Source organism: Hypomesus transpacificus, chromosome 12 (assembly GCF_021917145.1).
Source record: "Hypomesus transpacificus isolate Combined female chromosome 12, fHypTra1, whole genome shotgun sequence".
NCBI classification, from domain to species: domain Eukaryota; kingdom Metazoa; phylum Chordata; class Actinopteri; order Osmeriformes; family Osmeridae; genus Hypomesus; species Hypomesus transpacificus.
The window spans coordinates 3,160,856-3,295,809 of record NC_061071.1 but is presented as its reverse complement, the minus strand read 5'-3'; the positions used below and the strand labels follow the sequence as shown (position 1 = coordinate 3,295,809).

At 43.7% G+C, this 134,954-nt stretch overlaps 20 protein-coding genes across 29 annotated transcripts in view; 12 read left to right on the top strand and 8 right to left on the bottom strand.

Annotated features, from left to right (window-relative positions):
* kalrnb (kalirin RhoGEF kinase b) overlaps positions 1-10,796 on the bottom strand; it is a 26,143-nt gene extending 15,347 nt beyond the window's left edge. The window contains exons 1-19 of the mRNA XM_047031340.1: positions 10,757-10,796; positions 8,471-8,545; positions 8,089-8,203; positions 7,427-7,619; positions 7,095-7,318; positions 6,667-6,994; positions 5,831-5,953; positions 5,531-5,722; positions 5,224-5,355; positions 4,853-5,083; positions 4,572-4,694; positions 4,125-4,316; positions 3,747-3,922; positions 3,095-3,242; positions 2,658-2,943; positions 1,228-1,394; positions 1,016-1,135; positions 557-775; positions 35-184 (exon numbers count right to left, since the gene is read on the bottom strand). Coding sequence (XP_046887296.1) covers positions 35-184; positions 557-775; positions 1,016-1,135; positions 1,228-1,394; positions 2,658-2,943; positions 3,095-3,242; positions 3,747-3,922; positions 4,125-4,316; positions 4,572-4,694; positions 4,853-5,083; positions 5,224-5,355; positions 5,531-5,722; positions 5,831-5,953; positions 6,667-6,994; positions 7,095-7,318; positions 7,427-7,619; positions 8,089-8,203; positions 8,471-8,545; positions 10,757-10,796 — 3,234 coding nt within the window. The remainder of the gene's footprint in view (positions 1-34; positions 185-556; positions 776-1,015; positions 1,136-1,227; positions 1,395-2,657; positions 2,944-3,094; positions 3,243-3,746; positions 3,923-4,124; positions 4,317-4,571; positions 4,695-4,852; positions 5,084-5,223; positions 5,356-5,530; positions 5,723-5,830; positions 5,954-6,666; positions 6,995-7,094; positions 7,319-7,426; positions 7,620-8,088; positions 8,204-8,470; positions 8,546-10,756) is intronic.
* A 5,307-nt stretch (positions 10,797-16,103) lies between these two features.
* LOC124474640 (IQ calmodulin-binding motif-containing protein 1-like) lies at positions 16,104-19,940 on the top strand. The gene is made up of 13 exons (XM_047030993.1): positions 16,104-16,463; positions 16,659-16,824; positions 17,068-17,185; positions 17,324-17,417; positions 17,643-17,742; positions 17,956-18,128; positions 18,221-18,330; positions 18,401-18,519; positions 18,602-18,744; positions 18,818-18,966; positions 19,056-19,193; positions 19,344-19,500; positions 19,580-19,940. Exons 1-13 carry the CDS (start codon positions 16,364-16,366, stop codon positions 19,837-19,839), a joined length of 1,827 nt encoding a protein of 608 aa, XP_046886949.1. The 5' UTR covers positions 16,104-16,363; the 3' UTR covers positions 19,840-19,940.
* Positions 19,941-20,038: 98 nt separating this feature from the next.
* pwp2h (PWP2 small subunit processome component) lies at positions 20,039-26,331 on the top strand. The gene is made up of 20 exons (XM_047030764.1): positions 20,039-20,188; positions 20,377-20,489; positions 20,573-20,667; positions 20,791-20,890; positions 21,030-21,173; positions 21,275-21,410; positions 21,550-21,818; positions 21,993-22,207; positions 22,334-22,470; positions 22,581-22,729; positions 22,935-23,082; positions 23,295-23,445; positions 23,650-23,830; positions 23,971-24,118; positions 24,314-24,422; positions 24,584-24,649; positions 25,003-25,221; positions 25,497-25,647; positions 25,767-25,841; positions 25,931-26,331. The coding sequence occupies exons 1-20, from the start codon at positions 20,171-20,173 to the stop codon at positions 26,088-26,090; spliced, it is 2,784 nt and encodes a 927-aa protein (XP_046886720.1). The 5' UTR covers positions 20,039-20,170; the 3' UTR covers positions 26,091-26,331.
* A 137-nt stretch (positions 26,332-26,468) lies between these two features.
* On the bottom strand, positions 26,469-27,912 carry zgc:64002 (uncharacterized protein LOC393330 homolog). The gene is made up of 3 exons (XM_047030769.1): positions 27,660-27,912; positions 27,323-27,530; positions 26,469-27,127 (listed from the first exon to the last, which is right to left on the bottom strand). The coding sequence occupies exons 1-3, from the start codon at positions 27,820-27,822 to the stop codon at positions 26,701-26,703; spliced, it is 798 nt and encodes a 265-aa protein (XP_046886725.1). The 5' UTR covers positions 27,823-27,912; the 3' UTR covers positions 26,469-26,700.
* A 237-nt stretch (positions 27,913-28,149) lies between these two features.
* On the bottom strand, positions 28,150-36,720 carry gk (glycerol kinase). Of its 3 annotated transcripts, XM_047030765.1 has the most exons (21): positions 36,521-36,719; positions 35,910-35,983; positions 35,630-35,736; positions 35,456-35,533; positions 35,163-35,242; positions 34,927-35,064; positions 34,384-34,493; positions 34,096-34,162; positions 33,654-33,671; positions 32,559-32,594; positions 32,383-32,450; positions 32,256-32,298; positions 31,968-32,048; positions 31,698-31,776; positions 31,462-31,558; positions 31,215-31,299; positions 30,903-31,023; positions 30,617-30,760; positions 30,373-30,459; positions 30,024-30,110; positions 28,151-29,480 (listed from the first exon to the last, which is right to left on the bottom strand). In XM_047030765.1, the coding sequence occupies exons 1-21, from the start codon at positions 36,611-36,613 to the stop codon at positions 29,473-29,475; spliced, it is 1,701 nt and encodes a 566-aa protein (XP_046886721.1). In that variant the 5' UTR covers positions 36,614-36,719; the 3' UTR covers positions 28,151-29,472. The 3 variants fall into 3 exon arrangements, with proteins under 3 accessions (XP_046886723.1, XP_046886721.1, XP_046886722.1); XM_047030767.1 differs by lacking the exon at positions 30,024-30,110 and having other exon boundaries at positions 28,150-29,480; positions 36,521-36,720; XM_047030766.1 differs by lacking the exon at positions 33,654-33,671.
* A 91-nt stretch (positions 36,721-36,811) lies between these two features.
* On the top strand, positions 36,812-45,664 carry LOC124474749 (POU domain, class 2, transcription factor 1-like). Of its 3 annotated transcripts, none has more exons than XM_047031159.1 (14): positions 36,812-36,873; positions 40,819-40,881; positions 41,173-41,264; positions 41,912-42,082; positions 42,559-42,670; positions 42,779-42,870; positions 43,010-43,201; positions 43,428-43,569; positions 43,820-43,965; positions 44,122-44,289; positions 44,428-44,503; positions 44,630-44,855; positions 45,024-45,094; positions 45,255-45,664. In XM_047031159.1, the coding sequence occupies exons 1-14, from the start codon at positions 36,834-36,836 to the stop codon at positions 45,527-45,529; spliced, it is 1,866 nt and encodes a 621-aa protein (XP_046887115.1). In that variant the 5' UTR covers positions 36,812-36,833; the 3' UTR covers positions 45,530-45,664. The 3 variants fall into 3 exon arrangements, with proteins under 3 accessions (XP_046887115.1, XP_046887116.1, XP_046887113.1); XM_047031160.1 differs by having other exon boundaries at positions 42,556-42,670; positions 45,024-45,082; XM_047031157.1 differs by having other exon boundaries at positions 42,556-42,670.
* Positions 45,665-49,158: 3,494 nt separating this feature from the next.
* LOC124474401 (T-cell surface glycoprotein CD3 zeta chain-like) lies at positions 49,159-58,247 on the bottom strand. 2 transcript variants are annotated; one of them, XM_047030470.1, is made up of 8 exons: positions 57,612-58,247; positions 52,488-52,587; positions 52,135-52,179; positions 52,004-52,042; positions 51,779-51,805; positions 51,457-51,513; positions 51,028-51,060; positions 49,159-50,802 (listed from the first exon to the last, which is right to left on the bottom strand). In XM_047030470.1, the coding sequence occupies exons 2-8, from the start codon at positions 52,581-52,583 to the stop codon at positions 50,731-50,733; spliced, it is 369 nt and encodes a 122-aa protein (XP_046886426.1). In that variant the 5' UTR covers positions 52,584-52,587; positions 57,612-58,247; the 3' UTR covers positions 49,159-50,730. The 2 variants fall into 2 exon arrangements, with proteins under 2 accessions (XP_046886426.1, XP_046886424.1); XM_047030468.1 differs by lacking the exon at positions 57,612-58,247 and having other exon boundaries at positions 52,488-52,955.
* Positions 58,248-58,282: 35 nt separating this feature from the next.
* Positions 58,283-60,455, bottom strand: creg1 (cellular repressor of E1A-stimulated genes 1). The gene is made up of 4 exons (XM_047030466.1): positions 60,119-60,455; positions 59,593-59,712; positions 59,168-59,365; positions 58,283-58,859 (listed from the first exon to the last, which is right to left on the bottom strand). Exons 1-3 carry the CDS (start codon positions 60,398-60,400, stop codon positions 59,168-59,170), a joined length of 600 nt encoding a protein of 199 aa, XP_046886422.1. The 5' UTR covers positions 60,401-60,455; the 3' UTR covers positions 58,283-58,859.
* A 310-nt stretch (positions 60,456-60,765) lies between these two features.
* LOC124474400 (late histone H2A.2.2) lies at positions 60,766-61,261 on the top strand. The gene has a single exon (XM_047030467.1). The coding sequence runs from the start codon at positions 60,781-60,783 to the stop codon at positions 61,195-61,197; it is 417 nt and encodes a 138-aa protein (XP_046886423.1). The 5' UTR covers positions 60,766-60,780; the 3' UTR covers positions 61,198-61,261.
* Positions 61,262-61,336: 75 nt separating this feature from the next.
* Positions 61,337-65,437, bottom strand: setdb2 (SET domain bifurcated histone lysine methyltransferase 2). Of its 2 annotated transcripts, none has more exons than XM_047030464.1 (10): positions 65,308-65,437; positions 64,801-64,914; positions 64,578-64,679; positions 63,493-64,306; positions 63,192-63,361; positions 62,791-63,035; positions 62,539-62,587; positions 62,064-62,260; positions 61,835-61,923; positions 61,337-61,753 (listed from the first exon to the last, which is right to left on the bottom strand). In XM_047030464.1, exons 2-10 carry the CDS (start codon positions 64,892-64,894, stop codon positions 61,639-61,641), a joined length of 1,875 nt encoding a protein of 624 aa, XP_046886420.1. In that variant the 5' UTR covers positions 64,895-64,914; positions 65,308-65,437; the 3' UTR covers positions 61,337-61,638. The 2 variants fall into 2 exon arrangements, with proteins under 2 accessions (XP_046886420.1, XP_046886419.1); XM_047030463.1 differs by having other exon boundaries at positions 65,092-65,422.
* Positions 65,438-65,748: 311 nt separating this feature from the next.
* Positions 65,749-68,471, top strand: LOC124474398. Its single transcript, XM_047030465.1, has 9 exons — positions 65,749-66,038; positions 66,227-66,432; positions 66,605-66,727; positions 66,865-67,097; positions 67,210-67,347; positions 67,503-67,696; positions 67,801-67,880; positions 67,976-68,059; positions 68,222-68,471. The coding sequence occupies exons 1-9, from the start codon at positions 65,959-65,961 to the stop codon at positions 68,371-68,373; spliced, it is 1,290 nt and encodes a 429-aa protein (XP_046886421.1). The 5' UTR covers positions 65,749-65,958; the 3' UTR covers positions 68,374-68,471.
* A 1,257-nt stretch (positions 68,472-69,728) lies between these two features.
* Positions 69,729-72,339, top strand: f7l (coagulation factor VII, like). The gene is made up of 8 exons (XM_047031195.1): positions 69,729-69,826; positions 69,981-70,156; positions 70,337-70,361; positions 70,464-70,577; positions 70,745-70,885; positions 71,038-71,126; positions 71,293-71,413; positions 71,694-72,339. Exons 1-8 carry the CDS (start codon positions 69,736-69,738, stop codon positions 72,239-72,241), a joined length of 1,305 nt encoding a protein of 434 aa, XP_046887151.1. The 5' UTR covers positions 69,729-69,735; the 3' UTR covers positions 72,242-72,339.
* A 317-nt stretch (positions 72,340-72,656) lies between these two features.
* LOC124474879 lies at positions 72,657-83,073 on the top strand. Its single transcript, XM_047031339.1, has 20 exons — positions 72,657-72,828; positions 73,229-73,392; positions 73,564-73,588; positions 73,707-73,820; positions 73,912-74,052; positions 74,281-74,402; positions 74,647-74,767; positions 74,887-75,455; positions 76,822-76,893; positions 77,251-77,371; positions 77,563-77,790; positions 77,962-78,146; positions 79,503-79,596; positions 79,961-80,121; positions 80,404-80,428; positions 80,753-80,866; positions 81,069-81,200; positions 81,367-81,671; positions 81,883-82,000; positions 82,106-83,073. The coding sequence occupies exons 1-20, from the start codon at positions 72,771-72,773 to the stop codon at positions 82,714-82,716; spliced, it is 3,480 nt and encodes a 1,159-aa protein (XP_046887295.1). The 5' UTR covers positions 72,657-72,770; the 3' UTR covers positions 82,717-83,073.
* f7i (coagulation factor VIIi) lies at positions 75,841-78,427 on the top strand. Its single transcript, XM_047031541.1, has 8 exons — positions 75,841-75,947; positions 76,049-76,212; positions 76,298-76,322; positions 76,540-76,653; positions 76,756-76,893; positions 77,034-77,140; positions 77,251-77,371; positions 77,563-78,427. The coding sequence occupies exons 1-8, from the start codon at positions 75,890-75,892 to the stop codon at positions 78,264-78,266; spliced, it is 1,431 nt and encodes a 476-aa protein (XP_046887497.1). The 5' UTR covers positions 75,841-75,889; the 3' UTR covers positions 78,267-78,427.
* Positions 83,074-83,544: 471 nt separating the features above from the next.
* Positions 83,545-86,451, top strand: prozb (protein Z, vitamin K-dependent plasma glycoprotein b). The gene is made up of 8 exons (XM_047031555.1): positions 83,545-83,714; positions 84,018-84,181; positions 84,323-84,347; positions 84,460-84,573; positions 84,824-84,955; positions 85,113-85,213; positions 85,381-85,498; positions 85,595-86,451. Exons 1-8 carry the CDS (start codon positions 83,627-83,629, stop codon positions 86,230-86,232), a joined length of 1,380 nt encoding a protein of 459 aa, XP_046887511.1. The 5' UTR covers positions 83,545-83,626; the 3' UTR covers positions 86,233-86,451.
* A 59-nt stretch (positions 86,452-86,510) lies between these two features.
* On the bottom strand, positions 86,511-90,482 carry pcid2 (PCI domain containing 2). The gene is made up of 15 exons (XM_047031556.1): positions 90,239-90,482; positions 89,908-89,960; positions 89,658-89,747; positions 89,410-89,483; positions 89,243-89,308; positions 89,103-89,144; positions 88,922-88,976; positions 88,651-88,754; positions 88,413-88,488; positions 87,972-88,113; positions 87,748-87,848; positions 87,513-87,586; positions 87,109-87,234; positions 86,804-86,927; positions 86,511-86,680 (listed from the first exon to the last, which is right to left on the bottom strand). The coding sequence occupies exons 2-15, from the start codon at positions 89,941-89,943 to the stop codon at positions 86,591-86,593; spliced, it is 1,200 nt and encodes a 399-aa protein (XP_046887512.1). The 5' UTR covers positions 89,944-89,960; positions 90,239-90,482; the 3' UTR covers positions 86,511-86,590.
* Positions 90,483-91,469: 987 nt separating this feature from the next.
* LOC124474878 (ermin-like) lies at positions 91,470-93,434 on the top strand. Its single transcript, XM_047031338.1, has 2 exons — positions 91,470-92,190; positions 92,724-93,434. Exons 1-2 carry the CDS (start codon positions 91,470-91,472, stop codon positions 93,083-93,085), a joined length of 1,083 nt encoding a protein of 360 aa, XP_046887294.1. The 3' UTR covers positions 93,086-93,434.
* Positions 93,435-98,045: 4,611 nt separating this feature from the next.
* Positions 98,046-111,763, bottom strand: gpd2 (glycerol-3-phosphate dehydrogenase 2 (mitochondrial)). Of its 2 annotated transcripts, XM_047030657.1 has the most exons (17): positions 111,658-111,763; positions 110,358-110,464; positions 108,928-108,936; positions 108,054-108,225; positions 107,708-107,832; positions 107,520-107,617; positions 107,060-107,223; positions 105,320-105,484; positions 104,927-105,071; positions 104,537-104,730; positions 104,136-104,446; positions 103,295-103,426; positions 102,951-103,109; positions 102,462-102,574; positions 102,038-102,116; positions 101,665-101,763; positions 98,046-100,571 (listed from the first exon to the last, which is right to left on the bottom strand). In XM_047030657.1, exons 2-17 carry the CDS (start codon positions 110,457-110,459, stop codon positions 100,446-100,448), a joined length of 2,193 nt encoding a protein of 730 aa, XP_046886613.1. In that variant the 5' UTR covers positions 110,460-110,464; positions 111,658-111,763; the 3' UTR covers positions 98,046-100,445. The 2 variants fall into 2 exon arrangements, with proteins under 2 accessions (XP_046886613.1, XP_046886614.1); XM_047030658.1 differs by lacking the exon at positions 108,928-108,936.
* On the top strand, positions 110,471-118,409 carry LOC124474491 (nuclear receptor subfamily 4 group A member 2-like). Of its 3 annotated transcripts, none has more exons than XM_047030660.1 (8): positions 110,471-110,568; positions 112,803-112,869; positions 113,049-113,914; positions 114,490-114,619; positions 114,761-114,909; positions 115,065-115,264; positions 115,353-115,531; positions 115,623-118,409. In XM_047030660.1, exons 3-8 carry the CDS (start codon positions 113,054-113,056, stop codon positions 115,877-115,879), a joined length of 1,776 nt encoding a protein of 591 aa, XP_046886616.1. In that variant the 5' UTR covers positions 110,471-110,568; positions 112,803-112,869; positions 113,049-113,053; the 3' UTR covers positions 115,880-118,409. The 3 variants fall into 3 exon arrangements, with proteins under 3 accessions (XP_046886616.1, XP_046886615.1, XP_046886617.1); XM_047030659.1 differs by lacking the exon at positions 110,471-110,568 and adding an exon at positions 112,464-112,615; XM_047030661.1 differs by lacking the exon at positions 110,471-110,568 and adding an exon at positions 112,464-112,615 and having other exon boundaries at positions 112,787-112,869.
* An 8,127-nt stretch (positions 118,410-126,536) lies between these two features.
* The window catches only part of LOC124474656 (heparan-sulfate 6-O-sulfotransferase 3-B-like), a 9,344-nt gene continuing 926 nt past the window's right edge, over positions 126,537-134,954 (top strand). Inside the window, exons 1-2 of the mRNA XM_047031016.1 lie at positions 126,537-127,127; positions 134,893-134,954. The exon at positions 134,893-134,954 is cut by the window's right edge and continues 926 nt beyond it. Coding sequence (XP_046886972.1) covers positions 126,586-127,127; positions 134,893-134,954 — 604 coding nt within the window. The 5' untranslated portion in view covers positions 126,537-126,585. The remainder of the gene's footprint in view (positions 127,128-134,892) is intronic.

The window sequence follows — 134,954 nt, the reverse complement described above, 5'->3', positions numbered from 1 at the left end:
CACCCATCCGTCTCTCCTCCCTGCCCCAGCCTACCTTGAGGAAGGCCTCCTTCTGCTCCATGTGTTTGTTGATGAGAGGGATGAGGTGCTCCGGCTGTCCCCGGGTGCCCTGCCTCTCGCCCCCGCCACACCAGTCCTCATCCCTCCGGTACTCCTGTTCCAGGCTCTCCAACACACCACACACCTACACACACCACACACACACACACATCTGAGTACACATTCCAATCTCACGACGCACCGATCAGCATTAAGTTGGTTATTAGTGTTGGCTCCTGCTGGTAACAGCGGGGCGCCACTGTAAAGACCAGGATTGAGACAGCAGAGAGCCACTTGCTCTGCCAATAACACAACCTCCAGGTCAGAGGGGCTGCTGGGAGGTGTAGTCTTTAAAAACAGACTTCCTAAGAGTTGTAGTCTTCAGGACTGATGTGCTGGGAAGTGTAGTCTGTTGAAGCAGACTTCCTTTGAGCTGTAGTCTTTCGAGAGCTGACCTGTTAGGAGTTGTAGTCTTTAGAGACTGGCCTGCTGGGAGTTGTAGTCTTTAGAGACTGACCTGCTGCGAGGTGCGGTAGAAGGCGGCGGAGGCCATGACCAGCTTGAGGCGGTCCTCCATGCGCAGCATGAGGGTCTGCCAGTGCAGCGCCACCGTCTGGGCGCACGCCCTCACTGCCTCCGAGTCGTAATGCCCCGCCCTCACCAGGAGCTCCGCCCTCTGCTGCAGAGCCAGCGCCACCTGGTGGGTCCTCTGGAGAGAGTCGGCGTGGAGCAGCGACTGGAGGGAGGGGGAGGGAGAGAGAGGGAGGGAGGAAGGGAGGGGGAGGGCAACAGGAGAAAATGAGGAGGAGAGGTGAGGAGAGTCATAGGTAGAATAGGAGAAAATGAAAAGAGAGGTGGGAGGGAGAAGGAAAAGGAGGGAATTAAGAAGACAAAAGTACTTTTTTCTTTCAAATAGCTGCTCTGGAGCTGATACTGAGAGAGGGGTGTGAGAGTGCGGTGCAGTGGGTGTCGTTACCTCTATGGCCTGCTGGAGGCGCTCGTGTTCTCTATGCAGCTGCTCTGCTTCAGATAAGGAGCTGGAGTTGATCATGCAGGAGGACAGCATCACTTCTCCCTCACCAATCCAGCCCAACACCTGACCACACACAGACATTAAACATGAAACAGTGCAGAATACACACAACATGTCACTATATATAAATGTGTGTGTGTGTGTGTGTTGCCTACCTGTTTGACTTGTGTCTGGAGGTGGCGTAGCTGCAGGCTCTGCTCCAGGTGTGTGTGCGTGTGGTCAGCTATCTGGTGCAGCTCTTTCTGCTTCTCCTGAAGAAGCTGCTGGAGCTCTTCTACCTGGGAGGCCAGCTCAGTGTCTCCCTCAGCCGTGAGCTCAATACCTGACACACACACAGACACACAGTCACACACGTACACACACATACATACACCCACATACACACCCACACATACATACAAACACACACACACACACAGACAGACACACACATACATAAGATGTAGCCCCCTTTCAGCTGCATTGACATTGGAATTGCAGAACAGATGACGGTGTGCCCACAGCAGTCAGACCCATGCTAGTCCATCTCTCCCTCAACCAACGACTGCTTCTTCACATCACATTACACTGTAAATGTAGCTTTTATGTTTCCCAGTAAAGGTACTGTGCTATTCCTGTCATGTATTCTAACCCTTCTAGTTTGTACATACTTCAAAAGCCCTCATAGCAGAGATGGGTTTTATAGGATACAAACTAGCAAGCTATCTATACAAGCTATCTATACAAGCTATCTATACTGGGCAATGACAGTATATGAATACTTGATAAGCCTTCTATTACAATATGGAGGACTGCATACAGGATTTCTGTGATCAGAGTGTGTGTGTGTGCGTGCGTGCGTGTGTGTGCTTGTGTGTGTGGAATGTGTGTGTATGTGTATGTGTGTATGTCAGTGGTTATCACGGGATGGTTTGTGGCTAAATTTGCCAGTCTGGCTGTGAGGACTCGTCTCCATGGTAAATTCAATATGTAGGTTTCCATAGGGACCAGCTGTGCGCTTGAGAGAGCAGTTTCCATAGTAACCCCAATCCCCTTCCGTCCCCTTCCCCCTCCCCCCATTTAGTGTTCAACCCCTTCTCTCCCTCCCTCCCTCCTTCTGCCTCTCCTATCTATCATATTCAGGGGATTCACAGGAATACAGTAGTAAGTACCAAGTCAGTACACTGCAACCCTCTCTCTCTCTATCTCTCTCTCTATCGCTCTCTCTTTTTCTCTCTCTCTCCTGTTCTCGTTACCTCTATGCTCCAGTTCTTCACATGTATGAAAGGACGTGCCCACATCCATTTATCTCTGTCTATCTTTCACTGTCTCCTTTCGTCCTCTCTCCTGCCTTCCACGGACTCCTCTCCTCGCCTCCCAGCCTTTCTCATCTCCACTGAGGTTGCCTCGATCCCTCCTCTCCTCTTCCCCTTCCCTTCCTATTCTCTTTCCCTTCCTCCTTTCCATCTCTCCTTTTCTTTGCTCCTCAACCCCTTCCTGCACACTTCCCCTCCCTTTACGCCTCTCCTCTTTTCCCCTCCCCTCCCCATCCCTCCTCCTATCTTCTAGCGACTCCTCTCTTCTAACTTCCCTGCTCCTGTCTCACCTGAGGCCTGGACTTCAGTGATGTATTGCTGAAGATCGTGTCCCTGTTGGATGACCTCATAGGTCATGTTGTTCATGGCCAGCCGTCGCTCCATGTGTCTGTGGATGCGCTGCTGTGCTAGCGTTAGCCCTTCTGGGTTAGCCTCCACTAGCCGCGACGGCGCCAACCCTTGCTTCTCCTGGCTGGCATCCCCAACGCGTGGCGCTGCTACTGTTAGCTTCTCGGCTGTGAAGTCCTGAGCTTGCTTCTGGAGGTCCTGTTTCCATGCCTCCATCTCCCCTGTGACCTGTGGAGAAAGAGGTTAGACTCAGGCATGGACACACCAAGAGCCTACACAGACTCACACAGGCTCACACACACACACCACAACATTAAACCCACACGCGTGTACAAATATTTCCCCTGCCCCCAACACGCGCGTGTGTGTGGTCTCTGACCTCCAGAGTGCACTGTTGTAGTATGCGTAGCTGTAAGTAAACATCCAGTCTGATCTTCCTCTGGTGAAACAGCTCCTCCAGCTGAGCCTGGGACTCCTCCAACTGCTGCAGCACTGTCTCCACATGGGAGACCGAGCTGCCTTGGGGCCTACACACACACACACACACATTGCACACAGACACACATGCACAAATCCACACATACACATGTATGAACCCCACCCACCCACCCACACACACACACACACACATGGATGCACACAACCACATAGACATGCCAATGTACAGCCACAAACACACACACACACACAACAAAAAATACATTAAAACACAGGCTAAAATAATCGCAGCTTTGTCCGATTAGTAGAGCCCGGAATTTGATGTGTTGCCTGTGGAAATGTGCAGTGTGGAATACTGTCAATGACATCATACAGTATGAGGAGAAAATAGCTGATGTTATCAGATCTGATACACTTAACTGTACACGCCAGAAGGCTTTAACCCATTACATCCCTGTATGTGTGTGTATTCATACACAAGCTACACAAGCTTGTATGCGAGTACACGCGTGTGTGAACCTCTGAATCTGAGCGTGTGTCTGTGTGTACAGGGTGTGTGTGTGTCTGTGTGTGCATTAGTGTGTATGTGTAACCTGAGCTGCAGGATGAGGTCCTCGCCCTCCCTGATGACGCTGAGCGAGGCGTCCTGGGTGCTGGCCTGCTGCTGCTGCTGCTGGGTGATCAGGACCTGAAGGGCCTCCACCGACTCTGGACACACACACACCTCGCCCATCATCTGCTTCTGCAGACCCTCCATCCACGCCGAGAGCTACACACACACACACGCACACACACAAACACACAATACAGCAGGTATGTGAACCATCATTTTTGTCGTTTATGATACCATTCACAAAAAGTATTCATGTGTGTCTATGTGTTCCATCCTGGCGAGTGTAGTGCCTCTTTGTTGTGTGTGTTGCCTCAGTGGTGTGTGTGTGTGTATTACCTCCTTGCTGAGTGTGTATTACCTCCTTGGTGTGTGTGTAGAAGGACACGGCCAGGTCCAGCAGCAGCTTGCGCTGCTCCACGCGCTGGATGAAGGCCTGCATGCGAAGCTCCAGGTCCCCCGCAGCAGAGTAGATCTCCCCCTCCTCGCACTCCCCCGACTGGGCCAGCTGCCCCGCAGCCTCCAGCAGCTTCTCCGCATTGGTGTAAGTGTTCTGCAGGGGATGGGCGGGAGGGAGGCGAGACAGAGAGAAGATGAGAGAGAAACGGAAGATGAGAGGAGAGAGAGAGAGAGAGAGAAGATGAGAGGAGTGAGAGAGACACGATGGAGGAAGAGTGAGTGTGGGGAGAAAGAGAGAGAACAAAGAGAGAGAGACTGAGGAGAAGGTAGAGAGAGAGAGAGAAAGTGCACGGTGTGTGTGTGTGTTCACCGGGGAGTGAACATGTGTGAACGTGAGCTTGTGTGTTACCTGGGCCACCTGCTGGAAGTCGTCATGGCGTTTCTGCAGCGCACGTGCTCGGTGGAGAGACTTGCCAACGCCTGTGTGCTTAGTCAGAAACACCTCCCCATGCTGCTCCACCCAGTCCACCACCTAGACAGAGAGAGGAGGTGACAGAGAGGCCGGGAAGAGGGAGGGAGGGAGGGAGGGAGGGAGGGAGGGAGGGAGGGAGGGAGGGAGGGAGGGAGGGAGGGAGGGAGGGAGGAGGGAAGGAGGGAAGGAGGGAAGGAGGGAAGGAGGGAAATACATACCTGCCGGACATCTTGTTGAAAAACGCACAGCTGCAGACGCTGGTGTAGGCGAAGCTTGCGCCGCTGCCACGCCCCCTCAACATACTGGTGACCTTGCATGACCTCCTGCAGAACTCCCATGATGCCGTGAGCAGCTTCGGAGAAGTCTACAGGTGCCGTCGGTAACGAAGACTCCTCCAATTCTGCCGGGCGTTGTAAAACGTCGAGAAGAACTTTCCCACTCTCACTGACCTGGGGTACAACACACACATGTTCACATTGTAAGTAAAGATCAACTTGACATGCAGAGAGAAAGAATGAACATGCCCCCTGTATGTGTGTGTGTACTGTATATATGTGTGTGTGTGTACTGTATGTATGTGTGTGTGTACCTGTTTGTAGACAGCAGAGATCTCTTCGTAGAGCTCCTGGTGCTGCTGGATGGACGTGTCCAGTTCCTGCATCTCAGCTGGGAGCGGACTGTCATGACAACCCTCACACCAGCCCTTCAGACGAGACAGGAACTACAACACACACACACACAGAACGGATTCAAAACACACACATACACACACTTGCACACGCACACAGATAAACACACACACATTTACACAAACACGCTCTCTCTCACACACACATACACACACGCATACTCTCTTGCACACATACACACACACACACAGACAGACACACACATACCTGCTCAGCTCCCTGGTGGAAGCCTGTGGAGAAGCTCAGCGTGCTGCTGCGGTCCTCCAGCACTGTGGTCAGTCCCTTCCAGTCCTCCTGTAACCGCGACGACACACTGGTGATCCGCTCAGCCCCGTAGTGTCCTGTCTCGCTCAGCCGCGTCGCCACGGAGACAACGCTGTCCACATTCACACTCCCGTTCTGGGGGGAGAGTCAGAGAGTGGTCAGACACACGCACACGCAGTCTCGGACTCTCAATCAGTCTATCAGACATGGACACTGTCAAAGCACACACACACAGACACGTACCATGCAGTTCATGGTAAAGTGCTGATGCTGGGCCTGGAGGTCGAGGGCATGCTGGTGGTTCAGGCCGACGTCTGTCTGGCTCTGCAGGAACAACTCCTTACTGTGGGAGATCCACTCTGACATCTGAACACACAGACGGAGAGGGGGAGAGTGAGAGAGATACAGAGAGAGAGAGAGAGAGAGAGAGAGAGAGACAGAGAGGGAGGGAGGGAGAGAGAGAGAGAGAGAGAGAGAGAGAGAGAGAGAGAGAGAGAGAGAGAGAGAGAGAGAGAGAGAGAGAGAGAGAGAGAGAGAGAGAGAGAGAGAGAGAGAGAGGGGAGGAAGGAGAGATGAGAGGTTATCCTCACATGACCCACAGTCATCAAAGAGATGGATCCATTCACTCAGCCTGCACTATGAGAGAGGAGAGAAGAGAGGAAGACAGAGAGAGGGAGACAGAGAGAGGGGGAGATGAAGACCGATAGATAAATAGAGAGATTGGGAGAGGGATGGATGCCAACCCACCGGCTGCCAATGCTGCTGCTTCTCCCAGACAGCAGATGGCCTCAACTACTGAGCTCTAAACTGCAACACAGCAGGGTCACCACTATCTCCTGCATCTCTCTCTCCCCTACTATCTCTCCTTTCTCTCGGTCCCCATCAATTACTCTCTGTCCCTCCTTCCCTCACTCCTCTCTTGCCCTCGGTCCCCCTTTAGCTCTCCCATCTCTGTCCTCCTCTAGCACTCTCTTTGTCCCTCCCTCCCTCCTCTCTCCCTGTCGCCCTCTCTCTCTCTGTCCCAGTCTATCACTCTCTCTCTCCCTACCTGTATCACACACACACACACGCACACACACCTTGGCTGCGTCCTGTTCGTACAGGTGCAGCTGCAGGGCCTGGTCCAGGTGCTGCTTGTGTTCGGCCCAGCTCTGCTGAAGATGTGTCCTGGCACTCTGCAGCCTCTCCAGTAGGGCGGCGACCTTAGGCGCCACGCTCTGGAAGTCCGCTCCACCCGACAACCAGCTGCCGTAGCCGTGGTTACTGCTGGGGGCCTCACCCGGGGCGTCGGAGCTGTGGGTGGGGCCAAGCCGCATGCGCTGGAGCAAGCTCCGCCCTTCGCGGTCGATGGCGTCGACAGGCGCCGTGGCTACGGCAGTTCGTAGTCGGCCGTGCTCCTCAAGAAGCCTGTGGAGTGTTGGTTCACACACACACACACTTTGTACACACTCACCAAAAACACTCACACCTCATACATTGACAAAGCATCTTTAAGCTTCCATCTTACTTGCGGGCCTCATCCACACCCAGGGGCTCGCCTTCACGGGCCAGCCCAGCCTCCAGCTGCTCCAGCTGGGCTAGGAGCTGTCCGGCAGCCCCTGTGAACTCCTCCAGTCCCAGCCTCAGCTCAGTCCACTCCACATGATCATACTCCAGAGACCCGCCCAGGTCAGAGGTCAGCTGGGATGGGTCAACCAATCGGGAGAGCCCCTCCACCGACACAAGACTAGTCTGATGAGACAATGGAGGGATGTTACCATGGCTGTATGACACACACATAAACACACACACAGACACACACACACAGTCTGACAGGTACACACACAGACAAATACACACCTCAAAGCTGAGCTTGGCGCTGCCCAGGTTGGTCTTGTGTTTCTGCCAGAAAGTGTCAGGTTTGATGATGAGGGCCATGTGAATGTGGGCAGGGAACCCTTCCTGTAGCGTCCGTAGCAACGGCTTGACGCTCTCCCACTTTGAGCCGCGCATGTCAACGACCACCGTGAACCCTCGGGCCCGAACGTCATCACTTTTAAGGGGCAGGGTTGGGAGCGAGGATGGAGTGGGAAAACGAGGAGAGAGAGAGAGAGTGGTTGAGAGAGTCAGAAAGGAGTGTGTAGGAGAGAGACAGGAAGGGACATAGGGAGAGAGAGGGGGGAGGGAGGGAGGGAGGGACACGTCAGCACAAGTGAGGACCGTTTCAGAGAGACTGAGGCATGTGAGGCATCATGGTGGGGAGAGAGAACGAGCAATGTGTCATCATCAGATAGAGCCATTAAAGAGAACGAGAGAGAGAGAGAGGGAGAGAGAGAAAGAGACAGAGAGAGAGAGAGAAAGAGAGAGAGTGGGGGGGGGTGCATGGCTGCAGATTTAGTCAGAGAAAGAAACATGTCATAATTATAGAGTGGAGAGTAATACAGAGAGACAGAGGGACATTTTCCCTGCAGAAGGGAGAGGGTAGAAAGGATGAGATGAAGGGATTGGAGGGATGGTTCTACCTTGGTATGGTGGAAAGGTAGGTGACTAGCCTGCTCAGGTCCTCCTGCTTCACTCGATCGTGATTGGTCCGTGAGGGGAAGGTAAGAATTGGGCCGCCCCTTTTATCCCTTCCACCTAGGACAGTGACATCACACAAGCGTCCTCTCAGAATGACATCATCACATTTTGTGTAACTGCCATAGGGGCTGAATAACGTTGTCATGAACAAGGCATGGTTCCATCTCTGGCCCAGGGTCCTTCTGGAAACCGTTACCCAATACATCTTTAAATGTTGTTTTCTTCCGCAGTAAAGCAAATAAACAATGCAAAAGCATTTTGACGGAAGGGAGAGCGGGGAAGAAGGAGTGGGAAACAAAGAATGGAATAGAGCCAGTGACTCACCTGATACAAAGGCCACTTTCTCCCTCAGAACAGTCAGCACATCCACCGCTTTCACCCCCTCCCCCCGCGCACCCCCTGGAGCAAGAAAAGAGGGAGGGTAAGGGGAGGGGGGGGGGGGAGAGATGGGGAGGGAAAAGTCTCTTATTAAAGGGTCGTAAAGCAGGATTAAGTACAAACATTTGAGCACTTTTCCACATCCAATGAATGACGCAAGAGAACAACACCGTTTTCTACCGTTCCTTGGTGGTTTTCACGAGGACCCAGACTTGGAGGACATTTAGAGCTGTGCTGGGGAGATGTTTGACATGGTTCACCTTCATGTCAGCCTCCCAAAGAATTGAGGACGTTTACCACGAGGTCATCTCAACTAAAAATCAACCGTGCAACACCCCCTCTGCTCCCCCCCACTGCACCCCTCCCCCCCCCCCCTCCCCCCACTGCACCCCCCCAGGACACAGCAGTGGTGGGCACATAGAGGACAGAAGGACGAGGGGAGGGTGGACGCTCTGGTAGTGCTGCCACAGTTTACAGGACTTGTGTTTGTTAATTATGTGTGTATGCAGTGTTTCCCACGTCTTGTTCTTTGTTTACACTCAGTTTGGTGCACGCGTGTGTGTGTTTGTCTGTACGAGTGTGTGTGTGTGTTGATCCAGACTAAGCACATCTGCTGTTTAGGCCTGTTAGTGTAATCTTCTGTGGGCACAATCCTGGCAGGAACAGCTGGGGCATTGGGCCATAGGACAGTGTGTATGTGTGTGTGTGCGAGTGTGTGAGTGTGTATGCACGGACGGGTGTGTGTCTCAGGAGAGAAAACTATCATGAGCTGTTCTCCCACTGTGTTACTCATGCATTTGCCCCCAAAACAGCCCTTCACTTTGCCTGCTGGCAAAACCCCAACCCAGCCACCTCCTCCTGCAGTCCCTGATCCCCATGGGCTGCCTTTGTGTTAGCAATATGGCTGAGTCAGTGTCCTAATGACACTTATCCAGTTGCTGCAAAGATCAATCAACACCAGATCAAGGTAATACAGTATCATTTCCAGATCAGAATTGCACAAAAATAGAGAAAAGAATCCTAGAACAGGAAGTACAGGAAAGTACACATGGCTGACTTCCTGTAAGTCAGGATGTTCATTTGCAGAACTCCTGGTTCCCAGGAAGTGGCTGGAATAAACGAACACCAAACTAACAAACGCCCTATAGCTGTGCTGAGGAATCAACTTCGGCCAAGGGGCCGACAGGGATCCACACATATAAGCTCATACACACAGAAAAACGTATGTGTTCCATGTACCACTACCACAAGAACAAGAACTGCTCTTCCTCTCACACAGACACACACACAAACACACACCCAAGGGCTTCTGGCCTTTACATATGGACAGGTTTATCACTGTTCTTCTGTTTTTATTTCACTTCAGAGATAACAGGTGCAAACATAAAGCAAGTCTGGCCCTCACCATACTGACAGATGTTTACCCTGTCTGCGCTTGTAAAACACACACACACACACACACACATACAGAATCCCACCACAGGCAGATATGCTAACTTTTCACAACAGAAAAACTGCATTTGTTTCACCCACCAACCACATTAAGACAACCAAATTGAGTATACCCGCTACACCACTAAAGAGCTTTGGCAGATTGTCATTGGTCATTGAAAATGACAAGTGATGCTGATAATACACTCACAGACTCTAAGCAGCTTATTGAAAGGTCTGCACACATTTACATATTATACTGACTGTACCCCCCACCCAACCACCCGCAAACAGTCAGCCAGACAGCCTTAATATACCCCCTCTCTCTCTCTCTCTCTCTCACACACACACACACACACACATCACCCATGCCAGTTCAGACTTTGATCTGATACCAAACAACAATATGCCTTGCACTGGCAAAGCTGATAAGCCCATGCAGACAGCCCCCCCCACATAAGGGTCTCCCTAAGATCCTCCGTTGGCCAGGGAACATAAGTACCCCTCCCCAAACTAGCATCAAAGGCTGCCAAAACCAACGTCATAATCTAGACTGTCTGCAATCAAGCAGTTTGGATAGTCTGTGATGGTGTTCACTCAAAAGCCCTTCTGGTCCTTCTGGAAATGTATTTATTACTTGGTCCTGTTTAACTGCTCTGTTTCCAAATGAGAGTCTTATTTGTAATAGCAATTCATAAAAGAATGACAGAGATTTCACTCCAGCCTTGCACTGTGGTAGCCTTCTGGTGGCAATAGTGGTACTGATTCAAGTGACAGACTTATGTTTACCATTATTCTCACGCCTGAAAGCTCGAACCAGGAAGTCGCAGGGCACCCGCATGGGTTGACCCAGGTGAAAACAGCTGAGAGAGATCACTCAGCTTGGTAGAGCGTAAACGTGCCTCCAGCGTGAAGTGGTTTATCCCTCGCGGCAGGAGAAAGCTAATCCTGCGCATAAACAGGGTATTAGGACGGCGTTAGTGCTACATTTGAATATTTACAGCTCAGCAGCCTGTGATAACCTTTGGAAGATGAGAAAGTGGTGTGGGTTGTGTCAGGGTTAGGAGAGAAAAAGGAGAGGAGGACGGGTGGAGGGGGGGGGGGGGGTTAAGAAGGGAGGGGAGACATGAAGAGAAATGGGGAGGTACCTCTCACTAATGGGACCAGCGTAGCAGCAGGGAAGCCGATCTGTGAAACGCCTCCCCCCCCCTCACACACACACCAAACATCCCCCTTCCCCACTCCCTAGTTGCTATTGCACTGATTGGTATTGAAGTTCTTTACATACAATTAACAAGATATCAAGGTGAAGTAATGATATTAAAGGTTCCAGAGAGTGATATCTGACACGGGGTGAATCTCAAGTCTACAGTGGTTTTCTTTAATTGCTTCCTCTCCTCAATCCACCTCCACATAAGAGCCATCCAAACAGCACAGCATCTCTCCCATTTGCTCCTCTAATAGCTTGCTGTCGTTGATTAAGATGTAGGAATGGGAAAAAAGACAGAGGCGCTGACGTGGACTATTTGGACTACACTCTTCAAAGCGCAAGAGTGAGCTTGGTGCCCTAACGTTCCCCTGAGCTCCTTCCCTCCTCTCCTTGGCCCCTAAGCCGGGGCTGAGACGGTATTTAAACCCCTCTACACCTCTCCCAATGGAATAGGAGAGGAAAGTAAGGAGACGAGTGAAGAGGGCAAAGGAGACAGGCGTCAGAGAGATGTTTCGCATGATTTCGCACTCTTTCCACCTGATCCAATACTCATGTGCCTTGCTCACTTCCCTCCTCCTTCCTTCCTCACCTTATATCCTTTCCTTTCATCAGTGATCGCTAGGTTGCTCTGAGCAGAAGGAGACAAGGACACGTGTCTCCTTTTCTTCCTCTCACATCCTCACAAATGAGTTTATTGAAGTTGGCTGAGTCTGAATAGCCTGACTAGTCTGCCACTTTCCATACTTCTTGTTTCCACTTCTTAATAAAACACACAACACTCAAAGCATTAAATCAGAACTATCTAAAATGGTTCCGTCTCTCTCTCTCTCAGTGATAAAGCACTGGGCGGACATACATCATGTTGGTTTCACTTGGCCTGTTTTCAGGCCAGTGAAAATGCAGGAAAGGAGATGAGTGGAGGGAGCCCCAGTAGACTATTTAGACCCTGCCTTTTTTAAGGGTGTGGACCACAGCAATGCTCCATGGATGAGAGGACAGAGAAGGCAAACCAAGTGAGATTTGCCTCCTTGTTGAGTTAAGGAGCCATACACACATGAATAAACACACATGCACTGTAATACAGTGCATTAAACCCTACACAAACACTGTACTGGATAGCATACAGTACTGGAGTATGGGAAATACAGTCTCATGGGGTGGAGTTCTGATGCTCAAGACTTCTGGTATTGTAATTTGAATCCAGACAATCAATGCCAAATACTGTGATGGAGTCTGTGCTCTAAAGCCCAAGGCACACCATCAACCCACCACACTCACACACATACAGGCATACACAGGCAGGCAGACACGTGCAGGGAGAACATGACATACAAACACACAGACAAGCAGAAAGATTTAACAGCGGTCGTTTGGTTACGGTTCATAGACTTTGCTATTCCTTATGATATCGGTCAGTTGGCTATGGGCCTACTGGATTCAGCCCTGTGTTTGCTGCACAAACGCGCTTGCGAGCACACACACACAGAATGAATGGGCGGATGGTGAGACATCATGGCGAAAGCCCCCGCAGGCCAGTGCATTTGAAGGATTGTGTAACAATCAAAATGAAACACGCTATGGAGATAAACGCTTAAATGGTTCGTACAGTGTGTGTGTGACTGTCTTTCTCACGCTTGTGTAAGCAACAAAAAAAATCATTAGAGAAAACACTGCAGGCAAAACCTGGACTGTAGCCTATATCCATAAACGGTGGGTCCCATATCATGAAGGAACCTCTCATTCACACTTTCACGCACACACAATCACACACACGCACACAAACACACAAATATACACACCGCCCCGAAACTAAATGCATAGAGTGATTGGTCCGCCCAGTTCATGCTGCAGCGGGCAGTGAAAATCAAGATGATTGGGACTGATTTTCATAGGTCCCCTCTTTCTATCATTAATGATAACGGACAGGCACATTCCTCTATGGTAATACATGCCCCTTCACCGGGGTAGGCGCAGCTGTTAACCCCCGGTCATCCTGGTTTGCACATTCTCCCTTAGCATAGACGTTTGCAAGGTTTACTGTGAATAACGAGAGCCCACCTGCTTTAGCCAACCCATCCTGGCCCGTTTCAACGGGGCCCGTTTGGGCAGGGTCCCCGGGATTCATCCTCTCCTTTCCTCCAAGTCCCCCACGCCTTTACCGGGAGGTTGGTTGTTATATACCCCGTTAAATCCACCGATGGCTGTTACCAGAAGAAAGTCAGTCAGCGCGCGGCCCCATCCCCATATTTCTGTATCATAGCTTCTATCCTTGACCGTCGATGCGCGCATTCCCGTTTTTAACTCATTCGTTACAGTCACCGTGATCCCGCATGGCATCACTTCAGCCTGCGGCCTCGCGCGCTATTGTTGAGGGGCAGTCTTCCGAGCCCGGGGAGGCTCGTGCTGCTTCGACAAGGCACCTCTGTCTACTTGCCGACTACTACACAACCGATTAGGCAGCCTACAATGGGCTGCCGCTGCCGTCGAATCCACACGCAGGCGCACGCGTCGCGGGTGCCTTAGCTGCACCGAGACCCGGTTCCATGCACAAGGCGCGTGAAACGTATTCACTCTTGTGCGGTGTCTCAATCAGAACAGAGGACATCAGTGCATAATGGGCATTCCCTGATTGATTCTTAATATGTTAATATCTTAACATCTAAACACACCAGGGCACACCATTCCTCTTCTTGTGAGTCACATCAAATACGTAAGGAACGTGTCAACATCATTTGTCTCAGGATGCTGTGGACTAGCTTATTGTGGTGGGAGAGAAGAAAGCTCGTTATAGCGCTAGGTCTGTACAAAACCAAGAATCCCAGTCATATTTTATCATCCCAAATCTAATTTATTCATATCATGCCGGCTGGTTGGTGTAGGCATTTATTAATGCTGTGTAATTCTACCGCGTAGATTGCCTATTCTTCTTTCAAACCACTTATTACTGTAAGCATCAAAATGAAGAAATGTCGCCCCTCTGAGGGCGTTTTGTGGCTATTACCACCCTGGCATTGTCACAAAAGGCACAAGGCTGTCCTCTATTGCAATAGAACCTAGCCTGTCCTCTGCTTTCTCTGTAGGCTAAATGTAGGCATCATGTCTAGCACGTCACAATAACTTTGTGATGCGGGTGACGAAACCTTTATCAATTAACAGCTCCTACTTAGACAGCTCATCCTTCACGCCGCAGGTGCCTGTCCCGCCGCAGGTTCCCCTGTTTCACCTTCGGTTTTCAACATGTCTCAAAAAGGTAGACAGGTGGTGGTTATACCACCAGAGCTTCCGGAAATTCTGAGACAGTTTACTAAGGATGCCATCAGAACCCAGCCAGAAGACCTGCTGGAATGGTCCACAGAGTAAGCTCATTATAACAGCCTGAAACGTCCCCCGAATAATTGTATGGTTTATTTTAATTACAAAATAACTTTGTTATATGAGTTATATCTGCTGTGCTATTTGAACCTTGTGTTTCAACCTTACCCAAGCAAAAAAAGCATGGACTATAGGCTATTAAGTTATTCAAGTGTAGTTTGATAAGCTGATAGTTGGCTGTACAAAGGGGCTTCTGTGTGTTCAGGGCAAACTCCTGTAAAAATCTTGACCAATGTTTCAAGTTCTCCTGTCTGTACCAGGTACTTTGGTGCTTTAGCCCAGGGCAAGGTGTTACCGGTGAGGGAACCAACACCACAGATGGCCAATCCTGGCATGGACCTTACACCTGAGATCCTTAGTGCTATGCATCTCAAGGTGATGAGGCGACACACACCCACACTCTCACGACCACAAATTACAGTCAAGGTAAACGCTTCCCTCCAGTTGCTGGTTGTCTCCTCTCCCTTTATCTTAGATGCACAAGCAAGATATGATCAGTAAGCAGAAGCTGGAGTGTTTGTGGCGAGGGTATGGATTGGCAGAGGATCTCCTCAAACATATCGTGAATGTAGGCTGTTTCTGTGATGAGCTGGTCTGGATCAAGTTCTTTGCCCTTGGCTGCAGCTACCTTGGCGGGGTAATTCTCTCTCTCTCTTTTTCTCTCTCTCTTCCTCTCATACACAAACCCAAACAATAAACAAAACACTCATATTGTACAAAAAAACACATGCAAAAATGAACTTAACCTTCCTCCCTGACCTGTCCTACCTCTGACAGACGTTAAAGAATGCCATGACCCATGCGCTGTACATCCTGAATGCTGACAGCACATGTAAGCCACCAGATGCCTGCCTCCCCTTTGAGACGTTCCGCTCTATGTATTTGTACCTTGCGGCGGTGGATGGGGAGGTGTCACAGTCCCAGGTCGACCGTGCCCTAACCTACCTGGAGACACAGGCGTGAGTTTGATTCCAGATATGGCAGGATAGATGCTGTATAAAAATGACTCAACTCTCTCACACACCCAAACACGCACAGCAACAGTCTAATGCATCAGTGCAGCTACACCCAAACTGTGTGATATTAATGTTAATCTATCTCTCTCTCTCTCACAAACACACACACACACAGGAAGACAAGGAATGGAATTGTGAAATTATCAGACTTTATCAACAGTCATAAAGTGTGTCTGGGTTGAGCCCGATCTGATTATTCCTATCAGCTGTTCAATAAAAATAAGTTCATGCAAAAACAGCTTTTTTATTTGTTTTATTCCCTGTCAAAAAATTCAGGAGGCATTGTTTATTGATATGCATAGAGAAACATTGTTGTATCAATATGAATTGTTATTTTTTTATCCACAAGAGGGCAGATGTTTGCCTTCATAGGAAAGTCCAAAGGTATAAGACATTTCTCGTACGGATTGGAAAACAATTTTAGTATTCAACCATATAATCAAAGTATGCTTATGTATTTTCAAGTGGAAATGGGAGGTGATCTAATACATTGGCTGTTTGTTCAAACGAATGTGTTTGAATCTTGCAATTCTGGCCGATGGCTGGTGACTTTAGTCGCAGCCCGATGACGTGAGGTTACCGTAGAAACAGACGCAATTTTGGTGTGTTATTTTTGGGATCGTGCACATACATTTTCATAGAGGTCAACTAGCTATCTATCTCACTTACATTTCACCAACTAGTTATCAAACCTTCCGGAAGAGGACTAGGTAGCTTGTAATAACAGACATTAACATGTACAAATGTATTAGCAAGCTGTAGTTGCTTGAGTTGAACAGCTAGTGCTAACACTAGTGCTAATAAATCGTCATGAGTCTATCTACGGGAGACACAGCTCTATGTGCACTAGTGGCCAGGAAAGATCTGAAGCCGGAGAAACAAGTTTCTCTTGTTCTCTCAAAGCTGCAAGGTAATGTAAATAACAATTTTTATAACATACGATGCCCATATCGTGGGTAGTTCGAGGGCTATCCAACTGGCTGATCTTCAACTACTGTACTATACCAGAGCAATGTTTACAGTTCTTCATTCTGATGTTAAGGTCAGTAGTAAATGTGTTTCGGTACAGTATGTGTTAACCCATTCATGTAACTTCAAAATGAAGATATCCTGAGGAGGAAGTCTGTCCATGATGGTGCACAACTGGATGCATTCAAGCAAGACTTGTATAGAGATGGAGTACTGAAATACTGTGCAGATGTCCTCAATCTGAACTATGAAAAAGTGGACGGAGGTTATGCATCTGCTACACAAATTGCTGAAATACTGAGGTGCGTTTTGAAAGTTATTTTAGTCAATTTTAGTATAATAACAATATACAGTCTATAAACAAAGCAGCGCTACTGCTGGTAACAGTATATGAATGAGTATAGACTCATATAACAGTATATGAATGAGTATATACTCATATAACAGTATATGTGAATGAGAACTATGTGGTCCATGAATGATCAGATCATTTTGATTGTGCCTTGAGATTATTGAAAAAAATCTAAATTCCTCTTCTTCTGCAGCTCCTGTTGTGTGGGTGTGAAACTTGACAAAGACGAGCTGGCCTTCCATAGGAGGCTTCTCCCATCTGTCACAGATAACCTTCTGTCTTTGGCTCTTCGGCTCATGACAGGTCTGGAGGTAAGACACAAACAAGTCTGAGACTTATTTTGTTACTTAAGAGTGAGTGTCTCTTAAGTAGTCACTTGGACACCCCCTCTCTCTCTCCTCCCTTTTTCCTTTTTTCACCCCGTCTCTCTTTTTTCTTTCTCTCTGTAGGAAAACGGACAGCCTGAGATGTTACATCACTTCAGGAAGGTCATGGCCTCTCTGTGTTGGCTTCTGAAAGGACACAATCACCTGACTTCACAAGGTGAGAAATGCGGACTCCATCCCATACTTACCCATAGTACCTCACTTATAACTGAGCATTTGCCATGAATTATGAGAAGATGGCAACGATTGCTGAAAAATGAAATATTTTGTTCCTTTCTTTTTCTTGTCATTTACCGATCTCACCTCTGTTCTCCCTTTGTTCTCTTAATCTCCGACCCCAGACCCTCTTTGATTTTCCTCTTCCTCTTTCGTTCGTCTTTAGCCCTCCAGTCCACGCTCTATGAGCACATCCAGATGAGTGAGGACGAGAGAGTGAAACAGGTGTGTCTGTCCCTGTGGCAACAGGTCCTCTCAACCAACAGGTATTTCCATCTATGATACGCTGCCAAGCATCACATTACCTATGTCAGCATTAGGAGTGCATCAGCACCCTTAATGTAAGTGTTATCGATTGAATATGCCAATGCTCCAATCTAATAGAGCCTTCCAGTCTCTCATCCGTCTCTTCTCATTCCTCCCTGTCTCCCTTTCTATAACTCATTTGGTCTCTTTTATCCTCCATCCTTCCTTTATAGTGAGTTACTTGCAGATCTGAGGCTGGACTGTCTGTCTGTCTTTCTGGATGACGTTGCATTCGAGTTGACAAACTCCTCCCATTCAGCTGTGGGTGGGGCAGCAGTTCGATTGCTCCTCCTTGTTGCCAGACAAAAGGGCACCACCTTACGGTTCATCATCAACAGATTCAGAGGTGGGCTGCAAGACCATGAACACACACACGCACACCTGAAGTTTAGTCGTCATGAATGCTGAGCTGCTGTGTGTGTGTTTTGTGCACACCAGGATTGGACAAGATCATTAGTAAAGAATATAGAGGGCGTGGTTTGGATGAGGAAGTGGATGAGCTGCTTAACCTGCTGCACAGTGGAGCTCACGAACCAGTGAAGACACAGGTACCCCGACCATCTGAGGTGTGTGTGCATGTGCTTAGGCGTGTGTGTGACCCTCTCTTGTTCATAACAGGTGTCAGAGGAGTGTGTGCGTGCAGCGTGTGTCATTCAGGCTGCGTGGCGGGCCTGTCTGACGAGGAGGCGGGTGAAGAAACTTCCGGGAGCTGTCAGCACGCTACAGAGGAGCTTCAGGTGCGGGTGCTGTGTGAGTGAATGGAGTTATTCAAGTATCAAACTCCACAACTGTGTTCAAGACGTGTGTGTGTGTCGTCAGAGAGCGGAGGAGGCGGCGAGAGCAGCAGGCTCAGGAGGAGCGCTGGGCGGAGGAGCTTCGTCTGCAGGTGTGTGCCAGGAGACAGAAAGCCAGGAGAGAGTTCCACCAACGACAGCTGGAGCTGCTGCATCTGCTGCCCCCAGGTAACACACACACACACACACCCACACACAATCTCTCTCTTTTCTTTTCTTTTATATGTGCCTGTGTGTGTAGGTCAAGTCCAGAGGTACCTGGGAGAGGTGGAAAAGCAGGCTGCTGTGATCATCCAAAAGGTTTGGCGAGGTCACAAAGAGAGGAGAAGATTCAAGCAAGTCAGGCACACACTCTCTCAGTACCGGGCTGCTGTTGTTTTGCAGAGAGCGGTAATCACACACACATACACACACATACATACACACGCACTTTCTTGTGTAAATAAAACTCAAACAAACGTGTTGTCCTGTGGCTTTAGGTTGTACGTTTTCTAAAAAAACAAAGAGAGGAGAAAGTCCCTCCTCTTCCCTCTCCTTGGATTTCTACGCAAGGCTTGACAGACAGGCGAAGAGCAGAGCTGAAAAAAGAGGTGGACGAATACATTGCCTTCCACCCTGTAAGTCATCATGGCTTCTGATAAGAATCCTGAACCCTAAGTGTCTGTATAGTGTGTGTGTTTTGTATTTTGTGTACATAGGCCATGACTCGATATTTGACTCGGATTTTGCTTCTTTTAATATCTCCCTCCATGCCTCCGTTCTTGCAGTCCTCTGTGGTGTCTGAAGGGGGCACTAGGGAGCTCCATACCCAGACCCAGGCCTTGCTGTTGCAGCATCTCCAGGGGAGAGAGGCTGAGAGGAAGGCCCACATCCACACCCAGGCCCTGCTGGCTCAGATCAACACTGACCTGGAGCTGCTTATGAGTAGGCTTCCCTCTCTACTGTAACTTCACACACACAGATCGGGTTAGGCTGTGTCTATCTTCCCTCTCCTGTCTTTCAGATGCACCTGCCGTCAGTGTCGCCTCAACAGCTGACTGTGAGATGTTCCGGAGTCGCTCCGCCCCTGTGGCCGCCAGAGCCCGGCAATCCCACAATGCCATTCTTCAGGGTGCCAAGCTACCGTGGTGGAAGATGCTGGGAAATGATAATGAGTTTATTGGTCTGGACTCTGAATCTGAGCTCCCTGGTCACCTGGAAATAGAGTTTGACACATTGTTTATGCCTGGAAGCAAAGAAAAACTTTTCACAAAGTTATTATAATGTCACCATAATGTTACAGTAGGGGTGTGTAAGTTGAATATCTAAAAATACATGTTTTCGAATAATGTTTGCAATAAAAACTGTTACTTTTTCTACATAAATTTGAGTTCTATCCCTTTCACTGAATTTCATTGCAAATTACTCTCCAACCGCTAGATGGCTCTGTGGGCAAATTAACCCGGAAATGTGTAGTGTCAACACTTGCGCACACACGTGTGGTTTGCAAGCATGAGATGAATGCCTATGGATGAATGAAGCCTTGGTTAAAATCTAAGATTGATATATGTTCTAAATTATTTTAATTCTGTATGAGACGTAAACCGCTACCAATATGAAGTTTGCATACAGGGTAAGTTTTGACAAGCTGCCTAGTTAACATAGATAGCTGGCTAGCTAACTTAACACCTTTGCTAGTTATCTTGACAGTTTGCTGGTTGAACTAGAAGTGTCAAATCAATATACAAATGTATATGCTGATTTGTGTCAGTGCTAGCTTGTTGCATGTATGACTAGAAATAATATCAACTGTGCTCCTAGTTTTCCAACTTGTTGGGAGCTGTATACCGCCATGGGAACCTGAGCTTCTCCAAGGATGGAAACTCTGTGATCAGTCCGGTTGGAAATCGAATATCTGTCTTTGACTTGAAAAAGTATGTCAAGGCTGCAATCCTATCTTAAATCATATAGTTTTAATTGAATGTGATCTGATCATTTTCTAAATCTGTCCTATTAGCAACAAGTCAGAAACGCTGCCAGTGTCTACGACGAAGAACATTACTTGTGTTGGCCTTTCCCCGGATGGCTGCTTGGCAGTGTTGGTTGATGAAGGTATAATTAACATGTAATCAAATCATAGTATAAATATGCAATGGTTGACTTTAGACATAAATATGTACTGTTCTTGACAACTGGTTTAAGTTTTTATTTCATGTTTTTGTCTCTGTGTTAAAGATGGAGCTGCGTTGTTAGTCAGTCTTGTAACAAGGGCTGTGCTTCATCATTTCCACTTTCACAAACCTGTGAACAGTGTACGATTCTCTCCTGACGGCAGGTATGAAAACGACATGTCCCATTACATGTCAATGCAGAACTTACCATATGGCATCGTTTTAATATATTGAACATAAGATATTAGGTGAACCTTAGGCAGATTGTTTTTCATTTGTATCTTGTAATTTCCTCACCTACAGGAAGTTTGTGGTCACCAAGGACAATGTCGCCCTGATGTACCATGCTCCTGGGAAGAAACGGGAGTTCAACGCCTTTGTGTTGGACAAGAGTTACTATGGGCCCTATGATGAGACCACCTGCATCGACTGGACAGACGACTCCAAGTGAGTGACTGTTGACACGTTACATTTACCTTGTTTACATACAGTAACCCCCCCCCCCCCCCCGAATTACAACCATGTGTTCCTCCTCTCCCCCGATGCAGGTGCTTTGTTGTGGGAAGCAAAGACATGTCGACCTGGGTGTTCGGAGCTGAGCGCTGGGCCAACCTCATCTACTATTCCCTGGGAGGACACAAGGACCTCATCGTCGGCTGCTTCTTTGAAAAAGACAGTTTGGATGTGAGTGAAAAGTTTTCTTTTAGTATGAGGCAGGAGCCTTAGTAGGCTCGGCTCCAAACCAAAGGTGCTGGGTCTTTTCATCCCTTACTGTCTGAGTGTATTTAGCTATGCAGTGACTAACCCAGTGTGTGTTCTTCAGTTGTACACAGTGAGTCAGGATGGGACGCTGTGTGTGTGGGAGAGCGACACGGAGCCGGATGGCCTGGTTCTGAGGAGGCCCCGGGAGACCCCACAACCAGCGGGGAGACTGAGCGCCCGAGGGGACCAGGCTGAGGAGGAGGAGGAGGAGGAAGAGAACAGGGAGGAAGGAGAGGAGGGAGAGCCCCGGGGGGAGGTCGTCAAAGGAAAGGCAGATGGACCGAAAGAAACGGAGGGAGTAGCAAACGTCAGATACAAACTGATCAGCAAGTAAGACATGTCACCTGCTACTCACCTCTGCTCAAAAGGTGCTCTAGGCCTTTTCCTTTTCATGTTGTGGTCTGAGAATCCCTGTGCCTAAAGGCTTAAATTTCAGATTTGTATTTTTAGGTAATTTGGGAAACTACTAGGGAGTCACTCTTTATGTTTGTCTTCCTGCACAAGGCATTTTTTCAACAAGGAAGGCGACTTCAACAACCTGACGGCAGCCACCTTCCACAAAGCGACACACATCCTGGTGACGGGCTTTGCATCTGGGGTCTTCCACCTGCACGAGCTTCCTGATTTCAACCTCATCCACTCCCTCAGCATCTCTGACCAGAGGATTGCATCGGTGGCTATCAATGGCTCCGGAGACTGGATAGGCTTTGGCTGCTCAGGTAGGAAAAAGGCAGAAATGCTGCTGGTATGGAAAAAGATATGGCAAAAAAAGTATTTTCTTTCTAAGCCAGCTCAAATATGACAATGTGCCACTAACTCTCCATATTCGTTCCATCTTCCCTCAGGGTTAGGACAGCTGTTGGTGTGGGAGTGGCAGAGCGAGTCATACGTCTTCAAGCAGCAGGGCCACTTCAACAACATGGCCGCCCTGGCCTACTCTCCTGATGGCCAGTACATTGTAACAGGAGGGGATGATGGGAAAGTGAGTTCTTAGACAAACTATAATGAACACCATTACAACAATTGTAAGTATAAAAGGTATCAACAGAAGCAGGTGTGTGGGTGTGCTGATATGGGGTTTCCTATTGGCAGGTGAAGGTGTGGAACACCACCAGTGGCCTGTGCTTTGTCACCTTCACCGAGCACACCAGCAGTGTCACCAATGTCACCTTCACCTCCAGCGGCTTTGTCATCGTCAGCGCGTCCCTCGATGGCACCGTCCGAGCTTTCGACCTGCACAGGTAAGATCTGCTGCTCTCGCTGACCTGGACAGGCCACAGAGAAACTGGCTGGATTGGGGGCCTACTATTCCCGCTAGTCACCAGACATGTACTGGCAATGCTCTCACAGCGCTCCAATGTTGCGAGGGCCTTTCATGAATGACTTGTATTTTAACACAGTTTGTTAGTTGTACCGGCAGTGGCTAACTGGTTTGTGTCTCCTCAGGTACCGCAACTTCCGGACGTTCACGTCCCCGCGGCCCACTCAGTTCTCCTCTCTGGCGGTGGACCCCAGCGGGGATCTGGTGACCGCTGGAGCCCAAGACTCCTTCGAGGTCTTCATCTGGTCCATGCAGACCGGGCGCCTCCTGGAGGTGACTGACCCCAACTGCCCCACAGTCTGTGTTGATGCCAGCCAAATGGCTGTTTCAAACTAAATGTTATCCAAGTCTAATCTAAATAGATCATTTCATCCCAGAGTTAGGCAATGTAAGGTGTGATATCTGTGTCTACTATGAAAGTTTATTAGGGGCTCTTTATGATGATTGGTTATGTTTAACATGGTCTCTGTGTGGTGATTGGCTAGGTCCTGGGGGGCCATGAGGGCCCAGTGAGCTGCCTGTGCTTCAGCCCGGTCCAGTCTATCCTGGCCAGCATCTCGTGGGACCGCACCGTGCGTCTCTGGGACATGCTGGACAGCTGGCAGACCAAAGAGACCCTTCGCCTCACTTCTGACGGTAATGATGAAAGGAAGAGGGCCGTTTTTTACAAATACAGTATAACCAACAGCTATTTCTTAATGTGGAGTTGAATACTCTTTATTGTAGTCTTCACTGGATATGAGATGCCTGAAAATGAATGAAGTTAGCCAAAATGCCATTTTCAGAAGTGGACATGATCATGGTTCTCTCTCTTTCCCCCGGCCATGTTTGCTGTTCCAGGCCTGGCCGTGTCGTACCGTCCAGACGGGCAGGAGCTGGCAGTGGCCACCCTGAACGGAGAGATCTCCTTCTGGAACCCCCAGACGGCCGCGCAGCTAGGCTCCATCGCCGGGCGTCACGACTTGGAGACAGGCCGCAAAGAGACGGACAAGATCACCGCCAAACAGCTAGCGAAGGGAAAGTGAGTAGTGGGGGAGGGATGTGTGTGTGTGTATGTTAGGAAACTTTGATTTTGTCAGAGTGAAATGTTTATCTTTAAGATTATCTTTCCATCTCTCACATCCAATGTCTTTTTCTGCACTTTGTTCTGTGCGTGTGAAGATCCTTTACATCGCTGTGCTACTCGGCGGACGGTGAGTCCATACTGGCCGGCGGTCAGTCCAAGTTTGTCTGCATCTACAACATCAGGGAGCAGATCCTCATGAAGAAGTTTGAGATCTCCTGCAACTTGTCTCTGGACGCCATGGAGGTACTGACCAACAAGCAGTGTCAGGTTACCATAGATAGGACTACTGGCTTGTATTCACTAGTATTGTAAGAAGATTTCCTCCAGTGGAAAGCTTCCTGCCCGTTTATTTTCTGTTTATTTTGTTATGTTGTTTTCTTCCTTTGCCTTGTGCTAGATGATGTGGTGGTTAAACTGTGTTCTCTCCGTTCTGCGCAGGAGTTTTTGGATCGGCGGAAGATGACAGAGTTTGGGAGTATTGCGCTGGTGGACGAGGGGGTGGGGGATGGAGATGGGGTCCAGCTCAGTCTGCCTGGGGTCAGGAAAGGTAGGAGACAGCCCTCACTGTGCTGTAGCATGGCAGTGGAATTATACTTGCTTATTATTATAATATAATTCATTTTTGTATCTTTGTATTATTATTACGTAAATACATAATCATATAGATTTATTGAATGACTGTTGACTTTCTCTCTCTCTCTCACGTAGGAGACATGAGTTCTCGTCATTTCAAACCTGAGATTAGGGTCACCTCCCTGCGGTTTTCTCCTACTGGTGGGTATCAAAAGGAATTGGCCAGTTTAGATCCTAACTGTCCATTGCTGTATTATCACAAGTGCAGTGTCCTGTTGGCAGCGTGAGACATCCATGGTTCCAGCGTTTACCGTAGCTTAACTGGTGATATTTATTTCTCATGAGATCTATGGATCAATTGCTTAGTTGCAGCACAATATGGCTGCAAACAGATTTATGGAATTGTATTTCTATTGAACCCAAACTGCTTTCAACTTCATACAATTCCTGGTTCTCAAGATAATCGAGCAACAGACAGAGATTCCAAATATGTTAGAAGATTGAAGTTCTTCCTTCTGTCTCTCTCTCTCCTTCCATCCTCCCCCCTCCCTCAGGTCGTAGCTGGGCTGCCACCTCCACAGAGGGTCTGCTCATCTATTCCCTGGACGGCGCTCTGGTCTTTGACCCCTACGACCTCGACCTGGACGTGACCCCGCTCAGCGTCCGCCGCCAGCTGCGGAAGATGGAGTGGGCGTCGGCCATCGTGCTGGCGTTCCGCCTCAACGAGAGTCTCCTCACACAGGAGGTCCTAGAGGCCGTCCCACATCAGCAGAGTGAGTGGTCAGCTCACAGGACTTACTTCCTGTAGTAAGTTCCTGGTTCACTTGTGTGTAACCTATAACCTATGTCATCAGATTACTGCTAACCAGTAAGCGCGATTGTCATTGCCTTGAGTAGAGGCATAATGACCTAATTATCCAAGAAGTTAGTAAGGGCTAGAAAGTATATCATGTATATCTTGAAATAGTATAACAACAGTAACGTTGAGTCTTCATATGTTGGCCCTGTGTGATAGTAAACGTTGATGTGGTCTGTGGGTGTGTGTTAGTTCCGGTGGTGTGTGGCTCCCTCCCTGACGTGTACGTGGAGAAGCTGCTGAGCTTCCTGGCGTCGGCCCTGGAGAAGTCTGGTCACCTGCAGTTCTACCTGAGCTGGGCGCAGTCTCTCCTCACTCAGCACGGACAGAAGCTCAAGAGCAGGTGGGAAGTTCCAGACACGCACTACCCTGAGGAGTAGGGGCAGGCTTTCATTGTCGCAACAAGTAGGTGTTTTTCTGCTCTAACGTTGTGGTTGTGGTCTTCTGTTTTGTGGTCGACAGGTCTACGGCCATACTACCCACCATTCAGTCTCTTCAGAAGAGTATCCAAAGGCATTTTGAGGATCTCTCAAAACTGTAAGTACTAAGATTATTCTATACAATCATACAGAGGGAGTAGGAGCAATGGTGATTTGTGTGATGTCCTGTGTTTGGTTCCTGCTCAGGTGTGACTGGAACATGTACACCATCCGATACGCTGTGGCCCTGTCCAATCAGAGGGGAGTAAAGAGAGGCGCAGACAAACAAGGGCAGGAGGAGGAGGACGAGGAAGAAGAGGAAGAGTGGTCAGACAAGATGAGCGAAGCTTCACTGATGATCCTGTAGGGTTGATTGCATCCAAACAAATATTGAGTGGGAATCCTCTCCTTCAGTGAGAGGGAGGGACTTGAAGCAGACCTCTCTAAGTGAACACAAGAATTTGATAGAAGGGTTCAGTCACTTCTGTTCTGAGACTAAGACACAGCGCACGTGTCAATAGTGTAACATGTCTTTTTGCATCAATTGTAAACCTTTTTATAGTAAACTATTGTGTGAAACTGGACTTTGTGCACATTTTTTACATGAATATCTTGAAGTTTGTGCTTAGGTCGCACCAAACTCTGTGGCAAAACAATGTTGAAAGCATAATGTACACCTGACAAGCCACACCCACCTGCCACTCACCAGGTTCAAAACATAGATCAAATCTGATCCTCACCAGAGGACATTATAATTATGAATGTTTATTGCAATGTCATCTTGAATGTTGCAGTTGCGCTACATATACAAAAATATACAGTGCAAAAATGTTGTACAGTATGGTAGTCCAAGTCATATTTGGAGAAGGCACTTTTGAATAGATAAGAGATTATATGATCGATCCTGAGGGAAATGTAGGCCTTATAAACTAATTCCTAGTTAGCACATGCAAACTTTTATTTGGTATTTAATCACCTTAACCTGACTTAACAGCCATCAAGTGAAACACAGCACTGTAGTCAGACACTGTATCGTTTTCTCGGTTTGGAGCAGACCGAACATTAAATTCAGTTACAGAAAAGCCAAGCTCCTTCAGAATTCCCTCAATGGTGGCCTGAGACAAGTCAAGACAGGAGAATCTCTGTCCCCCCACGACATAGTAAGTCTCCCCAAGCACTCCAACCATGACAAGCAACCCCCCTGGGCGCAGCAGGGATGCGATGTTGCGCAGTGAACAGCGATAGGTGTCCAGGTCCTTGCATGCAGCTTCCAGACAGAGACTGGTGACAATGCAGTCGGCTGGTTCCACTGTGACTGGGTGGAAAGGGTTCTCCAGGCGGACGTCACACTTCAACACCTGCTTCACTCTTTGTCTCAGCTGCTGCGCCACTTGGGAGGGTGTCCTTGGTTCAAAGGTACAATGGGTTCATTGGAATGTTTGTGTCAACACAGTGGGAACGCATTTTCATTCAAATGATTTTTTCTTTCGAACTTCAGTACTACTGTGTATTACAAATAGAATCACAAGTTGTAGAAATGTATTGTTCCACATATAGGCTACTGTCACCGTATCTTACAATATTTTGTTATCACTTTACCTTTGCCCCCCAAGATTGCACACATATTGAATGACTGGGAACCAGTCAAAACAACCTTCCTCATCATTGAGCCACTTCTTTATTTCCTGACGGTTGCTATCAGTGTAATCTGATACCAGAATGTCTTCATAGTGTTCACTGGCACTTATTAAGCTGTGGATTGAGGGACCAGTGCCAATATCTATAAGTCTTTGCCCACTGTGTTTTCCTGAGGACAAATACAGAGTATTTATTACCCACCGGTACTTGACATACACATACAATACATTCTGGTCTCACCATTCAGTACTGGAATTCATTCAGAAATAAAGTGGCTTTGCATGCAAATGTGCGTCACCTGAAGTGAAAGTCTTGCGTAGACTCCCCAATAAGAAGGGTAAATCATTCTCGTCCGGATGACCATCAGGATTGGAGTAAAATGAGTCGGTATACACCCGAGCGTCAAAATTAACTTGATAAAATTCCGCCTCGGTAAAGGTGGGTTTATGGTTCTCCTGCATTTTGTGACAGCTTAAGCGTGAGTTGTGATTACGTTTGGTCGGTGCTATCCTTGTGAAACTGAAAATATCGCCAAAACGAAGTAAACAACAAGAGGAAGTTCCGATGACGTTTGAATTGTATTTTTTGTCAGAAGGCCATTTAAAAACGGGATCTTTTGTACTTACTTTTTAAATCAGGAATGGTTAAAAGTTGAGAACTTAAAAGTTCTGATTTGGTGCCAAAAATAAATACATGCCCATAAATGCAGAAAATCCAGGTAGTAACAAATACGATTCATTCTCAAATAAAGACAATGTTTTCAATCCAGTTTAATGCAATTGCATTTTATTTAGTTAATAATTAGCAACAGTAGATGGTTCAAATGCATGTCATTTTCGGGGTTATAGTAAATTCAAAAGCCTAGTTAAATTGTAAATTTTATACCAGGACAGGTTCTGTTTGCATTCTATTTCGGTTTGTCGTCATTATTTCTGTCTATCAACAGAATTTGTTATTTAAGACAGTGTCTATTATTAATTATTTATATTAGTCTATTATTTGTAAACAATTTGGTCTGGTGGCAGACATTCTATATTTCGAGAAGTTGCGCAGAAGGCTATAATATATTTAAAGTAGGCGATTGGTTTTGGCTCAGTATCAGAAGACTATTGGCAGTTTCATGGTTAACAAGAGTATGAGGTTCACGAATTAAGATATATGTCTTTTCTGTTTAAATAAATACCGATTACTTTTCAACAACAAGTTGTCTTTTCAAGTGTACAGATAAAGTATTTGCAAACAGTGGTCAGATTGCATTTAGCCAAATCCTGCCTCTTATTTATTTGCAAGTACACTACAATGTTCGATGTGAGAACAGATATTTGCTGCATTTGCAACATGCTTACATACACAAAACAACTTGTACAAGCAGTTTATACTATTTCCCCAAAATATTCACATCTCTCTGGCCTCAAAAAGCAGCACAGCAAATAAAGGTCTATCAATCTATTTATTTTCCCTTCAAAAAAAGGTGTTATAAAAGATGAGCTTGGTCAGTCTTTTTTACACCGCACACCAGACAAACAACATCTATAAAGTGCTCTAAAATCCCAAACAGCCATTGGTGGAGACAGTCCCCAACATCACATTTCCAAAAAGATACTGCAATGAATTCATGCACAACAGTGATGGAGGTGTGTAATGACCAAAGCAGGACAATTGTACATGTGATACAGGTTCCCTTTCTACAGAGGCCGGGGCTCACACAAGATTGGAAGTACAAAGGATTAAACCATGTCAACATGAATGACGCTCTTTAACAACTGCTTTACAAAACAAGCCACACAAAAACATAACACTGGAAATATATTGCACACATCACAATTTACACCATACATGTGCCATTTACTCCCAGGAAGCATTGGGATCTGGGGATGTCACTCGTACAAAACTTGTTCACTCACTCATTCACTCATTTTACAAGTTAATTCCAGTTGACATCCAGAATGACTTGGAGCTCTGACGACGTCTTGTTTTCAGTTGGGAATGTTCATGTAGGTTGTGTTTGTGTAGCACCACAGCTGTGGAGACTGGTGGTGGAAGCAAACAGGAAGCATCTGGGGACAGGTCCCCCTCTCTCTGTCCTCTCACTCCAACGTGGCTTCTCAGGTCTAGCAGTCTAGCAGGTCACAGGAGGTACAAACAAAAACGGGACTAATCAGAGTTTCACATGAAAAAACCTTGGATAGTTCAGTGTTTTATAATAATCTTTGCTGCACTTTAAAAAGCGTTAACTGTATATTGTAGCTAAAGGTAACTTGGAGCAGACAGCAAGCTGTTGGACCTTGTCAGATTCTCTGATATGCCCCCTTACTGCCCTCCCTCCCTCTTAGTGAAAATTGAGACATTGGGTGAGTATCTGAACAGGCCTTGTTAGTTGTCTGGGAAAGCAGAGCAAGCAGGGGCTGAGGTCTTTTAGATACCGCACACTCAAACAGGAAAAAACATAAAAGTAGGCTATGGGGGGAAGGGGTGTCAGGGTTAGCATAACATTACTCAACCATGTAATGTTACTGTGTGGATTTAGTCTTTTCACACCTATTATCATCCTCTCACAGCATTACAGTTTTACATAACCACCACTCCCACACACACTCCATGCAATCTCTCTCAACCACGCATCTCATCCACTCAACATACAAAAACACCAGCGTACACTAACCTGCGATGTATTTCGCTCCAATTAACATAAACAAGCTACCCAGTATGTAAAAGCCCAGTGGGGCACTACTGAAGATACTAGTTTCACCTGCCAGTGGTCCACACCCAGGTCCAATTCAAGCAGACAGGAGAGAGAGAGAAACAATAGAACAAATGAACACAACACACAGGCTGTAAGGGCTAGAGACATTGGTACAGCCACTTCAGGGATCCCTGTTCATCATGTTTAAGAGAAAGCCTATTGGGTTTAAGTTTTACAAATACTCAACGGCCCTTAAACACTGCCTGGGGTGAACTGACTAAAGAATGGGCCTTAAATGTGAAATGTCGCCAGTCACAGAGAGCAATACCGTTTCCATTGCTGATGGGCTCTGTGGTCTCCCAGTTCATGGATTTCTGCACAGCTTTCTTCCAGCGAGCATATCTAAATTCACTCTCTACCCGAGAGAGAGAGAGCGATAGAGAGGGAGACAGAGAGAGATTATAATGAAAAGATACAGAATATATAGCCATCTGTCCAGGTTGCCAAGTTCAAATGCATTTCCCCCCACTTTTTCTAATAATTTTTAACATGCCGGTCACAAGCACCCTTACCTTCCGGGTTGATCTGTGGCTCGAACTTCTCGGAAGTGACCTCGCTGAGGTCCTCTGGGTTAAGGCTCCACACACTGACCCCTTCTGCTGACCCCGCTGCCATGGCAGCCCCCAGAGCTGTGGTCTCCGGCATGGATGGCTTCACTGGAACGACACAAGTGGGACTTTTATTACCAAGGACCTCCCTAAAAATGGTGTAATGCCAACAGTAATTTTATTTGAGCTGGCTAGGGACAGATTTTCTGATGGGTAGCTGGCTAAAAGGGTTTGTGTGTGTGTGTCTTACCGACAGGTACGCAAAGTATATCTGCTTGCAGCTGCATTAGCAGTCTGTTGGAGGTCATGCCCCCGTCCACCTGCAGCTGAGACAAAGGGATCCCACTGTCCTGGTTCATCGCATCCATAATCTGTACCCCAGAAAACAGGCAAATACACACAGCAGTCAGTCAACACCTATTTAGGATTACATTTCTTATCACATCTGCTTAGACAGAGGCTCTAGTGTAAACAATTTAAATTAAAAAACATTATTGTGAACCGGAACTGAAAATATTGTTGTTTTTGTTGTTGTTTTTATTGTCTGTGAGGGGACTCTTGCCTCTCGTGTCTGGAAACACACAGCTTCTAATGCAGCGAAGGCCAGGTGACTCTTGTTGGTGAACTGAGTCAGGCCGCAAATGATTCTGAAAGAAAAATTTAGGAAATAATTACATAAAGAAACAATTAAATTTATTTCCCCTATATTACCCCCTTTTGGTTGAAAAGGAAATGTAATCTTGTGTTTAGGGGTTCCAGAACTGAAGCAGGAGGGATGGAGCTCATGGTTATTGTAGTCAGGTTCTCACCCTCGTGCACTGGGCTCCCAGTAGGGGGCGTACAAGCCAGAGAACGCAGGAACAAAGTAACACCCGTACGACGTCCCTACAGAAGCAGCCAGCTTCTCTAAGGAACGGAGAGAACACTTATATCTCTCCAAGTGGAATGCTCATGATGACTGTTACTATTATTCAAACCAAAAAATCTGTACAAAAATTCTAAGCATGTATCGAAAAGGTTTGAAGAGATGACAAGTCTGTCTTACCCAGCTCAGTGGATGTCTGGATGATGCCTAGGTTGTCCTTTAACCAGCGCACTACAGCTCCCGCAATAGCCACTGAACCCTGGGGTGACACAGACCAATGGGAAAATCTAAAACATCCAATTGGAATAAGAGCTAACAAAATTATACATGCAACAACCAATCATAAGTTGAAGTAGAGCTAAAAATACTTTTACTGAGTCATTGTAAATAAGACATTCCTTTGTCAGCTAGGATAAATGAATATGGTTCTTTATCTTATAAAAAGTTTACCTCTAAGGCATAGCAGGCGGGTTTGTCTCGGCCCAGTTTGTAAGCCACGGTGGTCAGAAGGCCGTGGTCAGACATGACGGGCTGGGAGGCAACACAAGAGAGAGGACGAGGTTTGCATGGTGCCCCACTGGCTCTCTGCCAACTCCTTATGGGATGTGTCTAACAGTCAAGGTTATATCAGAAGCTCAGACCTAAGAAGGCTAAATAATTTAATAAAAGCAAATAAATCCTTTTGTTTAAACCAACAGATGTATTCTTGTTGTAAAAAAATGTATACTTTAGAAGTACCTTGGCCCCAGTGTTTCTCAGCAGAAAACAGCCAGTTCCATACCTGAAAGTCACATCACTCATGGTCATTAGACAGTATTGTGATACAGACATATCACACACTGCAACACACACATACACATCTTACGTGTTTTTGGCCTGTCCATCTTGAAAGCACATTTGTCCAACAAGGGCAGCTGATTGGTCCCCAAGACACTATTGAAACAGAGGCACTGGTTGGCTGTAATACACACTATAAACTGCTCATCTGCTCACACAATCTCATATGATGCAATGACCAATCACCTAGATAATTATACTTACCCCTGAGATTGGAATACCAGAGAGTGAGCCGGATGTCTACCAAAGAAATTAAGATACTTTAACAAACAGACAGCTTCTCACAACTGTTTACCCATACACCATTACCCAACACCTGAGTGAATACAAATGAACCTTTTGAGACTGAGGTAAACCACACAAACATTTCACCAAATATAACCCATGGTAATTGTGGATTTGCATTCTCCCAAATGTTTCCTCTTAAATCAAATGAAAATATATTTGTATAGCCCTTTTTACAACAAGACATTTGAACCAACCTCAAAATAACCCTGTCAGATAGCACAGGAAAGAGGTCCCTTAAAGAAGGAAAGCGGGAGCAGGATGAGGTGTGGGGTGGGGCGTTAGAGCAGCCATAGAGATGAAATGTCTTCACTCCGAATAACCAGTCAGGCTATTTTCCGCTTTGACCTGCCCATCTTGAGGGATCAAGGCCCTAAAAATGTCAATTAAGATAATCATAGTTCATCCTGGCCCTTAATTAATACTGTTAACTAAACAGATTTTGTTTGTCAGAACCTTTGGAGATCTATGGTTCAGACTCAATATAGTTGGGCCCCAAGAGTGAAGAGATTTACAGCACATGAAAGCTGTCTAGCAATGACAGCACCAATTGGAAGCTGGGCAGTCAGACAGAAAGGAAGTGTAGAACCTTTAGAAGGTGTGGGCTTTAGAATGCGTGCTCGACAAGAGCAGAGCGACATGCCACAACAGGAGGAGAAATAAAACGTAGAAACACACCCATCCAGTACATTTCCAATCTGAAAGGTGATATAGGGGAAGCCCAAGTACATGGACCTGCAGGCGCCACTCTGAACTCCCTCAGCGCCATTGGGCATTTTCTTGATAATCATAAATGAAATAATAGAGCTCAACTGTTGTTATGACCAGAGACGTGTTTCTTTTACCAAGCGGTTTTCTAATTGTTCATTCAAGCCTTAGAGGTTCTCTAAAGGCTTGGAAATGCACCGTTTGATGGCTTCACCATTTTGGAACAGTAAGAAGCAGGATCAAGATTAAGTGACAACCACCACATCAAGAACAACAACAGGGATGATGGTGCTAATGTACACTTACCAGGCTAGAACTTATTTTCTACCAGTGGGAGAAGTGAAACAAAAACAACAGGGTACACAATAGAATGCCTGCTGTGACATCACCACAAAAAAAAAACTTTCATTGATTCCATAACACATAACAAAACATGAATTACTGAATTTATGAACTTATTTTAAATGATTGAGACGGACATTCAACATACGGCAGACATTGGCTGCTAAACTGTCAGCCTACATGTTTGTTTTCACCTTCTGAAATAATATTCTAGGAATCTCTGTCAGCCACTGATTTAGATATTAGGCAACATCCACCAGACGCTACAGTAAGAACTACAGTAAGAATAAAAGAAAAGAAACAAATAGCGTTCTGATTTGGTTCTTTGCTAGCATTTTGTCAAGCACGCCAACAACGCATTTCTGCAACAATACAAAACAACACAAGGTTGAAAATGGAGGCTCACCATTAAACCGTAGATTTCAGAGGAACTCCTAACTTTCGGCAGGATCTCCATTGGAATATCAAAATATCTGTTGACAACAAATAGCACAGGTCAAGCCGTGATAGATATTTTAATACCAAAATGTCAAATTCAAAACTTATTTGAATACATTTAATGTCAGTATGTGAATACTTTAGACACTTAAAGTTTATATTCTATAGAAGTACATGCACTTTAGGAAAAACAGATTAGTTGTATGTATCTCTAGATTGCATGACTGTGTGCATGCATCTTAAAATCTCCCCATACTTGCAGAGCTCTGGGTCCCACTCCATGGTGTGGATGTTAAAGAGCATAGTCCTGCTGGCGTTGGTCACGTCGGTGCAGTGGACACCTCCTTTCTTCCCCCCTGTCAGACACTGGAATAGGACCATCACACAAAACTGTGTTGATATGCATATGGAGCAGATACATGGAACACTATTTGCATGATACATTTCTTTTTTACAGAGCTCATATATCTATGAAGCTTAGGCAACACTGTCCAAACAAGTTAAAGTGGCATCCCATGTTGGTTTGTAGGCAGTTTCAAATGGTTTCTCTGTAAACAATAAATCTTAAGTGCGAATTAGTCGAGCAAACCTTCTAAATTCTCAGACAAAAACCCTGACAAAGGCCAACTTAAACCATCCCTTTAGTGAATTACTAATGTCAGTGTATAGCTCTATATCAAAAGCATTAATGCCATCAAAATATTGATTCGACCAGATGACGACCATTACTCCCCCTGTCCTCCCTAAACCTGCAAATTGTTACTGATACAGAACCAAACACTGGCAATCCATAGCTCACCCAGATGAGCCAGGAGTCGATGGTCCCAAACATGGCTCTGTGTGTCAGAATTGCCTTGTGGACCTCATCCACGTTATCCATCAGCCAGCGGAGCTTCACAGCGCTGAAGTACGTACTGATGGGAAGGCCGGTCTTGTGCTGATCAGATAGATTAAGCGTGGAGGATTGAGAGTGGGTTAGAGCGCTTCAGAGAGCTGGACCAAAATATGAGCCCACCCCTGCCCGATCCCCCTCACCTTCAGATGGTTCTTGTTGCGTCCAGGGGTCTTGTTGATGAGCCGCTCTACTGTGGACTGTGTCCGCAAATCTAGCCACACTGGAGAGAACAGTCAAGAACAATCTCTATGTGGGGGGGGAATAACTCATTGTAAAGGCGTCAGTGGATTTAAAGAGTATCGTAACAACTCCACCTGTCAGGTCCCTGGACACTGTAAGCCTAGGACTGAATAATAAGCATTTCCCTTGGAGACACAGGCATCTCTAATCCAATGTAATCCAATCATGTAGCATGTGCATGATGATAACTTACCAATAGCATTGTAAAGTGGCTCGCCTGTCTCCTTATCCCAAACTATCGTGGTCTCTCTCTGGTTAGTCACTCCGATTGCTGAAAGATTTCATTTTGAATAGCATTGTAATTCTGAACACTTGAGACAGACGGGGAGACACACAGGAAGGATAGAGAAATAGTGCACTACATTACCTTTGATATTGGAGATGTCTATGTTGAGCTGGGTGAGTTTTTCACATGTCCTCTCCATGCACTCATAAACAGACTGGAGTATATCTTTGGGATCTTGTTCCACCCAGCTTAACAAAAAAAGAAAAAATTATATTATTCGGTTAAAACTGGTAATAACTGAAAGGGGGTGAGAGAGTTACTGGTTGTTTTTATCAGAGTTAGTGGTACAGTATACACATGTCAAGAAGGAAACTCAGTTGGGATTCCAGACATGATCATATGCCAATTTATTAACACGCACCCTTCTTTGGGGAAACTCTGTTTGATCTCAACCTGGTGGTGGCTGAGAAGCTCTGCTGTTTTGGCGTTGAACACCTACAACAAAGAGTGGAAGAAAGAGAGAGCACACCATTTTCTTCACAGATTGGAAGACTAACAAGCTGATCAAACCGTTTTACAGCTGAGGAAAGAGACTTTTGACCTCTGGGTGGTGATGAAGTACTGCATGAGGATGCTTAAGACGGACCAACATGACCCTTAAAGCATCACTTAACCAATACATGGCACTTCATTTTCATGAAACTAAGACTTCACAAGCTACCTTGATAGTTACTGCATAGACAACTAGGAATATTTTTAGATAATGTTACCAATTAAGTGAACTATATACACGTGTGGTGCAGGCGAGGCACTATCAACAAACACATCTACCGGTATATTTAACATAGCCATAGTTGTTCACTGTTTGAGCGAGAAGTACGTAGCATACTGGTTACATAGCTACATATGTAAAGTGGCAAACACACTAATACGTTAATAGTAAGCTAATATAGTAATAGGGTTATTTAAAGGACGTGGCTAGCTAACTATGCTAGTTACGTTAGCTGGAGACTGTCTGCGGATTTGACTTACCAAGAACCGTGTTGAGCTTGTGCCCTGGTCAATGGCAGCTACTAACGGCCCCAGCATAACCCGATTTGAAGATGCAGCCATGCTGCAGTTCATGGACGCAGTGAGTGTCCTTGTGTGGTCGGGGCACAGTTGAAGCAACCGGTTAGGTTGTGGGTGGACAGCCGGCTGACCATGCGCGAAAGACACACGCAAAAGACGTAGCTACCCAACCCACAATATTAGAGGATGGATTTTGCTCACGAGCTCCCTCTAATGCCAAGTCGTAGACATTACATAGAGTCTAGGGGGAATGCATTTGTTTTAAATATTCAATATGGCTGACGGGGGAGTAGTGAATCAGAGTGCAGGACCAGGTAAATTTTACATATTCATTTGCAGACTATTTTAATCCATTCATGTTGATATTGTCACTACACGGCTTAGATACTAGCATGCAAATGCACTTGCTGTACATATTAGCTATCTTACGAAAACCACCACATTTGTACTGTTATTCTACGGTTTTGAGGGCTGTCGTCAGATCGGAAAACAGACGGGCTAGCAGGCTAGCCAGCTCAAAAGCCATTTCTGGTTAGCCTTCCTTTGTGTGGAAAGGGGACGCGTTGCATATTCATGTATAATCAAAAATAACTTACCATATTGTATCCATAATTAGTTATGTGTGCGCAAATAGTTCTCAACTTGCTAACAAGCTTGAATTGTGAGAGTCAGGGCGGTAGAGCTATCACCAGGGTCTAGCTAACATATTAGTATTGTTTGCTTTTTTATGGGGCAGTTCGTTAGCTAGCTCGCTAGTTAGCTAGTTAGTCCATCGATGGTTTGGTGGTACTGTAAATTAACCCCAGGCGGCGATTATAAATACATTTACCTTGTTAGCTCGCAGGCTAATGAGTTTGCGAAACACGCCCACAACTACACATGTTTTGCTTGGTGCATGTAGTATATTACTGGATGTAAAATTAACCAAAGCGCTATAGCATGCTATGCAATCATAGGCTAGGGACTCAAGGTAGCTAGCCAAATCGAGGCAATAATTACATTGTCTTTCGCCATTCGTTGCTGCAGTGCTAAATAGTGGTCATTGCAATCACTATTTCTGTTCCATAAAGAACATTTTTATTAGAATACTGGGACTATTGGGAAAGAGGAGTCATATGTTCACGGTGTAGTTTAGTCCAGTGGTTAGTAAATGGCTCGGTCAGGCCACCAGATTGACCAAATGTTTGAGTGATTCAACGTGGTCTGGTCTTGCCAAACGAAGTACTGTTGGCGATCAAGTGGCACCCAGTGGTTAGTGAATTATATATATTTTTTACATTATCTCTCTACCGCTAGCTGTTCTTTCAACAATTCAGAAATGTTAAAGATTAGTTCAGTCCTAGTTGTTCCTGCCTTTATCCAACTGTGCAGAAAGTTATGAAAATAATGTAGGAAATAACTGTCTTCTAGTATTTCTGCCATTGCTTGCGGTATGTCGAATATATTCATCACCCTAGTGCAGGGGTGTCGAGCTCCGGTCCTCGAGGGCCGCTGTCCTGCATGTTTTAGATGTTTCCCTGATCCAGCTCACCTGATTCGAATGAATGGTCGTTATAACAACCCTTTTAATTGAATCAGGTGTGTTGGAGCAGGGAAACATCTAAAACATGCAGGACAGCGGCCCTCGAGGACCGGAGTTCGACACCCCTGCCCTAGTGTGATAATGTTGCCTCTGTGTATTTTCAAAGCGGTGCCCAATTTACATGTCTTTAAATGGTCATTGAATTAAGGATTGGTCCTGCATGTCGTAGCCTTAAAGTTTCGTTGAGTTGCGTAAAAAAAATCTGTCGAGGTTATGTTAAATCATTTTGAGAGTATAAGTTTTGGTGAAAACACGAATCCAGTACTAATTCAGTAGTAGGCTACAGCAATTCAATTGTCCATACTTCCATCACATGAGCAGATCATTCTTGCATCACATGTAGGCCTACGGTACACAGGTTTTTTCTTTTTTCCTATTTAGAGTCCACATATTCAACATACCACCCAGTGAGCAGTATAGTTATGGTCAGTTTCGATGATATTACCGGGGTGAATATGTGTATTATGTTAAGGGTAAACATATTTCAAGTTTATTTCAAGTCTTTTATTTGTCAGGTGCACAGAGCAACACAAGGTTAGACTGGGCACTGAAATTCTTAAGACAAGACAACGCAAGCACTTGGCATAACATAACATATAAGTACACAGAACAAATTTACATCTTTGCTGAGCTTAGATAAGTGAACTTCCTAAATATACAGATAGCAATAAATAAACGACTATACTAACCCTAACACTAAAACTTCCTAAATTACAGATAACAATAAATAGTACGCTATACTAACCCTAATACACATACTAAAATAACAAGCAGATGCCAAAATAATACATCGGCTAAATATTTATTAATCAAAATAATACTATCCAAATCCGAGCCCGAACCCTAATTAATTTAAAATGTGGTTAATTCCCCCCAAATTCCCCATTTATTCCCCTTAATTCCCCAAAATTACTGAATATTTCCACCTCAAAGAATTCCTTGAATTTTGGAGCAAGAAATCAGTAAAGCAATTACAGGATTCCTGAATACATCAACAAAATGATGCACCAACATCTTCCTTCATGCATTTACAACAATACATAATTTAATGCTTTGAAACTTGCTTTCGTAAGTGCTCACAGACTGTGACAGTGTTATGTCACACTGTCCCAAGTCAGCAAGCTACACCAACAAACCAATGTCTGTGCCTGTAAAATGACAGAATGATTGAAAATGAAGGGAAGCTGCCAGCACACACTTATTTATTCACCACATTGATCAAATAATAATCAGGCAAGGGGAATGACCAATATGAACCCTGTTACACATGGTAGCTGAATGTTTGACTTAGTCCTGAATGTAACTTTTAATCCAAATTTGTGTATTATGTTTGCGGTTACAATTGCTTGTAAATGTTGTTCCAATGGTGTTTTTCTCTAGTCTCAGTTGGGATAGATAGTTACAAATAATTTTTGCATGCTTCAATTTAAATGTAATTTGAATGCACAAAATATTTTTCCCTTGACTGTCTCTTTGTGTTTTTGTCCCTTATCTATTTTGCATTATGCAGTGGGCTTTTCAGTAATGCAAGCATAGCCTAATTAATTGCAAAGGTATTATTCAAGGTTATTAGTCTAATTGAAATATTTGCATAATGCATTATAGTTTAAAGGGAAGCCCTGCTAGCATCTAAATGTAAATACGTTTTTTATTCACTTAAAAGTTTTCTTAAACTTTACTCAACACAAATCTTTAGACAATTTATTTTCTTCAGTCATATCTGCTTTTCTGGTTATCTTAACGTTTTTGTAAGCCAAAAACCGCTCTTTGCATAGGCTACATTGTGACTGTAAATAACCAAACCTCTTAACGTTAACCAGCAGATCTATAGCTTACTCAATGTCAATATGTGTGTGTGCAGTGAGTTATGGTCTGTGCTTTTATCATTTTGATAAGAGGTGCTTTAACATTTGTGAACCAGATATCCCTACATTTGGTGCTACTACTTTTTCAGTAATAGAAAAATAACTTGCATAGACCACCACCCCCCCCCCCCCCCCCCCCCCCTCCCCGATGGCTGATAGTGTGTGTGTGTGTGTGTGTAACTGAGTTAAAAATTGACTTTATTGGACACACTTGCTTTTGTGTGTGTGTGTGTGTGGGGGGGACTGTCCAATTAATATGCAAATGACCTGATAAATATGCATAGAGATTGTTGAATTATGCAGAAAGCTTTTCGAGCTCTGTGTGAAATGAATTGCTCGCAGGACTTCAAAGCCCTGCGCCTCTGCCTAACGAGAAACTGGGGGTGACATTTGCATACAGCTCTAATCAGCTGAATACTGATTAAGCTTCGTTACTCATGAAGCAACCAGCTGCATTCTTTGTTTCTGGTCTGTACCAGAAAAAGAGAAGCGGGGGGGGGGGCAGTGGGGTGTAAGAAGGGAAGAAAAAAGGGAGTAGAGAGACAGTTAACCACACTGTGCTTGTGACAGTGAGAGGAACGCACCGTGAAGATACTAGCTAGTTGTTTAAGAGAAAGGCGAGAGAGCCAGTGTAGAAGAGACTGGGGGGGAAAAGGTATGTAGTAATTGTCTGCTGAAGGTGAACATGCCTGAGTAGCTGGTGGTTGCTGAGCTGGTTACTCAGCACCAAAACTGACAGTTAAAACTGACTGTACATTTGGAAAGTAGAATTCAAATTTTAATCATATGCCTTTTTTTTCTTTTAACGGCAGACTCTTTTAACAATCTTTCTGCATCAAATAGTAGCACAATGGAGAATGGGGAAGTAGCCAAAGGTGAGTTGACCTGAATTTATCTGACTGATAACTGAGATCATTCATTTAACACCAGGGTTAATACTTTTTTCTTTTACTAAGAATTTCTCACAGCACGTTATTTTCCCATCCTGGTAGGACACGTAACCATACACATATTTTAAAAGGTTTTTTAAAGGGGGTATTTGAAGTCATTTATGTTCATTTCAATTCATTCATTTTATTGATGGAAAATGTCTGTATACAGTTTATTTCTTTTTGAAAGTTTTGATACTAAACTAATATCTCGTTTTTTCCACTGTATAATTCTAGATGTCCAAACAAATGGACTGGAATCTCAGAAGCAAGCGATGCAGATGACAACCAGCCTAACTAATGCACAGTCACAGGCTCTGCTTCAGCAGGTAACAAAGATCCCTTCCCTCCAATACCTGCACATTGAATACAACTTGTAGACGGTTACAGACACCGATGCGCCTCTGCACACATAATGCCTGAATTGTGAGTAAGATGAAGACAAATGTACAGAGCATGGCGAGTCTTTTATCGTTCCTCCATGTTGTTTGTGTTGCATTTGTTAGAGGCTTCATACAATTTCAGATCTATTGCCGAATGCACGCCACCAGCAGTGCTGCTTAACAGGACTCATGGGTGCCCCTGCATTGCCATGGCAACTGCCCTTTTGCCTTGGCACCCGGCACTTGTTGCCAGTTTGAAAAGCAGCGGCCAGCGCGCCTTGGCACCACCCCTTATCTCCCAGAGACAAAAAGCTGAGGGAGCAATCTCCACAGTATGCTAATAAGGCCCCAAAACAGGGGGTGGGTCTTTGTGCAAATGAATTCAGAATTAATATACATGTCATGCGCAGCATAACTAAGAGTTTAATATTCATACAGTTACTCCCCCCGCATTGCCTTGATTCCACAGTAGGTTGCAGCAGTAGACTTAACGAGGTCCGGAACTTCTTTTATCTATGCCACTGAAGTGTTGTATAAAACCTTGCTGAAACTTTCTGCTTCATTTGAATTCTCCTCTCTCTCCCCTCCCCCAGTTGACCATGGCACCCATGCAGCAGCAGCTGTTCCTCCAGCAGGCCCTGGCAGCGGCCGTGCAGCAGCACTCAGCCTCCCAGCAGAACGGCACCACAGGAGCAGCCATCTCTGCCTCGGCAGCCACCCCTATTACCCAGCTGCCCCTGTCCCAGCCCCTGCATTTCGCTCCAGTAAGGGCGACACACTCACACACTGTCGCTGTAGACTGTAAGAGGCAGTGCTCCTCTGGAGGAATCTCAAATCCATTATAGGACAAGGTTTATCCATGAAGGGTTTCCCGCAGCACTTTTTCCCTTTAAGGCGGCCGCCTTAGCAACACACACGCCTGCCGCCTCAACTACGTTTTTGATTTATTTATAGCGATATCTGCCGTGTTACTCTGTCCTGTTTCTCCCTTCCATTCCAAAACGCCAGTCTCCTTTCTCTGCAGAACGCATTAGTCTATCGCACTCCCCTCCCCGGTATGACGGCCAACCCCACCCTACCACATTAACTACCACATTTTCTGCGGGAAACCCTGCCATTGTTTCATCTTCTGTGCCATGTTTCTTTGTTCTTTTATCATTTCATTGTGGCTGTATTTGACTTGTATACTTCAGCGATTTGATGACGCTGTATTGACCTCTGTGTTTTTTCCCTGTAGCAGCTGCAGCAGCAGGGTCTACAGCAGTTTGTATTGGTGCAGCCAGGCCACCCTATAACTACTCAGCTACAGCCCACCCAGTACATCATCTCCCAGAACGCACAGGGTCAAGCCAGTAGGTGGCACTAGTTGCACACACACATACAGTATAAATGCACAGACACATGAAAGCTGTTAAGTAGTTTATTGAAAGCAATTGTCGTTTGTTTGTCTCTGTCTCCAGGTTTCCTCCAAGCCCAGAACCTTGTCACCCAGCTACCTCAGAGCCAAGCCAACCTCCTGCCCAACAATACAAACATCACCCTCACCACACAGGTTTGGGGGGAGGGGACACCGAGACACACACTCCCACACACATAGACACACACTTTGCCTTGTCGGTTGCGGTGCATTATGCAGTATACTTTCATAGGTTTAAAGACGTATGCTCATCATTGCTGTCTTTTAACCTCAGCCTTCCACGCCCACACGGACCATCGCTGCCACGCCCCCAACCAGGACTCTAGCCGCCACCCCCTCCCAGATGCAGGGTCCAGTCTGCAAGCGCGAGGAAACGACCTACATGGATGATGTCAACGAGCTGGAAGAGCTGGAGCTGTTTGCCAAGGCCTTCAAACAGAGGAGGATCAAACTGGGCTTCACTCAGGTTGGTTTTAGTTTATTTATGTACTTAATATTTTTTTGACCAGTTTAGTTGATTGTCTGTATGAGGGAAAAATCTTTCATTTAGAAATCTTGACTGCTGGCTGGCTGGCTTCTACTTGTCAGCACACACATTTTAATGAGATGATTCTAATCTTATGACAAATTTCTGTGCCAGCGATGATTAGTAGCTGAAGCGTGGTTCTAACCCTCACATTCCTGTCCAACAGGGTGACGTGGGTCTGGCCATGGGGAAGCTGTATGGGAATGACTTCAGCCAGACCACCATCTCTCGCTTTGAGGCCCTCAACCTGAGCTTCAAGAACATGTGCAAGCTCAAGCCACTGCTGGAGAAGTGGCTGAACGATGCAGGTTGGTCCTGCCCTACTGCATGCTGTGTGTTACCACCTAGAACTGTAACCACCTAGAACTGTTAGCATCTACAACTCACACACATCTAGAACTCTCACACATCTAGAACTGTTACCTATCACTAGCCATGGTTTGTTTGTTCCCTTCCATGCTTGGTATGTTTGGACCAGATCTGTAGTATCTACTGGAGTGGACCTATTTGTAGAAACTCTCTAACCCGTAATGTTACCCCATTCCTCCCTCCATGTAGAGCACGTGAATACCGAGACCAGCTCCAGCCCCCTGAACTCCCAGTCCTCCCCCAGCCTCGCCCTGGAGCTGCTCAACCGCCGACGCAAGAAGAGAACCAGCATCGACACCAACATCCGCATTGCCCTGGAGAAGAGCTTCATGGAGGTAACGTGCTAAACCACACCCAAGTAGAACCCCAACCCTCCAAGTCAAGTGCTCCAAGACAACGAGGTTGAAGCGTCTGTCGAGGCCATACTCATGTGTGTCGTTCTGCCTCTCCCCCCCCCCCCCCCCCCCCCCCCCACCCCCCCCCCAATGTAGCAGAACCAGAAGCCCAGCTCCGAGGAGGTCACCCAGATCGCGGACCAGCTCAACATGGAGAAGGAAGTGGTCCGCGTCTGGTTCTGCAACCGCAGACAGAAGGAGAAAAGGATCAATCCCCCCAGCAGCAGCGCTAACAAGGCCCTCTACTCCTCCACCAAAACCATGGTACGCTCCCCTCCGCTGAATAACAAGCGGTTCATGTCTTAACCCCCCCATTCCCTCCCCACCTCTGTGATTCTTATTGAGATCCCTTGGCCTTATCCACTACCCTCCGTCACAATAACTTTCTGTCTCGGGCCTCAGGTGAGCAGCAACGGCAGCCTGGTCACCAACGTAGCTCAGACCACTGTGGCTAACTCCACCAGCCCCAGACTCACAGGTAGTGTGTGTGTGTGCTTAAGATGTCTTTGCCTATCATGGTGCTAAATGCGTGCCGTTGTTGTCATCGTGAACTCTGCCCTCTGCCTCGTTCCTTGCTGGAGTATAAGTGTGTCCTGTGTTCCAGGCCCTGGGATGATGGGCGGAGCCACCTCTGTCCTGACACCAGTCATTTCCAGTGCCTCTTCCACCGGGGCCATCACCCCTGTCTCCACGATGGCAATGTCACAGCCGGCCGTTGTCATGACCACGCAGGCACCCTCCATGGCTGCAGGTTTCCAGGGCAACGGCGGTCTGGCTGCAATGGCAGCGGTAGCAGCTGGGATAATGCCGCCATCTCAGTTTACCACAGGGTGAGGCAGACACACAAATGCACAGTTAGAAATATAATTTAAAAACAAATGTGCACACACTTGCATAGCTACCCACAGTCACCTGAATGAGAGTGTTAATATTGGTTGTGTGTGTCATTGTAGTCAGTTACGTTGTTAATCTAATGAAGGCTCCATCTCTTCTCTCAGTGGGGCCTTCCTGAACCTGTCCAATGGAGGACTAGGTTCAGCACTGGCCACCATCCAAGGTTTGTGGAGTGGCAAGTACAACCCTATCTCACACCTATCACAATGATCTAACACATGCCATTTGCCTTCTTGGCACTCAGCTCCTTTACCATCAGGACTTGGTGATAGGCTACTGTAGATATCACAAGCTGAACCATCTCCTCCTTCCCAATTTTCTCTCTCCCTCTACAGCTCTGGCATCTAACGGAGCCCTCCCTGCCATCACGTCCATGGACGGGAATGGGAACTTGCTATTTGCCAATACCAGTGCTGGCTCCACCCCCAACCTGATGACCACACCCCTGTTCCTCAACCCCCAGAGCCTTTCCCTTTTTGCTGGCAGCCCTGTCAGTATGATGCCCACAGGGGGAGGCGGAGCCCTGAACCTGCAGGTCTCGGCCAATGGGACTATCAGCACCGTAACAGCACCTGTCAACACCATCACTACCGCCTCCAAGGCCCAATGAACTCATGGCCACGGCCCCTCCCACCTACTTACTGATTTTTTTTTTGTTCTTTATTATTTTGCTATTACCAAAAAGTCATGTTGTGGGGGGGAAAAGTTTATTGGAAATTATTTGTTATCTTCTTTGTTTCTGACAGGGAGTTTTTATTTATCACAAGGACTGCTTATGAAACCAAAAATGTGCGAATTAAGATTTACCTTACTAAGTCTTGAATGACATTATCACACTAACTTTCTAGAAACATGTTCCTTCTGAGATTAGATGTGTTAGCTGTGAAAATTGTTTCTTGACCTGTTGAAACAGATTACATAGGCCTGCAGTTAGTCTGATTTATATAGGCCTGCAGTTATTTCATAGAATCTGAAATATGGTCATGTATTCTTACCGCGTGTGCTTACTTTGTTAGAGTAGCAGACAGGACAGAGGCTTGTGTTCACTGCTTGTTGTGTGGGTGTTCCTCTTGAGCCTCTGTCATGTTCTCGGTTATAATGCTTTAAAAACAGTTAGGAAGTCACAGTGATGTCCTCCAAGCCGGCTGGATAGTACAGAGGCTAAGATTGCAGGCAAGTGAAAGCAGAACAAACAAACACCAAAATGTTGAATAACTCTTATCCAAATAAACCAAAAAGTACTCATCTAAGACATGGCATGTATTCAAGCTTAGATTAGCATAAGTACAGGTAAAGATCCAATGGACCTCTCTCCACACTGGGAGTAAGAATGCAATAATACTTTGAGAAAACTTTCCAAAGACTTAAAATGTTCGTCATTTACATTAATATCCCGCCTCCAAAGAGAGTCAAACAGGTTACCAAAAACAGCGGACAGTGACTTTAGAGGTTCATACCCTGGCATTGGGCCATTGGATCTCACTTACTCCTTAGCTTTACAAGTGTGCAGTAAACAGTGTGCATTCGCATCACTGGTTTTACAGGTTTCCTCTTATGCATCTTTGCTAAACAAGGAGCCTGGATTTGACCTTTTTACCTACAGTAGTCTGAGATGTGGGTGACATCAAGGTGAAAAGTACTGCCTACTATGTCATGTTACACCTATCATGATACGATTAAGTACCTCAAAAGCCAAAAAAACGGGAGAATCATTGAAAGGCCAAAAATTGACATTTATGACTGCAATGGCAAGTACGACTACTACAACTACTACTACTAATTTCAATATATTTAGTTTTTTGTTTTCATATCTTGCCTTCATACCAAAGCATATAGTATTTACTGTATTGTAGCTGGGTTCCTGCTATTGGGTTTTTTTTATTCTTGGCTTAGCCTAGTTTTTGATTGGGGTCTTCCTATGTTGAATAGTTGGGAATGTCCTATGGGACACTTATTTGGGTTTTGTACCTTTTTACTCTTAGTTCTTTTTTTGTAATGTATACACACAAGTAATATATATACAATAAATTCAGTTTTATATCTTGTAAAGGGTTTAAATGAATGTAGTGCAACAACTCAATAGGAATTTCAGACAGTGTATCTCTAGACCAAATATGTTAACTCAAGGGTGTTGACTAATCTTTTTCCTTTTTTATTATTAATTTTGGATTAATAATTAATCATTTGAACACAAGTGAAATTCAGTGTTACCTGACTTCCTTGTGTGATTAACGTTACACTTTTTATTCACGTCCTTTTTTCTAAACCAACTTATGTTTTTGCAATCATTTTCACCATTTTATTTATACATTTCTTAGCATGGGAGAAAATCACTGGTTTAAGTTGTTTCCAGTTTATACAATGCCTTAATGGTTAATAATAGATGTAGCGATAGACTGTACTGTTATTTTCAGGTTATAATTCATGTTTGTAAACACTTAGGCTCATTTATGCCTACAAATTAACTAAGTGTGTGTTGTATAACCGTATCAAGTGATGTATTTTTGCAGTTTACAATGTACTATGGAAACAACAGATGCTGGGGGCCTATTTTTTCTACTCACTTTATAACTGTTGAACCCTATTGAACTCCAGGGGGCAGCATAAGTCATTTGCTGATCTGTGTACGCATACACGAATGCATGTTTGTATGATAGGTCAATATGCGAAATATTTGAAGAGAGACCATTGCCCCTGCAAAGACCTCTTTTCTTTTCCAACCAGAGTTGCAGGTGATCTGAATGTAAATATTGTTTGTGTTTCTGAATGCTGCCCCCTACAATACCTCTCTTTCTAAAGAAACCAAAGACTTGTAAGGTCATAGTGCTCTCGCGCACACACACACAAACCCTGTCCTTTACTGTTATTCACTGTCGACCGGTATTCAAACGTACTATTTGGATTTGTGTTTTGTCATTTATTCATGAAGAAGAGAGCATATGGGATCCTGGAAGCTCTATTCCAAAGTAATGGCAAGGAAAAATGTAATGTTCACTTAACCAAAGATGACTCCTACTCCCCTAGTTTCATTTCCCTCTATCCTCCCTACCTACCTGCAGAATGCCTGTCTTAGATGCAGAACCAAACACTGGGATCCAAAGCATAGATGTATATTTTGGTACATATCAGGGATGATAAAAGCCAAGCAAAAAATGTTGTGTTGTTGAAAAACTGCTTGTTTTAGTGTGTCATACTTTTTATTTTGTCTTAGTGCAGTATGTATGTGAATGCAGAACTAACTTACTTTAGTAGATTGTAAAATGTAAGGTATTTTTGTAAACTGTGGGTCCAGTGACTTGGATTCACTGTCCTGTTTCATTATTTAATACAAACCAAAAAATAACAAATAAATGACATCTTTCAAAAATAAAGCATTTGTTCATACGACTGTCCTTGTTCCGTAACACATTACTATGACAGTCTCGCTCAGCGGAGAGGAGAGAGACAATATTTCTGAAACTATGTGAAGGTGAAGTCCCACATCTCACATGACCACAATGTAACTTAAGTTAAAATAAACAACTTAAAATTTGAACCCAGGCTGTTGCGGTACTGCACCAGGATGTCTGAAAGACCATACACACTAACCCAGTGAGCTAACAGGGGAGCCCTGCTTTCTTCTGGTTTTCTGACACCCCAACTCTGCAGGTTGTTACAACTAGATAGTTCAATGTCAAATTTAAATGATGAGTGAAGATTATTATGATCCCTGATAGCTCAGTGGTTAAGGATGTGAGCTACTGTGTGAGGGGTGTTGTGTTCAAATCTGTCTGAAAGATCTTCTTGCAGCTCAATGTTTGCTCTTGGACTTGTTGTATTGAAAAAAAAACTTGACTTATAAATACCTTACCCAATGAGCCACAGAGGTTTGATGCAAAGTTACTTTCAACAAGACGGTGTAATTGCCCTTATAACACTACTAAATGCCAAATGACAACGTACGTTTTGTTCACCAAATAAATTGTGAATCGATGTAAATGTCTAGAAGACTGAATCGCGATTCATTTAATTTTTTCCGATTTTTTCAGAATTTATTTGATTTGAATATTTTTTTGGTAATGCGTCGTGTAGGTCTTAAATTTCAATCTTTATGGTCTTAAAATGTCTTAAAAAGGTCTTAAATTTGACTTACTGAAACCTGCAGGACCCTGCTCTAAATGTATCCTGTCTTCTTCACATGCCTTGGATGAATTGACAGGCAGATGAACTCGATCCCCAGTTATTACAAAGACAAAGATGTTCCAAGTTGACCTTTAATATTGCAGTTGACAGTAGGGTAAAACTGACAAAAACTGACTATAAAAATAAATCTTAATTCCCATTAAGGTAAAGTACAAGGCAAGTATGAAAAATGTATAATCGAAATAGCTACTGATAAGCACGATGTTGTTACATGCAATGTATCTTCTACATTTTCTGATTACAAAATAACCATAACATGTGGCCAACATGTTGTGAATTGTTATCTATACACAAACTGTTCAAAAGCCTACTGATTATGTTATCAACCAGAAACACAGATCACATGACCTAAATGACTAGTTAACAAAACCACTAGCAGGGGTATTAACAAGGCAGCACAAAGGGGACTTATTCAACTTTCAAATGCATCACTGCATTCAGAGCCCGTTACTCACCACCTTCTGTACCTGCCATTAGTGCTGCCAAGGTGTTATGGAAACACATGGACTGACATGCAAGATTTCCTATTATGCAAAGCACACAAAAGTGTACCTGTCATTGTAGCTGCTACACTAACAGGAACTGTAAAACAGAGTTGTCATTCATGTCCATGCATCATCTCTGCTGAATTTTTCTTATTTTTATGCAAAGATATACAATACTGTACTTCCTTCCCCTTTTCTTGTGGATATAAACAAAATTAAAAACTGGAATGTTGTTACTGTTTTATGTTTGTCATATACAGGTAAATACATATCAATAGCAAAAAAAACGTTTTGACAGCTTTAATACCGTTTCAAGCTCAAGATACATTGTATAGATAGTAAGCATGACTTAGAGAAAAGGATTGTATAGATAGTAAGCATGACTTGGAGAAAAGGACAAACAGTTATACTGTACATTGTATTCTAACCATTGTAATTTCCCCCCTCATCTGAACTAAAGGGCAGAAACTAAATATAAATCCATCAATCTAGTCAATGGGGTTGGGTGGGTTAAAAAATGGTGTTAGTTAAAGATAAAAATGTATTAGTCAAGTTCCATCCTTAAACTACTACTCCTAACAAAATAATCTGAATTAAACTATTGGACTGATTCCAGATTATTATGCATCATAAACACTAGAACAATTTACCAAAGAAAGGAAAGATGATTCAAAGAAGATTCAAAGATAACATATATACCTATGAAGATAAAAACACACAAAACTACGTAGAAATAGCTAATATATTTGTGAAGAAACACAATCTTCTCTATACAAGGACTGTTTCAGGTAAAAATAAGTAGTCAGAAGGCATAATAAAATCTTTTCCACCCCAAATCAGATGCAAATCCTGTGAATGGCCAGAGGAGATGTAATAAAAGGACACCGGTGCCATATCCAGGCCCTCTTTCAATGCCCTGTACGTGCTTTAATCCTCCCTTCACTGGAAACACACTCATCTAAAATGACGCAACCGGTATCGGCCCACCTAATGATGTGATATCAAAGAAGCTAAGACGTAAGGGGCATGTTTAGAGCCTTCATGAGAGCATGTCAGAGCATGTTAAAACTCAAGGACATTAAGTCTCAGATCTTCTAGTGGGAGAGGGGACCACAGGAGGGAAGGTCTGCTAAGAGGGGAAGGGTTAGCGAGGAGGAAGGGCAAGGGGCTGCATCTGCAGAGAGTCGTAGGTGTCCTTGGTAGCGGAGTTCAAATCCTGGCAGAGAATACCATAGTTACCAACTGAACCATCAGATACACAAACATCCTGAACTGCCATCATGTATGCTTGCTTGTGTGTCTGCTTTGAGGGATCATATCAACTAGCAATAACACGTGTCAATGAATAGTCTGTTTAAAGTTACAGGTAGGTTGGGACCTCTAGTCCATATTATCTCTAGATACTTTGCATCGAGCTTAGTGATTGGTGTGGGTGGCTTACCTGGTATACCTGCTCGTCCCTTTTTCTGCGACGCTGCATTAGAGAGAGACATCATTCAGAACACATCACATTAATACATTTTTGGAGCACATTCAGCAGAGCAAGCTATTTGCATGCTTGTAAATGTCTAAGTAGTTTTCACACTGTTGAATGTTTTCCATTTTAAGTATGTTCTTAGTGAAGCAGAATTCATGTAATAAAACAATAGGAATACCAGCTTCATGGAAACAGTTTGATTTAACGTGAAAACAACAAAACAAAGTAAACAAGAAAACAAGGAGAAGGACGTTTCATTTCCCACTTTAGAAAGCAGAATTACAGCTACACTGGGAGACTAAAAGGTGATCATCCCATCGACAGCAACATTGTGATAATCCATGCACTAAAACAAGCCCCGTGCGATGCCTCTCACAGAAAAGGAAATCTTACCTCCTTCTTTACAGGAAGTTCTTTGTACGTGTCTCCGGCTGGCCGAGCAGTCAGAGGCTGGAGAGACACGACACACATACAGTGAATAGCTTTCAAGGCTAATATGGATCTTACAAACAGTATGTTGAAAAATGTGCCATCAAATGGTGTGTATTAGGAAACAGGGCTGTACTGCCCAGTGACCAGAATGCCTCAGTTTGAGTTCACTCATACTCGGCCAACACAATGAGATCTAGTATATATATATATATATAGAAGAAGAAGATGGAAATAGTTATATGTATATTTCCATATTCTTCTGTCTGATATCTTCAGTCCTTACCTGATAAGTATCATCAATGTCCACTCCCTTTTTGTCCCATGGAAAACAACAATCATAGAAATACAAAGAATTGAATTAATACATGACCAATGTCAGCTTGCATTAGGGTTATCAGTTCTCATGTTTGATTTAACCAGAGATGCAACTTTTCAATTGGCATGTGTTGCCAACTGGTGTTTTTCTATATTTCAATGTTGTACATATATACACACAGTGGCTACTTACCCTGCGTGCCATTCCTCTTTCTGCGTCTTTCTTCAGATCCTAAAAAAAACACACACAAAGCTTTCAATGTAACACACAGACACATACACACTGCTGTATATATCATGTCCGTGCCAGCTGTAGTTACTCACAGAGTAGATGGCATCATCACCTCCCTTGGCTTGTGATTTGAAGAACTTATATTGAAGAGAAATAGAGAGACAGAGAGAGAGAGACAGAGAGAGACACAGAGAGAGAGAGAGAGAGAGATAGATAGAGAGACAGAGAGAGAGAGATAGAGGATTGACAGAAAAAGAGGGTGCCAGACAGACAGGTGGAGAGGAGATCAAAACATTTGAAAGAAAAACAAGGAGATGCAGTTGTAGGAATGCAGTTGTAGGAATGCATAGAATAAAAATATATCAATATATCAAATATCAACACCATCAATATACCCGTTTTTACATCACCGTGTGTATTGTAAGCACCATGTCAGCAAACTCACTTTCTCACGAATGTACATCCCAGTGATTATGAGTCCATAGAGGAGCAGAAAGCCATCCAGAATGTAGCAGAGTTGGGGGGCGTATAGCTCAGTCATGCCTCTGTATGGGGGAAGGGGCACAACGAGAATGAACATCAACATGTCTGCTGCTTATCTCTTTCATCTTGATCCATCTTGATACACTCTCCAATGTCCAGGGGCAAGGCACTTCACCCTACCTGCCTCGGGGGAATGTCTCTGTACTTACTGGAAGTCGCTTTGGATAAGAGCGTCTGCTTAATGACTAAATGTAATGTAAATGAAATGTAAAGCCACTTTATAATGGAAAAAAGAGGGTAACTAGAACTTCTGATCCAATTTTTAGTCAATGCCTAACATTCTTCTGTGGTTAAAAATTGAATGTCAAGCAGATGAGGCAGATAAGGGACTGAGAAGCACACACACACACACACACAAACTCAATGTATCTTTCTATCTCTCTTTCACTGTACAGACACAGCTTCCCCCTAGCTCTCTCTCCCTCTGTGTATGTGACAGTCAGACCGAGCTGTGAAAGGAGCAGTGTGGTTCGGTTGGCTCTACCTGGCTCTGCTGTGGTCTGTGTGAGCTGAGCTGCATGTAGCTCAGCGGTTTCCCCAGCTGTCGCTCCCTCAGAGACTGAGATGGTGTAACTGCCTGCATGAACTCCAGGTGTGTGTCTGTGTGACTGTGTGTCTGTGTGACTGTGTGACTGTGTGGGAGAAATTGAGTACGAGGAGCCACGTTCGTCTCTCTCTCTCTCTGCAGGTTCAGACGTGCCGTAGTTGCATACTTTTTCGACGACCCGTTTGATTTGGGTAGAATCACTCGAACTTGCATTTAGTTATTGACAAGCACACGTGCCCACACACACGCGCGCATATACACACCACGCTGTTAAGGAAGCGATAAGTTTGACCGTGGTGAGCAGGCGGATCTTTGTGGTTTCCACCCCCAACTCACTCCACAGCTCTTCTTTATCTACTATTTTCTGCGAGTTCTATCACCGGCATCTGGAAACATTTAGGCTGAGCAGAAGTATCAGCTAGATAAGGTTACAGCAAAGCAACGCCAAACATGGGTCCTCGAGCATTTGACGTGCATGCCAGCTGTGGCCAATGAGCCCTCAACATAGCCAATGTTAAATACTGTGGCAGTGCTTGTGACTATCATGGTACTTTGACAACATAGTGTGGTTGGACTGTAAGCCTCCCCTTTATGTCCTCTATTAAATTAAGATCACCTTAAGACAGAACTGGATGACGAGTTAATACACGTATAATTGTCACAATCGTGGTTTTGGCAGGTCAACCTTAAACATTACAATTAGTGCAGCTGGTCTTATGTGATGTGAAACGCCAACAGTCAGTATGAAAGTATTTCACACAGGAAATCCCCCAAGATTAACAGCGGGTGGACAAGTAAGTAAGTAATATGTGGTGATGGCTGTCTGATTAACAGATGAACAGAAAAGCCACAAGTTGTCTCTCACTCTGTCTCTCTTTCTTCCAGTTGTGTCAAAATATATATAATTTTCTACTGATACACAGCAAATACATCCACTACATTATGACTATTGACTTCATTACAGCATTGAGGAACAAAGTTTTTTCTAAAAAAGATCAAATATAACCGTCAGTCCAGATGCAATACATTCAGCGGTAAAAGGAGATATTGAGTATTTATAATTGAATGTGGAAAGATAGTAGACCTTTAGTTAACTTTTAACACAATGTTGATGATGGAACATTTCAGAAATGCGCTAGATTTCCTACTGATTATATATGAAGGTAAACATGCCTATTCTTAGTTTTTTTTTTAATGTGTGACGTTAACATCTGTCATTTCTTGAAAGACCTTTGCAGAAAACAGAAAAAGTGAGTGTGTGTTTGATTCCTAGTGATACTCGGCTCCTTACTGGTGTGATTGCAAATTCAACCACTGACAACCATCTGTTCTGCAGAAATGACAACATTTCCATTCATTTCTGGAACGGAGAAAAGGACTTCTGTTTTGATTACATAATCACATAATTACAAGCAAGTGCATGCCAGCAATTTAGAAGTTTGTTATCCAAATAAAAGTGTCGTTTTTGCATACTTTGGATGTTAGTTTAACATTTTGAAGGTAGTTAGTTAGTTAGTTAAAAAAGTGTTGAAGGGTCTTAAACGGGCATATGTTGAGCTGGGTCGATAAACAACCCAGAAATCAAGAGCCTCTTTTAACTTTGAAATATATCTAAGAAAACAAGTCATTCCTTAAACAAAAACAACGATCTGGTGGCAGTAAACAAGTAGTCACCTTTTTACTGGTCTCTACAATGTAAAGCAGAGCGGAAACTGAGACACCCTCCATGTTTCCTTGTCTCAGTGGGAAGAGTGAGAAGGAGGGAACCTCAGCCCCTCATCTGCATTTACGCTAACCCCTTCATCTTCCAGTTTGTATAAGTGCAGCAACAACGATTCCCCATAATGACACAGCCAGCCAGTGAGAATGCTGTCACAGTGGAGAAAATGAGTTTGCAGCTTCCCATATATATGCTGACTTGTTCGTAAACATGCATGAGAGCAGACTCGAGTAGATGCGCAGTGATGAATACTTTCTCGAGAAAGAAGTCGTAACACCAATCTCACACTAAGTCTCACAAAATACACACTGTCAGTTGCCTTGATTCATGTTATTATATATAGTATTTCTGGATAAAATTCTAGCACTAAATTGTCTGCCATGCATCAACCATTTAGGTGGTAATCTCTAGATGGATGACATGTAGGTGGTAATCTCTAGATGGATGACATGTAGGTGGTAATCTCTAGATGGATGACATGTAGGTGGTAATCTCAGATGGATGACATGTAGGTGGTAATCTCAGATGGATGACATGTAGGTGGTAATCTCTAGATGGATGACATGTAGGTGGTAATCTCTAGATGGATGACATGTAGGTGGTAATCTCTAGATGGATGACATGTAGGTGGTAATCTCTAGATGGATGACATGTAGGTGGTAATCTCTAGATGGATGACATGTAGGTGGTAATCTCTAGATGGATGACATGTAGGTGGTAATCTCTAGATGGATGACATGTTGGCCCCTCATGAGTTTCTCAAGCACTATTCATATTCAGTTCCTTAGTTGTGGTGATTAAGTACTTATGTTACAACCATCTTTTATACATATATTTAAGTGTCAACAAATGTTACACAATTAAATGGAGAACAGGGGTTTGTAAAACATGACAGACCCGAGAATTTAAACAAATACGTTTACACGGTTAATTAAATCAAGTCATCATTGATGGATTTAAGAATGATATCATGCAGTGGTCTGAATGATGTGAATAGTGTTGACAAAAGGGACTACATAGTGTAGCAATAGTACATTATAACAGTCACACCGTATCACCTATTTAGACTAGAAACTAACAAGCATACTACTTGAGACATATTACTCTGCATGAGAAAATCACCAACTCACTGTTTTAAACACACGCAAGTCATTGTTTTCAGAAGTATGCCTAGAAAATACTGAGACCCAGTTTCCCAGACATGGATTAAGCCTAGTCTTAAAGTAAGAGAAAGATTCAATTCAGATTTCCATGTACATTTTTAGGCTAGGCCAGGCTTAATCCATGTCTGGGAAACTGAGCCTACATGATGAACTTCATGGTTTAACTAGATTAAACCTACTTTAATAGTATATTTTCAATACACGGGAAAAGAGGTAACTCAATGGATTTTCACTAATCTATGTTTTTGAATTAGGTACGGCAAGTCGTTAAATCCAGTACAAATACCATCACACATGTCAGATGAGTAAAGCATGAAAAACATGATTTTGTGATACAAATATACACCGTCATTGCATGTGTACACTCCACACTTCAGTGGCAGATTTATGCAGTAGATACATTTTTATGAATATTACAAATTGTTATCCAAAAGACTTATGACCAGAGATTTTAATAGGAAACTATAAATAAATGATTTGGAAAAGTATATTCTGTAACTTATAACAATACAATAGCAGATCATCAATCAATACGAATGAATTAGTGGATAATGCTGTTTTTTTTTAAATCAAGATGTTAATTAGAAATACATGATGAATGCTGTTCTTTCTTGGCCAATCCATATAGAAATATTATGGGTGTAACAATATATCGCAATACAAACATGTTACAATATGTATCGTAGAGTTATGGCAGTATTTTTACAATATGACGTTTGCGTGCATTCATTGCATTCACAGAAATCGCTTGAACTGAGTTAACTAAATTGTATGTACAACAAAGAAAATTATTGAAAATGTTTCATATTTTGGAAGCAAATGTTAATTGAATTTCAGTTTCATTTATGTTGTTCAAAATATCGTGATACGTATTGTATCATACAACCAGTATCGTGATACGTATTGTATCGTGAGCTGAGTGTATTGTTACACCTTTAAGAAATATATTAGTTTTTTTTCTACAGGCGCTGACTTAACACCTGTGTGTAAATGTGGGACACAAGCTGTTTTCTTTACTGCTATAGCTACCTGTGCAGCTTGACTACATCGCTGTGTTTTGGTCTCTTCTTCCGCCTTCAACAAATATGGCTTACTCTTGAAATGGAGGTCACCGCCATAATTGAGTGATACTTTTCTCTGTCATGAATGGTGTGGATAGGTAGTGTAACTCCATACTGTACAGTAGTTTTACAATTTTAACACAAGTAGGAAAAAAATTATCTCTTGAATGAGCCTCTATAGTTGAAAACATTTGCAAACAAATCAGAACATTGCATCCAACGTATTACTATAATTTCTGTCGACCACATGTTACAGTTCTAGTATTTACGGGATCAAGAATACTTTTCATAGCATGGCTTTTGAAACGAGTGAATAGCACTTTCATGTCTACACTTTTTAACAGATATAAGGTGTACCTGATTTTCTTGCAAGTTTCATGCTACTAAAATCATTCTGCCCGTTACATGTATGCTGGCCGCAAAGATGATCTTAGTGCCACACAGCGTTAGGAAGCTGCTTAGGCCTGGTTTACATCTGTATAGATGGGCAGGCTCAGTGACTCCCAGATCAAAGTGTGTACATTTGGGGTCTTACCTGGGTAATGGAGTGTGGTGGTCCGGAGTAGCAGGCCTCCCTTTTCTCAGTTAATCTCTCCTCTGGGTGGGTGCGGTTGGCCCCCTCTCCGCACGAGACAAAGGAGTTGTTACCAAGTCTTCTTTCTATTCAGGTGGCAGGTACCACTTGTCCCCTGAAGTTGGACTTTCCAAAGTATCTCTCTCTTCCACAGACGCTCACACACTCGGGACCTGCAATAGGTTGAGATGACCTCCGATGAGGGCGTAGAGCCTGGTGTAGAATGATGTTTAACCTAATTCACTGTTGCTTCTCACTCTCCTTTCTCAAGTCTGGGGGCAGGAAGTGGTTAAGCCCTGTTCTACCTAGCTAGTGATGCTCACACTCACGCATAAAACTAGCACATGCGCACACTACACACAGTATACACTATATGCCCTCACACAAGCACACATATCCATCTTCTTAAAATCCTATGCTTAGATAAGTGAAGATACACCATCTTAGTCAGCATGAAAGTACATGCTGTTTCTTTTCATTCATATAAAAAGCTGACAAGCAAGTTACATAAAACTTTATTTATATAAATCATCGAAAAGTAAGTTTACTAAAATATAGAATTACTTGTACGTCTGACAAGTTGTATAGCGCATCAGCGCTGAGGCAATGCATCTCCTGCAGTAATACAAACACAAAACTGTAGAAATTGCATATTAACCCATGGGATTTGGAGATAGTAAGTTGTTTGTTTGCCTGATTAAAAAGAAAGGAAAGAAATATGTCAACACAATGGTAAATTGTGTTGATATATTTGAAACTTTCAGTAATCACTGATCAGATTGTTGATTGTTATGCAAAACGCAGATGATTTGTTAAAGTGCAATGCAGTTATAAATACACGCAAATCCAACATACACAAGTAAAATCCAACTTTGCCCAATATAAAGTGTTCAGTGGGCATTGTGGAATCCTTTTAGTGTGCCTAACTACCATCTCAAACCAATTTTTAAAGAAACAGCTGTGAATAAAATCATCATCACTCAGCAATCAATTACCTACTGTGTGATATCTTGTATCACACACCAATACCTTTTTATCAATTTACAAAAAAGTGGCTATTATTTGTCTATTGGCACATATAGGGTTTCCACATGCCAGGGCTTTCTGCTTTCAGTTCATCCTCCAATCAGCAGCCCCCTTTACCGAATTCATTTGAATACAACTTGGGATTTATTGTTTGCAGTCAGCAATGTCAAAGATCGAGTCCTCCTGTAGAATCACAAGGCAGAACACACTAGTCAGCATATCCTTTGCGGCTGTTGTAAAACAGAACAGTTTAATGCACTCATGTTACATACAGTCCCCCTGGTTGATCATTTTTCTCTGACGAAATGTTTCACCAACAGAATATTTAGAGTGTCTTCCAATTGTGTACCATTCCCATGATTCTCATCATGGCTTGATAATGAACTGGGAATGTTCTCCTAAATTTGTACCAATGTATTACTCTAACAGGAAACTAACAACAAAGGGCACTGAATTGGAACAAAACTAAAAAGAGGCCTGTTGGTACTCACTCAGTGCTTCTTGTAGGGGGTGGCCTTAAAGTATTCATCTGGGGTGACTGTCTTCACCCCTCCAAAGTAGTCCAGCACCCACACTTTGGTGATGTTCATCTTGGCAAAGAACCAGTTGTGGTCAGTTGGCCAGTCTACCATCTCTGGGTGACGACTAAAGAGGGCTTTCTTGGCAAACACTCCCTCTGTTCCGTTGACCTGAAATACAGACACAAGATAGCAATTCATCCAAATATGGCTGTCCTACTTGAATAGCTAGATTTATTTGTGCGTGTATGTGTACTCAGACTGTGAAATTAATGTGTGTGAAAGGGGCCTGAAGCAGTGTTTCCCACACATTGACTATTTTGTTTAGGTGCGCCACAGAATCAACACCGGCCGCCACATATTGCACCAAAGATTTGGTGTTCATGAGCAGTCCTTACCTCCACCACAGAGCCAGAGAGAATGATGTGTGCGCACAGAGGGCTTTGGGGATCATAGCCCTGGTTCTTACAGAAGTCTGTCTGGGCCAGGGACATGGAGAGAGAAGCCTGGGGGTTGACCTTAAAGAAATTCACAATACAAAATATGAATTTAGGACTATGGCTATGGTATTTTACTCACACACGTCAATGGACTCAGGTAGGCCTGTTATGTATAAGCATGCAGGGTGTCAGCAGAAAGTAGCCGTTTCCCCAAACTCAGTGGAAATCTGCAATTTTTTTCCTCTCACTGGGTGATTTGACGGTCGCTAAATTTGCTGAGTCACTCACCACACACCAAAACCGTCTGACTCATGATAGCTCTAGTGAGTTTCAAAAACGTACATTACATGGGATGGATGGGTCGTTGTGAACCTTCGGGTCATAGTGACCCAAAGGCAGCACAAGGGTTAATCATTAGACCATACAAAAATACTCAAGTCTCAGTCTATTTTAGGGTCAGGGATGTAGAATGAAATGTACCCACCTCCAAATCCTGTACGGAAATTTCCATATGGGTGAGGTACATGTAAGGCACCCCTGTCCCAAAACCGACCGGGCCGTCACTCATCGAAAATGCGTTGGAGAACGGTTGTCCTTTCACAGGTTCGTGGGTTGATATGGTAGCCATTGAAGCCCAGTTGCACTGGTTTGCGACGAATCGTGCCACTCTTGCAACTTCTTCGTGTGGAGGTATTCGATAGAAGTTGCAAGAAACAACTAAACAAAACAGAAACACCACCAGCTGCATTGCACGGGTTGAAGTCATTCTCCTTCAAAACAACGATGCGTGTCGCAACTTATGGAGCTGTCACATGATCAGAAGAGTCATGTGACTTCTGGTGGAGAAATGGGAGGGGTGCAAGGAACAGGTGCCATCAATCATACAATTACTGTTTTGAAATAATATAAAACAAGGTGAATATAATCATTAGGCTACTATTCAGAACTACTCTACATTCTAATACATCGGTAAGTATGAGGTAGCCTATGCGCTGCTGGCATTTTCTTGTGTGTGAGTTTAATCTGAGAGTAAGAAACACTGTTATATATGTTTTAAAATCTAATCTCCACGGTAGTCAGTATATATTTTTTATTGCTTGACATGATGATCTGAAATGGTCGCCCCCCAGGTCTCAGAATTTAAAGATGTCTGGTCGTGGCAAGGCAGTTGTGGCAAAGGACAAGAAGTCCACCAGCAGATCAAGCAAGGCAGGTCTTACCTTCCCAGTAGGCCGCATTGCTCGCCTGTTAAAAAAGGGGAGGTATGCCAACCGTATCGGGAGTGGTGCTGCTGTATATCTGGCGGCAGTCATGGAGTACATGTGTGCTGAGGTGCTGGAGTTGGCGGGAAATGCTTGCCGTGATAACAAGAAGTTGCGCATTGTTCCTCGTCACATTCAGCTGGCGGTGAGAAATGATGAGGAGCTCAACGTACTTCTGGGTAGCGTGACAATTGCAGAAGGAGGTGTTTTACCCAACATTCAAGCACAGCTTTTACCCAAAAAGACTGTTGCGTCTCGTGAAGACCACTCTCCCAAAGACATTAATTCTCAAGAGTTTTAATGTATTGGTTACACTTGTCTTTTGATTTTTTTAAATGGATTCAATAAAAGTTTATTATAATGTGGTTGACTTGCCAGTGTTCATTTGGGCCTATAGCATACCAGCCTTGGTGCGACTCAAGGCTAGGGTAAATTAGTCTTGTCAGTGATGGGTTACAACAAGGGATGTTTAACGGGCTGTGAGGATGGATGAGAGCAGTTGGACCTCAAACTAAATATTCCTCAGATTTAAGGTCGGCATAGTCTCTTTGGTTGTGGATAAAGAGGCTGTGAAATGAACTCCCACTTCATATGCTCTTGAGTCTAGTTCTTAGATTAATATATTGTATATACAAACCAGTTGGATCAGTTAATTTCAAAAGTTTTATTTGACAAATTGTATAAAAATAAGCAATAGTTAAATGTGTGGAGGGCTTGATGATGCACTGGTGTTTCCCTGTAGTCACAGCATCAGTCCCTGGCAACCATCATTAACACACAGACATGGGACCTTGTCATGGTCACTTCCTGCGTCAAGAGAATAGTTCCAGGTTAACTCCGTCCCGGACGTCACCACTCTGTCAACGGGAGAATACAATTTAACAGGATGTCTTCAGAACAATTTCACGAAGGCATTAGATAAGCAGATGTAAACGTACTTGTTTGTGAAGAAGGCAATCATAGGGAAGTTGGGGTCATGACAGTCAGTGAAGACGTTCTGCACAAAGAGGTTTGGCACACAGCTGTGCTGTTGCACAACATATAAAATTGAACGATTAGAAAGGATTGATGTGTGAATTTGATTCAATATACGGTTCATAGTATCACATAAGTGTTCGTGAGGTAAAAAGGTTAAAACAATGAACATCTGTGTCTCTGGACACTTACGTTGATGAAGCGCCCTACATTTCCATCTTTGGTGGCGTCTAGGTAATACATCTGATCTGCAGGGTTCTGTTTGAGGTCTGGTCTGGCAGTCTTTGAACTCGTCCCTCTCTTAAGATCTTTCATGTCTGGATCTTTGCTGACCGCCTCAGAATGCATTTGTGGCATTTCCTGCACCACTTTCTCCTCTTTCTCCAAAGCTGGAAATGAGATGGAATGGTTTACACAAGGCTGTCATGGGATTCTCAGTGCTCTGGGTCTGGGTTGTCTATGGCTGCTAGGGGAGAAAAGGTTAGAACTTACACTGGTACTAGTTGGCATTACAGCAGCCAAGTCAGGTCGAGATAAAAGCATGTATAACCCCTTCAAAATCACAAAATGATAAAAACAACGACTGGAAATAGGAGCCTCTGCTGCAAAAAATATGCAGTACAAGCAAAGTATTTTGTTTGTCTAAATATGCCAGAAAATGCACTACCTGTTGGAGAGTGGTCTAATTCCTGACTTCCCACGACTACTGCCTTGACCTAGGAAAATACAAATACACATGTTGGCAACAAGTATACTTTTTTACAACTGTGATATTTAGATATAGATTAAATAGATTTGCATAATTTGGATTCTATGTTATTGTCTTGTGAGATAAGTTTGACATTAAGACAAAGGTACCCATTTATTCGCACCCTACTACATTGATTCTGTGTGCTGTTTGCCATGTGTGCAGTCTTACCATGCCATTGAGCAGAAGGGGGTCTGGATCAGGCTGTAGGGAATCAGCAGGCCTTTGGATCACAGGGACGTGGAGGGGCGGTGAGGTGGGGGCAGAGGGTCCCAGCTGCTCCGGACAGCCTCGTCCTTCCGCGGGTGCCAGCCATTCAGTCACAACCTCCACCTCGTCATCGGAGGGAAGCTCCGCCCTTGGACGCTTGGGTGGGAGGGGCTGGTCAGGGTCTAGACAGGCCCTGAGAACTACACCTAGATGGAAAAAGGGGATGGAGATTATGTCGATTGTATAGAGGAAGAGAGATCGAGGAGGGTTAAAGAGTAATACAATTTAGATCAGTGGTTTACGGACTAGAATTTAGAATAATTGAACACAGGTACACACACAGATCCATTGTTTGATCCCACCTGCATAAGTGCATACAAAGGTGCCCCTGTCCAAATCGTCTCGGCAGCGCACCCCCCAACCCTTGTCGGCGGTTTGGAAGACCTGGAGACGCACACGGAGACCATGCTGGACCACACGGTTCTGACACAGACTTCGTTCACACCCGCACCATGGACCGCATTCAAAGATCCTGGAAAAAACACAGGATCTGTGACACACACCGTCCTAATAACAAGACTAATATGAACATTATGCTACAGTACAAACAAACAGCCATTCGAGCATTCGTAGTGTTTGGACCCAGCACGTCCAGTAACTCACCCAGTGGGTACAGGCTCAGCTAGCCGCTGGTGGAGGTAGTGCTGCCCCCTATAGGCCATTCTGATGCAGGCGCAGCTCTGAGCATCCAGACAGCCATCTGTGCAGTCACAGCAAGCTTTGAACAACGGCCCGCGGCTGAGAAAACAGCCATGAGGCCAACGCTCCTTCCTGTACCGAAACTCCTCTGGCCGCGCCCCTTCTTCTCCAATGCATAGTTCCACTGGTGTAGGCTCCACCCCCCGGCTTAGGTCCCTCTCCGCAGGCACCATCGGCACTGGTCGCCACGACAACGGTCGCGGACAATCCAGTTGTACCTTAGGGTTGAAGCTGAAGTAGTCCATCTGCAGAACACTGTGACTCCCTGTCACCAGCAGGAAGCTGAGCACCTCCCATGGCGTATGTAGACTCCGTCCACACGGGGTCTGGTACGTGACGCCCGACTCTGCAAGGTCACAGGACTCCGAGTCCACTGACTCCCCCCACTCAGATTCTAGTCTGGACTTCATAGCCTGAGGCCCGGCACATTGACGCTGGAAGCTCAGGAGGAGGGGCACCTTCAGAGGGTTGTGCCACCGGAAGTAGTGGGCAGACCTGGGAAGGTTGGGAATACAGGCCTGGCTACAGTCGTGGGGCTGGTAGTGGAGCTGGAGGGGAAGGATCGGGGACGCTACATCTTCTTTGCTGACATAGCTGGGAGACAGGGGGTCCACAGAGCCATCAAAGTGGATAGACGAGGGCGACGTGGGCTGTATCTGCAGGGGAGGTAGTGGGGTCTGTGGGCTGACAGCCTCAAAGCCTGAGACAGACATCATTTCTAGACAGAAGAGATGAGATTTTGTCAGCTCAACACAACCTATTTGTTGCTATCATGCCACATTTCACTTGCACTGGTTCCAAAAATGTACAGTACTACTGACATTAGACAGGCTGCTGTGAGGATCTAGCTATAGGTAGTTATAAAATAATACCTATTGGTTCACCAAATGTATAATTCAAAGCATAAACTATACTTGCAATAACAAAGAAATGACGCAGATTTAAATGATATACCCTTCCATTGCACATGGAAGTACAGTAGCCCTTACCTCCCCCAATAACAACTTCCACAAAAGAATCATTGGTTTCAGCTGGAGCTGACCTCAATCCAGATTCTAGTAACGTGATCATTTTCATTCCCTGGACGTACTCTGGAAAACAAGAATCCATTGTTTTATTAATCACAAGCCACGGTGTACATTAGCTTACATGGAATGTTTATTATGAGTAGGCCTATCTCTGTGTGTGTGGTTATGTTGCATAGCTAGCTACCTCTGTCAGTTGCTGTACAGGTCTTGATTGCACTTCTCAGTTGAATTAAATATTCACACAATTCATCAAAAACGTGGTCCACATCAACGTCCATCCAAAAGGTTTTCGCTTTGGCTGAAATCACAGTGAAAGTGTCATTATCTGTAGCTAGCTAGTTAGCTAACCTGGGTAGGAAAATGCTGTCGCTGACATCAACTCAAAGACCTTTCGCTATTGTAAGACAAACATCTGTGAAAGAGAATTAATTCTCTAGGCTTGTAATGGGCGAATTATGTGCGATGCCTTTCTTACCAACTTCGGGTTGTTCTGTTCCATCCATTTTCATTTATGTCAATGGCTAGACTAGCTAGCTGATGATTGTATTGCTAGCCAATGCAATTGTGCAGCCAGCACTAGTCTAGCAATCTAGCTTGCTTTAACTTCCTTTCCAGATGGCTTTAGCCGAGCATTGTAGTACAGTATAGACAATATTTTAAGGGAACGAAAAAGTTAATTACTTATGCCTACTTTTTGGATGCCAGCAATATAACTAGTAGTTATATATCTGGTCTATCTGGTTAGCTAGCGGCAGGTCCAAATAAAACGTCGCCCCTTTACGTCTTAATTGCTGTCCTAGCTAGCTAGCTAGCTACTGACTATGAGCTCTGATTAGCTAGCACTAGTTGGCTGGCTAGTTAATCAGTCTACCCGCGGCAATATGATGTATAGTCTAGCTGTATTGCTCAAATCCTAACACTTTGTAGTGTTATTTACATTTTTTTGTCGTCCTCAACTGTTCAGCTGCGTTCATTGCTTGTTTGTGACTCAATTCATCGAGAAAGTGGAGGACATTACTGTAAGAAAATCATCCTGACTATTTTTTTTAATGCGCCTTTGTTGCTTTAATTTGTGATCAACCTCGTCCCCGCGTAAAAAGAGTATGCACCTGACAACAACAACGTTTGTGGGATAAGATAGTACTAGCTTTCAATAGATTTTGCAACAGCTTGTGCAATGTTTTGTAACTTCTGCGTCAAATCTAACGGGATATACAGCTATGTAAAGTCATGCTGATACATCTGTACTGATGGGGCCACGTGTCTAGCTGTTATGTAGTTAGGGTTAGCCGGATTCATAGTTCGCTTGCTACTTCCTGTATTGTTTTGTAACATCGACAAAATGACCTTACGCAAGTTATTTCCCGAAATTATTATCAGTAGTCTGCTGTTACTGCAGGCGAGAAGAAGCAATTCTCTTGGGTAAGGAGCATCCTGACTTTTCCTGTCATTTTCATTCTAATACGAAACGATACCGTCAAATAACTAATTGTTGTGCTCTTCTATGGTGATCGTACTCTCATTAGTCATCAATTTCCAAGTATGGGTTACGATTTGCATTTAAGTTTTAAACATTCATGTATTCAATGTTACTTTTTTTTCACCCATAGAAACAGCAGTGTGGCAGATATGACACCGGTGCGACGGTCAATTGGTGAAGCGCTTTGGGGAATGTGCGCAGCGGACTCGATGTCAATGCCCGTACATTGGTACTACTCTGTCTATGACATAAGGAAAGACTTTGGAGGTTGGATAACTGGCTTCAATGCGCCCAAGAACAGGCATCCATCCAGTATTCTCACTCTCTCCAACTCAGGTGCTGTATGATCCATTTCATACAATAAATTATTACACGATTATGTAAGAAGTTTCTTATAAACCTACTTTGAATGCACTGTTTGGTTTTGTTTATTATGGTTCAGAATGCAGTAAAGCTTGGCAAAAAAATGTGTTCATTCATCAGTTGTTTCTCCCCATCTTTACTACAGCTGGCAGTGGTCGGTCAGCATGGTCATCGTCAGCTAACCGCCCTAACGTGGTGGGGAATGTTATCCTCCACGACAAACTCAAGTTCTGGAAGGCAGCAGCAGGATCAGTCCATTACCACCAAGGTAGAAGCTCACTCTCACACCCATACCACTCACATACACTAAAGTGATGTCATACATTCATATGTGTCCTGATTCAGAAACAGAGGGAATTTATCATCAGTTACTAGTGAAACAAATCAGAGCTCTCTATGTTGCAGGAATGCAGGCAGGTGACAGCACCCTGAATGCCATCTGCTCTCTGAGAGTGGCCCAGACACTGGCAGGCGGCAACTTCTCCAACATGTCCAACCCAGAAGCGCGTGCTGCCGTTTTGAACGATTATGTTCAGTTCATGACCACGCCAGGTACACATGAAGACACTTATGCAGAGTCATTCCATAGATCCTTCTTTTCCGACTGGCAGGACTCCAGACCTACCTCTCCCAGCAAGGTACACACACACACACATCCCACATCTACTGTCATATATTACAGTTTGAAGTATAAAAAAACTCTAAAATAAAACTTAAACTGCCTTGAACCTGTGTTTATCTCTGTCCCAGATCCTGGAGTTTGCAGAACAGCGCTATAAGCAGAAGATGAATGTGTCCTTTCCAGACGGCCAGCTTGACGCAATTGGCTGCATCCCCATGACGATTCCCTTTGTTCTTCTCTCTGCTTCAGCCAATGAGGAGCAAGCTGTGAGAGATAGCCCCCATTTCCTGAATGTTCATTTCCGAAGTTTTAAAGTTATTGTCGATCTAGTCACAGATTCCTCTTTCTCAGATTCATTCAATGCTGTCTCCATCGGTTTCTTTCCCTATTATCCTCCATTTACTGTTTCTTTCTCTCATAGCTGTCGGCAGCTGTCGAGTTTGTCAGACTCACACACCCTCACCCCAAGGTGGAAAAATACGTGGCTCTATATGCCCGTGCCCTTCATGCCACCCTGAGTGGCGGCAACCTCAAACAGCATGCAGAGGCAGCCCTCCGCTCGCCCACGCTGGACGCATGGGACACGTGCCAGCACTACATGCAACGTGCAGCCAGGTACTAGCTTTGCCCTTACAGTGATGGATGTTCTATTGGTTAGGATTATTGGGACAAGAGAACTTAAAGTATTTGTGTTCCATATTCTTTTTCTCACTGGCCAGGTTTCCAGTCTCTTCAGAAGAGAGGCTGAAGGTTCATCAGAGTGCCGTGGAAGCTCTGGGCTTGGCCTGCTATACTAAAGGTGGCTCATCCCGTTGTTTAATTCATGCATGTCAGACTCTGATATCCGATTTAAATAATGGGGTTTGATGAAAGTTTGCTCCTATGCCCTTACAGGTGCTCTTAGCAGTATGTTCTACTTGGCACATGAGTTCCATGATGACCCTCGTGGAGGCATCTTGACTAACACCAACTGTGGTGGTGAGTTTAGAATCGTGCATGCATCTTTGTGTCCGTAATTACAGTAGTACATTTGAAAACATGGGGCAAACCAATGAAACAGTTCTGTGTACTGTCGAGGGTGTATTTCATTTGGTGATTTCTATTGCCACTGTGTTGATTAGTCTTGATGGTGCTTTCCAGGTGAGAACTGTAACAGAGGGGCAGCATTGGGGGCTCTGCTTGGGGCCCAGGCGGGTCACAACGGGGGGGCAGTGCCCCAGGAGTGGAAGGATGGAATGCGTCACGCCCAGGAGCAGATCCGGGAAATCCTTAAGGAGGTGGACCAAAATTGAAACAGTGACCCCTAGTGGTCTTGAAAGCAAAGGGAATTACATGAGCGAGAGAGAGCGAGAGAGAGCGAGAGAGAGCGAGAGAGAGCGAGAGAGAGCGAGAGAGAGCGAGAGAGCGAGAGAGAGAGAGAGAGAGAGAGAGAGAGAGAGAGAAAAATATTAGTTCAAAAATATTTATTTTATTTAAACCTTACTCCTACTTCCTTTCGGACAGACAGACGGACAGTACAGTAGACTTGCCTCCTTCTAAAACCGCCATTCAAGTGTCTGACTTGTTCAGCTGTTTACATCATTCGTTGTGTTATTGTCTTCCCTTTTGGGACTCTGTCCCAAGCGTCGATGCACATGAAGTGGCATGGTTTGCATTCACATTCCACTTTCTTCCTAATTTTCACAACCTCAAGTTCTCTTAGAAGGGAGTTAAAACATCAAGGTCACAACAACGCTAGCATAAATCTCCCTTCTACCTTTGATGCCGAATGTTAATGTATATATTACTAAGCTATCTTCTGTCTTATATGTGATAAACACATTATAAGCATGATCAGATACTGAATGTAAAAAGATTACCATTTGCTGCTTTTATTTGTAAGATATTTTGATGGTGACCTTTTCTTTAGGATTAGCTACAATCTTATTAAACTTACTTATCTCATGAACGCACACAGTGTGGAATTGTTTAATGTAACACAAATACGGTGTTAGTTTGCTGCGTTGAGCGTAACCACCTGGCCTGTGCTGTGTTAGGATATGATAATGAAATTGTTTATTCATACCTCATATGTTATCGAATGTTTTACTTTTATGCTACACTTAACACTACAACAATATATGTGTAACTATTCATGATTATTTTGGGCAATTACCCCCATGTTTTGATCTGTGTTTCTCATGTTTGTGAAATAACCTCTTGCAGTGAAATCAATGCATTGCTCTGAAACATAAAAATAAACTGTAAAATTATTGTTTTTGACTTGTTTTTCTCAAAACATAAGTAAAAAACTAAGTTTAATTGAACCATACCTAACATCTATGTAATGGTTAGGGTTATGTTAGATTGTTTGTTTGTATTTAGAAAATAAAAATACTTGACAATACTGATACTGAATAATGGTATTAGCATTGATCAAATCATTCATAAGGCTGTGTAACATTGCTCTCTTCTGGTGTAAAAGCGGAGCTGCAACCTTGACTTAACTCCAATTATTGTGCAACATAAAGCCTGACAACATTCTGTTTCCCCTTATGTGCTCTACCTGGGAGGGGAGAAATGACCTCCCTGTTTAGTGTCCATTTGTATTTGGACAAGAAGAGTTCATGTTTTTGAGACAACTGAACTTCGACCAAAGCCCTGTAAACACAGGAATGGAGTCTCTGACACACAGCCTGGCGGTGAAGCTGACCTGCATGGTTCTTCTGTCTCTCTGTACAGTTGCTGACTCTGGGCTACCAAGAGGTGAGTTGGACGTGCAGGATCAACGTGATAAATTACTGTTAACTGGGCCCAAATGTATTAAAGCATGCTGATCTTGGACACTTTTGACTTGATTACAAGAAAAGAAATGAGCTCCTAAGCTCCATTGTGGTTTCTATGTGATGCCTTGTCCCAGCCGCCGCAGTGTTCCGGAGCAGACAGGAGGCCAGCGGGGTTCTGGCCCACCCACGCTTGAGGCGCGCTAACTCCATACTGGAGGAGCTGAAACTAGGAGATCTGGAGAGAGAGTGTCTGGAGGAGACCTGTTCATATGAGGAGGCCAGGGAGATCTTCACTCGCCCTGAACAATTAGTGAGTGATACAACATAAGCTCTGAGCTATGAAACAACTCACCTCAACATGAGGTCTGTAATAAATGGAATGAGATGACGTTCGTGTTGCGAGATGTGCATTGGGATAACTGAGAAAGACAGTTTATTTTAACATCTCCATCTCCCTCTCTTATGATAACTTGTATGTGCTTGGGTACAGGACAAGTTTTGGAAAATATACTCAGGTATGAAAACTCTTTTACAAACTCAACTACCCAAGTTTAATGGAATGTCATTCAGCCCTACTCCATCTGCCGGTGTCTAGTTTGGTTTGTTTCTCTGTGTAGACGTGGATGATTGTGAGTCTGGGCCGTGTTTGAACGGAGCACCCTGTGTGGATCAGGTGAACGCTTACATCTGCTTATGTCCCCTTGGATTTGAAGGACGAAACTGTGATAGAGGTGAGTAGAAGACACCTGAATGTGACTACATCCTGTGGGGTAATCTTACTCTCATTTAGCATCATTAAGTTGTCTGGTAAATCATTGAATGTATGGCAGACATTGTAGAAATCCTTTATGGTTTAGCTAACTGTGGTTTTGTGTGCATCTGTTCCTACTACCTCCAGCGAAACGTACCTCTTATGGCTGCTTATATAAAAATGGAGGATGTCAGCATTTCTGTAGAGAGTTCCCTGATCTGACTCACACCTGTTACTGTGCCCCTGGTTATAAGCTGGCTAAGGACAACAGCAGCTGTCAACCACAAGGTCTGGCTAAAACTCTTACTGCACAACAATCCCCAAAACCCTTGCAGCTTTCGGGAAACTTTGTTTTAGCACAAGACCATGGTCTACTTTCAAGGTAAAAGGGTTAGGGTTAGGATTTCTACTGACATTTCTACTTCATTTTCTTGACATAGTTTCCTTCCCTTGTGGAAGACCTGTGAATGAGTTCCAGCCAAGGGTAGTGAAAGGTGAAGAGTGCCCTAAAGGACAATGTCCATGGCAGGTACTGCAACAAAATATCAACATTTTCTCCCACATCATAGTCTTAATCTCTTACACACAAACTTGAGCACAGACACGTTCAGACTTTTGTTGTTGTTGTTGTCCATTCCTAACTCTCTCCTGTCTTTCTCACTTGAACACATGCCACGCTCCACCCGTCTCCCCAGGCTCTGTTGGAGTACAGGAAGGAGTATAAATGTGGGGCGATTGTTCTGGCGCCTCAGTGGATCTTAACTGCTGCCCACTGCGTGTGGAGGATGGATGCTACTCACATTCAGGTTATTGCAGGTAAAGCACATAGAGAGTTTAAAGGTGAGGTAAGTTTATCAAGACACCTTTCATTATTTTTGTCCAGACCCAACGGGTAATGTACACTAAAAAAACCATTTATTTGCACCATTACCTTATATTCTGAATAGATTCAAAGGCAGTGAATGATAGTCAAACAACTTCAGTAACTTTCAACACCTGTTATTAACACAATATAAGGTATAATAATAAGGTAATTCGAATAAACAATATTCTCTGGTGTGCAGTCCACTCACAGTGGGTTCTTCCATGTTTCAAGGTAAACACAACCGCTCTATGAAGGAGAACACAGAACAGGTGAGGCAGGTAGCAAGGCTGATCATCCACCCCCAGTACAACCACACCACTACAGACGTCGACCTGGCCCTACTCAAACTACGGAAGCCATTACGGCCTGGACCTTTCGTGGTGCCCGTGTGCCTGCCTGCTCTGGACGGGTCCTTCGAGCGAACTCTGGCCACTGTGCGCACCTCCGTGGTGAGCGGCTGGGGCCGCCTGGCGCAGTCTGGGCCTTTCTCCACCCTGCTCCAGAGGCTGGAGGTACCACGGGTGCCCCTGCAGGAGTGCCGTGCCCACTCGGGCCTCAACGTGACTCGGAACATGCTCTGTGCGGGGTTTAGGGAGGGGGGCAGGGACGCGTGTCAGGGGGACAGTGGTGGGCCGCTTGTTACTCATTACAAACATACCTGGTTTCTTACCGGGGTGGTAAGCTGGGGAAAAGGCTGTGCCGGTGAAGACTTCTATGGGATCTACACCCGCGTAGCTAACTTCTTGGGATGGATTGACCGTACCATGTCAACCGGCTGAGAGAAGGGTATTAGTTTGAAACCTTCTGAAAGACTACTGGTATGATACAGACACAGTCAGATACGGTACATTCAAGCTATGTAATATTATGTTAAATCTCATGTTAGCAGTAAAAATTGTCGAAATGTATAATTATAGGAATGAACAGTTTGTGCCAAAAAATAAAAAATGCCCTTCTCATACTCTTTCTTCTAATTAAGTTTTGCAAAATATACCTACTCTCAATTAAAGAAAGATATTAGATTAAATTTAGCAAAGACAATTACACACAATGGACAACAGTGCACTGCATGTTAATACATGGGTAACTGGATTCCCTCAGAAACAGAAAGCTAACCCTACATGGCACAACCGAGTTGCAGGGAGCTAGAGGGGAGGAGCCTGTTCGGGGACAGTGTTGTAGGGGTGGATCAGACATTCAGATGAAAGTCTGTAACTAACTTCAGACCTATGGACTAGAAAGGGGAGAGAAAGGGGGGCCACAGCAGAGTGACCGTGTGGATACAAGTCTTTAGTGTAACTCACCACAATGTACCTTACTGTGCTTTGTCTTACTGTAAGCATCTGCTGCTGTCACACAGCATCGGGTAAGTCTGCCTATTACTACAGGTACTGCAGAGTGTATGTACTGTGTGTGAGTATGTGTGCGTCGGAACATCCAGTTAACCAACATCTAAGTGTGTTGGGTATTGCACACAGGTGAATTGAGCAAGTGGTGTGGTTGGCTGTGCTTGTGATGTTCGTGGTGATAATGGTGATCAAATGTTCACATACAGAAGGCCAGAATGTGCTGCAACAACATTTGTCAAATATTCAAACATATTATCTGATACCTTTGATATGTCACACTTTGTGGCCTGTCTTTGGGTATTCAAGCTGTGGTCAAATCTTTCTCCAGTAAATGTGTGCCCTAGTTATTTTCAAATTCAATCTGCCCTACATTTTTGTGGATTTGGATATGCGTGTTGTGTGTTTTTGGTTGCCCAGTGTTTCTAGAACGGGAACAAGCCAATGGCCTGCTGACAAGGTCCAAACGGGCTAACTCAGGCTGGCTGGAGGAGCTGAAACTGGGAAACCTGGAGCGGGAGTGTCTGGAGGAGAAGTGCTCATACGAGGAAGCACGGGAAGTGTTTGAACACAAACAAGCCACGGTCAGTAGCTGAAACAAACATGCAAATGGAGAGTGGTCTTCACTGAGTGGGAAGTCAGAGAGGAATGTTTCCCTGAACGGTCCATTTAAACCTTCATCTGTCTGCCTGTCAACCAAGGTCAACATGAAACACTCACTGGCTGAATTGTTTTCTTCTTGTGTTTTTCTTCAGGATGAGTTCTGGAAAAACTACAATGGTAAGCTTAACAGCTAAAGCAACTTGTTCAGTTTCAACCTTCAGACATTTTTGGCAACTAACGTTCTATCACTGCGTTGCACTTCCAAGTTCACAGCTGTGCACTATCATCCTTGCAGTTCAAGATGCCTGCCTATCTAACCCATGTCACAACAACGGGACCTGTTCCAGCTCGTCATCCTCCTACACCTGCCTCTGTCTGCCGGGCTTCATCGGACGCAACTGTGAACTTGGTAAGATTTATATTTATACAGTAGCTCCAGTTTATACAGTATTATCACCTTGAACAGCACATTTTATCTGTTGTTTCCCTATGTCCTTCAGAGATTAAGGCCGTTCCTGACTCCTGCTTGCATCAGAATGGGGGGTGTGACCACTTCTGCGAGGAGGAAGAGGGAAGGCGCAACTGCTCGTGTGCTGAGGGTTACTTCCTGGAACCGGATGGGCAACACTGCTTGTCACATGGTGGGTGGACAAAGATCTTTAATTGGTGTCAGATCAGACCAATTTGAACTCTAGTCACCAGAATAACCATGTATATGTAGAGAACCAAATTCCTTCAAAGATTCATCTCATCACATGACATTTTTGCTCAAACAAGGGATCTGAATTTCAGTCTGTTCCAGTGTCTCTGTCATCCCCGTGTAATAAATCACACTGTGGTATCTGACCCCTGATCTCTCACCCTCTCAGAGGACATAGCTTGTGGGATGGTCCCTCTCCTGCAAAGCAAAGAGAAGGGAGATACACCACTGAACCCTCTGTATCGTATCGTGGGAGGGACAGAATGTCCTGAGGGCCACTGCCCCTGGCAGGTACAACCCAGCTATTGAGTTAATAACAGTCACATTAAGTCAGCAATGGAAGCTTCTTAAAGTCTATGTGTTCCATCAGTATCGTGGGAATAACATTTTCGGTAGTCTCATATGATGTCCAGTATGTTTATCCACCTTGTTAGGGTCATACAGTTGGTAACTGACACCCTATGTATTAGTGGCACTGTCAGTAATTGAGATACGATAGATGCTTACCAGAGGGAGTATCTCATTGATTTTGTAGGTGTTGCTGATGACTAAAGGAAAGGGCTTCTGTGGAGGAATATTTTACAAACCTACCTGGATCATCACCGCCTCCCACTGCGTGGTGAATTTGAAGGCCGAGGCCCTTTCCGTGGTTGCAGGTAGCTGGCCTGCATGTACACATGTGTATAAATGCTCCAGTTAGTTGTTTGGTCTAGAAACAGCATTCCTACCAACTCACTGCCTGTGTTTTCCCTCGTGTGTGTACACGCGTGTTCAGGTGAACACGACTTAAATGTAGTGAAGGGGACCGAGCAGACGGTGCCGGTGGCTGAGATCCTCATGCACGCTGACTACGTCCACCTGACGGCGGACAGCGACATCGCCCTGCTGCGGCTCGCCAAGCCCATCGTCTTCACCCCCTACGCCGTGCCAGTGTGCCTGCCTACTCGCTCCCTGGCGGAGCGCGAGCTCTGGGCCATCAGCATGCACACGGTGAGCGGCTGGGGCAGGGTGGGAGAGCACGGCCCCACCTCCAACGTCCTCCGCAGGCTGGAAGTGCCCCGCATGCGCACCCAGGAGTGCGTGGAGCACAGTGGCGTGACGTTGACCAAGAACATGTTTTGCGCCGGCTACACCGACAGCAAAGGGGACTCGTGTAAGGGGGACAGTGGTGGCCCGCTGGTTACTCGCTACAGGAAGACTGTGTTCCTGCTGGGGATCGTCAGCTGGGGCAAGGGGTGCGCCCGGCCAGGGAATTATGGGATTTACACCAGGGTGTCCAACTACCTGGAATGGATCCACAATGTTACAGCAACAGTGCAGCCCCAGAAAATCACTGCAGCAACATAATTATTTTTACTAAAGTTGTATTTGAAACTACAAGAGGAGTCGTGATTATTTATACTGACGATGGTACTTCTGCTGCACTGTTAAATGTGATCTCTTTCTCATAAATAATTAATAATTAACCTTTCCCATGAGGTTGTATGAAATTATAATGACCCACATTTGAACTCTATTTGACATCAAATAAAACATTCATGAAGTTCAGCTGGGTTATAAGCACCATTCAGAGTAAATGTTTTACAACAATAGCATATGTACAGTCAGTATTTGAGTGAGATAAGACTAAAATACGGCGACGTGTAACACTCAAAGCTTATGACTCACTTATGACTATTAACCCTCTAGGAGTGGGCGTGAATATTTTACACTGACCTGTTCAAACCTGGGCAGACACCAATCATTCTTGGCCATTGATTCACAACGATTGAGTAACGATGCTGAATAAAGCTGTAAGTGCGTTTTGGTTGTTTTCAAGCGTCGTTTCTGCAGCTGGTAAGTATATAAACATTTTAAGCAATAGGTAAATGTACCTGATTTTGGATGAATTTAGAGTTGCAATTAAATTAACAATCGATGTCTGTCGACTTTTATAGTATTCATCGAACGGGAGGATGCGCATGTGTTGTTTCACAGACACAAACGAGCGAACTCAGGCTTCTTCGAAGAACTAAAACAAGGCAACCTCAAGCGCGAATGTATCGAGGAAATATGTAATTACGAAGAGGCCCGTGAGGTTTTTGAGGATGAGGACCAAACAGTAGGCTACCTTGTACATCCTTTATTAATTCGGATTTTAGCGCAACCTCCGTTGAACAAATAATAACATAATTTTGTTGTTTCAGAAACAATTTTGGATGAACTATAATCGTAAGTAGGCCTACAGTTTTATTTTAATTTGATAATATTGAAATTCATGCAGTATTTGAACACAAAGTTTGAGACTCAAAATGTAAATGAAATTTTTTGAAAGTAGTGCAGGCCAGCTACCATGTTCCTCTTTTTATTTACAATATTATATATCAAAGGAACATTTGCCACAGTGCCCTGACGAAGTGTCACCAACTTTATCACTGATTCTTTCTAGGCCGCGACCCCTGCCTGATCAACCCATGCCTCAATAATGGAGTGTGTATTTACATGGCTGACTCCTACACCTGCCAATGTCCTGAGGGATTTGAGGGGAAATACTGTCAAACTGGTAAAAAGAACCCATCTCATGTCAGAAGAATTTAGTGACAAGTTACAGAAAGTCTTCACACGTTTCCAAAAACATCTTATTTTTCCTTGTTCATTTCCACAGTGTTTGAGGACACTCTGAAGTGCCTTTATCAGAATGGGGGTTGTGAACACTTCTGTGATGGTTCAGGACCACAGCGTAAGTGTGCGTGTGCCCCTGGTTATGCCCTGGGTGAAGACGGAAGAGAATGTGTTGCTCAAGGTATGTCTCTAGAGGTGTGGACATTTCCACACTTCCACATTCTTTACATATAATTTCCTGACTTGATGAATGGCAAGCCGTAGTCATAGTGTCATATCCATCTTTCTGAATTATCTCTCTGTTTGTCTTTCCAATCATAGTCCAATTCCCATGTGGAAGAATTCCTAAACCTGTGAATCAAACTAAAGAAACACAAACTAGGCTAGTTGGAGCATCCCATTGTCCAAAAGGACAATGCCCTTGGCAGGTAAACAGCACGATAAATATAATATCCAACACATTTAGACTTCACTTATTCTCTCTCACTTCAAGTTGATGTTGTCTGTAAAAGTCTCTCACTGGAGTGATTTCCTGCAGATCCTTCTGGAGCTTGAAGGGCTCAGCCATTGTGGGGGGGTTCTAGTCCACCCAGACTGGGCCATCACTGCTGCCCACTGTGTCCACATGAAAGACCCTGAGGATATGGTAGTGGTGACAGGTACTGCTCTCTCAGTTTCTCTCTCTGTCTGTGGGTGTGTGTTGTAATGGATGCAAGGTTTTAGTCCTCCAGTCCTCATTTAAAAAATCACATTAATAACAGGCATCTATAACTATGGCATTTTTCCTGCTGTGGCACGCTCATGAGAATAACCCTGGAGTGCTCGATGTAAGTGCAGTCTCTGTTACCAGGGGAACACAACTTGGAGGTGGAGGAGGGAACCGAGCAGAGGATGCACATCACCACGGTGATCCCCCACCAGCTTTATGACCCGGCGACAGGTGACAGTGACATCGCCCTGCTGCAACTGAACCAGTCTGTGTCCCTTGACACCCACTCTGTGCCTGTCTGCCTGCCACAGCAGTCATTTGCCAAGAGCGAACTGGCGGCTGTTCGCTTCCACACTGTCAGCGGTTGGGGTAAGCGCACAATTGGGGGTAACACACCAACCTCCCAACCTGGCAACCCACAGGCCCCTTCTTCACCCGTCCTTCGTAAGCTAGCTGTGCCTATTTTGCCCAACACTGATTGCAACATAAAAAGTGGGTTCAACTTCACAAGCAACATGTTGTGTGCTGGGTACATGCAAGGTAACCAAGAAGCCTGCAGGGGGGATGATGGGAGTCCTCTGGTCACCCAGTATGGGAACACCCACTTCCTGATGGGCGTGGCTGGATGGGGGAGGGGCTGCCCCCAGCCAGGGTACTATGGGGTCTACACCAATGTAGCCAACTTCCTGGAGTGGATTGAGGCAACAATGAAATTCTCTCCTACTGTGAGTGTGACCAATGAAAAGCAGGGGGAGATTATGGTCATCGGAGGTCAGGAACTTCAAAGAACAATGAAAGCACCAATGACGATGTCCCCTGATATGCTTGAACAGAAAATAGTGTAACTTTTGTCCTGTAGTATGTTGATTTGTATTACCCTAACCCTATTGCAATTCAAGCGTGAATCTAGGTTCCCACTTTTGGGGGGGCTAAGCCCCTAGATAAAACCTATAATTTTTCCTGTGTCCCAGCAAAACGAGGCGGGTCTGGGGGCATGTTCCCCCAGAATAAATTTTTGAAAATATCCTTTTAAAATAGTCTCTTTTAGGAAGAGAAATCAACAAATTTAGATTTAAAAGATGAAAAAACAAATGTAAAACGTTTTTTTTGGGGGGGCTAGTGAAACTTTTGGGGGGGCTCCAGCCCCTATATACTAGATACGCCCATGTTGCGATTCCATTGGTTTAAAATACATGCATAATCTTTTTTTTCTTAAACACTGGCAATTTTCTATTTGTCCTACATACATTTCTGTTCAATGTAAAGGTTCTTCAGAATTTCATAAATAAATCAGTCACTGACAAGCACAGTGCATATTTTCTCATCAGATTGGATGTTGGATGTTTTTACTTCTGTAAATACTCATGTATAAATGTACACCTAAATCCTCATAAGTTTCCTGAAGCTCTTTCAAACTGAACAGGAAAACTTTCTTCCTGAATTTTCTTTCACGAAAACACAGCTGTGTTGTTGACAACTGTGCTGATAAGCCACAGATCCCACCAGGCAAATATTGGCTCAATGATTCGGTCTTCTGAGCACTCACATGGCCCCTGTGACTTTCTGCACCTTGCGAAATCTCTTTTTATTGGCTAAAAAGACAAGTTTCCAATTGGCTCATTATACTGATGGGGACATGACTGTTTAGTGGAGAGAACAAGGCTCTATCTTTTTTTGTTTGGCCATTTAAAAGCAGAAGATTTTGAAGATATCTTGAGTCATATCGTGAGTCAGAACTACAAAGTCGCTCTCTCTCTCTCCACCTTGCTTGCTTTTACTCAAAGCACTTCTCCCTGTTCAACTTTGTCCCTTCCTTCACTAAACCATTCTGCTCCCCGTCTCACCCTCCTTCCACCCACTATCTGTTCAAGGCCTCTCTTCCTCCTCCACACTCTCACTACTGCTACTCCCTCCATTTTCTTATCCTTCTTGATCCTCCCGATCCCTCATATCCTCCTCGCACAGACAGGAGCTTTCTTTCCCGGACTTGTTTGTTCTCTATTTCTCCCTCCCTCCCCCTTCCCACCCTCCCTCTCGGGGCCCATTGCTCCTCGTTCTCTCTGCAGCACTGTACGGTGTAGGTCCAGAGAGGCGCCTCATCAAGAGAATCGGCCATGTTGCGGCTGTCCCAGACCTGTTTCTTTCTGCTCCTTCTCCATCGAGTGACCTCCGAGGGTACGTTCAATCACCCTACCGTCTCAAACTGTCTGTTGACGAAACATTCGTTCAGAGTTATAGTTCAAGTGTAACACATCTGGTTTTAGACACATTATATCTGTCATATCTGTCTTCTTCCTGCCTCAGTTCTTGTGGTTAATATCACTAATGAAGATGGGAGTAAGGTGTAAATTTGTTTACCGAATAGTGTTACATTATATTGAGGTAAATACATAACTGGGGACTCGGTGGGATGTTAGTTTGTGGTTCTTCATGATGATGATCTTTGTTAATGCTGATGGTGGTTTGGATAATTCCAGTAGTAAAGTATCTTTATGATGAGGATGATGATGTGATGAAGGTGACCCCCCCCTCCTCCCAGTCTTTCTCTCCAGTGATGATGCCAGCCAGGTGCTGATACGTCACAAAAGGGCCAACAGTGGCTGGGAGGAAGTACGGAAGGGGAACATGGAGCGGGAGTGTATAGAGGAGCGCTGTGACTACGAGGAAGCCAGGGAAATATTTGAAGATGATACAAAAACTGTATGTGGAGATACCAACCCATTTGCACACACAAACAATCTTCATTCACCTTTTCTCTTACAATCATCCCCGACACATATAGATCTATATATATTGTATAATAAGCACTTTCATTTCTCTCTATTTCTCACGCTTGGTCTTTAGATCTTTTTCTCTCTTTCTTTGTGTTTGACAGGTTGACATTTTTCATTGTCAATTTAATTTCACTGTAACTTAATATCACTGATGATGTCAACACAGTATTCCCTTTGTGAATGTTTGTTCATCTTTTTCCTCTCCTAGATAGAGTTCTGGAACAAATATGTTGGTAAGTTACAATGTCACAGCTGTCACTGTTCTGTGCTCCTGGGTGTCACTTCTAATGTCACTTACCACCTCACTGGGCTGTATTAAATTGACTTGTCTTATACAAACCCAGGCTGAAAAAATTGCAGATTGATGTCCTCAAACATGGGTTAGATCCATTTAGATACGTTTTTCTCAACTCCTGTAACTTCGACCAAGACCTTAGCCGGTCACGCTGAACTGAACTGTAGATCTAGCTCTTGGAAATTGAAGAGCGAGGTAAACAACTCACTTGATGTCACCTTAAACATGTCTTGGTAGTCAGTGGGGCTTTGGTCATTCACAGATGGGGACGCCTGTGTATCCATCCCTTGTGCCAATGGCGGCGTGTGTATGGACGGGATCGGGAAGTACACATGTTACTGCAAGTCAGAATTTAAGGGCTTCAACTGTGAGATTGGTATGTATCCGACTATCCATCCATCTTGGCCCTGGGATCGTTTCAATATTCACCAAACTTCAATGACCTAGTGAACAACAACAAACATTTTCAGAATATTACTGTGGATTTACATTCATCTAGCTACAGCAGGCAAGATGATCGAGCACAAAGTGTTTAAAAGTTTTCCAGTATGAGATGGTGTCCGCACTCTTTCTTGTAGTGATCCCTGAGCTATGTGAGAATCAGAATGGGGGCTGCCAACACTACTGCAAGGTGAAGAGAGGAAATGTGGAGTGCTCCTGTGCAGATGGTTACGTCCTAGACTCTGACGACAAGTCCTGTAGCTCCAACGGTGAGAAAGTAGAGACAAGGATGGAGAAAGATAGAGAGAAAGAAGGAGTGGGAGAGAGAAAGATAAAGAATGATTGAAGACACTGACAGTTGTGGTTATCCACCAGACATTTTTGTACAGTGACTGTACTGAAACCTAACAATGTTGTTGTCATTTTGTCCTTAAGACCCTTTCAAATGTGGTGTGATAAAATCCTCTAAAACTCGGAGCATCTTCATCTACCAGCCACAAGGCAACACCACAACCAACACCACCACAGCCAACACCCCCTTTACCATCACCAACACCACCTCACACACAAACCAAGTTAAAGACACAGATCATCAGATCGATGTCAACCAGAAATTACTGGATGAACTTTACGCAGACGTCTTGGAACCAGTACAGGAGGAGATTGTCATTCCGGAGGTCCGTGTAGACACACGGATTGTCAACGGAGAGGAATGTCCACCGGGACAGTGTCCCTGGCAGGTAGAGGGTCTTGTGTGCATTCAATGGTGTGCAATATAAGGTGATGGTTTCCAATGAGGCCACCAATACTGACAAATGTATCCTAATATAGACCAATATGTAGTTTGTACTCATGGAAGTTACGTTATAGTTTTGTCATTTTCTAGATCCTTTGTGAGAAGTAGTCGCTCACTGTAAAGTTGACATTTCATGTCTGTGTTGCTCTAACTAGGCTTTGCTGATAAACCAAGATGACATTGGATTCTGCGGAGGAACCATCCTGAATGAGTACTTTATCTTGTCCGCAGCTCACTGCATGAACCAGACACGTAGCTTTTACGTTATTCTGGGTAGGTTATCTTAACCACGGCCTTTTTCATAGTCCTGTTGAACTGAACGGTCTTGAGTCTGGTTGAATCTTAGTTTAAAGCTAATCCGACTGACTTTTCCCGCAGGTGAGTTTGACACAAAGGTGCATGAGGGTCACGAAGCCAAACACTTTGTGGATCAGGTGCTTGTCCACAGGAACTACATATCCGAAACCTTCCACAATGACATCTCCCTCATCAAACTACAGAAGCCAATCACTTTCACCAACTACATCCTGCCTGCCTGCCTGCCAGAGTTTGACTTTGCAGAAAACGTCCTGATGCGCCAACCCGATGGCCGTGTCAGTGGTTTTGGTCGCGTGGGGGAGAACAAGCAGCCGTCCACTGTCTTGCTCCGGCTCAATGTCCCGTACGTGCCACGAGCCACTTGCATGGAGTCCAGCACACAAAAAATCTCCAAGCGCATGTTCTGCGCTGGCTACGACAACGTGGCCAAGGATGCGTGCCAGGGCGACAGTGGCGGACCTCACGTCACTCCCTACAAGGACACTTGGTTCATAACGGGGGTGGTGAGCTGGGGCGAAGGCTGTGCCCGCGATGGCAAATACGGCGTTTACACACAGGTGTCCAAGTACATCGGCTGGATCCGTGACGTCATGGCCAGGTTCCTCCCCAAAGACAAGAACGAAGAAAAGAGGATTAAGAGAAGAGCAGATCCTGCCACTCTTTGGGTATAAGTTTGACATCACATGTGTAGAAGCAAAAAGAGAATGGTTAATAAACAGGCTTTTGGTAGTATTCAAAACACACTGTGTTTCTGTGTTGGGGTACTAGTTGGTGTGTTGTAAAACCTAATATTATATACTGTGTCAGCTTACTTTCTTTACAGTTCCATTTACTAATGTACCAAAATGGCTGTGCAATACTTTCCACAAGCTTGATATTGAAATGATGCCACATTTAGTCAGAATAAGTGATTATTACACACTCTATCCTGCAGTATTCAAAATAAATGCATGAACCACAAAATATATCTTTGTATGTGGTTGCTGCTGACAGTTATCAGTCATCTTGTATTGTAAAGATCAAATAAAAGGTACTGAATGAATGCCCCTAACAAGAGTGCCAAAGCTTCACAAACACAATGTCCCTAAGTGGACTCTACTCTGTACACATGCAAACACAGACATACAGAGTGCACAAACAGACCACCAACATCCCTGCTGAGAGCAGACATTGACGTGTATGCAAGCAAACCTTCGAACTTGGGAAATGTTCTGGTATTTTACAAACCATCACTGCTTCACCAGTACGTCCAAATATGACTGAAAAACATTGACACAGTTTATTCACCATAACTGGGTTCCTACAGTATGGTGTTGAAGTGTAGAGAATGAAGCAATACACTGTAGATGAGAGAGAGGGAGAGAGGGAGAGAGAGAGAGGGAGAGGGAGGGAGGGAGGGAGGGAGGGAGGGAGGGAGAAAGAGAGAGAGAGAGAGAGAGAGAGAGAGAGAGAGAGAGAGAGAGAGAGAGAGAGAGAGAGAGAGAGAGAGGGGAGAGAGAGAGAGAGAGTCAGAGAGAGTGAAGGAAAGAGAGGGAGGCTACAGGAGGACCTTAGCACTATTGGAGGTTTGCTGGAGCAGTAATGCGGAGCGTCATGGGGTTGTGGCAATGGTACTTTCTCTGCTTCTCTCTTCTGGGCAGCTTCCTACTGGTCCAAAGCAAAAATGGAGGTAAGCTGTAGAAGGCTATGTGCTAGGTAGCCTACCGAAAGTTATAGTCACAGTGAAGAGCAACTGTTTTGTAACTGTTTTGTTTAAGACATAAAATAAATGACTGGAATCACTCAGTGACTGTTTACATAGAGTCCTTAGCATGGAACAATTTGTTCATAAAATTGTTCTTTCCCCACTAATATGATTCCAGAAATAATATTAAGGACTTTAATTTGTCTCAAACTGGGGAGATTATGGTTTAAAGAGGGTGTTTGATCTCATTCCCCTTCTGCTGTATCCCCTTGTGCTGATATCTCTCAGTGTTCAGAACGCCATCTCACGCCAACACAGTCTTCCTACGGCCCAAGCGTGCCAACAACTTTTTCATAGAGGAGATGCTGCAGGGAAACCTTGAGAGGGAGTGTCTGGAGGAACGCTGTAACTATGAGGAGGCCCGCGAATTCTTTGAGGACACACCCAAAACTGTAAAATCAAATAAAACAATTGTGTTCAATGATATATGAGAGAATGTACCTACTCTCATAAGTACTGTTTCAGTAGGTGTTCAAGTCATACTGTGGTTTTCTAGTTGTACCTGTCTCTTGTCTCTCTTTCCCCTACACCAGGAGGCTTTCTGGAATGTTTACGTCGGTGAGTCAAAAAACACAAACTGCTGAGTTGTGGTCCATCTATCTACTCTTCTAGACCACCCTTTCTCTCTTTTCCTGTTTCCTACCACCTGCCATCCTCCTGCCCTCTTCAGACGGGGACCAGTGCAAACCCAACCCCTGTCTGAATGACGGCCGTTGCATCGATAAAATTGGAGGTTACACCTGTAACTGTACTGACCTGTTCCTTGGACTCAACTGTGAGACTGGTAATTACATGCTTTGTGCCTTCATGCTGAACAACTGTTAAGGTAGTGGGGAGGATGGTGATGAATGGAGAGAGGATCATTTTCTAAGTACAGTGTTTACCCTGCCATGGTATATGATGGTATCACAATATCATTTATTGGTTTGGTGCCTTTTATGCACACCAGCTAAAGTGTTATCTGTTTATGTGAGTGTATACAGTATTTGATCCTTCAACCGTTTCTTTGTGTGCATGTGTGACACATGCTGCAGACATGTCTCAGTGTCCCACCCAAGGGGCCTCTGCCTGTCAGCACTTCTGTACAGTTAAATGGGGAACGTACCACTGCTCCTGTGTGACGGGTTACAGGCTTCACAGCGATAAAAGAAGCTGCGTACCTGAGGGTAAAACACACAACTTGAATTCACCCGTCTCTCTAGTCTTTGTCTTTCGGTCGCAGAACTGGATCGATTGAAACATACCACACACATATACGTAGTCCGGTGCGTAGAATACATTCACACAGTGCACCCAATCACAGACTCACAGCTGTTTCCGTAGACACACACCCCTGTGGAACCGTCTCCTTGAAAAAGGCTGAGTGGAACAAGCAACCAGAAGCAAGCAATCGCACCTGTCCAGATGGCCACTGTCCATGGCAAGTAAGTCATTGGGGCTATCTTTTAGGTAGAATGGTAATGAAGCAGATAGGTTTACCAAGTCACCAGACGTAGTCAAGTGGTATACATATAAATAAAGATAAAAAGTTGACTTAGTTCAACCTTGTAATCCTTTTATTGCAGTTCGTTTGTGATTTGTTGATCGACAGGTCTCACTGCGGACCCGGACAGGTGAAGAGCAGTGTGGTGGGGTGATCCTTGAACCTCACTCAGTCCTTACCTCAGCACAGTGCCTCAAAATGGGCAAGAAACTCTACGTTGTGGCAGGTGAGCACCTGCCCTTACTGGAACTGAAAAAGTTTGAACACAATACAGCTCGCTCAAATGGATCTTATTGATGGATCTTATTGATCCTTCTCCTAGGTGACAATGCCACTGGTATAAGGGTCAGCATCCAAAAGATCTATATTCACAGCCGCTACAAGGACGGACTTCCTGGGGATGACCTTGGCCTTCTGAGACTTAGCTTACCCATTCCCTTTGGCCCTACTCACTCCAAAGTGTGCCTACCCACCAAGGACTTCAGTGAAAATATCCTAATGAGTGATGGGAAAGTGGGGGTAACTGGGGTGCCAGACAAGGATCCTCTCGCTCCCCCACGCCTCACCTACCTCAGCCTTGACGACTGTAGCTCCAAGCTGAACCTCTCCCACTCACTGAGCAACAAGATGTTCTGCATGAAAAGTCTGGAGAACCAAAATGGCCACCATGGTTTCAGAAGCCTTAAGAGCCACGATGGCCAAGACAGATTGAATAGAACAGGACAGGAAGTGAAAGATGCTACACCTAAAGCCTGTAAGCTCCTGCCTGGAGCCCCAGTTGCAACTCTAGAGGGGGCTACCGTTTTCCTGACTGGCATGCTTCTCTCACCCATGTCACATGACTGTGAACAAGGTGTAGTGTTCACCAAGTTGTCTCGTTACCTGCCATGGATTGAACAACATCTAAAGCTTTCCGAAGCAGAGATGACAACACAAGTCAGTGTTTATCCCCAACCTTGAAGGAGAAGTAACCCTCATTGATGAGCAGAGCTACCAACACTGACTACTTTCAATAGACTCTACATAATACCAGAACTAGGAACATTTAACCTTTTTTGTGCAGCAGGGTGATACATTAAAACCAAAATAATGTATTTAATATATGCTACACTTCAGTTGAACTGACAATCTCTAAGCTTCTGGCAGTGTGAAATGACCAAAATAAAATTGTACTGTGAATGCTTTACTGTCACATCCATTTGTCCACTTTTGCCTCTCACAACACACAATACGCCAAATACAAACAACATCACACTTTATTCAACATTCACAGTAGAAAATACCATAACACATTATTGAGTAGTAGAACCCTGGAGCACTAGGAGACGGAGGATATGGAAGGGAAGGGGTTCTGCTTGCTGACCACCAGCTTCTGGTGCTGGTGTGAGATGTAACCTTTGATGTGACCCTGGCAGAGAGAAGGATGGTGGAAGGAGGAGGTGTTTAGACACAGTGGGGTGAATGCATTCGGAGTGTAAGTGAATGTGATTAGGAGACTGTGTAGGAGTGTGTGTGTGTGTGTGTGTCTTACCAGGCAGATGAGGTTGGCCAGCATGCACTGCACCTCATCTATGTCCACCTCTTCCACCTGCATCATCTTCAGGGCCACCAGAAATGCATCCAGGGGCAGCTGGTGAGTCTTCAGGAGGTGGTACCTAACACAAGACACACACAGCGCTCAGAACTGTGCTAATTTCAAGTTGGTCTGCTGAATAGGACCAACATGATATACTGTACAGTACAATACCTGATGGCACTAGGCTGTCTAACTGAATAACTACAGATAAAAGACTTCTTCTATTAACAGGCAGTGTCTGCTTGTCTACTTAGACTCACACTTTCTTGAAGAGGTTCCGATAAGTGATGATCTTCAGCTTCTCCAGGATGAGGAAGATGCCGCAGCGGATGAAGAAGGTTTCGTGCTTGGCCAGGGCCTCGTTCAGCAGAAGGAGATTGCCTTCACTGGAAACGGAGGGCAACTTTATGGATTTGACATTTCATCAAGGCCCTACCACAATATAGCTGACAATACAAAACAACTGAAAAGACCTTAGCATTGGTCAATTAAAACCGATAAGAAGTTCCTGACGATTTGGGGGACAAAAGTAGTGAAGAGGGGAAAGCGAGAGAGGGGGATTGGAGGTGGTGAAAAAGAGAGGGGGAGGTGAAATATATTGAGGGACTGCTCAGAGCAGTAAAGGCGCTGCAGGCAGGTGGAGAGTGTCTTGGAAGACGCCTACCTCACAGCCTTGGTGACATCAGAGAACTGCATGAGGTCATACTTCCTGAGCAGCTGGTGGGTTGGCATGTGACCCTGCAACCATATAAACAGCTTCTCATCCACAAGTCATCTGGTAGCATGCAGACCACCTACATCTAGCACATAGACCTGCTACCCTTGTCTAAACTGACCCTAACATTTTGCTATAGGCTTTATGTGACAGCTAACGGCAGGTATATCTGGTGGTGGCTCACCAGCAGCATCTTGACGGGCAGCAGGTAGATGAGGATCATGCGTTTGTTCTTCTGGCTGGAGCGGTGGCAGTGCTGGAAGGAGAAGGACAGGTACTCCTCGGCTGGATGGGGGGAGGAGGAAGGGAGGGAGACAAGAGACAACATGAGGAAGGCCCATAGATGACCAGTCCACTATGTATCAGGATCAACAAGTGGTCTCAGAAGAGCGGAACTCGGAGCCCTGCCTGGATTGTAGTCGCTGTCGAACATGGCCTTGCGACCCACGTAGTATTTGTAGGTGACCCTCTGAGCCATGGTGTATTCATCCTTGAGGTTGGAGCTGTCTATAGCTCGGATTAGAGGCTTGCATAGGTGCAGCTTGTTGATCTGGGAATCCACAAGGACAATGTGTCACAAACGCATGAAAAAGAAAGCAGCTTTGGGTACCAATGACTATGGACAGCGCCTAGAACAAGTCATTGTTGTATCGCACTGATGTCATCTGTTCGACAAATGACTAGATTTTTTTATAATCATGCATTTATAGATTGAGATTCACAGGTTACAGACAGAGTTTAAATTGTATGAGTGTTTTTATTTTAATCCGGACATGAACACAAGTTAGTTAGGTCACAGAAAGAGTCACACATGGAACAAGGCTTAAATTGGAGGAAGCAACGTCCTACCTTGAAGTAGATCTTGAACAGCTGATTGATGAGAAACAACATCCCCCACTTCTTGGAGTCATCTATGCTGGCCCGACTACAAACCACACAACAAGACACTATCACAACTCAACATTTGGACTGTGTGTATAAATGGGCATCAATATGTTGCTGTATGAGCAGCCTTTTACGTATGTGTTTATCCTAAAATGCAATGCTGTGTGTGTGTGTGTGTGTGTTGGAGCCAGCGCTTGCTTACTTGTCGCTGGCACAAACTCTGAAGCAGCTCATGAGCAGCTCTGCAGCTTTCTCCAGCATGTCTCCCACCTTGCCTTTCCCCTTCTTCAGCAGCTGCTGCTCTGCCTGAACACACACACACACACACACACACACACACACACACACACACAGCTTCAAACTCTGCGTGAACCGGACCACAACAACACAACGGCCTAGGCCATGAGATAGGTATGGGTGTAGAACCTTAAGACTTCTGACAGGTATTTGAGTAATGCATTGTAGTCACTTACATTGTTGGCAAATATCCGCAGATCCAGGGCAACGACAAACATTACTGGAAGGGCCCTGGAAGCAACACAAACACTGTTTTTCCATAGGCTCTACTGTGCTAGCTTTTTGGGATCTTAAGTGAAAAGATATTTTTAAACATGTTAGCATGCTAGTCTAGGTTTTTTTGGGGAGCAGTCTCACCAGTTCTCTTCTTTGTGAGACTGGAATGCTTTCAAGAATGACGTAGGAAGTTAAGGGTTAAGGGTTAGACAGAGCAGGGAAAGTTTGTGACTGAAGATACTGAGTGTGTGCATGCGTTGAATGTTCCATTAAAAGGATATTGCACCACCAGAGTCTGAAGCTTGTAGGCCTCAACAAAGTCATGGTTAGCGACTGCAAAAGTGCACCTGAAAACCAAAGAACACAGACACACATAATACCTAATAAGAGCATGTTGCCTATTAAATAGATTTCCAAAGAATTCAGAGAAGGCATTGTGTGGGCGTACCTCAGGTGAGCTGCCACCATCTCGTCATGGGGAGGCTCCAGCACCTGCTGACACTTCTCCTCTGGACTGGACAGCTGCAGCAGGAACAGAGGCGTCATATCAAGGACAAGAGACAATGTCTGGGAGCCGTGTGCTATGTGTGGAATGTGTGAAACACACAATGCAATCTAAAGGCCTAACTTCAGTTACAGGTAACGAAGAAAGGAAAAGGTCTAACTTGGAGGTTAGAGCTGTCCCCTGTTACTTACCTGAAGACGAGGATTTGCAACATGAGGGTGTTTGAATGACAACAACTCTGCACAGAAGGATCCCTCATGATTATCAATGGCCTCGTAAATCTGGAAAAGAGGAGCAAGGTGGTGGTATTTAGTTAAACTGTTAATATATTACCATCGGGATTGAATAATGTGAAGACTAACAGAACAGAAATCAACAGAACTTTATTAGAATGGCTGAGGCGGTTTTCCCATCCCATGGAATAATAAAGTGTCTGCATACCTGTTGAAGATACTGGTTGATTGTTATGTGTGCCATAGTGTGCCGGTGATCACCTGAGATTATAACATAGAGACAGAAAGAAGAGGCTAAATAGAACTCCAAATCACAAGAATTTAGAACATCTATGCCTGATTTAAGATTACGATTTGCTTCAGAAGGTAGCTGGCTAGCAAGCCGACTCAAAGATTTGACACTTGACAACTAACCTACATAACTTGCAAAGACAGGAGTAGCCTACAAAGATAGGACAATGTATACTATTTAAACTGCATTTAAAATTATCCTAGAAAAGTTTCACATTGTTGGTAACAAGCAGCTAAACTTGAAGTACCTTTTTTAGCTAGCTCGCTGAATTCAGCATGAATATATTCTTTCAAGAATTGGCTGAATCCAACAAGTACGATGCGTACACCGTTCTCTAGTCTCGAGCACCAAGCAACACGCTGGGAGGGAGCTACAACAGAGACATTTTAGATTTGCGCTTTCCGAACATTTGTTTGGCAAATGTAGACTGGAATTCAACGTGCAACTTGTGCTGTTATGTTATGGTTCGGGCACTCCAGTTCAATTCAACATTTCCGGTCGCAAAACGAAAGTTTCCGGGTATAAAGAGTAATACTTCCGGTAGTGATAGATTTTTCTTTCAAAGTAAAGAAATATCCCAAATAGTATGGGCTTATTTTTGCTTTTTCTATCTAACAATGGGACACAGGTAAAAATATTATTGAAAAAACATACAAAGCTAAACATTAAGCTTACTTATTCAGACCACTTCAGATTACATATTCAGTATGTTTTCCACAGCCCATTTATAGCTGCAGATATACACATCATATATCTTGTAGGTAAGACTATAGTTTTTCCTGGCAGTGTCAGGTACACTAATGTGGATAACGTTAATCTGTAAACCGTTGTACACATACTTCAGGTTTAACAGCTTATTTCATATAAGCATGCGGCCGTACACAAAAAGAGTATTAGTTGTGCTTAGATAACACATGGGTTTGTCACCAGACCATTGGTCATACGATTACATTTAACTCAAGATGTAGAAAATCCACTTCATGTGAATACAACACTTACAAGCCTGTTGCCATGACTTGATGGTCTCTCTTGACCAACTTGACAACCACACAATGAGATCATTTTCATAGCAATGACCAAGAGAATTAAAACATATATTCTACAGAATCATGGAATTTTGGTTGAGTGCCTCGGATGTTTTGGAGGACTGGGACTCAAAGGAAAACTCAGTTGTTTCTCAGGTGATTCAGGTAGTTGCTCTGATCGGGGATGCCCTTTCACCGCTGGTAACTGTAGACCATCTGGACCCAGAAGCATCAACATCAGAACAGTATGGAGAAGACCATCCAGGGAGATGTATCTCTGAGTACTCTGCGGACATCAGATGTGATGAAGTAACAGTTTCTCCCTCTGATGGTGATGAAGATGATAGACCTGGGCACACATCCCAGGAAGCGGTCGATCAGAACCCTGGAGCACATGCAGACATTGTGGAAGAGAAAAAGCAAGAGGAGGAAGAAGATGATGAGGAAGAGGGGATGGATGACAGCAAAGAGGAATCCCATGAACCTGAAGTCTGTGGTTCTCAAATTGCTGACCTTCACCTTTCTTCTTGGACACCCTCTTCATCATCATTATCGTCACCACCATTAGCCATTGACAAGGTGACCCAGAAGGAAAGCAGCGAACCTGCAACCAAACTAAAGAATTCTGCCACCAGTCCTTCCGCAAAAGACGAGAGAGCGAAAGCAGGAACTGGAGCCAAATATCAGTGTAGGGAGTTGTTTGTCACATCACTGGGCAATGACAAGAGCAACAATGACCAGAGTGAGACAATTTTGTCCGGAGAGGACAGCGCGGCTTATCACAAAGAGCCTGGAAAAGAGCCCGGTCCCCAGACACACGCGAGGACGTCTGATCCTGAGACAGAGAGAGAACAGTCCTCTCTTCCAACAGAGACTCACATTGTCGAAGCTGAGCTACCATCACGATCAGAGGCAGGCTCCCTGGAGATACCACCGGAGCTAGAAACACCAGCTGAACCACCTGGGTTAGAGGTGTCTGACTATCCCCTAACACCACTCTTGGGGATTGAGTCAGTCGAGACGCTCCTGCAGCTAGGACAACCAGCTGATCCTGAGACACCTCCTAGTATAGATATCCCACCTGTGCAAGACGCACAGCCTACACCTGCAGCTGAACCTGAGTGTGAAGCGGAGACCCAGACAGAGTCAGAGACAGACGGTGAACGACAACAAGGTAGGTGGCTCCTGTGCACCGCATCACTGCATTGATTTGCTAGATTTTAAAGTGAATTTCAGAGTTGATGAATAAAACATAAAAGCAACCAACAAAACAGAGAGCAATGTGTGCACACTGTCATGTTATGTCTTATTGTGGATGTTGATCAAAACTATTTTGTTTCAGATGTTAACTATGAGATTCACAGTTGGAAAAGGCCTACTGTGGAATGTTAGTCATGATGTTATGCACTGGAGGACCTATATAACTAGGAAGAATTATCTTGTCGAATCAATTCTAAACCCAAATTGGGGGATTTGGCTAGGGTGTTGAATCATTAAAATCGAATTAACATTCCACCAAGCTGCCTCTCCTTATGCCATGCCAGCTATTGTCCTAAGTCGACAGTCATTAAAGTGTTTCTCTGAGACAAAAGAAGAGATTGTAATTCATCAAGGCCTCTCATTGGTTACTGCAGAAAGAATATTTACTTACAAAATGATTGTATGAAAAGTATTTCCTGTCTCTCCTTGTTACTTAAACATCAACAGTTTCCACATCACTGAAGGAGGAAGTGACATCAATGGAGGATACTAAGCAAGTGACCGAAAAGCTTACTCATCAATCTGGAATGGGAGCAGGTCTAAAAAGTACAGATGAAGGACCAACTCAAGACACAACCAGCAAACAGCCTGAGGACCTGTTAGAGGCAGAGGAAGAGGGAGCCTGTGGTGGGATCCAGGATAACAGGCCCCATAGTTCACAAAGCTCAGAGTCTTCTGGCGAGATGGTGCCTTGTGATGAGAAGAACCATCCAAAAGGGTCAATATATAAGACAGTGTCCTATAGAAAAATCCGGAAAGGGAACACCAAGCAAAGGATTGATGAGTTTGAGTCGATGATAAATACTTAGAGATGATTCAGTGTTCTTTGTGTTTACAGGGAAAATATGGGCATATAGGAAAATTTAAACTGGGATTTGCCTGTTGTGTTTGCACATGTGTAAAATGAGAGAGGTGCAATTTATTGATAGTGTATGAACTGGGTGGTGGAAATTATTGATATTGTGGCATGAACATAATTTTGTGTACAGTATGTGTTCTTGTCTAAAAACCCACTTTAGTAAATTGGATGATAAAATTGTAGAATCTAAAGTAATGTCTTGTTAGATTATTTAGTAAATGATACGATGTGGTAACATTGTGTACCTTAAGTTAACATACAATTGTCTATTTTCTAATCTATTACAAAGCAATAAAGTAATTACTGTTAACTTTACATTTCTAATGGAGCTCTGTTTGCCACATAAGTGGAACATTTCTAATAAAACTGAATATAGGGTATTGCAGTGATAATAAGTTATTTCACAAAGCTGTCTATTTTACTGGAAATAAAGATAATACAAATGACTTAAGTTTTCTTTGTTGGTTATGAAGTCCTGGAAGGAGGACTGTCAGGTGTGGTTGATACCCTAGAAAGACAATAGATGGCGCTTGAGCTCTACTAGATTCAACAGTGCATAAAATCACTGTTTCATGTGCCTATATGACATTGGATCATAATTGGAACAAGGCTCCCAACCATAAGACGTGATAAACTTAATTAATTCCCTGGATTTATTCTTACATTTTATCATTCATTCTACAGTTAATTCTGCTACAGATAATTGTACTTTCACTCTTTGTTACGTAAAATAAATACAATATTTATATAACATACAATATGATATAAAAACAGTGTCATCTATTTAACTTTGATTTATTTGGCAAATGCCAACCCTTTGTCCTTGAGTTATTAATAACCATTTGGCCAAATTACTAAATTTGATCAATTTTAGGTTTTTCTCTGCTTTTGGTGCAGAGCAACTCTGCCCAAGTTGAACCCCTCTTGGCTGTGGTCGAGGCAGAAGAAAGACATGGCCGTTGAGATGTATATTGTCCTGTCTCATTTGAATTGAAGCAAATGTCAACTATGCATGGCTGCAGGCTACCTGTTTCTTCTGCAAGGAGCTTTATTGAACAACCTGGTGTGGAGGTCACAGGAAGCACTTCCAGTTTGGAGTCTTGAGGCAAGGATTGACCTTTGAGGCAAGGATGGAGTAGAACCGATGTCATGGCTTTTGGGCAATAATAAGAAGCATTGATACGGTACAATGAAAATGATAATTTCTTAAAAGACATCTTACTCATTCTTGACTTAAAACACTCTGAAGGCCTAAAATGTATTTCTTTAAATTAAGCATGATTGTCACACAAATAAATTGCCAGATTGTTTTGCTGAATTATGTTTAACTTCACCCTACCAACATTGTTTACAGTTACAAAATAATTCAGGTGTCATTATTTAAATCAACCTCACCTCACATAGCATCCTTTTGTGGTTGTTTTTGAACTTGAACACTTTGAAGGAAGCTGTGAAAATAACAGCAATGGCCAGCTCATGGCCTCCTCCATTAGTGTAGTGGTAACTGCATGTTCCAGTTTCTGCTGGTGACAGCGGATTTCATCCATTTCAAGTTAATGAGATCTTAATCCAATGTATAAAACAGCACGCTCTCTGGTGACATTTAAGGAGGTAATTAAAACGTGATAGGTGAGAACGATGGGGGTGAGTTTTATAGAGCCAGAGAGAGTGTGAACCCGCAGCACAATGGTTGACATCTACATTCTGTAGAACAGCTCTGATTAAAACTGCACTGGGACCAAACACTTTTATACTTAAAGCTCAATTTCGGGGTAGGTTCTGGAAAGGAATGGAAGAGACAAACTGTGCTCCGGTGCATCAGGCAAATCGTTTGTAAAAAATAAATGTTAAAATCTTCCCAAAGCATTAATGCTTTAATGGCTGCAGAGGTCTGAGATCTGTTTGTTGCCTGTCAAACAATATGGCAACGAATTCAGTAAGTGAGAGCAGACCAGTCACCATCAGATTCCATATCTACCAGTGCGTAATTTTGGCAGCCGCACTTGACGTCTGATATTAGGAAGAACATTCAAGGGTATTGTGAACACTTGTCTCAAAGAGGACTTTGTTGGGGTTGCTGAAGAGCAAGGCTGTGGAACATATTTGAGAGAGAGAGAATGAGAAAGACAGACAGACAGAGAGAGAGAGAGAGAGAGAGAGAGAGAGAGAGAGAGAGAGAGAGAGAGAGAGAGAGATGAGAGAGAGATGAAGAGAAAGAGAGAGATGTGTTTACTTCACACACTCTGTAATTTCTCAATGTGGGGGGAACTATGAAATGCAGCATTGGAAGACATGGAGGACATTCATTCCGTTGTCTGTTGTCTCCAGTGGTATGGCGCCAGTAGGACAGGGCAGGACTTCAGAGGACAAATGCAGCCAGTGTTTTGTAGTGTGCTGTTGAAATGGGATGGAGTCCATTAGCGAAGAATGTCAAAGCAACTCAATATAAGAGATGGAAAATGAGCGTCATGCCATGGGGAACAGTTCTTTATGAGGATTGGCTCCACCAAACTGAAACCTTGTAAATACTCCTAGCATAACTGCTATTCCAAAAAAACCCAGATTGATTTATCTTATGGAGAGTGTGTGGGGGAGGGCAGTATGGCAAAGACTGGCAGGTGTCCATTGAAATGCAAAAGCAGGAGCTTCCTGTCCAGGCATCATTATTCATACATGTGATCTTCTTTATCACAAAGCTATGCGACCTGGATAAATGTCACCACGCTTTGCACATGCCCTTTGTATTATTGCTGCAGGTTGGAGGATGGGGGGTGGAGAACCGGACAGAGCTGGGTTGGAAGGGTGGCAAAGCATAATTACTCATTTTACTCATACATTAGATAGGCTCTGAGTATTCCAAGGTTTGCTATCATTTCCCATTTGTCAGAAAAATGACCAACTCCTACACATGGAGGTGTCATGTGACACAGGGTCAAGGCAGGGACAGGAATGTTCACTTATCTCTCCCTTCCAGGCCTAAAATGAATGAGTGTTTTATTGTATTTATTAAATTCAATATTCCACCTAAAATCATTACATAAGCCACCTGAGATACCCCAATCAAAGTAAAAGTAGGTTAAAATAATCCCGAAGTTTCAACATTGATGAGATACAGAAGAACACCACCTCTTCCTGAGGGTAAAAACAACAACAATAGAACAGGTTATTACAGTACTGGATGGTTGTGTCCAACATTGTCTGACTCCTTTTCAGTGATTCAAATGGAAGATGAACTCTGACTTAATTGGTTTATAAGAGAAGGTCAGCTTTGTTTCTTGAGTAGTCTGGTTAATTATGATCACGATTGTCATAATTATTTACTGACTAAATAAGGAAGTGCTCCTGTATGGATATTGACAACATTCATGGGCCTCACCACATCCCCCGAACAATTATCCAAGTTCTAATTAAGGCTAATTAAAGCATGTTTCATGACAACAACTGGAATGGCTGTGTAAACACTGAGTGTGTATGCTTTTGCATGATAATTACCGATTGCAGATTTCCAGAATGTTCTAAATGCAATCATGCTTGTCTGACAGACTCTCCAAAAACCTTTAGAGAATGACAGAAGACAGGGAAAGAATATATTTCTGTTTTTGTGAGTTTGATTTATCTTATAATATAATTCCATTCCTTACAATGTTTTGAACTGTACACTCTTGGTGTATGAGCCTGACAGTGATGACCATGTGATATTTTTGAGTGGAAATTCTGTCTTTCTCATCAGTGAGCCATGTTCTTTTTGTTTGTTTGTAAAATAAGCCCCCCCCCCCCCACACACACATACATTTACTTGTTTCACTCAAACAAAGGTGGGTGGGGGAAGCTGCAGAGCCAAAGAGTAAGATAAACCCAGAAAAACAAGGGTGGTTCAGATTGACAGTGAAAAACAAACTCACACAACACTGGAGCCAAACTTACCAGGCATTCCTCCCAACTGGCCAACAGACTTACATCATATGGTCTTATTTTATCATTCATAAAACAAAGGAAATGGTCCTGTCCTTGTCCTCCCTGAGTTTCTGAAATCTGGTCACCTTTCCCCCCCGCTCCTTTCAATTAGTGAGCGGACACATTGGAGCACAGTGTCTCTTTAAGGCAGGCCTAAACCCCAGGGGATAGAGCGCATTAGTGGTCATATGTCAACCAGATTTGTACGATTATTCATTGCAGCTAATTTCCTCATTCTCCTAGTGCTTGTCAGACACACAGCATTGAGGTACCAATGTGTCTGACTTTTGGCTGTAGATGGTCTGTGACATACACATAAACTAGCCTAGATAGAGCTAGTGGTTTGTCATATCATGACACATTTCATACGGCTTTGCCTCTTTTCACACACATAAAACTAAGTAGTGTTCTCAATACTGCTTCCATTTACATATATCTAATTATACCTGGTGATTTAGTCTACCTGTTTCTCACCTTGCCTTGCTAACTTGTAACCATGTCAAGCACCATGTCAACACAACCTCATAAGAGTCTCACATGATTGTTCCAATATCACAGTGCTGTCATACAGCAGTTGAATTGAGTTTGGGAATGGAGCGTGCAGATTCTTTAATTGCATTATGCTATATGCTGATGATCACCTTTGAATTCCTATTAGCCTCTCCAATTCTTTTTGGTTCTGCAATGAATCAAGTGATTTAACAAAAGACTAAGTGACAGGGGGCAGCCATATTGAGGCCTTAACGCAAAGAGAGTAAAAGGCCATTGTTTCATCTATAATAATGAAATTGACCATACAAAAAGTATATAAAAAAGCTTAGGTGGATTTGTAACCAGCCACTTGGCTTGAAGCAATCAAAATTTGATGATAGAGGGCCTAGTTATACTTGTGTCTGATGGATATGGAACTTACAGGCTAAAGCTATAGCTTTTCTGTAAGAAAGTATAAAGTCATATCAAACCAAAAGTCTTTGTTTATTACACACAACTTGTTGAAACATTTAGTAGAACCTCAGGCTATAAGGTTTAAACATGCTAGCATTTCCTGTGTCAGGTTTCATAATAGTGCATCATAGGACTATTCCCTTGAGAAAAGCCAGGTTGTTTTGCCAAGAAATATGAATGGTGGTCAGTGAGGTGAAAAAAATGTCACAAAAATCACCCACACCAAAACAATGCATGCAAGCAACCAGATACATTTAATTAGATAATTGCTTTTTTTCTGAAAAGCTATCAAGATCGATTTACAGTGTTGGAATACGAATCTCTTTCATTTTGGATGAAGCTGAAATTTCATCCAAAAAGACACAATCAAACATAGGGACATGGATTTAAGTTCAGATGTCTGTCAGGTATTCTTACAAGCTGCAGTTGACAGGTAAAAGAGTCCTTCCTGTCAAGGTATTGTGCTTAAATCAGCTGAAAATATACCCATGATTTAAATATTTCACTGTGATTACACAGTTAAAAACCGTTTCATACTTTACCAAAATTGTTCTGGTTGAAGCACCATCCTATGACTTTACATACAAAAAGCGTAATGACAATTACACTATGACGTTTATGAGTACACAATACAAAATGTCCCATTATAAAAAATTATTTCCCTTCATATATTTATATGTTCTTTATGTTGACATGCTCTATAATATCTCTGTTATAATAGTTATAATTCCACATAGCAATACTTAAAAAGAGTGAACATAGTTCCAGTTCATTCCACAACCAATAAGGCACATTTTGTACATTACTTTAATAAAATCACTATGGATAACGGTAAATAACCAAAAATACAGTAGTAACTTAAAAGTGAACAAGTTATAACAGAGACCAATGTAGACCAACATGGGTCCCCTTTTGAACCAACTTCTGAATTACAATCTTGCAATTAGCCACATTCCCAATATTTAATAAATGTCTACATTATTCAAAGATTATTCTAATGAATACATATGAAAAGGAATAAATATCTTACATAAATATATAGTTATGTGATTGAAATGCAGTAAAAAAGCAGTAATGTTGACATGATTTGACAAGAGTACTGATAAAGCTTGAAACCTTGCTATGTAAACCATAGGAGTTTGGCAGAGAGTGCAAACACAGGCCAGTGTAAGGACAGTATATTCACAGGAACATCCCACAACCAGTGTACTATGATACAAACCATCAGAAACAGAACTAGAAAAAGATGCAGTAACACACTTCAGAATCAAGTTGAGTGTCAGTTTAAATCACAACAATGATCTTGCTTGAGCAAAACTGGTTAAATTAGACATGATCTGCTCTATGTAAACAATGCAAAAAAAATTATAAGACATGGTAGTACTGTTATCTCTGACTTTCTTTTAGGTAAGTTTAATACAGGTTTTCTTAGTCTGCATCAGCAATCTTGGATCCTCAGGTACAAGACAAAGACATACAATCAGCAGCATGCTGGGAATCTAGCTTTTCACTTATAGTTTTTTGTTCATTCGACAAAGCAGAGCTAGAAGAAAAATTGCTAAACATTCGAATACAGCCTAGAAGTGGAGTGCAGGAAAATGTCGAATATAGGTATGTGTGTCAAAATGCAGAGTCAGAGGCACTCATTGTATTGTGATTGCAATCAAGTGTCATGAAAAACTGAGTGGGTCAGAAATATTCTGTATATGCAGGCGATGTCAAAAAGGTCCTTAAAGGCAGGGTAGGTACGTTTTTGCTAACCTAGCAATTTTGGATTAAGTTTGAAAGGATTCAACCCAAAATAGCCCACCCCCTCTTTTCAAAGCCACTCCCCCAAAACACTTGAACATGCTGTTTGATTACTGCCGGGAGGTAGGTTGGTAGACAGACAAGTAGCCCATCTAATCACTGCATTCAGTCCGAATGCTGTCCAATCATTAAGTTTGGTCCAAACAAAATTATCTGTTTATTACAGTCTTGCGACACCCAGAGATATTGAATTTATTTCATTTGACTGTCAAACCTTTCTATTTATTGGTTGCTATTAGGATGTGAAGTTTATTTCAGCAAATATGACCAAAAGTGCATCTCAACAAAATTACCGACCCTGCCTCTAATATTACCCTGGCAACTGCCATTTGTTGGACTAGATTCCATCACACAATAGATACTAGTCTTCACATCTGATTTGGCCATCCCTGATTACAATATCTTAATTCAGATCATCCTATTACAATATTCCTTGTTCCCGCCAATTATCAACTGCAAGGTTAAACAACATCTCATGGTGTGTCAAAAAGCAGGATTACTCTTAACTTGAACACAGAGTGTTAAGCAGTCCGTTTGACAACAAATACATGTATTCCATGTCAATGACGGTAACAATGACAGTTGTGTAGAAGTATCTTCCCTTAGACCCCTCCCCCGCTGCGGTCCACAGACACAGGGGCCCTCAGGTCCAGACTCTCCTCAGCACTCTTCAGAAGGAGGGCCAACCGGCTGTCAGACACCTGACCCTTCTTCACAGCACTCATCAGCTGGGGGGAGGAGGGGGGGAGATAGAGGGAGGGAGGAAGAGGACATAGAGACACAGAAAGAAAGTAAGTAAGTAAGTGAGTGAGTGAATGAGTAAATGAGTGAGTGAGTGAGAAAAAGAAAGAGAGAGAGAGACAAATGCAGGAGTTTTCCATGTATCATATCATTTAACTGTCCAGAAGTTTGAGGCAGGATCATTACAAAGCCTGGAGCATGTCTTGAACTCAAGTAAGATCAGCTAACCATCAGGATGCACAGACTCACACCCCAACAGCATCTATCTACACAGCACCATCCACATGTAAACCTTCAGCAGGACTCCGCAGGTATCCGGCACAGACACATCCACTAATGAAGGCTAAATCACCAGCTGTCACCAGCTTCTCTAATAAATCTATTTTAGCCTCTTCAGAGGCTTCTAGTTCTATGCAGGAAGACTCATCATTACCCTGGCTCATTGTCAAAGGGGCTAGACATCTAATTAGTGTTCTCCAGCGAGGCCTACTGGTCTGGGGGAAATGGCTCACAGGAGACCTGGGGTTTCACACCTCTACCTCCATTTGTAGGAGGCCATGTCAAGCTCTGAGACTTGGTGATAAGAACAAGAAAGAAAGCAGGGACAATGAAGGAGAAGGGAGTCTTGCAGGTGATTGTGTGTGTGTGTGTGACCGTGGTTGTGTGTGCCCCTGCATATGTGAGCGCTCATATGTGAGACAGCATGCAGTATGCGTGTGAACGCATCTGTATTTTCGGTGTGTGCGCGCACACCTGTGTGTGCGTGAGTGTGTGTTGGGGTAATGGATCCTACTCCCAGAGGATTCTATTATCATAGTTCTCTTGTCTGGTCTTGTTTGCTCAGGTTCTCATGGCAAAGAGAGGGCAGATATTGACCATGGTCTGGAGAATTAATGAATGCCTTTGTCAGTGCTGAGACAAGGAGCCATAGGTATTGCCATACGGGAGGCACAAAAGAGCCTTGCACACACAGAGGCGCGATCAAATCTCACACTCTCTTAGACACTCACATATAACACATCTAGATTTGCTTGGATGAAGCCTGAGGCTTGATCTCTGCTCTTTTAGTGAAACGCCTACCTGTAAGAACTCGTCGATTTCCACCTGTCCATTTTTGTTGAGGTCCACTTCGTTGAGTATTTCGTGGAGGGCGTTCTCATCAATATGGACGTTGATATTCTGAGGGATGAGAGACAAAGCAAGAGAGAGAAAGAGAGAGATGGAGAGAGATTGAGATAAATAGACAGACAGACAGAGAGAAGAAGAGAGAAAAAAACAGATAGATTTGTGACAAGCAGGAAGTTTGTAAGCTAACAAAGCTGTTGGTATCTAATCTCCTGAGAGTGATAATAGTGGGTAAAGAATTTGATAAAACCAGAGTTATATTACTATGTAAAAGTATTATGAAATTAGGTTAATTTCCCTGTGGGCAATATATCAAAGAAATGCTCACCTTTAAGACTCTCTGGACATCCACGGTGGTGATAAAACCTTTACACTCTTTGTCAAATTTGTGGAAGCGTTTCTGATACCTGTCAGTAACAGAATGGTCGAGACTTGACTGGCCTGTTTCAGGTGCTCAAGGGACAGTTATGCTTTAAATCAAGGCCGTAATCATAATACATATACAATATTGGGGGGGACACATCCCCCCCCAATATTCAAATCTGGTCAAAATGTCCCCCCCAATATATTAATATTAAAATATAAATGTGCTACACTACGACAGGTAAGCACGCAAGCTGCCCGAAATTATCATTAAAAAAAAGAAAGAACTCCCCCTAATGTTGACTCCATGGCTACGGCCTTGCTTTAAATAGCAGGTGATGACATAAAAAATAGGATGGCTTCAGCTAGAAATTTCCATCAGTACCTACCTGGCCACTTCCTGTGCGTCCAAGGTGATCTCTGATGTTTTGGTGATCTGTTCAGACCGGGACCTGTAGCCCATCTCATGATAGAGGAACTTCTTCGCTGCCTCCAGCTCCTCCTGCAAACACACAGAAGGACGGTTTATGTCCGCGGGTTAAAGATAAAAGATTGTGAATTAAGCAATATTTGACCTGGTATTATTACAGCTGGATACAAAAGAAACACACACAGAAACTGGGTACAGTTTCACACACATGCATACTCATGCACACACAAAACCCTTGAGGTGGAAACACCTTTCTATTGAATCGTGCTCTTGAGGGTGTGGACCTTTCGACTGAAGTGTACTGTGGTCGGAAATAATGCGATCTAAAAAAGGCAGTGAGGGGGATTTCATCTAAAAACAGCACCCAAGAATAATTTCACGTAGGGAAACAATGAACAAAAATATATATCCACATAAACTCGAATGCTGTTCGTGGTGTCTCCCCTACCGTCCTCCTCTGCTCGCTCCAGTCCAGCTCCTTGCCCATGATCTCCACGATGCGTGGAAGAGCCTCGTCAGCCGCCTGCACGTTAAGGAAGCCCAGTCGCGTGCGCCGAGCGATCACGTCGATGGCCGTGCAGGCGTACTCTTTCATGGCATACAACACCTGAGAGGAGATCGAGAGGAGACGGGGATGGAGGGACATAATGAAGGATATAAGATAGGATAGGAAAGATGACATGAAGAAAGAATGGAAAAGGAGAGGGAAAATTGTAATAGAGTCCACTTGTGGCGTATGCAGACAAAGGCAAATGAAAGTTTGAGAGTAGCTTGGATGATATTATGAATTACCTCGCTCTCGATGTAAGGGAACTCCGATACCAGCCTCTTGCCCACGATCGGCCACCTCTTCCCGGTGACGTGTGCCATCTTGGCCACATCAAACGCCCGTCCCCCGTACGTGGCGGCCAGGTGTTGGGCCACCTGAGGGCCACAGAGACGGAAGATCATTCAACTGAACCAAGACACTCAACATGCTGCTGTGAGATGGCTGTGTATAAAGACAATAATGCTTGAATGTTCCTGTTGCTGTGACTGTTATTCCACTCAACTTTAGTCCACTCAAATCCAATTGCATTTTTTATTTACAGGTTGTACAGATGGGATCAAATGTCATTTTATCTGGTTACTAAAAGCTCAAATTAAAGAATTTGATCATTTCACTGCAATTGTTTTGCTAGATGGAGTGGGAGCCTTGATGTACTTTGAGACCCACCTGCCCTCTGCAGCTGATAAAAGGCAACATCTTTTGAAACGACGGTTCATATTGATTCAGTCCTTCTTAAAAGTGCAATCTCTCTCTGTTTAGAGATTGCAGTCAGTTTAGCTGTTTGAGGGTTACAGTGTGGACAATGATGTATCATGGGTTTGGACATAACAAATGCTTATTGCAATTCAGGTAGTTGACTACCAAAGGTCAAATGCTGTCAAAATATCAAAGGTAACCTTTTGGAATATTAAAGAAAGCGCCACCTCTAAGGAGGATGCTGCCTCTAATGAGGAGTTCAGACTTTCAAGCAGGGTGGGCTTTCCCTACTTGGCATACTTAAGTTGAAAATATATCATAGTGTATTGAAAGGTTAAGAAATGAAACAAGCCAGAATCATGGACTAACTGGGAGTTGGAGTCCTACCTCATTTTCCAGGCCGTAGTCCTGTACCAGTCGGATGTACATGGTTGGGGTCCAGTCCTTGCCCCCTTCCAGCAGCAGTCCCACAGTCTTACTGGGCGTGGCCTTGAGACCATGGGCTTTCACTGCTGCGTCCAGGGTCTCCTCGGCCATGGAGCGGTATGTGGTCCACTTCCCCCCAGCGATGGTGACCAGGCCGCTGTCGCTCACGTTGACGATGTGGTTCCTGCAGATGGACTGCGTGTCTTTGGAGTTGGGGTCCGTGACCAGGGGTCGTATCCCACTCCACGCTGCCAAAACATCCCCTCTCCGCACTGGTGAGAAGAGGTGGGCGGGTGAGGAGGAGGTGACGGAGAGATGGACTGCACACAGAGGTGTGTGTGTGTGTTATGGCCACGCCCTACCCTCCACATCCGGGCTGAGGTAGTTGCGGACCTCTGTCAGGATGAAGTTGATGTCCTCCTCCGTGGGGATGGGATGAGCCGTCACGCTGGTGGGCGAGTCAGTCGTCCCGGCGATGGTCATCTTCTCCCAGGGCAGGAAGAAGATGACACGCCCATCGCTGGTGGCGGGGTCCAGCAGACCCATGTTGTCCGGACTGGAGGAGGAAGAGGAGGAGCCGGAAGCAGGAGAAGGGTGAGAAAGAGGAACCAAACAACCAAGCAGTATCAATGACACCGATGACATTCAATGGATACAAGCCCATCCAGGCACCTTTAGGATCACGTTTGAGTTCCAATGTGCCTGACATGACAAATCAAACACAGTGGATGTCCGGGTCTTAATCTTTGTACCTGTAGTATCCAGGGATGACTATGTGGACCCCAGCACTGGGCTGGCAGATGTTCTCATTCTTCTGGTCGTCCATCTTCCTCAGAGAGTCCGTGAAGGGACCCGTGGCATTAATGACACATTTGGCTCTGACATCAAATTCTTGCCCTGCCAGTGGTAACAGCCGTATCAGTCAGTCCGAGCTGTGTTTACGTGTCTTCGAAAGTCTGCATATTTATGCGTCTTACATTGTTTTTACGCTTAACAAATGAATTTAATTGACTGTGCGCTCATTTATGGGGTGTAAGTGCATGTGTGAGAGGAATTCAGAGAGAGGGAACAAACAAGACAGAAAGAGAGTATTTCCAGTCGATAGGCATGCGTGTGTGTGTCTGCGCACAGTTGTGCATGCGTACCTGTGATGACGTCCCTGCAGCGTGCACCGCACACCACCTCCTTGCCCGTCTCCGGGTCGTTCTTCTTCAGCAGCCGCACCACCTCGGTGTAGTTGGCCACGGCGGCACCGTGCCTGGTGGCGGTGAGGGCGATGGCCAGGTTCATCCGGGCGTCGTTGTGCTGCCCTTGGGGCACGTAAAGGAGAGGAGAAACAGAGGGGAGGAGGAAGAGGAGGAGACAGAGGAGATAGTTCAGTTGAGTCCCTTGTGGCGCTCTTCGACATCATTCCGATGCTCCTTGCCTTTGGGTGCTACTTAACTCACTAGAGTGAGAGAGCGTAGGGAGGGGGCAGAGGCGAAGTACAAGAGGGATGATGGGACAATTGTGACAGGCTCATGACCTGCAGTCAGACCCCATTCCCCCCCCTCCCCCTCCTGGTCTAGCAGGGCGGGGCGCGCATGGCTGGGCTGACACCTCCTGTTAGGACAAGACTACGCCTGGCAAGCATGACCACAGATGCCCACCCGCTATTCTAAACAATGCCCTGTGGTGATTGGCTCACTGTCTGATGCAAATTGGGTAGGTGCTGACAGACAGTCTGGATATACATATATATGAGAAACAGAAGAAAAATATATGTTTGGAACAATCATGAGATCAAATGACATTACATGTGATAGTACGGATGCATAAATTAGTAGTATGAATGGTCTAATTGACCTCGCCGTGGCGCCAATCAAATTTGTTCAAAGTGAGAGATGCCGGTTTTGAGGAAAGGTTGTGTTTTGGCTCCGTTTGATTATGCCTCGGTTTGGTCTCGTGTGTGCAAACTGTCTAGAGGATATAGCCCTGAGGGGAATGTGAAAACAGCATCCCAGGGGCGAGGTAAAGACGCTGAAAGACCAGTTGTCTAAGAAGGAGAGTTGGAGAGGAGGCAGAGGAGGAGATAGTCATACAGCAGCAGTTAGTCACGACAACCACAATGCTTTGTTCTGCTCGGTTATGAGAAGGTCAGATTCCCAAATGTCACACGCATGATTGTTCCAGATGGAATAATTGGAGAAAGGTTCCTTCTCCTTTTACTTCACACACAGACACACACACACACACACACACAGACATGCACATATGTGTGTGTGTGTGGGGGGGACTGCTTTGCTAGAAGCCATTCCCTATTCCCAGCCGGCACTAAAAAAGATAGCAGTTCAGTTAGCTGTAACCCTTCAGAAAACAAACACATGCAGGGTCTTTCCTTTCTCAGGGATAAACACTGAATGCTTAATGAGGTTTGAAAGATGAAGTAGCCCTCGGACACAAAGTTGTGTGTTCACATGGTGTGAAAAACAGAGTGAGAGAAAGAAGGCAAATTCTGTCGAGCCAGACAGAGTCAGAGTCCAAACATATGGTTGTCTTTCTCTGATGCCAAACTGGGGCAATCTCAGCCTTAGCCCTGGGCTCAAAGAGGAACACCAGCCGCCAGCAGGTATATTTAGTTAGGGACCAATGGAGACCACAACAGGTCACTGGTACTAAACCCCAGGCCCAATAAACCCTGAGAATCTTTAATTCAAGAAATGCCCTTTGCTACAGAAGAAAATGCTCTAGTTACAAAATGTTTGTGAAAAAAACTGCATGAAAAAAACAGCATTATCATAGTTTTCAAGCTTTCAGGCTTTCTGACTTCTTGAACTAACTACCCAGATAATATACTGTAAAAATATGCAATTAAATCTGAAAAACCAACAAAGAAGTTGTCTTACCGTCATAGTAAACGATAGCTCCCACCAGCCTGTCCTTCTTGAGCATAGGGAAGAGCTCCAGGGCCTTGGTCTTGCTGAGGACGTAGCTGCTCTTCAGACACTGGGCCCCGGCCACCAGGTCATACATCTTGATCCCTGCCCAGTAGTATGGCAGCTGCCACCATCTTAGAACACATCATACATATATACAGCACACACACACACACACACACACACGCACACACACACAGAGTACGTTCCTCATTTGTCTGTTCGGTTTCCTCATTGTTAATCTTCACTAAGCTTCTTGTCTGTTGTTCAAACAGCTTTATTTATAATCCACCGTCTCAGAGTGAATCCTGGGCAACCTTCATAGTGAGGCCTTATGCTAAGAAATCAATTCATGTGATGGTTTACCTAAAAAATGTATTTGACTTGTATTCATCTCATTCTCTAGAGCAGGGCAGAGAGACAGCCTTACGTGTATACAGGCAGCATGATGGGTAGTGGGGCTGAAAGATGAGGGGCGATGTGCAGCAGGTTGGATCTCTCGTGAAGGGCTTCTTTTACCATCATATACTGTATCAAAAGGGTAAAGACAGGCTTTTTAGCGACCACGGATTGAGAATCCACCCAGACCCGAGGCCTCCAGCAACACCCCATGTGTACCTGCTCGTAGTCCAGCTTCATGATGGCCTTCTGGAGGTAGCGCACGCCGCCATGGATGAGCTTGGTGCTTCTGCTGCTGGTGCCTGAGGAGAAATCGCTCCTTTCCACCATGGCCGTCTTAAGGTCTGGAGAGGGACACACGAGCAGGCAGAGAGACAGGAAGGGGATGGAGAGCGAGAGGGGAAGAAGAGAGGGAAATAGAAACCAAAACAGATGGACAGTCAGTGAGTAACTGCAGCGGTATTGATATTGGCCGTACTGAAGGAAAGCGAAGCAGAAGTAGCATTCCCGTTGTTCACTCAGTACAGTACAACGTCACGATCGGTCCGGCGTTGCGTTTTCTTACCGCGCGTGACGGCCTCTAAGGCACACCCAGAGCCTGTGGCCCCTCCGCCGACGACGAGGACGTCAAACTCGTCCGTGTCCTGCAGGGCGGACAGCAGGGCCTGGCGAGAGGGCAGCTCCTCTGGGTACTGCACCTTAAGGTCCCCCTCCGCTGCCACCGAGGCCAGCCGGGCCTGGACAACACACACACACACACACAAACACACATTCACAATCATACAGCACACGCACACCCAGTCACACGCACACACATGTACACACGTTGTACATAGTCACATTATCAAGCGTCTGACAACGTCCACTTACACTATGTTTTGTTATCTGGTATTAAGGGTACAAAAGAAATCTGGAGGAAGGAAATGGTCAAATCAAGAGAGAATGAGTGAGCTGATGGATGGTCACAGAGAAAGTCGAGGATTGTATTTCTAATGTTACATTTTATTCATTTTCTATTGAGCAATTGGACTCAAATGATTACATCAAGACGCTTTCGAAAACAGCGGTCAATTTGACTTGCAAATAGGCAAATGAGTGCCGGGCGTTGGTAATTTAGGGCTGTAAAAGCAAACAAGATCAAATAATTAGTGTCTATTCCCAAGGCAGTGCATATTTGACACCCACAGACGATTAGACGCTGGCCTCTCCCTGCAATCAAGATAAGGACATGAGTACCATGGTGTGTCTCATGCAAATGACCAATCGGCCGCTGCCGTGAAAACTTTGCGAGGCGAGAGCGGCTAGTCCCCTTGCCTCAGAGGAGACAACAGACAGTGCTATTTATCCAATTAGGATTAACATTTCAAGGGTTAGGTTCTGTCTCTGGCATGCTTGATTATAGATTATTGCTTTGTCAGTCAGATTTGACTTTTGCTTACCCATTCATGCTTGGTTCAGGAGACGTTGTCGGACAAACGTTCCATCAGGACACAAAACAAAGTTAACATTAGGTCAACAAAGGGTCAAAAGCTCCACAGAGGACTGGAATGGACTAATAATAGCTTTGCTGACCAAGTTAGTTTATGTTCAGAATAGGCACCTGTTTTGCCCTCTCAAACGTCAGGAGTGTGACTCCTTTGCTATTTAAAACCCTTTAAGGATTCTGTTGGTGCCCTTATGGACCCTTGAAGCCCAGAGCAAAGACTGAACGGTTATGATCTTTGCTTCGTTCTTTTCCAATCATATCATTTCTATTCACACCGCTGTTCAAGAAACACATTTTGCCTAATTAATAGAGTCAAGTGACTGGTTTCCGTGGAAACACAGCGTGGGCATCTTTGCCCGTTTCCCAAAGTTGTCCTTAGACACTAACCTACAGACCCTAGATAATGATCAACAGGATATTTTGCAGATTGGATCTCAAATCTAATAAAATCAGGAGTCCCACTGCTCCTCAGCTTGCATTTTTCCTTGTTTGTCTCAAAGATCTTGTTGATTATCTTCATCTACTTGACCTTATTAATTTAGCTGTGTAATAACTAAATACCCATGGGACAAGCTCTTGCTAATGCTTACTTGTTCAAATGTAAATAAAGGAATATGGTGGCTATAAAATATAATCTCCTCAATATTTGCTAAAAAGTCATTGATGATTCAAGTCCTGGATGTAATGTTTGCCATGACAAAAGAAGACACAACTTAATGTAACCCATTTGTCTGACACAACAGAACGTACAAATGGTAAAATAACATAACATGCATATTCATAACATGTCAAAACAACATAACACCAAACACCATTACTGAGGGGTTCGTTTTTTGCCACACAAAGCTGTTGACATTCACCATTATAACCACGGCAACAATAATCCACCTGAGTGGAGAAGGGTTGTATAAAACACATTCCTGGGTCTAGATAAGACATGCCTAAAAAGGTGTGTGCTGCTAGCCTGAGAACAGATTACCATACCAGTTAATACAGTAACTGTAGGCTACGTAGCATGCTCAGGCTTCACATGTCATGCTCAGAGAAGGGCGCTGAAGTCTCATGGCTGTCTTCTGACTAGGGACCTACATTTCCCTTGTGACTCAAACAGAAACCCCAAAGGTCCTAAAAATCAAAATCAATAAGGGGCAAGAGATGTATAAAGTCAATTCCTATTGTTAAGAAGTTGATTGTACTGTGTCATTACTAAACTCTGACATCAGATGAAGGGAAAGAATAAGAAACTACTCGCTCACAGTAGTTCGCTTACCTCCTACTTAAATAACACACAGTCAATACCTCTCTAGTACTAATTTTACTAAAGCCCTTATTTGACTTGATATCCATTCAGATTTGCTATGGTTAGGAAGGTACATAACCAACCTGGGTCTTTCGGTATTCCGACAGCTGAGATAGGCCAAAAATAGTGGCAACAGCACCACTCCCTATGATGGCCGTGTGTTTCAGAGCCTTCCGGAAAGCCATTGATCCTGAAACACAGATGCAGAGCAGAGAAGTGGATGAATGAAAGGATGGAGACAAGAATCGGACTGGGCAGAGGGATGACACAATGGGCAAGAGTTCACGTGAAGAGGTAATGTTGAGCAGGAGTAGCAGGAAATGAGATTGGTCATTTGTAAATTGTGTGTGTGCATGCGTGTGAAAGAGAGAGAGAGAGAAAGTAAATGACTGTGTGTTTAGGTATGTGACCGTGAATAACCACTTATGCAAAGTGACAAAGGGTAGAAAAAGGAATTGTCTGTAACATTCTAGGCCTGAATGTGTTTGCAAGTAAATACACAGGCACTAGTGCTATAGTCATTATTCTGTATCTCCAAGTCCCGTGACTCTGAAGTTCTGTGCTGGGACTTTTCATCTCTAGTTGAATGACAAGGGTATTTTCCTCAGCCAGGCTTTATGAACAACTTATAGTGACTTAATTAGGGAGTGTGTCACTGCTCTGGCGCACTTTGGGTTACTCTCACTTACCGCCTGGCCAAAAGTCAACATTACCTCATGTCTCTTCTTGTGTGTAAATGAAATGACTCATGCAAGACAGAGGAAGAAGAAGTGTAACACATGGTACCCAACGCCATTTCTGACTATCCTATCCCCCTTCATAACCTTCAAAGTTTAACATTAGATTAGGCCTAAACTTTTGTAGCCTTGTCCATGCATATTGTTTTATGTGGACAAATATTTTTTTTTCCCGTTTTGAAATCTGCACGAACATTGTAGGCCTGGTAATACCAAAAACGACATAGGCCTACAATTGAACAAAATACTGGTGATTCTCAAATGTATAACAGTATTACAGACATGCTCCTATTAATTAAAATTATAGGCCAAGTTAAATGCGCAACTAGGCTACATAATGAAGACCTTCTGTTCACAATCCGAGTGATTTGTTCTTATAATAGGCCACACTTAGACTTTAATTACGTAGTTATGATCATTTAGACATGAGCCCTAGTCTAAGTTGCTTGAACGTTTAGTTATCATTGCTGAAAATAAGTCTAATTAGGCTATATGGAGTTACTGATATGATATCGTCTTATGGCTTCGGGAATGCTTTCTCAGCCGCAGTCAACATGAGGTTTAACGTTTTTGCTTCGCAACATGAAATGTTAAATATAAAAATCGACATAATAGAGCAATTAACCTATCTAGTATTTTTACTTACAGATTTTCACGCCTCAATTGATGACAGTATCGCCCGAAGATGCAGGGCGTCAGCTGAGGACAGTGTTATCCTATTCGTATCTACAAGAAAACCAGGAAGTGAATGCAAGCTAACAGACAAACAGAAAGACCAATGGGATTGCGTATGTTATTAACTTGTCCAATCATGCTTTAGTATGTGTTTAAAATGGTGACGTAGATGGGGGAAACTATTGCACAATATCTTAAACTCCCATACACTTCTCGCACCATCAAAAAAATGTCATTTTTTGCTACACACAAGTACACAATTAGCAGCTTCTGTGCTCACAGCAAGATCAACGTTAGGGTTGGGCTAAAGATTGTATTGTTGAGCTACTGTTGCAACATCTGAGAAGGTAGAAACCATGGCCCAATTTGTGACATTATTTAACCTGTGAAAAGTACTTTCACATAGACTGCAGTTAGATTTTCTTTGACAAATTTGCTCAATCCGAAGCATGTTCTTAATCTCACCCATGTGGGCTACTTTAAAAAAGAATGGCATTTAATTCTATGTGTTGCGATGGATGCTATTAAATTAATATGATAGAATACTCTTTATGAAATAATATTACATTCCTTAAAATACAAAACAATTGTCCGAGTTGCAAACTAAGTAATCCGAGTATAAAATAGTTCGGTGTAAAATTCATCAAGCATGGTTAGGATTGGAATGTGATGGGAGCCTGTGCGTAAAAGTGGGTGACGTCCTGAATTTCTCTGGCACGTGCACAACCGCGCTCCAAGTGTGAGACACAAAAACAAAGGCACATTGTCGATGCCTGTCTTGGCCACTCTGCTGGCAAGTCGCAAAGCTGCTCGGTCACAAACCCAGTTCCTTTCCAAAATCGCTTTCCTGGATAGTTGGCTATTGCGTGCATGGAAGGTGTTTTTCCTCCATAAATTTGTTATTATGATTTTACGGAGTACACTGTAAGGTACGTAATTGATTGTTTGACTTTGAATATGGTATATGTAGTTGCCATACAAATATCAGTTACATTTAATTGAGATTTTTTGAACAAATATACATTACAGTGCATAATTGACACTCAAGTTGTCCAGTAAATTGTATGTAAATATCTTACTTTCTGACTGTCGTTAATTAGATTATATGATTTATAGGGAGATTCAAGTGGGGATTTAGAGCATCACTCCTGAAATACCTAACCAGAAATCATTTGATTTTAAGGTAAGAGTGCAGAGAATATTGCTGACAATGTACGCGTATAGAAGTTGTTTTCAAGGTGTTATGGGCACTTGTTTCAACAAATGATCATGATCTTCATTTATATATTCGTATGTATTTTGTTGAATTATGCCAAGACACAAATCGATTCATAAGGGCACGTTATTTCCCTCTCTTATTAGAAACAATGCCTTGCGTTCAGGCTCAGTGCGGCTCATCCCCTCAAGGAGCCAGCCCAGCTTCCCAGAGCGCAAGCATCCACTCCGCCGAGGAACGCAGCTGCGACTTCTTGACGCCGGAGTTTGTCAAATTCAGCATGGACCTCACTAATACTGAAATCGCAGCCACCACCTCTCTTCCGAATTTCGGCGCTGTGATGGACAGTTATAATTCTAGCTACGACGTCAAGTCGCCCTGTTTGTTTCAAATGTCCGTTCCGGGAGAACAGGCTTACGTGAAAGTTGAGGATGTCCCTGTGCATGGATACCACCATCCAGCCCACCATCAACTACACCAGTCCAACGAAGTGCTCACTTCCCCCGGATCTGCGTACTACAAGTCACCGTCGCCACAGACACCAACCACAACTCATTTTCAAAGTCCAGCCAGCCATGCCGGCCTATGGGACGACTCGGGACACCGGTGCAGCTTCCATCAGGATTATTTGACCGTGGCGCACAGAATGGACCAATGCAAAAACGCTCTATCCAGATTTTCCTTGTTTTCTTTAAAGCAATTCCAACCTGGCCACTCCTCGTCTACTTGTCAAATGAGATTTGACGGTTCTCTCCACGTGGATACACCGTGCGCGCATCATTTACTGGAGAGTCAGGGTATCTTTGGAGCCAGCGGGCTGCGGAAACAACACGGCGTAGTGTTTCCTTCAATCCAACTTGGTCACGGACACCACTTTATGGATAATCAGGTTCCTTCGCCGCCGAGTCGGGGACCCCCCAGTAATGATGGATTGTGCGCGGTGTGTGGAGATAATGCTGCATGCCAACACTACGGCGTGCGCACCTGTGAAGGCTGCAAGGGATTCTTTAAGGTACGTTTCTGGGACGAAACGGCAGTAAAACTTGATACGTATGTCATTGAAGCAGCATGTCACAGTATTAGAGTGGGCCCATGATATATGCAATCAAGAATAGATATTCGAAATTACATTTGCCTTATTTTTGTGAACAGCCGTTATTTGGTCTGTCATAGGCATTCAGGGTAGGCTTTACTGAAACTGAAATTAAGTGATGAATTTGAAATATTGGTATAATTATATGGAAAACATTCTATTGTCGAGCCTTATGCTGATCTAAAAGAAACTTGTAGGTTATCTTGTTTATGTAGTGTCAGGAAGCTAATATCCACCTGTAGACAGGTCAGAGTTCAGGGTTTCTGACGTTAAATAATTAATCCTTCCTTTTCACCTTAAAGAGCACCAAGTTATGAGTGGACATGGCCCTATATTTACTCTGCTTGATCCGCAGTTAGAATTTTTTCCATGTCCATGTTTGGAGTCCAGATGAGTCAGAGTTCAGTTGAAGCCTCTGTCAATTTATCCCAATGCATGTTAATATACACATCTTGTATCCAGTTAGTATACCGTCATTTTCTATGTCTTAACAGCGCACGGTCCAGAAAAACGCCAAATACGTTTGTTTAGCTGGTAAAAACTGCCCTGTGGATAAACGAAGGAGAAATAGATGTCAATATTGCCGCTTCCAAAAGTGCCTTGTTGTGGGAATGGTGAAGGAAGGTAAAAAAAAAAGTATCATTTGCAATTGGTTCACTTTCTGGAATGTTTATTCATGGAAGACCTGTCCTTTCAATACACTGCACCCAAATGTTAAATTGCAAAACATTTTCAACTGTATTTCCTGTATACTATGGAATGCAGTGGTTAGGACGGCGAATTTGAAGGGTCGGCGAGGTCGGTTACCTTCCAAACGTCCACCGGATTCGTCTCCACCTGTCAACATCCTAAATGCGCTCGTGAGTGCCCATGTGGAGTCCAACCCCTCTCTGTCACGACTCGACTACTCCAACGTAAGTAAACTCACGTACCCTATCAAGCTATCCAGAAATAATAATAGAAAACCGAAATGTCCACACATTGATCGAAATTATTTCAGTTATTTAAATGACAGAAGAGTTTAAACCTACAATCTCTCAACGCTGAATTTATACCTTTTAATACATAGTTTCAAGTTAACCCCGACGGCCCAGCTGGAGATGACGTGCAGCACATACAGCAGTTCTATGACGTCTTGACCATCGCCATGGACATCATTCGTGGTTGGGCGCAAAATATACCAGGGTTTATCGACCTAACACAACAGGATCAAGATCTTCTCTTCGAATCTGCGTTCTTGGAGCTCTTCGTCCTGCGCCTGGCATACAGGTAGCGTATAGACATCATGCAAGTTAGCTATGCGTAAAAGTCTACGTTTACGTCCCCAACCACAATCATGGTCTGTTGTTAATTGCAGGTCCGACCCAAAGGACGGAAAGCTAATATTTTGCAATGGACTTGTTTTGCACCGGTTCCAGTGCAGGCGAGGCTTTGGAGAGTGGGTTGATACCATCATGGAGTTCTCTTCTAATCTGCAAGACATGAAAATAGACGTTCCAACTTTCTCTTGTATAGCCGCTTTGGCCATCGTGACAGGTAGGTGTGCAATAGTTAATGTAGGCCGATTTACTTGTGATTACAGTGTTTCCTCAAGTGATTAAAAGCATTGCACCTGTTGTTGCCGCAGAGAGACACGGATTAAAGGAACCGAGGAGAGTGGAAGAACTTCAAAGTAAGATAGTGAAGTGCTTGAAGGACCAACTAAATATAAACGATGCAGAGCTTTGTCAACCACATCATTTATCAAAACTGTTGGAAAAACTACCTGAACTTCGCACGCTGTGTACTCAGGGTTTGCAACGGATTTTCTACTTGAAGCTGGAAGACTTGGTCCCTCCACCCGCTATCATAGACAAGCTATTCCTCGATACTTTGCCCTTTTAAAAACCATGCGGACCTTTACACTGCGTTGTATATAACACACTTTAAAATTGTCAATCATAATATGTATATATTGTATATAACCTTTTTTTAAACCAGCATCCTACTTTTTATTTTCCTATCTGATCCCTCTCTGTTTTATCTAGCCTAGTTGATGTTGTTGCCATTACGAAAGGTCAATGTACATAAATAATATTTGACTTGTAAAAGTCTTGCATTATATCTGCATGGGCCCAAATGTGATGTGATTCATACTGGCCTGTAAATGTATGTCCTTAAACACCACTGTGGTATTTACATGCTGTACATTGGACGTGTAGCCTGTTACCTATATCCCTAAAATCCTGTTGTTTCTTTATTTCGTTAAAATGTCATTGTTACGACCAAATGTAAGCTTTTGCAAAAGAGAATACATTAACCCAAAGCAATCCGAAATGTTTTGCTCTATTTTAAGTTAAAATATAATTATTTATTGGAAAACATTAAATAGTTGACAAGCTCTACCAACTGCTTTTCTCTGAACTGCTTTGATACTGTTGTGTACAAATGCTTCAAGTTTGTTGTCTGAGCTTATGTTTTGGTTCGTGAACATTAATGTTCAAGCTGAATCAATTCAGGTTGTCAAAAGAAATTAGACAAAATAAAATTATGTCGAAGGCACATTTTACTGCGATGGCTTATCAACCAGCTTTCGTTCTGAATTTACAGTTTTAAGTTAGTGAGTCCCTAAAATCAATATTTTGTGTATGGCTTTGGAGGTAAAGATGTAATTAAATTTACATTCACCCTAGTCTTTTAATTTACCTTGAATTTATGGACAACATATGTTGATAAGGAAGTTGTGAATGAACAAATCGTTATGAATACAAATGCATATGAAAGGTTACCAAATAATGCACATCTGCGATCGTCCTGCTGCAGTAAAGAACGTAAAAAGAACATTATTATTATCTTAATCATAAGGATTTGGACCGAATGACATTTAAAAACCTCTCGAGAGTTTTGACATTAAAGGAACGGATTTCCAGTCACAGTTTTTACCATAACAACAAAGCCAAGTGATTTAAGTTGCAAATATGCGGAAATAATTTTGATGGATATACATTAGTATATTTGACCTGACATTTACCCCTTCGTATGTTCCGATTTCCTCTTAAATCGTTCTCCTCATAAACATGGTGAGAAGTTTTTGTATGCAACACGGAACGCTATGCAGGTGTAAGATGCGCCTGGTCCAATATGACATCTCCTCTGCCTTGTGTTGAAACTGAAGTATTGATTAATCGGCTGTAAAAGGTCTCACAAAAACGATTATGCTCACAAGAGGGTTTAATAGGCTGGAGATCAATGGAGTTGCAGCTCTGTGCACCCAGCTGTCATGCTGCCTGAAATGCTAAGATTAAATTAATCAATACTATTTGTGAAATGCCAAATTGTGGATGATGAGTGGCAGGAACCGTTCCCAGATGTCAAATCACATACCATGACTTAACATTTGGGGTGTGTGTGTGTTTGTGTGTGCAATTGTGTGTGTGTTTATTTATGGTTAATTGAGAGGGTGTGACCATCTGTACCATGACCACTCAACAACCCACCTATCAACTATAACTATTTTATAGCATAATCACATTTTTGATTCTTGAATTACCCTTCAAGTGCCAATTCACTCTGATCTCTATCTACAGAGCAGGCATTTTCTGGGGTCAGAAAATGTCTATGGAGGTGTTGGACGAGGTTTGATCTCAGTGTGGAGCCTGCCTCAGAGCAGTTAAATCCTTTATCGCTGCTATCCCAGATAGCCCAGCAGCTCAGACCACCATAGGCCAGCCTATATACTCCCTCTCAACGATCATTGGACAAATCCAGTGTATGTTATGTCTGTTGAAGGGCCAAACTGAGAGCATTTCATTTTTGTATGGCTGTCACAGGGCTCAGTCCAAGAGGGGATGGACTGGAACCCAAAGTACCGTGTTCCCTGCATGGCCTTCCTTTTGACGCAGTGTCGAGTTTCCCAAAAGTAGTGATGGTGTTTCTATCCAAACTGCACAATGCAGCCTTGAAATATTCTATCAAGGTCAGCCAAAACAGAAAGGACAGAAGACAAGCTTTATGTTAGTGTTGGTCATTAATAGAATAGATTACAATTACCACACTTGGTAGGCCAAATCCTGATATTAGGATTATTTCTTGTCTATAGGACAATAGGCTGTTTAGCTCTTGAAATGTAATAACTGGGGGGAACACTGTGGGACAGTGGGAAAATCAACTGACCATATAACACTATCCCATCCCTCCTAGGTAACAGATTTGCTGTCATTACGATACTGATCCACTGTCATAAAACTGTCATCTATCAAGTCCTGAGTCTGAATTCTCAAAATGTGAGATTGTGGAAGAATTCCTATCACATCATTCCACATGTGGTATATTCTTATGAAATGCTACAGTATATGTTCTTTTCACCTTGCAAGATTGTGCCCACATCTCCCCCCCCCAATTATTTAAATGTAATTATGAGACCTATTAGACATATCAGGACACATATTGGTCATGCCATGTATTGTGGTCAATAAAAGTCATTAAAAATTATAACCTGCTGGAGTGAGTGTTTGTTGCTTGTTAGCATGCACCTCACATGGATTCATTGTCATCTGTCTGGATCTATAAAGTCTGCTTATCATTTTGTATCAGTGTAGCTGTGCACACATTCACCTCACAGCACCCCGTCCATTAGCAATCAGCCTGTGTGTGTCCGTCTGCAAGGGTTCACATTTCTATCAATGTTGCCTTGTGTGTCTGTGTGTGTAGACTGGGAGGTCAAATACAGAGACTGACCGTCTCAGTTTGACTAATAGGTGGGGTTCTGTGGGGACGGGGGGGACGGGGTGGGGTGGGGGGGGATGGGGGGGTCGGGGGCTTCTATTTGACCAGAGGTTTGCCTAAGGGAAGACCGCAGCAGACAAGTCTCATCCATCTGTATGCACAAGCCTGACTAACTGACCACCTTCAAAGATACAGCTCTTTGATTGCTCCACTTGTGATGCAGAGGAATGGTGTTGCCTCTGGGTGTATGCTTCTGTAGTTTGGAGCTGTATGCTTACATATTATGTATTTATCAGCCAGGAATCAGGCCAAAGATAATGTTGAACACACACACACACAACACAACCACACACACACACAGACTGACAGACAGACAGACCAACAGAGGGACAGGCAGAATGACACACACACACACACACACACACACACACACACACACACAAACACACACACAGTGTGTTAAATTTTTGTTGCCAGAGGCAGATATAAGCACTTGGGTGTTTGGAGGTGTAATGTATTCTGGTCAATTAACCACCACTGCAAAAGTGTTCTTTCAGTCTGCAGTGACTACAGACTGGCTTAAAGCACTACTGCTCTGTTTGAAGATATGTTCTAGAGAAAATGCATTTTACATGATCAATAAGAAACATACTGTACTGAACGTTGGTTCCATGTTGGTTTTATGTCTCAAAGATCAATCAAGCTTGCAATACAGGTATTACAGTAATATGGACAAACACAAAAAAGGAATTGCTTTCTTTGAATAACAAATAGGACAATCAGATCCTTTTTGTACAGAATAATGGTGATTGTATTTACCTGGGCCAAGCTCAATCACAGCAATCAAAATGAAAGGGATACAAATTGTATCCCACGAAATGTCTTTGATTCTCAAGGATGAACTTGAAGGTCTCCCTTATGAAAGGGCCCTGCTCCTCCCTGGTCCTCTCCTGGCAAGCCTCTTCTTTCACGAAGAGACCCCACACAGTGATAACCTCATCTTCTCCTCCCCTGTTTTGCACCTGAAAAGCCCATCTGTTTAGCAAGGAACACAACTTTTATATAGTTGTGTAACAAATCAAATTGAAATACATACATTCATTGAAAAATATTATTGCTGTACCGTACATGAATCTGGAAGGGATTTACAAAATGTACTAAAGAATACAATTGAGGTCATATTGGCTTTTTGCTTTGTGTACACAGGCTAAGAGGGCAATGGTTGACATGGCCCTGCATTGTATATAAAGTTTCCACACTGAACACTTTAATAAACTTTCTAAAGACATGTCAAGAAAGACAGAAGAACAGAAGACATAGTGTACAGGCTACTGCTTTCAGGCAGATGTGAGGCTGAAGAAATCCTCAGCCCCAAGCATTCTCCAGGGGGGGTTGGAAATTGAGCTCTTGAAAGAGATTTTGATCGTCTGCCTCAATCATAAACTATCTCTGGTGGCTTGGAAGAGCTATGGGGGACAGTTTGAGGAGAAATTGGTGGATTGGAGATGAAGATGCATCTGGAGGAATTTAGGACTGTCTGAGGATTAGTTTATTTTTTCAGCAACCGATGAGGGGGTTCTCTAATGCCCCAGGAGGGAAGTTCTGTGGAGAAATCCGGAATAGATGGAACAGATAGAACTGAGCTGAACTGTCACTTTGGCATAAAGTAAAGACGAAGTCTGGAGAAATTGTTCTGAACAGATAGATCTGCATTTTCATTGTTGCTGATTCTGAAGATACAAATACATTGACGCGACAGGCATCACAGGACATAAAAACAAAATAATTTGCAACTGTAAAATGACAGAACGACAGACACAAACACGAACAGGAGAAGGAGAAGAACAGAGGGAGAATAAAACATCTCAGTCGCTGTGAGAACTGGCATCAACACTAAGACAACGCTGCCATCTAGTGGATATTAGTCATTAAGTAAAACAATAGAAAATAAACTAAATTTAAAAATGGAAAGACTTTGAATAATTAAAGTGTTGACTGTGTAGTGAGTGTTAGTCTCTGATGGCTGCTAAAGTTCTTTTTAGATAAACAGGTATCGACACCAGCCTTTTTTTAAGCACACTACATGGCAGTGCCTATCTAACTTTAAAGTTGTTACTGTAGGTTTTGTCATGTAGTTAGATTACATATGTGTCACTATCACCTGCTGCTTTGTTCACAAACAATTAGAGAGATGTGAGAATGGTTTTGACAATGACCGTTCACAACTTTGGTTTCTAATGATGTATAAATCATCGTGTTCATGTGATGGATGAGCAAAGTCTAATTAGAAGTCTTAAGTATATAAAGTATTTTATAAATCATATCAAAATGTAGGGAAAATGTGGTGGGAGTAAGTATCATGGTGTGAAGTAGTCCTAACTGCCCCAATAACCCTCCAGTCCAGAAGATGGCAGCAATATACCAATGTTCACATTACAGCCTCTGGACCTTCCAGAGACCTAACCCCTTACATTTCTAATTATCCTAAACAATTACTTTTGCCTTTTCTAAATACCTAGCTGTCCCCCAGGAACATTTCATTCAAAAGAATATGGCATTTCCAAAGTATTTTGACTGAATCTTTTTTTGTCATCTTCTGGGTCAACCACGAAAGCCAAGGCAAAACATTTAAAATGTCAAAACTTTAGATGTCAAGGTAAGATATCCACTACTTTGGTTTGAGAAAAACTTGGCAAAGTTCCAGACGAGTTCACTCAGAATTCTGAGAGGATCTCATTGCTGTCAAACCAGGACAAGAGAAGCACTTAACATGACATTTAGAGGAGCTCAGAGGGTTTCTCTGGAAGCCAGGAGAAAAAAAGCTAAAGAAAAGATGATGTTATCACAGGCATATGTTTACATGCCAAGTGGGACAGTGGTTTGGGAACTGACATTTCCACAGCTGTACGAACAAAAAGTCTTATGTTCTTGTTTTATGCACTGCGTTATTTGGAGATCACGTAAAGCCTTTGCTGTTTTGGACGGCTCAAACATGATCTCTCAAGGCTTAAAAGACACATCGCAATCAAAGAACAATCTTCTTAAACAACCTATTAGTGCTATAACAATCTTTTGATGTCAACCCTGTTCCGTTTGAAACAATACAGGGCACATGTTGGCTACATGTGCTTGTGGGGTCAGACAGAAGTCAACCAGTGGTTGACCTGTGACAAGCCATTGTACTGCTCAGAAAAGCCATCTTCTGTTAAACAACGTTTCATTTGCTTCAAGTCTTAGAGTCTGCAAGATTAAACATTTACAGAGAATATCACTTATTCATGGAGGCCTTTCTTCTTTGACATCCAAAGCAACTAGCTCAGCAAGAGACTACTGTATGAATATTTCACCCGCAAAAGAGTAGCAATCGTCTGGCACAGATATGCAGTGCAGACTAATCAATTACTGTCTCCCTCTCCTAACTTGTTTCATCACTTTGATGTGTGCAGAAAAAATGAAAGGGATAGACTTCGAGTTGCATTTTTGACTGACTCACAATTACACCTGTTCACAAGAGAATTCTCCTCAAAGGGGCAATCATTGAAAACATAAAAAATGATTGTCTGTGCATTGATGCTTCTAAATGAGGCAACCCACAACTTATTGTTTCTAATGAGAAATCTGTGAAGTACCACAGAAATGTGTGAATCTGAGAACTTTTAATGTGAGATTTTGAAGTCTGTCAAGTTTGTAGCTGGCAGGTTCCCTGACGTAAAGTAATGTGGCAGCCGAGGTTTACACTCTATCAAGGTCTATTTTGCAAATCTAAAAAAGTTCACATGAAGATGAATCACAGATCTTTGCCGATGTCTTTTAAGGAAAAGATTTAGAGTGAATGCCGCATTTTTTGTTCAGGATAAAAATGAGCAATATCCTGCTCAACCTATTTGAAACCTTGCCAGTTTGTGACACTGGACATACAGCATGTGGTTCTTGTTATGCTGTCCTGCAACAGCTCTGATGACTGCATGTCTGCATAGGAGGATTGTGTCGGATCTTCATCGATTGCTCAGAACTCATGAGAAGTTTAAGAGGGACACAATGCCATGGTTTGATTCTTGTCTCTGAATATTATCATGCTATGTCACTCTGATGAAGGAGTACTGCCAAAAGGGATGTTCCTATAAGCAAGATTCAACGTATTTACCCTAGGGCAGTAATCCATTTGTGTACATTTTCCATTCAATTTTGTGCAGCCTGAATATATCTAGGCTTTGGTGTATGGTTGTCTGATGCACTTACCTAAGCAGTCTGCTGGAATAACAAGCTTTCAAAGATTCCTCTGTGCAGCATTCCTATCCTGTGAATTGTGACTGCATTCTAATAATAAGGTATCCTTTTAAAGCCTCTCGCTGTCTCCTCTTGGGAAGGTGTTTTCTGTTGATAACGACTTAATGCAATTCCAACTGCATTCAAGGGCACCATCTACCTTGTTTACCTCCATCCAAGTAGCTTGTCACTGTTCTGAACAGCTGAAAATTATGATTGTATAAATTCATTCACATTGCCAGTCTCAGACAAGCATTTAGATAAACAACTGTAGTAAAAACTGTAACAGCAGAAACAGATGTTTCAGAAATTAAAAAAAGCTTTCATTAGTAACTTATTTTTTACATCCAAGTATAGTAATTGAATATGTCCTTGACCTCCAGAAAGAACCAAAACCATCTCAGTCAGCTAGCCCAAGTAACTGTGCATTTGTCATTAATTGACCTGCAGAAAGACTTTTGTGTTGGAACAACAATGATTGTGGTACAGTACACAGTAGGTGGATGTACGGTAGAGTTTTGGATTTAATTTAGATAAGGGTTAATCTACATTCAAAGACAGATACAGTATAAACCATTCAAAGATGCAACATAACTTTTCAATTGCCGGTAATAGTTTATTGCCCATACTTTAGCCATACATATATGGTGAACACATTAAAAAAGCAAGGTTTTGTTGTTTTTATTCAAATGGTGTTTGCTGTCCTCGAGTTAGAAGGGAACTCATAAAACTAAGCACAGAACTTTTTGAAGAATCAAAAGTAAAAAATTGTCACTCTCATTCAATAGGGAGACGTTATTGAGAAATGTCTGTGAACGCTCATCTTTGAATAGACAAGACAGAATGTACAGTAGGCTACAGCTCAGCGACTGACAATTATTTTTGGCACCTAGACTTACAGTGCCACTAGAATTTACCCCAGCAGCCTCACCAGATGTGGCATAGAGAAATCACTTCCACCTATTCGGCTTGGTGGCAAACTAATGGCACAGTGGAGGTGATGCATCCCTATAATCACATCTACCTCCGTTCACTTCAATTTGATGTGTGACCTCAACATACTTCCTGTGGAACCTAGGTTAATTTAAACCTAATTAGGGTTTTTAAATGTGGACAATTGGCACATGCCAAATGGTAAATGGACCAATCAGAGCTTGTTACTCGTGATCGATGGGGAGCAGGAGGTAAAGTGCTTTCATCCACTTCCAAGTGGAAGGGAGGGAGATTTCCCATTATGTGTCTGGGCTGGGGATTGGCAGCTCCCAGCACAGGCCTCTGGGTCTATACAGCACAGGCCCACTGCTTAATCCACGTGATGACTTTACATTCTTAGAGCACACTGAACATTACAGGCAACCAAACCAAGATAGTCTGCCATGACTCCCTACAACAGACCTTCAGGGATTCACTGTTATTTATGGCCTGGAAAGGAAGAACAAATTCATAGCATAGATGCAATTCCTTTTTATGTGAGATATGAATTAAATAGGGCTGTTTTACACCCATATCCACAAACTCCCACCATTTTGACAGCTATCTATTTTTCTCTCTTTTTCTGGCCTGTTTTATGCTCTGGCCAGTTTGTCTTATCTGCGTGTAAGTTTAAAAGCAAAGTCAGTTAGCCCATATACCCATAACACTGGACCCAAAATCCAATTCTAATTTTGTGAAATCTGCGGTAGCAGTTGAGGCCATACATCAGAGGTGAAGTATGGGGCTGACTCAGCACCCCACAAGGGTTATTCCTCATACAGCACGCCCGAGGGAGCCCCATAAAGATCAGAACCACACAGGCAGAATTACAAGGCATTTTTATCACCTTGCAAACAACCACAGAGGAAAAATTCGCCTTTTTGAGGATAATTCCAAATTGTATTAATGAAATTCCATGTTGCCGTGGTTTAGCTGCATTGGCATTAACATGGGGTTAGATTCAACCCTGAAACTACAGACACCCATGTTCATGATTTGATAGTATGGCTAAAATGTGTAGGTACAGAAATTTCAGCAAAAGCGTAAAGGAATGTGACAGAAATCGTGTGTCTATGTACAAGCATGAAACAGAATAAATGTTCATAGACAAATCTTATAGCAGAGGTCCCTGCATTGCAATTCAGCAGGCATCTCCATGTAAAATGACAGAGCTCATGATTGTCCTGTCCATCTCTGTAACACAATATGGTGCATTTTGACACATCTCTAGGGCATAGCAGAAGCTCTTTGCTTGTCCGGCATTGGCAGACTACATCTTTGTTTAGAGATAACTGTTGGCCAGCCAGATTATGATACTGCGATTCAGGACAGAAGGCCTTTGATGGTACAGCCCCTGTAAAAAGAGGATTGAATTGAACTGTAAAGTGAATCTGTAAAGCCTTTGATGGAGGGCGTTTCAGGAAAACAAATACAAAAGCCTGAAATCTGTAAAAGCTTAAGAAACGTGCATGATATTAAAGCTTACCAGGAGAATGTTGTCATGTGATGCAGGATGTTGTGGTTATAGCAATGTGTAACTTTCATTAAAACATGATTGTATTTAATCATTTCAGGGTGTAATTGTACATGTGATTTCATTTGTGACATCCCAAGTGATTTTTTAGGTGCTGTTTGACCTGTCCATGGTTCTGAAAATGGTGCCTTCTCCATGGTACCTTCATTGAACCAGTCACCACTTCATTGATTGTTATTTATTACCAGAACATTGTCATAGTACTACATCGGATTCTATGAATTGCTTGAATCTGTTCATGTTTTTGTGTTTTGTGATTAGCTGGGAAAACAGGGGTTGAAGTGTTCTAGCTGCCGTGGATACGATTACCTATCCAAATATGTTTATTGTTTTTTCCATCTTTTCCACAATTAAACATTAAAATGCTTTGTTATCATGCTCCTTCATCTGTTACATGACATATGATGAACAGAGGCGTCCCAGGACCTTGTGTCGTGCTACTTTACTTAGAATGATCATCTCTCTTCTTCACAATATGAAACTGACAGAAAGAGAGAAAGAGATAGGACAGGGGGGAATAAGAAAGAGCAAGAGTAAGATGGAGAATAAGAGAGAGGGAGAGATAGAGAGATAGAGAGGGGGAGGAGAGAGACAATTCGAACGAGAAAGGGAAAGATAGAGCGAGTGTGATGTCTAGCTTGTGATTGGTGGGCATTATAGACTAGGAGCTTGCACTCTGAATCGGGACAGTTTGTTTTACATACGGAACAGTCGGAGCATCATCCTGCGTTCTTTATGAGATTATGTAGTGTTCTAACGCGAATGTCTTAGCTTGTAGGCATCTGACAGTGTCCTTGAGGGAAGATCCATTAGCGGATTTGCACAGCATCTCATAATTTGCATACTTTATTTGCAAAAGAAACATGCATTTTTTAACGAGACCGTACGCATCGCACCACAGTGGACGTCGTTCGTCAAGTTTCACACCTGTTTTTGGAAGTGCGGGTTACCCGTAAGTAAGCCTAGTAGCCTACTTTACAAATGACACACCATAAAAAACACATGACAATAGTCTAAAACAATTAAGAAACGTGAATCAGACATCATAGTTTAGACAAGAAAGACATAGAATACTTAGATCCCTTCAATGGCATGACTCGTTTTTCAAGTCGCAATGGAGGAGAAGTTGAACAAACTCTTGGTGATTCCGATTCTGGGGGTTATTTTTGTTATGATCGGATACCAGTATATATGCCCCGCTGGTAGTAACTCATGTCACTTCAGCACCGGGGAAAAGTTGAGTGATGTGTACAGAAAACATTCCTGGAACGACATTTTCGTGGACCGAGAGAACGACAAAGACGGTTCTTCTAAGATCCAGTCCAAATTCAATTTCACTGACCGAGACCTTGAACGCCGCATAGACTTTAACATCAAAGGAGACGACGTTATTGTGTTTCTACACATTCAAAAGACAGGGGGGACCACTTTCGGACGACACCTTGTTAAAAACATTAAACTCGAGCAACCATGCGACTGCATGCCTGAACAGAAAAAATGCACATGTCACCGTCCGGGCAAAGAGGAATCGTGGCTGTTCTCCAGGTTCTCAACGGGGTGGAGTTGTGGGTTGCACGCAGACTGGACCGAGCTCACGAACTGTGTGCCAGTAGTGATGAATAAAAAAGACAAGAAGAATGTCCAGAGGAATCGACGGTGAGGTGTCAGAATTATTTCAGATTTTCATCTCTCATCATAATTATAGAGGCTGTGTGTTTGTACCTGCGTAAATGAATGTGTGCGCTGTGTAAAACATTATACCATAATATTTCATCCAGCCTTTTTCCTGCTCAGGAAGAGATTGCGTGTACATTGTATTTGTTTGTTTGTGGGTCTTGATCCCTCCTTAAAGCTTTGGGGTGGATGCTTCACGAGGATATTAGGTGAAAGCGTAATCCCAAAATGTTTAATCGCTGATCATTGATGACGAAAGTACATCAAGATTTTCATAGTACTGCAGTTCCTTTCTCACAAATCTATAAGGCTCTTAAAAGTTTTTTTGCATTGAAGCACAATATTGTGTAACAAGGCCGTTTTTGCCTGAGTGGCGCAAAAAAGACTATAGTGGATTAACAAATCACCAACTCACTTCCCACAAACTGTTTCACTAAGACTGTGTCACCTCAATACTCCCTGTCACTGACAGAACACTATACACTGCCTGCTTTTGCTCCTAGCTACCTCCACTATCTTCCTGAAGGCCTTCCCTATTCCCCAGGTCTAGTGCCATACTCTGCCAGACCTTGCCTGGGAGAGCTTTGGAAACACTATGTGCATTGGACACATAACTGGTGATTAACATCCGTAATCACCAACCTTGCAGCTTCAAAGAAACATACAGTGAACTGGCTGGGCCTGGTGTTATACAGAACTATCATTTCTCCCCTTTTTCCTGCCACTTCCATGGTTACCCATGCGCCATGCGAGAACACAGTCCATTATTAGCGAAATAATGGATCAGTGGGTCCGTTGTAGCCCGCACGCTGTTCACACGTTCTGTGTGTTCCAGTCTCCTTTAGAACCGCCTCAGTAGTTCTAAGCAGGCCACCCTAGCACGGTCTCTGAAGAACACTGGGGAGGAACAGTGTGTGACCTTAGTAGAGATCTCTGTATTTGAACTAAGGGACAAGAAAACACAGGTTAGGGGTAAATGGTCAATCTTATTAGACTTCATGTAGTCAGGGAAGCTTAGCAAACCACTGGTTTATTGCATAATGAATAAACGAAAGCCAATGTTAAGAGTGATGTTTAGGAATGAGACATTATTAGAGACTAGACATTTTTCCCTACATTGACTCAAAAGTATTCATTGCTCCAGCTGCTACTGGACATAGTCCAACACACAATCCTTCAGCCTTGTCCATCTGTTTGCAATGGTCTATGGCATGCAACTATTTCAGCTGACTGAAACCCATTATTCAGCCGATATAGTTTTAATCTGTGGTGAAATTCCTTTTTGCGATCAGATATTATCAGATTGTTGAATACAGGCCAGAAGACTCACTAGGACTTAGGTCATCTTCATGTTCCGCCATATTTCACAGAGCTCCAAAGCTCACACTGTGGGTACAAATACATCTGGTGGTACATTTCAGACATTAATCTGGCTCCACATTTGGCTCTGTCAGTATCTTAAGTAAGCATTAAATCCCAAACCCATGTAAAGACAACAGAGAAGGATTTAATTGAAAAGAATACACCCCCCTTCCCCTTCTCCACAGATAGATGTTATTGAAATTAAAATCACACTCCTCAATTCAGTGGTTGGGACAGACATGGTGTAAGCCTACCCCTACCCACATTTACAGACTCAACAGTCTCAACACGGTAGAGAAATCTGGGAGTGGTGCTTTAGGGTCCTATAGAGTGTACAACACCACCATGAATGTCAGAAGTCTGGGGGGGGGGGGGGGGGGGGGGGGGGGGGATAGGATGGGGTGGAAGGGGGTTGGGGGGGGCCGCTAAAATAAAAAACGAAGGCGTTGATGATGGAGGCTGATTGATACAGGAAATAGATCTAAATGTTGGCGGACCACTGCTCTGCAGCAGATGTCTCTCTATGAGGTGTGAGTTGTTCTAGATTCCTCCATGTTCCATAGGCTACATCATGGATGCACAGTGTCAGCTACAGTGTACAGAGACCTACTTTGTACGTTCTGAATACAACATCATTATCTAAGGCCAGGCTGTTTGTTCAGGGTTTGTTGAGGGTACAATCTAGAAAATGTGACCGGTGCATGGGGGTTGTTGGATCCAACAGTTGCTTGCCTTTTAACACATGGTTTAGGTGAGAATGGAGCCCAGGACATGGTTTTAGCAGTTGATTAGCGAAAAGAGAGAGAGAGACCCCCGTAAGGTCAGTCTGTCAGAGGGTGTTCACTAAATGGAGTGGACAGCGTTTATGATGCAGACTCTGTAATGCTCCCTTTAAACAGACTATTGCGACTGGTGGGATTCTTGTATAAAATGTTATTATACATGCAAGAAACTATTCATCCCATAATACTTACCGACAGACAGACAGTATTGTGAAAATACCCTGTTGTGGAAGTCAGAGCATGCATAAATGTCTGTCAGGCGTTCTGGTGAGGTATTTTGAGAGGATCTGGATAAGCTCCACACCATCCTTAAGGGAGATTAGGAATACCCAAAGACAAGTTTATTATCAAGGGAGGGAGATTACGTAGGATATCCAGATTTCTGCAGAAACCTGTCGACTTCCTGTCTTTATGAGACATATAACTAAGCTTGGAGATCTGAAATGGATAGATGGAAATCAAACTTATTTTTCCTGTCTGTTCTTTCTTATTTCTTTGCATTAGAAATGTGAATATGTCATCCCTTGTATTACAGTTTTTTTAATCAGACATTCTCTATCCTGGGTTAAAATAAATGATGAAAGTTTTAATGATAATAAACATGTGATGATGAAAAGTGCCAAAGGTGTCAAAAAGAACTAAAGGACTTACTAAAGAAATAAAGTGACTAAAGCTTTAGTAGTAGTATCATTTGCAGTTTCTCCAAATGTCTATTTTCTCTTTTCATAATCATGGACATGCTCACACACCTCATCAAATCTACCCGTAAAAATTCTCATTTTTCTCTTGTCTCCACACCAGCATCCCTGGGGCTTCTTCCTCGCCCTCCAAAAATAGCATTTCAGATCTGAGACCAGTGGAGACCACAGCACAGCGCTGTCCTCCCCCCCCACCCCACCCCCCTTCTGTCTCCCACTGCATCAGAAACGGATCGTTGTGCCGGATTGTGTAACATGCCCTGTCTGTTCTCTCCTGTGGGCTTTGGGACTAGAAAATAGTTCACTGTGAATGCCCATTGCATGTGTGTTAGTGAGTGTGAGTGTGTTAGAGAGAGCATTTAGCTGTGTGTAAAAACTTGGGTATTAGTGTGTGCAAGCCCTAACTGGCCTAGCTCCCTTGATGAGGCAGTGATAGATGAGTCAAAAATATGAATAGATTAAATATGCAAGCCTCCATTACTCTATGTCAGCCAGAAAAGGGTTGTTAAGACACCCCTGTATCTACAGAACAAGGACGTTATTCCCTTCTGTTGTAATCAATCAATCATCAGCCTCTATAATCAATAATTGTGTAAAACAAATGATACAGTACCTCCCATGTCAGAATCATAATCATGGATTATAGCATCCTTAGTGAAGACAATTCATGATTGGGTATGAAAAGGAAAGAACTTGAGTGAATGTTATTACAGGTTTGTGAGTTTATTCCATCTGTCTGTCTGTCTGTCTGTCTGTCTGTCTGTCTGTCTGTCTGTCTGTCTGTCTGTCTGTCTGTCTGTCTGTGTCTGTCTGTCTGTCTGTGTCTGTCTGTCTGTCTGTCTGTCTGTCTGTCTGTCTGTCTGTCTGTCTCACTACCTTTCTCTCTTTTATCAGTCTCTCTCTGAATATTCTCTACCTCTCCCTGTCTTTCTATTTCTCTCTCTCACCCTCCCTTTCCTACCCTGTGGTGCAGTGAGACATCATTAGGCGAGCCTCCAGGGGGGTGGGGGGCAAGCTGGCAGGATTCTCCCCCATCTCCACATGGCCCTGGCTCAGACTCCACACTGCTAGTCCAAACCCTTCCATCTGATCATTCATATTACCAATATCAAGGCTTACACCATGATATATAAAAATACCTGCTGCAAATTTAACAGGATATGCCAACTGGGTCACTAGTTTGGGGTATTAAGGGGAAAGGATGTTAACAACAATATATTTGTTCTAAAATATAAGAGTGTACAGACAATATAAGAAATATCAGCCATAAATATTTTCTTACTGTAGTTTAGAGTACTTTTAATGTCCCAAACTGGAAAGTTCAGATTTACTTTGCCAGGGTCTGATGTTGTAATTTGCTTACACATATCCTGATATGACCTGTGCAACTGTGATACTCTCTCTAATTCTGTATTGTTATCCATCATTGTTGGGTTATCACTCACTCAGCATTTACACTCTGAGACTTCCAGCACTGTCTAAGGACACATCGTTTCAAGATGGCCCCCTGTCTAGAGAAGGACAGGGAAAGAAGGCGGACCCCCCTTCTTTGGGTGTGACAAATAAAGTGTGTTTACAAACACCCTTCAGATGTTCTGCAGGGAGCTCGACGAGCAACACTCTAGTGAGGTGTCAGAGACAATCTGTTGGGTGTCAGGGTTGCTGGCTGGTCAACTGAATAACGTTGGCCATTGTGTGGGAGAGGTGGATGTGGGAATGTGAAGCTGTTTATGTGTGTTTGTGTGTGTTTGTGTGTCACTGGTGGCAGTGTGGGGTTATAGATGTACAGAATGTAACACAAGGCTGCTGCGTTGACTTGCTGCTATTACACCTTTGAATTGGATTTGTACTGACTGTGCGGTGCTGTCTCCACACCCATCAACACTTTTGAGTTTTTCTGGTGTAAGTAGACTTACTCACATCCTCTATCGTCCACTTGCATAGTGGTAAAGGATCGTAAAGGCAGGGATGCCAGAGTTGACAATCCTTGATGAACTTTAACATTTAAACTTTCGGAAAGATGGAGGAAGCTCTTTACCTTTTGATCCTGCTGTTGGGGTTTGGGAGTGACTATCGAGGACAGGCGTCTGCTCCACATTCTGGTGTAATGGTTACCACTTAGCCTACCTGAAATGAGCAGTGGTCTCACAAACCAGTTAACACACCCGCTCCCAGGAATGGGCATCTCTGGAAGCCTGCCGTCCTTGATAGTCCTGAATGAGAAGTGTCTTGCTGATATTGATCCCTTGCACCTCATTTCCTCCTCGTTAGGGCCTGAGCTCATTGAGGGCACAGAGCAGGCAGACAAAGAGAAGCATCAAGTTCACCCTGCCATCCTGGGAAATCAATGAGGATCTGTTTGTGGTAAAGATTAAGGTGACCTGAGGATCAGGGGGATGTGTTGAATTGAGTTGGCAACTTGGCAAGGTTGTCTGACAGAGATTTGGCTGTTGCAGGCCCGTGTTGATAAGAAACAAACAAACGGTATGGTTTTACTCTAATGGGTCATTAGAATGAAAATTGTCACAATGAGTTATGCAGTTATTTATCTGTTTCTTCCCAAATCTCCAATACAGGTCAAAAAGATCAGCCGTCCGCAGACAAAACAGACAATTTGTCTGTGTGGAGGGTGTTTACCATCCTAACCCTTTTAAATAGATTTCTGACAGTACGCATTAGAGAGTCTGGAAGAATAACATATATATAATATATATATATATATATATATATAATTATATATCTATAATAAAATGTAGTCCAAGAAATATTACAGTATTTCTTCCTTTTTTTCTTCCCTTCATTGGAATTTGAGTAATCAATTTGAGTAATCATATGCATCTAGTGAAATGTAGAACACTAACGTCGGTATCAGGATTCAATCCATTTGCTCCATTACTCCTTTAAACAACCATCTGATATGATTCCTTTAGATATCCCCTTGTGTAGCGGTGTGGCTGCCTAGAGTGGCCAAAGTGTTTCAGGATCAGACCAAACAGTCAGTTATGGATGACAGATATCCTCTTGTGTTATGAGTGGGATATGGCAACTGCTCGGGTAGTGAAAAAGTTAACTTTTAGCTGACCATGATAGAGATGTTGATCATATTGATGCATTGTGAATAAACTATAGTTGAATAAGATTTTTTTTTTTACATGCTGTTTGTTATTCTAATTGCCAAGTTCCTTTGAGTTTCCTTTCATTATCGTTTCCCATTGTGTGCTCACTGAAAGAAAATATACAAAAAAATTCACAGTGTGGATTGAAGTCCTTTGGGGGACTGATCTGTTAGAACAAAACAATCTCTGCTCATTTACAGACTCTTCCCATGATAGTCTCTCTGTGGAACCCTGTAGCGGTTGTTCAGGAATGATTCATCAAATATGATTACTTTCTCAATATAGGGTTTAAATCAGTTCCATTAAGTAATCAAATTACATGTTCATCATTGTAATATAACTGAGTGTAAAAAGTCTAAATTGAGATGTTTTTTTTTCATTCAAGTGGTTAATGTTAGAACCTAAATGATCATGGAGCGACGGTCAGTTGGATCTCATGTAACTGTAATTTTTGTTTGGAGGGTAGCATTTCCAAAGATATGGTTGGTTTGTCTTTCTATGTTTTACTGTAGAATTTGGTAACCCTTGCACAGTCCCCTCTGCTGGTCAACTTTGAGTAGTGTTTTTTGTGCCTGTGCCAAGGGGTAAAAATGGAAGTTGATAGCATAATTCAATTGTACCTAATCTTTTTCCAGCCTAGAGAGAATAGAGGTGGGATGTTGTTTAATGTCATCTGTTCTATACTGATTGATAGAGCCATTAGAATTTTTGGATCAACTGTTGGCGATCAACCTTGACCTTCACAATGCCTCTTTCCCTATATTTGATCCAGACAAGTAACCTAAGTGTCTGACATTTCCTGCTTTATGTCAATAGGTCAAAATGAATGAATAGACAGAAATGTCTGCCATGCATGGAGAGATATTGATCAGACTGTCTTGTGGTTAGCTGTGCAGATGAGGGAGACCAAACAGCTCCACTTCCTGGTATCTCAACATCTGCCTCTCTGTCAGTGTGGATCCAGAGGCTCCTTCACACAGTGCCAAAGTGGTTTGATTTCATTTACAGAGTGCACTATGGATACCCATCAGGACATGTTGTGCCAGTGTTTTGGGATTCTGTACTAAATAATAATTAACTAATTGTGATGACCTTTGGTAGAATAGGAATACACTGACATTTTGTAATGACCTACTTCTGTAGTCTTTCTGGTCTTGACATAAAAACATGGCTGCCTGTAACTCTATCCTACATTATACTTAGTCCTAATGCTTAACCCTGCTGTGTAGAAAATTTTGACTAAATAACACACTTTAGCACAAATTTGGCACCCTGTTATTTTGTACAATAAATTAATAGAGTCAGGAAAAGTCTGAAACGGCCCAAGAAAACCTGATTGCCTTACTCTATTTAATGGATGTCAGGTCATCCTACTGTATCCTTAGCACACCAGGAGCGTTTCTTTATGAAAATGATATATTACTTTAAAGTGTTCAGGTACACATTTGAAGTCGCTTCCTGTGTATTAGAAGTGCTCAAGTGAAAGTAGGAGAATGAATAGACCATAATCTTTTTCTACCTCGCACTGGTTCACTACAGTAAGCTCTGACTGCAACATCATGATGTATGTACAACAACAACATTCTAGTAGTGACACTTTGATTAGACTTTAAACTTCAGTCAAGTTAGACTTTGGCCAAAACGTTTCGGAAATCATCCAGCAGGTTGAATATGTTTTGCTCACTGACAAAAACAATCAAATGACCCAGCCCTCAGCCCTCATGCACAACATAGTCCCCATGAGGAGTCACATCTCATTGTGTCCCTCTATCTCTTCCTGCTTCTGCAGGAACTTCTACTACATCACCATGCTGAGGGACCCGGTCTCCCGCTACCTGAGCGAGTGGAAGC

Coding starts and splice junctions, on each gene's coding strand:
- gpd2 (XM_047030657.1), bottom strand. CDS start 110,459: ATGGCTTTCCGGAAGGCTCTGAAACACACGGCCATCATAGGGAGTGGT. Junction 103,110..103,294: donor TCCCTTACATCGAGAGCGAG/GTAATTCATAAT, acceptor ATCTCCTCTCAG/GTGTTGTATGCCATGAAAGA. Junction 100,572..101,664: donor AAATCGACGAGTTCTTACAG/GTAGGCGTTTCA, acceptor TCCTCCCCCCAG/CTGATGAGTGCTGTGAAGAA.
- LOC124474879 (XM_047031339.1), top strand. CDS start 72,771: ATGTACCTTACTGTGCTTTGTCTTACTGTAAGCATCTGCTGCTGTCAC. Junction 74,053..74,280: donor GCAACACTGCTTGTCACATG/GTGGGTGGACAA, acceptor TCACCCTCTCAG/AGGACATAGCTTGTGGGATG. Junction 82,001..82,105: donor TAGCTTTTACGTTATTCTGG/GTAGGTTATCTT, acceptor CTTTTCCCGCAG/GTGAGTTTGACACAAAGGTG.
- LOC124474640 (XM_047030993.1), top strand. CDS start 16,364: ATGAGTCTATCTACGGGAGACACAGCTCTATGTGCACTAGTGGCCAGG. Junction 18,331..18,400: donor ACGAACCAGTGAAGACACAG/GTACCCCGACCA, acceptor TGTTCATAACAG/GTGTCAGAGGAGTGTGTGCG. Junction 18,520..18,601: donor ACGCTACAGAGGAGCTTCAG/GTGCGGGTGCTG, acceptor GTGTGTCGTCAG/AGAGCGGAGGAGGCGGCGAG.
- LOC124474878 (XM_047031338.1), top strand. CDS start 91,470: ATGGATGACAGCAAAGAGGAATCCCATGAACCTGAAGTCTGTGGTTCT. Junction 92,191..92,723: donor AGACGGTGAACGACAACAAG/GTAGGTGGCTCC, acceptor AAACATCAACAG/TTTCCACATCACTGAAGGAG.
- gk (XM_047030765.1), bottom strand. CDS start 36,613: ATGAACTGCAGCATGGCTGCATCTTCAAATCGGGTTATGCTGGGGCCG. Junction 32,299..32,382: donor GATGGACAGGCCAAAAACAC/GTAAGATGTGTA, acceptor TGTGACTTTCAG/GTATGGAACTGGCTGTTTTC. Junction 31,777..31,967: donor CCGCCTGCTATGCCTTAGAG/GTAAACTTTTTA, acceptor GTGTCACCCCAG/GGTTCAGTGGCTATTGCGGG.
- LOC124474398 (XM_047030465.1), top strand. CDS start 65,959: ATGACCTTACGCAAGTTATTTCCCGAAATTATTATCAGTAGTCTGCTG. Junction 66,433..66,604: donor TCTCACTCTCTCCAACTCAG/GTGCTGTATGAT, acceptor TCTTTACTACAG/CTGGCAGTGGTCGGTCAGCA. Junction 67,348..67,502: donor CAGCCAATGAGGAGCAAGCT/GTGAGAGATAGC, acceptor TTTCTCTCATAG/CTGTCGGCAGCTGTCGAGTT.
- LOC124474400 (XM_047030467.1), top strand. CDS start 60,781: ATGTCTGGTCGTGGCAAGGCAGTTGTGGCAAAGGACAAGAAGTCCACC.
- zgc:64002 (XM_047030769.1), bottom strand. CDS start 27,822: ATGCAGGAGAACCATAAACCCACCTTTACCGAGGCGGAATTTTATCAA. Junction 27,531..27,659: donor ACGCAAGACTTTCACTTCAG/GTGACGCACATT, acceptor ATTTGTCCTCAG/GAAAACACAGTGGGCAAAGA. Junction 27,128..27,322: donor TGCAATCTTGGGGGGCAAAG/GTAAAGTGATAA, acceptor CTTTGAACCAAG/GACACCCTCCCAAGTGGCGC.
- creg1 (XM_047030466.1), bottom strand. CDS start 60,400: ATGACTTCAACCCGTGCAATGCAGCTGGTGGTGTTTCTGTTTTGTTTA. Junction 59,713..60,118: donor TTTCCGTACAGGATTTGGAG/GTGGGTACATTT, acceptor AATTTCTTTAAG/GTCAACCCCCAGGCTTCTCT. Junction 59,366..59,592: donor TCTCTGGCTCTGTGGTGGAG/GTAAGGACTGCT, acceptor TCTGTATTTCAG/GTCAACGGAACAGAGGGAGT.
- prozb (XM_047031555.1), top strand. CDS start 83,627: ATGCGGAGCGTCATGGGGTTGTGGCAATGGTACTTTCTCTGCTTCTCT. Junction 84,574..84,823: donor TGGACTCAACTGTGAGACTG/GTAATTACATGC, acceptor CACATGCTGCAG/ACATGTCTCAGTGTCCCACC. Junction 84,956..85,112: donor AAGAAGCTGCGTACCTGAGG/GTAAAACACACA, acceptor CTGTTTCCGTAG/ACACACACCCCTGTGGAACC.
- LOC124474749 (XM_047031157.1), top strand. CDS start 36,834: ATGGCTGACGGGGGAGTAGTGAATCAGAGTGCAGGACCAG. Junction 41,265..41,911: donor CACAGGCTCTGCTTCAGCAG/GTAACAAAGATC, acceptor CCCCTCCCCCAG/TTGACCATGGCACCCATGCA. Junction 42,083..42,555: donor AGCCCCTGCATTTCGCTCCA/GTAAGGGCGACA, acceptor TTTTCCCTGTAG/CAGCTGCAGCAGCAGGGTCT.
- f7i (XM_047031541.1), top strand. CDS start 75,890: ATGCTGAATAAAGCTGTAAGTGCGTTTTGGTTGTTTTCAAGCGTCGTT. Junction 75,948..76,048: donor AAGCGTCGTTTCTGCAGCTG/GTAAGTATATAA, acceptor CGACTTTTATAG/TATTCATCGAACGGGAGGAT. Junction 77,372..77,562: donor GGATATGGTAGTGGTGACAG/GTACTGCTCTCT, acceptor CTCTGTTACCAG/GGGAACACAACTTGGAGGTG.
- pcid2 (XM_047031556.1), bottom strand. CDS start 89,943: ATGGCACACATAACAATCAACCAGTATCTTCAACAG. Junction 88,114..88,412: donor TGTTCAAGATCTACTTCAAG/GTAGGACGTTGC, acceptor GTGGATTCCCAG/ATCAACAAGCTGCACCTATG. Junction 87,235..87,512: donor GATGTCACCAAGGCTGTGAG/GTAGGCGTCTTC, acceptor CTCCGTTTCCAG/TGAAGGCAATCTCCTTCTGC.
- pwp2h (XM_047030764.1), top strand. Junction 21,819..21,992: donor AGATACAAACTGATCAGCAA/GTAAGACATGTC, acceptor TTCCTGCACAAG/GCATTTTTTCAACAAGGAAG. Junction 24,650..25,002: donor CCTGCGGTTTTCTCCTACTG/GTGGGTATCAAA, acceptor CCCCTCCCTCAG/GTCGTAGCTGGGCTGCCACC.
- LOC124474491 (XM_047030660.1), top strand. CDS start 113,054: ATGCCTTGCGTTCAGGCTCAGTGCGGCTCATCCCCTCAAGGAGCCAGC. Junction 113,915..114,489: donor GCTGCAAGGGATTCTTTAAG/GTACGTTTCTGG, acceptor ATGTCTTAACAG/CGCACGGTCCAGAAAAACGC. Junction 115,265..115,352: donor GTCCTGCGCCTGGCATACAG/GTAGCGTATAGA, acceptor TGTTAATTGCAG/GTCCGACCCAAAGGACGGAA.
- setdb2 (XM_047030463.1), bottom strand. CDS start 65,125: ATGAAAATGGATGGAACAGAACAACCCGAAGTTG. Junction 64,680..64,800: donor CTGTACAGCAACTGACAGAG/GTAGCTAGCTAT, acceptor CTTGTTTTCCAG/AGTACGTCCAGGGAATGAAA. Junction 63,036..63,191: donor CTTTGTATGCACTTATGCAG/GTGGGATCAAAC, acceptor TTTTCCATCTAG/GTGTAGTTCTCAGGGCCTGT.
- f7l (XM_047031195.1), top strand. CDS start 69,736: ATGGAGTCTCTGACACACAGCCTGGCGGTGAAGCTGACCTGCATGGTT. Junction 70,362..70,463: donor GTTTTGGAAAATATACTCAG/GTATGAAAACTC, acceptor TTCTCTGTGTAG/ACGTGGATGATTGTGAGTCT. Junction 70,886..71,037: donor CAGCAGCTGTCAACCACAAG/GTCTGGCTAAAA, acceptor TTCTTGACATAG/TTTCCTTCCCTTGTGGAAGA.
- LOC124474401 (XM_047030468.1), bottom strand. CDS start 52,628: ATGTTGATGTTCATTCTCGTTGTGCCCCTTCCCCCATACAGAGGCATG. Junction 51,514..51,778: donor ACATTGATGATACTTATCAG/GTAAGGACTGAA, acceptor GTGTCTCTCCAG/CCTCTGACTGCTCGGCCAGC. Junction 51,061..51,456: donor AACTTCCTGTAAAGAAGGAG/GTAAGATTTCCT, acceptor TCTCTAATGCAG/CGTCGCAGAAAAAGGGACGA.